The 126,716-nt window shown below is 42.0% G+C and overlaps 2 protein-coding genes across 5 annotated transcripts; one reads left to right on the forward strand and one right to left on the reverse strand.

Annotated features, from left to right (window-relative positions):
• Nucleotides 1-17,258: 17,258 nt before the first annotated feature.
• UMODL1 (uromodulin like 1) lies at nt 17,259-93,548 on the reverse strand. 3 transcript variants are annotated; one of them, XM_065658543.1, is made up of 22 exons: nt 93,410-93,548; nt 66,300-66,542; nt 58,534-58,695; nt 58,023-58,129; nt 55,938-56,130; nt 54,845-54,985; nt 53,969-54,088; nt 52,013-52,267; nt 50,498-50,610; nt 48,001-48,220; nt 44,291-44,428; nt 43,009-43,734; nt 40,027-40,139; nt 33,353-33,563; nt 31,706-31,843; nt 29,628-30,082; nt 28,814-28,956; nt 27,445-27,681; nt 26,445-26,604; nt 23,313-23,397; nt 20,858-21,065; nt 17,259-19,233 (listed from the first exon to the last, which is right to left on the reverse strand). In XM_065658543.1, exons 2-21 carry the CDS (start codon nt 66,475-66,477, stop codon nt 20,878-20,880), a joined length of 4,083 nt encoding a protein of 1,360 aa, XP_065514615.1. In that variant the 5' UTR covers nt 66,478-66,542; nt 93,410-93,548; the 3' UTR covers nt 17,259-19,233; nt 20,858-20,877. The 3 variants fall into 3 exon arrangements, with proteins under 3 accessions (XP_065514615.1, XP_065514616.1, XP_065514617.1); XM_065658544.1 differs by lacking the exon at nt 66,300-66,542; XM_065658545.1 differs by lacking the exon at nt 27,445-27,681.
• Nucleotides 93,549-100,651: 7,103 nt separating this feature from the next.
• Nucleotides 100,652-112,511, forward strand: ZBTB21 (zinc finger and BTB domain containing 21). 2 transcript variants are annotated; one of them, XR_010606750.1, is made up of 3 exons: nt 100,652-100,761; nt 107,091-110,434; nt 112,331-112,511. XR_010606750.1 is itself a non-coding variant. In XM_065641842.1 (2 exons), the coding sequence occupies exon 2, from the start codon at nt 107,104-107,106 to the stop codon at nt 110,278-110,280; it is 3,177 nt and encodes a 1,058-aa protein (XP_065497914.1). In that variant the 5' UTR covers nt 100,652-100,761; nt 107,091-107,103; the 3' UTR covers nt 110,281-112,287. The 2 variants fall into 2 exon arrangements, 1 of the variants encoding a protein (XP_065497914.1); XM_065641842.1 differs by lacking the exon at nt 112,331-112,511 and having other exon boundaries at nt 107,091-112,287.
• Nucleotides 112,512-126,716: the final 14,205 nt, after the last annotated feature.

A 126,716-nucleotide genomic window follows, 5' to 3' on the forward strand; every position in this document is an offset into this window, starting at 1 on the left:
TTCTGATTTGCCTGTGATGTTGCTCTGGGGCAACTCAAAGCCATCAAGGTCATTTCTACATTAATATAACTGCAAGGCAAGGGCAGCTAGACTTCAGCTCTCCATGCCTGTTCCAACATTATTTGGGAGGAAAAATTTGGCAAGTCAGAAATGATAACAGCAATGGCTTAGCTGGAATGCAAATTACTCTTCTGGGGCCTGCCAGAATTATTGGGAGGAGAACGGGACCCATATTCTTGTTTTGTTCTGTTTCAGGATTGAATATAATGGAAGGCTTGTTATTGTCTTTCTCTGTAGACTCCAGCGGGCGATCAATGACTAAGATCTGTTCCATGCTGTTATTTTTTTGTGTCTCAGTTCTTAAGAATGCTCTTTTCTTTCCTCACTTTCTTTAATTCAGTATGATTTGCTCTCCAGGAGGATATTAATTTAATACATTTCTAGTCTACCTTCTGACTTCGGAGACCTTCTCCTCCACCAGCCTTACCTGTCCATAGCTTTCAAAATACATATATAATAAGCCAGCATCTTTATCTAGCAAGGATATTTCCAGAAAGGGTTGATGCAGTAAATAGGTCTTATTCTAAGCAAATTTAGCTAATGATCCATCTGTAAAGCGTCAATTAATTAAAAAAAAATCAAATTCCTATATGAGCCCTGCAAATGAAATAAACCTGAAAAAGTGCAATCCAAATATCAGACACAATACCTGAAACTTGTCTTCAGATTGTATTTTTGAATGTAGTTACAGCTACAGACCTCCTCTTGAATCCCTTAAGTATTTACACGTTTTACTGCTTTTTTGAAACGCTGGTAATTTAGCAGAAATATTGAATGCCCTGTGCTCGCTGTTATTGCTATGACTTTGAAAAGTTGTACCAGTTTACCAATAATGTCATATCTACTTCAGTGATCTAGATAACCTGCATGGCAACACATTGCTGATAGTGAGGATCACAGCTTAACAGGACATTGGAATGTTTAAGGAGAAAAGACCATAAGCACATGCTTACAATCACGCAGATATTGCTGGATTACAGCTCGACAACACCGAGCTGAATCAGGAAAATATTTCAAGCATAGAGTGCACAAGATTACAAGAGTATCTATCATCACTAGCAAATAAAATAATATTAAAATAATTAAAAATATTAAAAATTAGCAGAGCTAAATCCAAGCCCTCCAAGCCAGTGCTGACATTGGCAAAGTCATTTGACTTCAATGCCTAAAGACAGTGAAACACAACCTTAAAGTTTGCATCTCTATAGCACCTGCCATTTGAAATTCTCAGAATGTTTTACAAACATGGTTTGGCTACATTTCATAATGCATCTGCCCCAAGGGTTTCTCTAAGCTTCATTACCCTTATTTCATCAACTGAGAAACTGTTTAGTTATCTAGCTCAAAGTACTTACACAAAAGAGTTCCTAAAGACTAGGAATACCACTGCTTACAGGCTAGAAATCTATCCACTTGTGCCAAGGATAGCTTTCAGGTGAATGAGTGTGGCAGAGGAATTGGTGCTACAAGAGGTGGAGGTCTGGTATGTTGAAATTTCCAACACTTGGGAAACTTTCTATTTCTCTGAAGAAAGCTTAAAAGCTAAATAAATGTAAGTGATTAAATAACATCAGACTATGTATCCTGTTTATTTACTTCTAAAATAGGAATGCAAGCTGGGGAGGGCTGTAGGTAGAAATTCTCACTATATGTTAGGCGAACAGAAGTGGAGAATCTTTAGGAATAATACTATATACCAATATTAAGAAAATCCCCTGTTTGGTTTTGAGAATAAAGCCGCAACACTTCCCAATGATTTATGTGTTACAGTCATGGTGTGAAACCAGCCATTCCACTGAATGAATTAAAGTTTTTGACATTTCATTAAATGACTGACAACATAGAAATTGTGTTACAGTGTGCACCAGAACCTGTTTCTCTCACGCATTTTATGTAAGATGAAGCTGACATTCCTGTTAGTCCTGGTATGAACCTTGGCCCTACGGGCATCTGTTGCATTAAGAGTGGACAGAGGAATTCTTTGTTGGACATCGCCTGACATACAAATTTCACTTGAGACCCCACAATTTCTAACTGATCAGATACAGGTAGAGACAAGCCCCTAGACTCTCACTATCAGATTACAATGGATGATACCATAACAAAGCTAGTAGTATGTGGGCTCTTCCCCTGTGCAGGAAGACTGGTCACTGAAGTGCCTGACATTGGTTCACTGTCAGCAAAGTCTTCCCAAAGGGTAATAGTAAGGCAAGATTAAAATGAGAGCTCCTAGCTTTCAGAGAACACTTAGCCACTCTTGAATTTCTTGTTGTTGCTGTTGTGGTTGGTTTGGTTTTGTCTTCATAAAGCAGCTTTTCTGGCATTTATTTAATACTTACTCACCTTTATTTCTCCAGCAAGGAAAGTAGGGAAAATCCAGATATTGATGGCAGATCCCTCTAACAGTCATCTTTCAAGACAAGGTTTCCTTGAGGATCTCGTTCAAGTTCCAAAAGTTGCACCTGAGCCAGATAGTTCACTGGTTTGTGTATCCAGAGCCAAGCCATTGCTGTAGGCTCTGGATGTTAGAAGAGCACCATCCTTTGGTCACACAACTGAAACGCACTTGAAGATCTTCGTGGCTGTTTGTGTCTGTGCTGATACTGATTTCTGTATTCAGACTGTGAAACTGGATGATAGACTCAGTTGATATGAAATCACTAAGATGGATCAATAATCAGCAACCATGACACATTGCAGAAGAGGTCAGGATACTTCTGTGGCCTACCTATAGAAGCTCACAACCATGTACAAGTGTAGTACAGACGCTTAGACTTTTAGTTCACCTTACCCAGTAGTGTACCATTTCAGAGCTATATCAATGTGACTTAATATTTGATAGAAAGTTTTCACGATCGTCTTTCCCTAAGGACTCTGAGCTGAAGCCATCCTCTACAGATAGATTAAAAAGAGAGCGCTGTACCTATAGTGTGAATGAATCATAAATGCTCCCTCAAGAAAGGAAGGAAAGGTTACCTACTGGTAACCAGAATACTTTGGGATGCTCTCTGTTCAGCTCCACTAAGTGACAGGCATGGGGAAAATTACACTGGTGAGTGAAGTGGAAGGGAATGGGGAGACAAGCCAAGGAAGGAGTTTCTTCTTCATTGTATAATCCTGAGTGTTCATGTAACTTTGCAGTGCTAATAGCACGGTGGAAACTGCCTTCTAGCCTCTGCTTATCCTGTTAGTGACTCAAACAGCATGTGAAAAAAAGTTATGGGGAAAGATTTATGTAAAAGTGTAAAAGAAAAGTACACAATGAGGTATTTAAATAAATACAATAATACAAGTAGTCTTGAAGTATATTTATTTCTAGGTTTCTTAGTTAACTGCAGGACTTATTGGCTGAGTGAAAGTATTTGTATAAGCCTGGCTCAAATTTTCACTATGGGGGCTATCCAAATAAGCAACACTTCCTGCAAGTTAGTGTCGAATCTCTAAAATTAAGCTACAAAGACCAGAACCTGCATTCATCTAAGGAGGAAAAAATGTAGATGCCAGCTCTGATTATATCATTGCAGATCTGTGATTGGTTTTTCTTCAGCACATTCTCTTCTGCTTGCTTCTCGAGCTGAGATGTGTAAGTCATGGCATAGCTTGACAGCAGGATTATTGAAGGCTTTTCCCGCGATCCATTGCTATGGTGGCATGTTGTGGCTGAGTGCACTTTGTTGACACAACGTACACATGAGGGAGGAAGGAGGGGACCAAGAACTTTGGGAAGAAACCATGACTCAGTCACAGCCCAACTCTTCCAAGCACAAGAGGGTAGATCACAACTAGGAACAAAATATGCCCCACTGGCACGTTCGGAAGATGTGTGTTCTCTAGAAAATTATAGTGAGCAAGACAAATTCATTCCCTGTCTCTTCCTTTCAAGTGTTACTAGAGACCAGTCACCAGGCTAGATGGTTATCACAGCACTGAACTAGGACAAAACTCTGAAGCTAAGCCCGAGTGCTAAAATTTGTCTTTGCTTCAGTCACATTATAAGCACTTTGATTTGTACTCTGATGTTCATACACTTAAAAGCATCCTTTCCCTCTCCAAAATGTTGCTCTGTAAAACCTCTTCTCGTTGCAGCACGTGCACGCAGAAAGTTGTGCTTTTGGGTCACTGTCACAGCTGGTTGCAGGGGACACGTAAGCAGATCAGTTCCCAGAACTAGCAGATCTCTTGGTAAGCAGTGCAAAACAATCTCTAGGCTTAAGCTGGCAGCACAGCAGGCCTCCACAAGGACAGGCTGGCAAAGAGACTCAGCAGACGAAGCGTTTAGGAATGAGATCTGCAACTCTCTGGAACAGAAGTCTGCATGCTAGACGTATTATGGTCTGGGCTGCCATACACACAAACTTCAGCACTTGCCTTAGGGATCTCAGACCTGTGTAGCAACCTCTCTTAGTGAGTAGAAACCTCAGTGGAGACACTGAAGGAGTCATAATTGCAGTGGAGTATGCTATGGGTTTGCACACACCTTTGCTAAATGTTCATTCCAGGTCCAACTTCAGTGTCCTGGATCAACTTCATCGATACTTTATCTCTTTGCCTTCTCCCTGCCCTAATGCATCACCAGTCCTTTAGATGTAGGTTCTTTGGGAGAGGAGTTACCTGATATTCTGTGCCTACACTGTGCCTCTACCTTCCATAATATTAATATAATACTCCTTTGGGAGTAGCGGATTGCAGTGTGCTACTCTTACTGTCCTAGTTCATCCAATTATTTACATAAAAAGACAGGTGAAGGGCAAATTTGGGCAGCCTGAGATAAGCAACTTTGAAGTGCCAACACTTAAAAATACAAATGTGAGGCTCCTCTTCAAAAAAAAGCAAGAAAGAACATCCAGAGAACTTCAGGTTGGTCAGCTGTGTTTCAGTCCCTTCCCAGGGAAGTTTATGGAGCAAGTCCTCCTGGAAATCTTTTCTTCCAGGCATATGGAGGAAAGGAAAGTGTTGAGCAGCCTGCATGGATTTACTGATCACAATCTGTGCCTCACCAGCCTGAATGCCTTCTATGAAGAAATGTCTGTCTCTGTGGACAGGGAGAGGAAAGCAGATGTCATTATTCTGGGCCTTAGCAAGGTTTTTGACAATTTCTCCCACAGCATCTTTGTATCCAGCCTAGGGATGTATGGACTGGATAGCTCAAGATAAGTAACTGTTTCCTTTAATTGGAAGTTGTGAGGCTACAGTAGGAGTCTTGTGTTCAGTTTTGGAACTCCCCAGTGCAAAACATACATTGTGAGACTGAAGCAAGTCTAGTGAAGTGTTACCAAGACAGTTAAAACGCTGTTCACATGACATTTAGGGACTTGACAATGTCCCTGCGCAATAGACACAAAAGAGACCTCTCAACATCCTGCCAGTAAGTGTATAATGTGTACGCACACTGTCCCAGACTGCTTTCCACACAGCTCTGTAGCTAGTGCTTTGGTTTGGGTGCTTCAGGCAGGGAAAGGGAGATGGAAACTGTGTCATCCTGTGATGCTGTAAGACACTTGCCTGGTCTGTGCTTTGTTCTTGTACTGACAAAGGATGTGAACTCAAGGTGTCCCTTTTTTAACCAAGAGAGATGTACTTGGATAGTCTACAGTGCAAGTGTGGTTAGATGAACCTGAAGGTGCCTTAAGCTGGAAAAGCTTCTGCTCTTTCCCATTCAGCTCACTAACTCTAGTCTGAGTGCATCCTGGAGAGGGGGCTTCTCCTTTCACTACTGCAATACAAAGAAAGATGACAATACTAGTGTATAAGAAAAGGGGCGTTTTTATGCTTAGGGAAGGCAGAGAGCCTTAGTGGGTGTCTTCCCTAAGACCATCACACGGCTATATGGCCTCTACTCGTTCCCAGACACCATTACTCTCCAACTCAACATGATTTTGTGAAATCCACTCAACTCTTCCTTCCTCCAGATTCGCCTGTGACCAATACCACAGTGGAAGTCATGCCTGCTCACAAAAAGAGCCTGTGAGAAGAGATGTCAACAGCACAAAGATTAGGTATGACCCAGCAAAAAATTGTCTCTTTTTCTGAATCAATCACTTTATGCATGAATTGAACTTATAAATAGGTACACATTCTGTAATTCTGTGATATTTCTTCTTTATTTGTTCAGAAACTGTCTGGTTCAGTGTGTTAAAACAGATAGCTAAACCCACACTGGTACTGCTTAGTGTTGTGTTCCTGTTTGCATAAAAATTTAGTCTCTACAGGACAATCAGCTGTCTATATCTGTAGACCAGCTTCTGGTCTTGCTTGTTTCCCATGTACTAGCACTAGGAAGCAACACTTACCCAAAGCAGGTTTGACTCATGCCATTTGGAATTAAATGTTATTAACATTGCTCCCAATCCAGAAATAGAGGGAGGTGGGGTGGGGTTGGAGGTTCATTTTCTGACCGGAGAGGCATATTTTGTTTCTTAGGTTGGTCTTCTCTCTGCTAAGTTATTCATTCAAAGAGAGCTTCTCACAGGATCACAGAAAGGACCCACTCTCATGCCATGAAATGAGATTTGACTCATATTGGTGAGATTCCCAAACTTCCTTAATGCCCCAAAGCTTTTCAGACTTTCTCTAAGTAAGTAAAATCTTCACTTCTCCAAGCTTCTCTCTGCAGATGAGAGGTCAAAACCATGGAGGGTTCTGGTGAGATTTACCACCCAAACTTAAGCCTCTTGCCACCATGGATGGGTTCATTTGGTTGGTGTACTGAATTTACCCACTACACTCCAGCCTTGCCAGAAGATCAGTATCCTATTTTGTCAAAGTATATTCAGCCAAACTACCGTTGGCTGAAAAGATAGAGGAGTCTGTCCACCCCAAGAGAAGAGGGGGAAGAGAGGAAAAGGGAGAGCTTTGAATCAGGAATGAAACAACTGTTTTCAATAGTTGTGCAATCACATGGCAAGATACCTCAAAAGTAGAACAGTAAATGCATTCCAATTTTAATTAAGAAAGTTTCTGCTCACTGTCTAGCAGGTCAAAATTGGAAAAAAAATAACAGATGTAGGACAGAACTAACAACACACCTAATCTTCATGTTGGCTCGCTCATACCTCTCCTTGGCTTGTTCTCCTAACCTGGGGAAACTCCCTGTTACAATATGAGTAGACAGTTAACAGCTTTGCCAGATGGTTATCAACAGGGAAGCGGATCTATAAAATGAGTCATTTTGTCATGTCTAAAGATCAGTGGTACATAGACGTTTTGTTGCACATAAATATGGGAATGTGCAAACACATGCGCATCCACATTTGTGAATGCAGTAACTGGAAGAGCTAAAATATTGCATACATGTATCAGGCCTCAGACCCTCTTTGGGCCATGGGATGCTTTCCAGAGAGGTCATGGGCAGGTGAGCAGGAAATACATTCAAGAGCACAGCAGAGTCAAAGATACAGGAAGGAACGCTCATACTACCCTCCAAAATGTGTGCCTTCTCTTCTACCAGAGGTCATACTGTGTGCTAGAGGGCTGCATTTGCACTTGGATTTCAACCCATATGACCACAAATGCTCTAATTGTGACATTGGCTGCAGTAAGAGAAGAGTTATTAATATTTGTGTGACTTAAAGCTGTAGAACAGGATCTATATTACAGAAGTTATTTCCATTGGAAGAAGCATAGAAATGACTCAGTACCCAGTTCTGTAAAGAGGTGATATGGCTTTTGACCTATATAGCATTGTATAGAATGTGTCTTTTGCCACAGGACAAAAAAAGAGAAAGCCATAGTAGGTTTTGTGTATTTACCAGATGACAGTATAAAGCAAGCAGCAACAAACTGCAAAAAACTAAATTATTACATCTGTTGCTGCTTTAAAGGGACAGTTTGGGAATGGTGTGGAGGAATGAGTGAGAAAATTCTTTCCTGAGGTCAGTGCCACCATCACAGACCTAAAAGGTAGTTACAGATCAGGCAGATAGGGAAAAAGCTCTTTTGCTTTGTGTGTGATCTCTGTATCACACCTAGATTATCAATAATGAGTTTCTTGTGCATGGCTCTGCAAATCCCTTTGACAGCTAAAACCACAAACTGAGAATTTACAGATATCTGTGGTACAAAAGAATATGATATATTATGCAGTAATAAATTGCACCCTGCCAAGACACACCAAGTCATCAAGTTTTAAAATCTGCCAGAAAATGTAATACTTTCAGTAGTTTGTAGTGGAAATATGAAACATATTCACAACAAAAAAAACCCAAAATTACCTGTAAAGAATGTGGTAACCTGTGGTATTCTTAGCATCTATATCTAGCACCTACTCAATAATACAGCAATACATATGTAAGGACTAAGCATTTCCTGGGATATGAGTTACTGTAAAGGTTGAGAGAACACTCACAGTCTCCCTGTCAGCAATTACCAAGTGGGCTTTAGAGGGAATTGCCACTGGTTTTGACAGTTTTCTTCCATGTCTTTTAAGAAAATTATCAAACATCTCATTAAGAGTGCATCCCATTTTTCCAGGCTACACAAAGACAGAACAGAGAGTCTCTTATTAGAAAGAGTATGTATGTATCTACCAGACAGAGCTTTTAGTAGGTGCACAGCTTTCTCACAAGTACAAGAATTCTTCCATACTCAGCCTTGGTGATTAAGTGTAATGCAAAAAGTGACTTGGTTAGAAATGGGAAGATCAACTTCATAGAATCATAGAATGTCCTGAGTTTGAAGGGACCCACAAGGATCATTGAGTCCAACTCCTGTCCCTGCACAGGACAACCCCACAGGTCACACCATGTGTCTGAGGGCCTTGTCCAGTCTCTTCTTGAACACTGTCAGGCTTGGGGCCGTGACGCCTCCCTGGGGAGCCTGTTCCAGTGCTCCACCACCCTCTGGGGGAAGAACCTTTTCCTCATGTCCAACCTAAACCTCCCCTGGCACATCTTCCTGTCACTGGTCACCAAAGAGAAGAGTCTGGCTCCTGCCCCTCCTCCTCCCCTTGTGAGGAAGCTGTATACTATGATGAGGTCTCCCCTTAGCCTTCTCCAGGCTGAACAAACCAAGTGATTTCTCCAACAAAGGTCTTCTTTGCTTAGTATTAGATGTTACCATCATAGAATCATATAATCATTTTGGTTGCAAAAGGTCTTTAAGATCATTGAGTCCAACCATTAATCTAACACTGTCAAGTGCACCTCTAAACCATGTCCCTAGGAACTTCATATAAGGGTCTTTTAAACACCTCCAGGGATGGTGACACAACCACTTCCCTGGGCAGCCTGTTCCAATGCCTGACAACCCTTTCCGTGAAGAAGATTTTCCCTAATATCCAATCTAAACCTCCCCTGGAGCCACTTGAGGCCATTTCCTCTTGTCCTATTGCTTTTTTACCTGGGAGACCAACACCCTCCATGCTACAACCTCCTTTCAGGTAGTTGTAGAGAGCACTAAGCACCTCAGCCTCCTTTTTTCTAGACTAAACAGCCCCAGTTCCCTCAGCCGCTCCTCATCAGACTTGTGCTCCAGACCCCTCACCAGCTTCGTTGCCTCCTCTGAGCTCTTTCCAGCACCTCCTCAATGTCTTTCTTGCAGTGAGGGGCCCAAAACTGAACACAGGATTCAAGGTGCAGCCTCACCAGTGCCGAGTACAGGAGGACAATCACTTCTCTAGTCCTGCTGGCCACACTATTGCTGATACAAGCCAGGATGCTGTTGGCCTTTTTGGCCACCTGAGCACCCCGCTGGCTCATGTTCAGCCAGCTGTTGACCAACACCCCCAGGTCTTTTTCTGCCAGGCAGCTCTCCAGCCACCTGTGTAGCGTTGCATGCAGTTGTTGTGACCCAAGTGCAGGACCTGGCACTTGGCTTTGTTGAACCTCATACAATTGGCCTCAGCCTCTCCAGATCCCTCTGTAAAGCCCTCTGTAAAGCCTCAAGCAGATCAACACTCCCACCCAACTTGGTATCATCTACAAACTTACAGAGGGTGCACACAATCCCCTGGTCCAGATCATTGATAAAGATATTAAACAGAATTTGCCTCAATACTGAGTCCTGGGGAGCACCACTCATGACAGGCTGCCAACTGAATTTAACTCTGTTTGCTACAACTCTTTAGGCCCAGCCATCCAGCCAGCTTTTTGCCCAGCAAAGAGTACAACAAAAGGACGCAGTAAGTCAATAGCATAGGCCATCTCAGGTGCTCCTTCCTCTGATGTGTATAGCTTTACTCCATGAAAATACCAATATCAGTCTAAGAAACAAATTTTGGAGGAAATGCTAGATATAACAAACCTGCAAGTTACTAAACATGTATTGTCCCAGGGAGTCCATGCAGGCTCCAATGGTCTGTATTAAGGAGTACAGAAGAGGGATAGTGTGTTATCTTTGGTAGTACTGCCTCATAAGAGAAGTCCAGGATATAGGACATCCAGGATACTGAATAAGGACTACAGCCTGGACATCCTGGCATTCTGACTTTGGCTTTCCTGGAAGTCAGGTGAGAATTAGATGTCATTTCAGTGGAGAGACTAAACTTGTGCTTCTCATACACCTGTAATACAACAGAGGTACCTTCCTCCTGTTTAAGATGTCACAGCTGTAGCCCAACAAATGAAAAGCAGGAAAACGAGCAGTCAAATAAATACTGAGAAACTCAGGAAATTGGCAACAGTATCTAGTATCTCCTGAGAATAAGTCAGCTGATTTTTAAATGGACTTCAAAATGTAGTCTCAGACAACCTACCAGCTGAAAATATTTCTGGGACATAAAGAAAACACCTCCAGAAGCCAACAGCATCTTGTTCCACTATTACTCCTTACTTATGCCTTCTGGACATAGACAAGAGCTGTGGCATTCAGCTTAGTCCTGTGCTCTGCAAAAGCTGTTCTGTAAAAATTAAAGTTGGATCATCCCATTCCAAATTCCAGTTCAGCCCTATTTTCACATTCTTTGCTGAGTAACTCAGTGGACAATGCTACACTCTCATTGAGCAGGTATGATACAGTACACAATTGAATATCCTAGGCTAAGTTTAAGAAAGGTATTCATATATAACACTCAGTAATTAGTCTCTCAAGGCTGGCACTAGAACAAACACAAGACCCTTCTATCTCCATGGACTAGTAATAGCCATATCTGTTCCAAATATTGATATGAAGCACTTTCTTCATCCTTTCAAATTGCCACATGCCAAGGGCAGCTAATAAATGGAAGCATTGTTTGCGGCCAGCATTTCATATCAAAGCTCTAGGCAGTACAAGAGGCAAAGCCAGATGTTTCCTGAGTGGATCTGAAGAGTTTAAGTATTACTGAACACAAGCCATGAAGAACCCACACTGTCAAAAATGTTCTTAGCTGCCAGCACATTCTCAAATTTATAGCAATATTGTTTGCTGGAAAGATTTTACCTAAATGAAAATTTTACCCAAATGTCTCTTCCTGGAATTCAGAGTCACCTTCACAATTCTGGAGCAAGCAAGGTTTCAGGGTGCTTTGAGATGGATTTGCATCAGCCTGTTGAGAATACTGCTACCCCATAACCTACTGCACCATGTACTTTCAAGTATCAGTGGAAGCAGCTCCATAACACCACCATACTTGGTGTTCCCCAACATTCCTCAATGTTTACATCAAGATTTCCTGTTTGTCCTTTGGATTTTTTCAAAGGCTCCATCCAGGTGAGGAAAGAGTAAAATGTTCAATGTAGCAAAGTGCCAACTATTCAGTGCACCATCAATAAACTACCTGGGACATACTTTCTCATTATCCTTAGGTTCCAATCTACTAGTGCCTCTTGCTACTGTCCATAGCAAGAGCAGACAAAAATAGTCGAAGAAAAGCAACTTTGAGAGATTGTGTTCTTTACAGGATTGAGCAGAAAGATCATGGAAGAAAAATGCCACCTTTCTTTTGAAACTGATTACTTCCATAGTAAAGTTGGAAAAGGAAAAAACCACTACTCAAATAAAGGTTTATTACTTCATCTGTGCCTACAAATACTTCATGTTTTCCAGAAGATATCAAATCTCTTTATATGTGAGAAACTTGCACAGGAAAAAACACTTCTACTAATATTTTCCTTGAAAGGACAGGGAGAGAAAAAGGGAGAAAAGTGGGATCAAATCAAGTTATCTGCACTGTATAACTGCACTATTCCTAAACATACTGAATATTGTCTAAGACACGCCCAAACACACACAAAGGTAGGTTGATAAAACTACTATTTTTTTTCATTCCTTATAGTTATTATTTCAAGCAATCCAGTTTCTTGGCAGCAATGTACATTTATCCTGATCATCCCAATACTTTTATAGCCTTCATTATAGGTAGGCCTGAGCACCAGCTGATTTAAAGTGAATAGTGTGAGTGGACATTTTGGGACCCATTGCAAGCACTACACCCGTGATTTATTACTGACAGTTCCATACAGCATTTTAACTTAATTGTTTTGGTCCTTTACTGCTTTTTTCCTTGTCATCTCCAAATGTTCTGGCTTTTTCTCGATTCCTGTTTTATGGTTGTTTTATGATTGTTTTTAGTGTACAAGTCATTGTGTCTGTGTCAAGTCTCTGAAATTATTCTTTTTGTGGATTTCTGAGGAAAAATCTCTGTTTTGGGGAAAGAAGGGCAGGAGAGGCAGAGAACACTTTCAGGGAAATTTGCTGCATGTGGAAAGGTGCTGCATTGACAAGTCTGTATCACCCCCTGGCAGACAGTGTCACATCCAGACGATGTACCCAAAAGTGTCCTTAGCACAAGGTGGTAACTGTCTACACAGCCAGAGGTAGATGAGTTGAAGAAACAGGCAGAGATTCCCTGAAAACTCCCAACTGAAGTACTACCTGCAGTCGGCCTGCTAGGATCAGGAGAGAGCAATGATAGAGGAGAAATCAGTCAAAAAAAAAAGAGAGGGGTGTTAAAGAAAGGTAGTACCTCTACAGAGAGGATACTACTCAGTGGTAGGTTTGCCACAAGCCCTGCAGGACAGACCCCTGGGCAGAGCAGATGCTACGGGGCAAATTAAAGAAGCTGTGAGGCGACACTGCTTTGGGCTTTCTACCAGATTGTAGCCAACATCATGTTTTTAGATCAATTGCAGTTAGACGTTTGCAGTTCCTTTAACTTGCTTCCTTCCGCATCTTAGAAGAAAACATTCCAAATAGGCATTGAAGAGTCAGTTCCTTTATATTTTAATGGAAAAGGAAATTTTCCAGTTATCTCAGCTTTTCCCCAGCCCTGCTGGGGCCGAAGTTTGGCAACATTATAATAAGAGAGAAAGGAAAAATGATGAGTGTTTTACATCAGGTGTCAGCAGTTTGGTGTTCTTAGCAAACAACAGTTACATTAGGCACCCATACTACTGGTCTAAAACACTTCTCAGGAAATAAGGTAAGAGGTCAAAACCAAACCTTTTGATTTTATTTCTACACATTTTTCAGCCGTTGTCTCAAATAATTATCTAGAGCCAGTGCTTCATTAATAAAACAAAAAGTGGGCAACACCAGAACGGAAAGAGGAGATGGTCAGTGCTACTCTAGAATATTTCTCCTTGGCCTCAGGGCTACTCTTTTGGTGAAATTGCCTGATCACCGATGTGGGGAACTGACCACAGCAGTCTAAAACAAGTCTTCCAAAGCCAACAGATCCTGTCTGCGCGTCAGATGGGGTGCGACAGTAGGGACAGAGGAATCCTGTTGCACCTCATACATTTCCTCATCCACAGGAAACACCTGTGAAATTCCTCAAAGGAATTAGGGTGTGTTGATCTAAAAAGGTGACACAATCAATAGTCCAACTTATGTGCCTCTATACCAATGCACACAGGATGCATAACAAACAGGAGGAGCTGGAAATCACTGTGCAGCTAGCAAACTATGATCTAATTGCTATCACAGAAATGTGGTGGAACAAATCGCATGACTGGGGCACTGCAATCAATGGCTATAAAACGTTCAGAAGGGACCAACAAAGGAGGAGGGGAGAGACAGTTGCCCTCTGTAAAAAAAAAAAAAAAATAAATTGTCTGCATAGAGTTGCCTTCAAAAACCAGCGATGAACAGGTTGAGAGTTTATGAGTAGAAATTAGGGGCCAAGCCAACAAAAGGAACCTCGTGGTTGGTGTTTACTACAGGCCACCCAGTTTAGGTGAGTCTGTTGACAGTGTTCTTACTGCATACTCACAGTCTCTGGTCCTACGGGGAGACTTCAATAACCCTGACGTCTGCTGGAAAAGCAGCACAGCAAGCTGTAAGCAATCCAGGAGACTCTTGGAGTGCACCAAGGATAGTTTCTTAATCCAGGTGATAGACAGCCCAACCAAAGGAGAAGCTTTATTAGACCTGTTGCTTGCAAACATGGGTCAACTAAATAAAGATGTCAAGATTGGCAGCAGCCTAGGTTGCAGTAGTCATGCCCTGGTGGAATTCACAATCTTGAGGCAGATGGGCCAGGTGAAGAGTAGAGTCAGGACACTGCAAACATTGCAGGAGAGCAAACTTCCAGGTGTTCAAGAAATTCGTGGATGGAATCCCCCGCGAAACTCCCTTCAGTGATAAAGGAGCTAAAAAGAGCTGGTAGATCTTCAAGGACATATTTCTTAGAGCAAAAGAGCTCTCAATCTCCATATGTAAGAAATCAGGAAAGGAAGGCAAGAGACCAGCATATCTGAGTGAGGACCTCCTGGTCAGACTAAAGTGTAAGAAGGAAATGCATAGGCAGTGGAAGCAGGGACATATACCCTGTAAAGAAAATAGGGATGCTCCTCAGATGCGGAGGCATGGGATCAGGGAAACTAAGGCATAGCTGGAACTGAATTTGACAAGGGATGCAAAGAATAAGAAGGGCTTCCACAGGTACGTTGGCCAGAAAAGGAAGATGAAAGAAAAAGTACCCCTATGATAAATAAGGCAGGAGAACTCGTGACAGCCATTGTGGAGGAGGTTGAGGCATTCAACAATAATTTTGCCTCTGTTTTCAGTGGTAACCTGTCTTGCCACGTCTCAAACTCCTGAACCTTAAGGCAGGGACTGGGGGAAAAAAGTCCCTCCCATCAAAAGTGAAGATCAGGTTCAAGACCACCTGTAGAACCTGAAAATATGTAAGTCCATGGGACCCAACAAGATGAATCTCAAAGTCCTGAAGGAACTGGCTGATGTACTTGCCAAGCCACTCTCCATCATATCTGAAAAGTCATGACAATTGGGTGAAATACCCAGTGACTGGAGAAACAGAAACATCACACCCATTTTTTAAAAGGGTAGAAAGTACGAGCCTAGGAACTCTTGACCTGTCAGGCCCACCTCTGTGCCCACTCAGATAACGGAACACATCTGCCTCAAAAATATGCCAAAACATAAGGAAAACAGGGAGGTGATTAAAGACAGGCAACATGGCTTCACCCAGGGCAAATCATTACTATAATAGGGTGGGTCCAGCAGTGGACAAGTGAAAAGCTATGGATAGCATCTACCTGGACTTATGTAGGGTCTTTGATACAGTCCCTCACAATATTCTTGCCGCTAAATTGGTGAGATGTGGGTTTAACAGATGGACTGTCAAAAGGATAAGGAATTGGCCGTATGGCTGTGTCCAACGAGTTACAGTCAGTGGCTCAAAATCTGAGTGGAAACCAGTAACAAGTGGTGTCTCTCAAGGGTCAGCACTGGGACAAATACAATTCTTCACCAATGTTATAGATAGTGGGACTGATGGCACCCTCACCAAGTTTGCAGATGGCACCAAGCTGAGTGGTGCAGTTGATTCACTGGAGGGAAGGGTTGCCATCGAGAGGAACCTTGACAGGCTTGAGGAGTGGGCCCATGGGAACATCATGAATTCCAAATAAGGCCAAGTCAAAGGTCCTGCACCTGGGTTGAGACAATCCCCAGTATCAGTACAGACTGGGAGACAAAGGGATTGAGAGAAGCCCTGCCGAGAAGGACTTGGGGATACTGGTAGATAAAAAATTTGATATGAGCTGGCAACTAGTGCTTGCAACTTAGAAAGCCAATTGTATCCTGAGCTGCATTGAAAGAAGCGTGACCAGCAGGTTGAGGGAGGTGATTCTGCCCCTCTGCTCTGGTAAGACCCCACCTGGAAAGACATGGACCTGTTGGAGAGGGGCCAGAGGAGGTCACCAAGATGATCGGAGGGCTGGAACAGCTCTGCTGTGAGGACAGGCTGAGAGAGTTGGGGTTGTTCAGCCTGGAGAAAAGGCGGCTCTGGAAATACATTATGGCAACCTTTCAGTATGTAAAGGAGCTTATAAGGAATACGAAGAGAGACTTTTTACCAAGGCCTGTAGTGACAAGACAAGGCACAATGGTTTTAAACTGAAAGAGGATTGATTTAGCTTGACTATAAGGTAGAAATTTTGTACAATGGGGTTAGTGAACCACTGAACCAGGCTGCCTAGAGAAGTTGTGGATACCGCATCATTGGAAGTATTTCAGGCCAGGTTGGATGGGGCTTTGAGCAACCTGATCTAGTGGAAGGTGTCCCTGCCTTTGGCTGGGGGGTTGGACTAAATGATCTTTAAAGATCTCTTCCAACCCCAACCATTTTGTGATTCTGTGATACTTCAACCGAACAATCTGTTCTGTGACTCAGCATGAAAAGGAGACACAAAGGGACATGGCTCTGAGAAATAGTGACTGCTAGCCACCGAAACAGCACAGGAAAAAAAAATTACGAAGAAAATAGGTGGCAGCTGTGCAACACTTTTGCACAGGGATGAGAAAGGAAGAACTTGGAGTAAGTGCTGGTGCTTCTTCCCTGCTTTTCACGCTTCAGTCAAGACAAGTCCACGAAGGCCCTCAGGGCAAGCTTCATCGAGGGTGAGCTCTGAATATGCTGCTTTTGGAGCAGCTGTGAGAACTATACAAATCAAATGCCCAGGGAGGCTCCTGTGACACTAGTTTCAGATTGCATCACCAGGTTGCTGCAATACTATTGTCGGACTGGGAGTGTTAAATACTTTTTTGGTTGTCTTTGCCACAAAGCATGAAACTAAAAATATGTTTGCCCTTTGTAATGTTGAGGAAAGAGATCCTTAGTAAGTGTACATACACAGTTGTTGGTAATTGCAGTCCATTGGTGTTTGGATAAAGTCAAGTACTGTGTTTTGAGTGATGTATGAACATTATACTAATACTTGAACAGTTCTTCAGAAGCTGCCACATCCACACAATGCACATCTTAATATCTGTGACTAAATCACAGAATGAAAATATAACAGCACAAAAGTCAACAATAAGTTACAAGAATGCTTTTATTAAGACACCAAAACTCTGCTAAACAGACTCATATAATCTCGATAGCAGTTTCTGCTAAGCATGCAAGGTATTAAATACAAGCTACTGTTTTGCATTTCATCCTGAAGACTAGTGCTCAGCTTTTGTAAATGGCATAGCTCCACTGAAATCAACAGGCATATCTCTAGTCCTGTCACTTTCAGGCAGCTCAGGATTGTGAGTACTAAAAACTAGGAAAACATTTATAGCAAAATAGCTTATCCTTTCAGTGTGTGCAGAAGACAAACACGTTATATATTTGAGAGCAAACTGAGCCAAAGTCAAGAGACTCCTACAGAATAAAAAGCTAATGCTTATGTTCATCGGACTCTAAGATTGCAAAGATAATTTGCAGTTTCATTAATGAATTGCAACCAAATGGATCTTTTTTATATTAGGATCTGGTAACTGATATTTCAGCAAGGAAAAGATAAGTCAAAGATTTTTACTCCTTATAGACTCGCTTGAAGCAAAAGCAGAATGCGAATGATTATTTGAAATGTATTTACATATTTAAAAGATCGATCAGTATGACCTTTTGCAAAATGTAGAAGTCCTTTACCTAGTAATCTTATTCCTATCAGACATGGGACTAGGGGATAAAGAAGCAGCTTTTCAATGTTATTCTGTGCAAAAAAATTAGTACCTAAATGCTGTGGCTACTGAGAGTATTTGTAAGTTCAAGTTAAAGACAAATTCTCACTGAAGAGTTATTTGTAATGGTGTCCACTAAGCTTAAAGAGGAATCAGCTTATTCACTGTAAATTACTGAATTACATGTGACGCAGACACAGCAGACTCTGTCACCATACAAGGAGGAGTGCACACAGCAATCAGAACCAAGGGGTGTTGGGGACAAGTTATCACATCACCCTCCCGTTTTCTAATACACTTGCTGAGGTGGAGGTTTGGGGCAGGAGAGTGAAGAAAGAGTCCTTCAGGAGATGCTTATTGTGCAGAAAAGATTTTTGTTCCAGTTTATCCAGCTGAACAGACTGTTGTTGTATCCAATGGAGCTTGTAAGCTAAACCTTTGCTGCTGCACTAACTGTAGGGTCTTGCAGCCAGGCAAAAGTCAGCTCAAATTTATAACTATTCTGTTGCAATTGGAGTGCTCTCACTTAGGTGGGCAGCCCACTCCGTGGCCCGACTGCACAACCATTGTGGTCTAATTAAACGGAATACATAGGTACTAATTGACTTATCTGGAAAAACATGGGCTACCAGTAGCAAAAATAATTTCTTTTTGCCTTTCTTTTTTGTCTCTCCACTGAGTCCTTGTCAATTAAAGAATTTACCATCAAATCTCAAAACTCATTCTGAATAACACTCTAAGCAGGCTAAATCACAGATTCATGGTGCCTTTTCTTTATTTGGTGACAAATCCAATACTTGTCCTCCAGCTTCTGTATACTTAAGGCGTTGCACAATTAGGTCTTCAACGTTGCTGCAGCTCAAAGTTTCAACCTCACCTTAGGTAAACAGGGAATTACAAACTGAAAAGGAGATCTCTCTAGGGGTTTGCTGATTTACTTCCTGGAATATTTCTAGAAACATGTAGCTTGTCAATAGTAGTGGCACAAGTGATGCTAAGATGGGCACATAGCAACTTGGCACAGTGGGAGAGCCAAATGTTGAAACTTGAATAGAGAACCATGAAGTCTTTCTTTTTTTCTCTTCTATTTTATCCGCAGAAAAACCTGCCAAAATTCACTTCAACCTGGAGCTGCAGTCACAAATAATTCTTAGGACAGTAGGGAAAGAGCAAATTAAAAAAAAAAAAAGTTTACAGAAGCCTTTGAAGCCTTTTTTACGCGACATTAATTTGGAAGAGTCAGTATTGCAACCAGTCATGATCACCATTCTGAAGAGTAATGAAAATCAAATTCTGAATGAAGACAAGCTTCAGTTCTCCATGAGATGAGACATGATCCAACTAGAAAAAATAAAAAACAAACTAGTCATGATTGAGAAAGATAATCAACTACCTTACAAGGAAAGTAAATACATAGGAAAGGAGAGTTGAGTACTTCTAACATTTAAAAGGAGCCATTAGCTGAGACTCGAACATGCTGATTATGTATAAGCATTATGAGCCCGACGATATCCTTTATGCTACGACAACATTGCAGAACTCCAGAATTCCCATTACTATTAAGTATTGCAATCACCCGTGACCACTCATGGGAGCAGAATGATGAATGAAGACAAGTCATTCTTCTCTCTGCAGAGAGATTCAAAGGCTTCTTATGTAGGTTTTGATGTAATGGACCTAGATATGCCCTTGACACTGGGTGATGGCTCCCTCGTGGGACCTGCATCACTGATGGAACTGTGCAGCTGCTGGAGATGTACCAAGGAGTCCCAGGTACCTTCACTTTGGGATGCTGAGAGGCAGCCCTGCCCAGTGCTGGGGAAGCAATCAGAGCATCGCCCTCACCTACAGCGATCTCTCAGGAGCTGCCTGTAGATGACTACAGAGGGTGGTCTCTGTCATGTAAGACTAGGGGAGATACAGCTAATAGTGACTAGTCAAGACTTTACAAGTGGACAGATGGGATACAGTCTTCCCTGTCTCTTCTCTGCGACATATGTTAAGAGTTATTGTACTTAGCAAAGCAAATAAATTATCTGCAAATACCGTCATGACAAGTCTAGTGAATTTACTGTGGTCATGGTAGCCACATTGTCATGCAGGAGGCCTCTATCAGGGGAGAGTTACTAACTCCAGTAACAATGTCAAATGAGCCTGTTCCCAGAAATGGAATTTTATCAGATCCGAAGTAAGCATCCTTGAGCTGTGAAGCAATGTTAGGTGTTCTTTTTCAGCAAGCCAGCTTTCTCACCCATTTCTCCTCCTCTTAAAGGCACAAACATACGAATGGTGGTGAGCAGCTAGAACACACTCATTTTATGGAAAAAGTGCTGAATCCAATGGTATTCTGGAAAAGCATTAAATTCTCAAGTTGCAGAGGCAGAACATGTTGTAGTGACTAACACTCCTCAGAGCTGTCTTTTCAGACTGTCTGCAAGCACTTGTAAGCACTGCTTACGCATTATCCATATTTAAAGCTGTTTATGTCTAACATCCTACTATTTTCCTGAAAAACACACCACCTCCCAAGAGAAAATTAATCCCAGGCTTTTGCAGAAAGGGATAACTTCTGAAACAAATTAGCTTCTGAAACAGATTTATAAAGAGAGTGGTAAAGTTTCTCTCCTTCATTATACTAATCCAGGATCCAAAAACTAAAGTGATATGCTCTTTGTGGAAATCATTACTGCTGTTCTTGTAAAGAGGTGTGTCATTTACTCTGAGGCCAAAGCCACAAAGGAAGATGAGAAAAGGAAGGCTGTCTTCCTCTTCTGTAGTCTGCAGCATTTGAAAACAGGCAAGAATAGCTGGAATTTCATTCTTAGATTTATGACCTTCACCCACAGCAAACAGGACAGGAGGTTCAAATACCCTTAAACTGAGAATGGCCATCTGCAAGTATCTAAGCATTTCAGGAAGAGCTAAACAGCTTAAAAAAAGTAACTGATCACAATTCATTACTTACATCTGGTAACCCGGAAATTACTAATTGTAGAACACTTGGTAGCTGAAGTTGTCAGACTTGATTCTGAAGTTGTATCTTCTCGTCTTTCGCTGGTACTGGAAAATGAGAAGGCTCACAACTCCCAGCACAAAACCACACGCAGCAAAGGCAATGAGGATGATGTATCCAACTCCCACCCCAGTCTCCTTCTCTCTCTTCAAATCAGATGCTAAAAAAAAAAAAAAAAAAAAAAAAAAGGTGAAAGAAAAAAGCTTTGAAATTCCTAAATCGTTTCCTGGGGTAAGAAACCAACCCTGCCTACAAATTAGCCAACGTGCATGTTGAAGCACAGAGCTGTGATACAGAAGTGGATCAGCCTTTTGTGGAGGGCAATTCTCATGGAAAGGTCTGTGATCCACAGTCCATGTTCTCTTCTTACATACAAGTGTAGAGTCCCTGCAGACATGAGGGTGATGTGGCTCTGAAATTTGACTCTACGATTTTCTGTTAAAATAAGAATTAAAGGATAAGCACTGGTGACTTCTTGAAATGCTGCCTTACTTTCAGAATGGCCCTAGAGGTGAAGCATTCTCCCATCTTAATCCTGCCCCCATTCATCTACGATTATTAAAAGCCATTTATTTTGCTTTTATCTCATATGTAACACTTATCTAAACACAAAGTCTTTAGGGAAGGATTCTCCACGTGTGCTGGGTCTCTAAGCTCCCACTCCAGTCAGCAGAGACCTTGCTGGTGCAGTTAGTGGGGGCAGGTGAGTCATACCGAGGTGGTCACCATAGACTCAACTCTGTGGCCAGAGCACTGGCATCTAGTGCCACCTGAGAAGCCTGAGGGCATCTACAGTGTCTGCACAGGTCTGGCAGACAGGGCACAGGACCTGCAGGAGAACGGTAGTCTTTTGGAATAGCACCGGGACACTGAGGGGAAGGAAAGAATGGGGCACCATGGGTCCTGAACACTAAATGCCTACGTGTGGGCAAGAGACAAGCCCCTTGTTACCAGCTGTCTCCCTTGGCTCCACTGACCATTGACAGAATGTGTTTGCCTGGTTCACATGTAGTGTACTTGTCCAAGTACACTTCCATGTACTTGTCCAAATCTGCAAGCAGAATCTCCTCTCCCTTTAACATTATGCCTCTGTTCCCATTTGCACATGTACTCTTGCACACTTCTAAATCATTCCTGCAAATGCTTGATGCACCTACAAAAACATCTATTTGTCTGCATACATTTTCAGGACAGCACTTATTTAGCCAAGTACTTGTGCAGTACCTGAGATGCACAGAAGACAAACACTAATGCATACCTGCCTGTAATTAGAGACAAGATCTTTGGCTAAAGGGCACTGTTGACAGCCACAGAGGTATGCAATAGCAGTATTCAAGCTATGTAACATCCAGGGCCAACACCAAAACAAAACACAAAACTAATTCAGAAATGAACACTGAAGGCCTATGGCCTATTCTAACAGACTAATACTTGCATATAATGGAAGAAAAATACAATATGCTAAGTCAGAAACAGTTTCTAGGTCCAAAAGAATACTGTGCCCATCAGAGCAGAGGAGAAAAAAATACCGTGAACCAACTAACAGTCCATCATTAACTTATCTTCACAGTCTGGTACAGTGACTGGCAAAAGAGGCAACCAGCAGGAGGAAAGGAGGTGACTTCTGTCTATTCACAGTAGCCAAGTACTAAAACTCTAATGTTGGTGTGTACAAATACTCTCAATGACTGTTTTGCACTAATAAGATATGAATGCAAATGGCTGGAGGAGGCCAAATGATTGAAGACGTTAGAGGCCATAGGTGCCCTTGAAAACATCAGTGGGGGTAAAAGCAGAAGAGGCGGTTGCATAAAAAATCAGACCTTGCTTGCACACAGTGCTGGTGTTCATTGTCTATTAACCTGCACTGTACCACTCCACCAGGTTAACCAATGTGCTGTGCATCAGCTGTGCTCTGCCACCTTCCCTCAGGGTAGGAATAAAGTCAACACCAGGAAGTCTAAGGAAACACAGGAATGCAATCTCTTATCTCCTCTGATTTTGGACTTCAGAGCTCAATATAATTGTGGTCTAACAACAGTGTAAACACTTGAAAAACGGATTCCAGTCTAAAAGATTCAAGTTGCTTTGATACTTTACAATTGCAGTAACTGTCTGATTTTGTGGCTGTTGCACTTGCCACCCTGTGCAAATAGCTACACAAAGCACTGAATCCTCTCCCTTTCTGCATTGCCTTGGCAATCTGACAGTCACTTCACTCAGGAGGGCACCTGCTTTTCCACACTGCCACACAGCTTCAGTAAGAACACTCCTCAGAAAAATATGCAGAGGGGTATGAAAAACTTGTATCACAGGTCTTCAGGTTCCTTTTTCAGGAAAAAAAAATCTTAAAATGGTGGTTACTCCTGTCTCCTTTTTGTAAGCCTCTATTCATATCATAACTCACCAGCCGATTTACACAGGGGGCCCCAGGATGTTCTGTGCATAGCGACAGTTTCACCAGTCTTCATGGATCGAGCTGCATCACATCTCTGCAACAATCAATTCAAACTCCAACAAGTAATATGGCTTACTAATTAAAAATACAAAGCCTTCTGCTGAGTATGTGAATTGAGGTTTTTGTTTCTTAATGTTATGCTTTGTTAAACTGAAACGAGCACCAAATGGAAGTTCAAAAGAAATGGCATTAGGGAAACATAAATATAAAATCTGTAATTAGTCACACTGGAAAACACTGCTGTGAACACACATTTCACACACACAATCTTTCTTTTCATTAACTTTCTGGGGTTTTTTAGAGAAACCTTATAGGAGAATAAACTTCTCACCAGTTTTATAAGCCAGGGTTTTGAAAACAGTTTTGGATGTTTCTGCTGCCCGCAGCAGGCACAGCATATACTACAACCAGCACCAGCAAAAGCAGCAGCAACTTTCAGCCCCTGCCAAGCTGCATGTCGTTTTGAAGCAACATACAACTCTTCAGTGACCTCGGAGCTACTAATCCAGGAACTACTAGTTTGAAAGCCCTGCCCTGTGAAGTGTTGAGGATTACATATTACAAGTGAGCAGCACTTGCAGAATACACAGCACACATCTGCACACTTCCTCCGTAGCACCATTCCATTTGTTTGCTACCTTTTTGTTTTAAGTTGCAACCTAAAGGTCTCTGATGGGAACTGTATCCTGTTGAGGTTATTCAAAAGATACTGTAGCTCTCCTGGAAGTGCACATAAAACCAGAGAAGCTGCAGTACCATACTACAATCAGCAAAGAAAGCAGGGAAATGCAAGGGTGTCTCACCAGCTTGTCTCCACAAGAACGTCTCACCAGTGTTGCCAGCCTGGTTACACGGAAAAGCCTCTACAATCCACTGTCAGCAACAGTGTCTTTAGCTGGGTCAGCCCACAGAATAATACCCAATAGCTGCATCTTTGGCCTACCCTCGAAAAGCTTTCCCAGTTAGGTGGATCCATTAGAGAATACGGTTACACTGCTGCTCCCTTGATGTGAATGATTTTTTGGTTCCACATGGCCATGGAACAGTCACATTCCAACAAATATATGTATGGTGGTGGCACGTCACTCGTTTTCTCATTCAAAGTCATGTTTCTTACTGATTTCTTACTACATTACTCCCCAGCCTGTCTATTTTTTCTACTCTAAACTTCAGAGCACCTTACTCTTTTCTGCCAAGATAACATGGAATGAAAAGTCTGGGTAAGAAGAAATAATACACGATGTCAATCTCAATTTTGTGGGCAAAGAGCTGAAGCAAATCTGCCCTGAAGTAAGTCAGTATTCTCCAGAGTAGCAGACAGATCAGACTATCAGATCCCACACCCTGGTTACTCTCCCAGCCACCTCATGTTATTTCCAAACATATTCTGCTCTTGTTCCAATTTTCCTTGATCTTTGCACCTCCTGCAGCTCCCTCTCTCTTCTTGGTAAAAGCCATTGTCATCCTTTGTAGATGTGCCTAATATTTTTCTTCTCTGCATAATATGTTAATCTCAATCTAAGATACTGAATTCAGTAACTTTTGATAGCGGGTAAATTTTGTATAGGAGAAAGAGCAATATAACTAATATATATATATACGAATAATATAAAATATATGAAAGAAGAGGGCTTCACTGATTAACTCTGTTGTGTCTTGTTTACTGTAGAGGTCAATCTCAATCAAACCTCATCTGAGGCTAGCAGAATTACTCATCACAGGCCCCTGTAACTCAGACCAAAGCCAGTCCTTTAGTTAACCATATTCCTAAACTCTAATCCATACAGTTAAAGCCTGCTCTAACAGCAAACTCAGCAGCTCCCAGCAAAGCAACTGTTTGATTCCTGACAGCATCCATACCAGCCCACACAGTCCCTGTCCTGCCCATCCTTCTTATTTCCCCATCTTGCACCTACCACCACGTCCTTCCACAGCTGTTCAGGACACGCAGTGAACTTGGGGAGGCCACCACCTCCTCCATGGGAGAGTGGCTGAAACACTGATTTTTAACACGCAAATTCAGCTGTGAAAGCTGGAGCTATCTTTACATCTGTCAGTCGTGTTTCCTGTCCTTTTTTTTTTTTTTTTCATCTGGAGGAAGCTTTATACTTTAAGAAAGGAAATAAGTATCTTCTGCTAGCCATTTTTAATCTTTTAGGAAGAGATCGTTTGCTTTATAATGGGCTTAAACTGAGTTATTTAGAGCTAGAGGAAAGTGTTAAACAATGGAGGAACACCAAACTGCTAATGAAAACATCCTTGACAGAAAAAGAGCCAGGAAAGCTGGAAAAGGGAGAGGAGAATTCCTGTGTGTCTGTCATAAAGGAAAAAAAAACCAAACCATCAGCAAAACCTGTTTTTTTCTTATTTCTATGGCAGCAACACATTTTAGATGAAGCAGTGTGTATCACTTACTTAGAAGTAAAAAGAAACAAAGCAATGCTTTGGAGCACAGATTATTAGAAACTGAAGTTGTTACCAGAACATTGCTTGGTTAATTGCTTTAAAAAGCAATGGGCTTTTAAAAAGCTGTAATAAACTCTATTAGAATCACAGCCCTGGCAACGTAATGCCACTGAGCTTCCTTTCCTGGCACCTAAACTCTCACCTGGAGAAGCAGATCTCTAGGGAGAAAAAAAAAAAAAGGACAGAAAAACATAGCAAATCAGTTTACTCAGACTTTTCTGCTGACAGTGCCAATATGGGTTCTCACTTTTTTGTAACACGTCCATCTAAGCTGACACATTTCTGAACAGCCTGTCTCATCGTAACATCTATTAATTGCCTTCTGGCCACTACTAGGCAGGGGTGAAAAGTTCATTTCTCAGGTTCCCCAACTTTGATGTCCTCATTTCTGTGCAAGCTCTGTGCTTTTAACTAAGAGGATGAAGCACAGGAAAAAAGGTGGACATATCCATATGCTTGTAGCTCTTCCCCACTCCTCCCTCCTCTCAGCAGAGAATGAAGGTAAACTTCAAGAACTATTTTAAACCCTGTTTGGAAACATTACTCCTTCAATTCCATAGCAGGACTACATATGGCAGGTTGGAGAAGAATAGCATAGTGGAGTAAAACACTTACTGTCCTGCAGGTGCTTCCTGGTTTCTCCATACAAATACGAATTTTGCAGTGTAAGTAAACGACAGAATTGTTGACAAAGGAAAAAATTTTCATCTTAAACTGTGCTTTGCTTGAATTCCCATTCTCTAGCAGTGTGGTATATGTATTTGGGATGGGACAGCTGAAAAGGAAGAGAATAAAACATACATAGCAGCGAGGGCTATGGAAGGTTACAGCACATAACTCAGGCTGTAAGGCTCCTTTAGAAAGTCACAGCCAGACTCTCCATGAAGCAACTATCCAGCAGTGCACGGGTGATAAGGGGCAATTTGCTGCTTTATTCTCACAGTAACCAAATAGAATGGGAGATTCAAGAAGTGGTTGGAGGGTTGGAAAAGAAGGAAAAAAGTGACAGAAATAAGAATTTATACTTGGCTTCACCAAACACAAATTGAAAGAACATCATATTAAAAGGAATAGCTTTTATTACTGAGCGAAAGGACTATGCTGTATTTTAAGATGGCAGGTAAGGCCAAGCAATATGACATGGGGGTAGAATTAGGAATCCAGACAGGCATAAGCCTCCTCTTTTACCAGAGGCTGCATTAATATTGTGTGCAAGTCACAACACATAGGAATCAATTAACCTATGTCTTCATCAATGAGCTCTTGGTAAAGCTGAACCACAGAGTAATAGGTAAAGCAAACACTTTTCAAATGCTCTTTCACTACTGACTGCCAAAACTACCCATTTCTTTGTGTCAGAAGTACAATTCCTTTATGAAACTGTGGGGAAGACAACCAAACCCAAACAACTACCACATTATTCTTTGAAAATATTCGCTTTTCACAACTACCTTCCTCATTCAAAGAAGGTGTGACTAGCAAGAACAGTAAGGGACAGTTCATACGAATGATGGGAACACACATAAAAGGCATTTAACATATAACACAATAGTAATCAGTGCCACTGGAAGATCTAATGTATGGCACACGCTATTTGCAAATGTCATTTCTGTACCTGTTGCTGATAAAAGCAAATGAAAGGGGATCCACTGAATTATTAGTTGGAGTTGCCCAGCAGTCAGTGAGGACCACCTTAAGCTTGTTGTCTGCTCTCTGGATCCCCACTTCAATCAGTACATCATCACTAGCAGAGACACTGAAATTTTTTGGTATCGGGGAATTTCCAAAAAACAGCTGCATTTCTGTTCTGAAGTGTCCAGATCCATGCAAATCCTCAAAGGTGGTGTAAAGTCTGAAATAACAATTAACCTCCTTTAAAAACCACAATTTGACTATGTGTTTTTATAAAGCAGTGTCTCTTTCTCCACCTCCTGCAGATTTAATCAGTCAAGAGTTATCTGCAGTCCTGGATGTTAGGACACTATTCAAGAGAAAAGGGTGAAAATGCATCGAGCTTTTAATTGGGAAGGTAGGGAGCATGGAAACACAAGTGGGAAAATCTGAAAGGTGGAATGTCTTGGCAATACAAACATAGCAGAGAGAGATATTTGAGAGGAGCTGAAGAGGAACAAGACTATGAGCTGTATTAAAGTTTAAAATAAGGAGAGTAAAAGCTTTGTGGAGAAGTGCCAAAAAAATTAAGAAAGGACAAATTGAACAGTAATTGAGGAACATGAGAAAACTATAGAAGTCAGAGGGAAGGGGCCTGACAAAGACTTTGAAGGCGAGATAGAAAAGAAAATAATGTCTGGAGGGTTAGGAAACAGACAGTAGATTTGGTGATGATTGCTAAAGCATGGTGCTAGGCAAGAGAGAGGAGGTGCACTTGTATGAAGGGAGAACATAGACTAGCAGAGCAAAGCTTGTGCTGCCACCTTTTCTGTGAGCATGGGTTTGACTTTCTGTGAATAATGGATTTGAGTCCATCTTACTTGAAGATGGGGCCTTCCATAAAGAAATATTTGCATTACTTCTCCTTTTTCCAAGTTGATCAAATAAGGATTTGTGGGGGTTAAAAATTGCCATCCTCAGCACTAACATAGCAGTCTGCATGCCTACGTCAGTTGAGAAGACACATCATTACACTCCAAAAGTAGGAAAATACTGTTATTGCTACATGTGATTGCCCAGGAAGGCAAAGAGAAGTCAGGAATTCTTGCTCCTGAACCTGCACCAGTAGCTCTCAAAAGTTTAGTTTCATCTTTGGTTTAGCCAGGCAATGGCCAAGCTTGTTGGCTGTTGGATCCATTGACACGTTACATGGAGCAGGAGAGAAGCACATAGCAGGGACCACCTGAGCACAGGACTTGCAGGATGGCAAGCAAGTCCTATCACTGGATACAGCTGAGGTCCCTGGGGATTTTTGCAATGCTGCAGCACGCAGCCACACAACAGGGTTCAAAAGCAGGAAGAGTTATACTTACCCCTCTGCAATGTATCCAAAGGAAGTCAAGAATTCATTCTGAAAGACACAGTGAATGGGACTGGCAACTTTTAAATGGTGGATTACTCCCTGAGCAGAAATCTCATTCCAAAGGACAGTTTTCACTATGGTATCAGTCATGTTCTGGAACACAGGAAGAAGAACATCAGTGAACATCAGTATATCTAGGGATATAACAGAGCTACAGGCTTAGCAGCTTCAAGTGCTCAGGAATTCTCCATTCTCATGGCTGCAAAAATCTAACAGGTTAAACCTCTAGTATCTTATTTGCAGTACAGTGAGACAATGAAAATCCACCAGCCTTCCTCCTCTTCCTCAGTCTGCTCCACAAGGGAATTTCTGTACTTTGGCATGGCCTGAGCATAAGCTTTGGTTTGCAATCCAAGGAGATAGTCATCACTCTTTGTCCTCATTAGTGGTAGCAATTGGTGTATTTGTCTAAATATGATAATTAAATTTCTTTTAAGAAAAGACAAGCTTCTGACAGCTGCAGAGGAAACCCAGAGAGACATATGAAGTGACTCTCAGTTGGACAAACCCTTGAGTTTTGCTATCTGACCCCAAATATTTCCCTTCTCTTTCTTGTTTGCCCTCCTCCCCAAACAGCAAGGTAACTTTCCGCTCACAGGAAGAGGTTTTCTTTCTCCAAAGAAATTTTTTTGTCCAGCATTTCAGCAACTAATACACTGTACTCCTAGACAAGGATCCGCCACTGCCACCCTCCTCACTCCAACCCCAAGACCAACAAAAAATGCTTTGGAGCTTCTTCACATTCACCAGCTCAGGGCACTTACAGTCTCAACTTCAGTGCCACAGTCACTCCAGTTCGTCTGCAGCACAACGTGAGAGCCATTGCTGAAGCTCACATTGCAGCGAGGCTCCCCCAGGTACAGGGAGGTTTCTGGGATAGATTCCTGCTGTAAGAATCTCTTCTGGATGACAAGGACAATCTTCTCGTTTTCACAGAACACTCTCACCGCATCTTGAATGGAAATCTCCTGGGCAGGTTTAATGAGGTGGACAGGAGATACTTCAGGAGAAACGTCAGGATTTGACACAGGATCCATGGTAAGAGGAGGCAGCATCACAGTGGAGAACATTATGTCCTCCAGAGCTTTGTGCTCAGCAGTGAAGTCCAATGAAGCAAGGGAGGAAACGAGAGTTGAAGTTTGCAAAGATGTTGCAGGTAAAACTGTGTTGAGCACAGGTTTCTTATCCATCACTGTTGCTTCCTGGCTGATAGGAAATGCTGAAGAGTGCCAAAAATAAAGGTACTGTTGTGATTTACAGATTCAAATGGATTTTATAAGTAAGAGCAAAACCTTAGGAGGAAACTCACAATTACCGTCAGGAAACTAGCTTGTTTTGTTTTTTTAAACCACACTACTTACTGCCAAAGCTGTGGCTTTTCTTTTAAAGAAAGAGCGCTAGAGATATCTAGAGTGCATGTGAGTAAAGCTGAAGTCCAGTATTTCCTGAGAGCTGCAATAATTAGCGTGCTCAAGTAAAACACATATATACAGCTTTTGGAAAATCAGTGCTTGCAAGAGATACCCATCTGTAGGTTTCTCAGCAAGTGTTCATATTTTTTTGCCTAGTACTGTAGGACATTGCACACTTCTGGATGTGGGGAGCAGAGTTTGTCCAAAAACCTGGTCCCATTTGTGACCAGTTGGTACGCAAAGCATATAACCCCAGGCGCTTTGGAAAACCCATTTTGGGGGAAGTACAGGGTAAACCTTGTGTAGCAGGCCCACATTGCACATATGTGTCCTGAGAGACACAGTGGGGAGTTAACAAATATACTAGTAGCAATCTTTATTGGTTTCAGGAAGAAAGCAAGCAGGAAAAAAGCAGAAGCACAGGTTGAGATCAATGCATATGTCAAACACCTGACATCCAGTACAGGCTATGGGGTTATCCCATGGCTCTCTGCTACTAGAAACAAGCTAAGTATTCATCCACCACTGACTTAGAGAGCACCGAGACAATAAACTCCGTTTGCAGTGAAACAAAAAAGATGTGTCTCATTGCACAAAAATTATCTTAATTTTAACGGGTTGTACATACAAATGGCATCTATTTCCCAAGCAACATATAAAATCTGTACATATAGATACCCTTCTGGAACTTCCCAGCTTTCAGAAACGCCCCAAATTAAAAAGTTGCTGATATGAACGTAAGAGGAAGCAAAACAAAAGTCTGAGCTTTTTCATAGCTGCATTTCCCAAAAGCTCATTACCATAATGGTAAATATCCTGGTTAAACAAAGCTAAGCAAAGGATGGTATCAGTTGACAAATCCCTGTGACTTCAGCCAAAAAGTATCTTATCACTGTGATTACAAAAACAAATATAAATTACTGAAGAAGCCTAAAAGAATTTAGGAGCTTAAAGACCCATCATACGTCATTTAACAAATGATTTAAGGAAAGACAGAAGCTAGATGAATTGACTCATACAAGAAAGTAGTTTGTAGTATCAACATTTCGTCCCTGCTGCCATACAGAGGTCAAACCATATACCTAGTTTTTTCTGTTACCTCGTCTATGATCTCTGCTGTCCCCTCTGTTACTGCTGATGAAAATAACCAACATTCTTGACAATGCTGTCTAATTTTAATGGCAAATATGAGAAAACAGAACTGTTAAAAGAACCTTATAAAGACAGCATTAAAAATTAACACAGTAAACTCTGTAACAGAGTACTACAGTCAGAAATACTTGAAGTCCACTGCAAGAGTTTTCCCATTAGGATCCAGCTGAAAACAATGAACCAAATTAATCTCTTGCAAAATTTAAAGACTTGTGGCAAGTGTGACCCTGATCACTAAGTATTGTTAGACATTAGATAATAAAATTTTTTTTTTTTGCCTTCACAGCTTCTTCCAGGTCTTTCTGGGTGCACATCAGCAAATCCTTCATTGCAGCTGCACTGGTAAAATCCAAGCGTGTTATGGCACGATGCATCTGGGGAGCAGTCATCTTCTTCGCTTTTGCACTCATCATAATCTGTTTGGTATATCCAAGTAAAAGGCAAAGGTGGAGAGTGTATAAATGAAAATGTGATGGTTCTGAATCTGGAGCAAGATCATATAATGATATCGTGGTGGTATTGCACCTCTTAGGTGTGATGCTCTACTGGGCTGCTGGGTCTAGAAGAGGTGGGAAGCACAGCCTAGAGGGCACTGACTAAACCCTCCAGGAGCTGTGCTACCGATGATGCTCAGCAGATACTCACTGAAATGCAGACAGCCTGCTGCAGAGCTCCTATCCTCCTAAACTGATCAACAGCCCAAGGGGAGGCTTCTGACCCTACAGGTTTCCTCAGCTGCCTCCCCCATTCCACACTCCTGAGGAAATGGTTAGTAAATGCCCAGGATGAGTGAAGCAGGAGGTTTGTGTGACTGGTCCAAGTTGCAGTCTCGTTGCTTTCTTAATTTTTACCTGGCCAAAATTTTCACTTTTAAAAAGAAAATTATGCTTTACTTCCCTTTCACTTCTGAAGGTCTAATTATAACTGTGCAAAGAAAGGCATAACACCATAGGTAGGACTTGGAAAGCAGCACTAACCAGCTGTTCTATGGGGACCTGTCCTTGAAAAAAATCATTTGTTTTAGCACAAGTTTGAGGAGGGCAGGCACCCTACAAAGCACTACGAGGAAACAGTTGTGATCTTACTAGTTAACGGGATGCATAACTTTCCAAATTCACAGCTGTAATGGTAACAGGCAAAGAGAATGTACAGGGCAGACCAAATAGATTCTTCTGAAGTAATTTTGCACGAGATTCTAACTGATAGCTTATAACAATGTTCTTTGGACAAACATATCATGTTAAGGATATAGAATTTGCTTTTTTTTCCAGAGACAACACATCAACTTGCGAAACAGAATTCAACAGCAGTTAGTCAGGACGCTAATGTTTCTTGTTACAGGCTTAAATTACATATAAAGGAAAGAAGTTGTGCAAGGAGTCATTGTGCTGGTCTTGGTAAGGTGTGGACTTTCGTTTGAACTTTCAACCCACAGGTGTGTGAGGAAAACATGTGCTCCCAGTGCAGCAGAATTCATGTGTTCATGTATTTGTTTACTGGGGTTTCTATCTCATGCAAAATTATCAGCAAAAAGCAGAGGGTCATGTGTTTCAAAATTATTTTAAACAGAGATCGTTATGTCTGTACAGGGAGCTGTTTCCACTGGTAGTTTATAAAACACTCAATTTGTGATCACTGCTTCTAACATCTCCATATCTTCTTCTATATAAAATTAATGCCATCTGTAGACAAAAAGATTAGTTGTTTTTGTCCTTTTAGATCAGGCGTACCTCACTTCTTATTTCATCTTTTGATGTTTTCTGAGAAAGCTTATCGGACAGATAAGCATGAGCAATATAATGTGAGAGAATGGCTTTTCCTACATCTGTTTTACAAACACTTTCACCTCAAAAAATACAGATTAGTAATAGGTTTTATCATCTTCCTAGCTCTGAAGAATTGTTGGGATACAAGCTGTTCCTTACCATTTATGGAGAGATTGCTCTTGTCAACTGTGAAATTGCTGCGTTCAAAGGCATCACGAAAAGCGGTGATGATGTAGTCAATATCCACATCTTCTGCAATCAGTAAATTGAAACTTACCACTGTGCTCCCATTAGTAATACCTGTTATCAACACCTTAATCAGACCAGCATCCATCTGCTGAAGAACAGCAGGGGGCAGAGATCTATGTACCTGGAGTACAAACAAAAGGCATGTGAAGACGGACAGATAGAAACAGTCACATTTTAGGCTTTGTACCCTGCCCAGAAGTGAGCACTATGCATTACATTTGTAATATGTATAGTATATGGTATATATTTAACTGTGAATATTAAACAGTTAAGCAATATTAAAGCAATTAAGAGACCTCATCTGTCATTGGCACAGATTCTTGCCTCTGGTATCAGCAAGGGAGGGAGGAGACTGATGGGAAGCTCTCATGTTCTGCTTCTCAGAATGCCTCTGGAGAAAGTGGGCAACCCAATATGAAGGGGAGCTGCCAATGGAAGTGGAGATACCTCCTGACACTCCACACCGCATATATATCTCAGAGGGCTCCCTCAGCTCAGGTACATTACAGCTTAGGGCAGACCACCTGCAAGCCTTTCTTCACAGGTGATTTATCATCAGAGCCAAGTAAATAAGCAAAATTCCCCTGGTTATCATTGAGTGTAAACCTGCCTCTCTTTAAATGCCCAGGCCAGGGTAAAGAAAACAGAAAGGTGTTTCATGTCATCAGCACTGCGACACAACTCAACCTCCCATCAAGTCAGTCCTCAATTCGATTTCACAAATGTTGTGTTAAAGTCTTCCATGAGGAGTATCGTATTATTTCTGCAAATTCTGACTGTCATTGGGGCACACAACCCCAACTCACTGTCCTCCCTGAGAGTCCAAGGGCAGGGCTAGGAAATGGCTCTGCACTATTTTGAATGGGAAGAGCCACCCTCAAAGTATTGCAGCACCAAATCACAGCTGAACTTAGGGCAGTCTACAGAAACCAGTAAAATAAACGTTCACATTCTGTACACAGTGGCCCTAGACTTCAATAGCGGACTAAGAAAGAAAATACCACCTTTTTCAAGGCACACTGAGCTTTATTCACAACAACCTCAGAAGCAGCCTCCTTTACCACATGGGGGAGCAGGATGGTCTGCGTTCTGTGGGATGGGAAAATACAGCCCTGTGTGAACCTTTGCATCAGGTGGGCTGCTCCACCTCTCTGTGATCCAGCTCAGATGAGGGAACCCACCCCTCTGGAAGAGATAAACATACTGGAGCTGTATGTGTGACCTCTTCCCATTCCACCCTCCAAGGCTGGGTGGTACCTCTGGAGGGCAACTGCCCATGGGAGTGTCTTCTCCTCCCACAGGAGGAGGGCAAGGTATCTGGGCCTCGGGGGGATGTCCAAAAGCTTTTGCATTTTCAGCACTTTTTCCCTTTATCTCCAGGCCTAGCACCAGCATAGGAGGAGCAGACACAGGTCAGATGGGATCATCTCACAGGACGACCCCAGACGAGACATAAGGCTAATATTAATTCAGCTTTAAAGAACATGTTGATAAAACATTATACACAGACACACAAGCCTATTTCTAAGAAACTCGCCACAAAGAGAAACTGGTAAACATCCACAAGTGCTCTCTTATCAGTCCTTTTCCTCTAGTTGCCCAGAAAAGGGGCATGACAACACTGCACTGGATTCCTGCCTACCTGCATGTCCCAAGGGAAAGCAGGGCACACATACACACATGGATTTGTATGCCAGGTCTTGCCCCAACATCTAACCACAATGCAGGCAGAGCGCATACCTGAAGACCAGGTGGAAGAGCAAGCACAGGCTGAGTGATACCATCCACCAATGTCACAAATTTTCTCATTAGGATTGTGTATTTTCTGCTCTCCCTTTCTCCAGGAGATGCTCACAGATGCTCTGTGTTTCTTAGTATCTTTCACATGTGTCTCCCAGCAGCACACAAAGTACAAATGTCATGTAATCCCTGTCAACCCTCCTGAGCCTGGGATACACATAGCTTCCTTGCACATAGCAACCGCTACCTTCAATGCAGGACGCAGCAATGGAAACAGCCACAGAAATACTTAATTTTTTGCGACATCTCAGCATACTTGCTCCTTGCCTTTACTCTCCCCTGGCTGTCAGTCTCCCAGGAGATGCCAGCAGAGAGGCAGGCACAGAGCAACCACACCGTAAGGGCCAGGTGAGCAGCACTTGGCCCAGGTGAGAGCTGGTCCTTTGCTGCCCTGTGCAGGAGAGTCACACCTCTTCCCCAGCACCTTGCTCTGCTTTATAGAGTCATAGAATTGTTTAGGTTGGAAAAGACCTTTAAGATCATCAAGTCCAGCGGTTAACCTCACACTGCCAAGTCCACCATTTAACTATGTCTCTAAGTACTGCATCAACATTTCAGGCCCGGTCTCTAGAGGACATCACTCCCTTCCTTCCCTAGCTCAGCTTCCCAGAGAATTAAGGGAGCTGGCAGGGGCTACATTGTGGTCACCTCCAAACCCCTCCTCTACACATTTTCTGCAGGAAATATCTGGAAGAGCAGGTCTGGATCTCGGCCATGGGTTTAAAGCAGAGCTTATGTCAGCAGTGTAATGCCCAGGGGTGCAGGCAGTGACTTCCATGAGGGAGAGCCCAAGGAAGAGACAAGGCAAGGGTCAGCAACGGGAGCCAACAGGAGGAGGAGCCTCATTTCTCTTGCATCCATGCACAGAGCTCATGTGTTTTATGCTGAATTCTCTCAGATGAGCATAGCTCTTGCACGCCTACGTGCCAAGCCTGACTTACCTGCCCGCTTTGTGTTATCCAGCCCCGACTTACTTGCCCGCTATGTATTATCCAGCCCTGCAGACAGGCCTCGATTTTGCAGGCGTGCTGCAGCCTTTTTCTGCATTTTCAGAGCTGATGTGTGTTGCATGTGCTCGGTGGAAAGGTAACACACATGGAGCAAACCCTCCACATGCACCTGGAAAGGGCTCCCAGCAAACCCTGCAGTGCCCCGTGGGGCAGGGAGGGAGAGCCAGGAGAATGGAAAGAGCTAATTGCCCTGTGGAAGCCCGGGCAGACCATAGGCTGTCCTTGTCAGCCCCCAAATCTCCATTTCACCAAGCCAGGGAGCTCCTGGGACTCTTCTCCTCTCTCTTTCTGCTGTTTCACAAGCATGTACTGAAAAGTTGGAGGTCAGCCCTAAGTTTTCATCTTTCATAGTTTTTGTCTGAACTTCTGGACATTAAATACATACACCTGTGACATCATCTTAGTCCATCCCCGATTCCACCCATATTCCCTTCTTATCTGTCCTGAAGATTTTACTTTATCAGTATTTCTTTTTACCCAAGGCTTGGGATTTTTTTTGGTCTGTTTTTGTTTGTTTCTTTCTTTCTTTTGTTTCTGTACTCATTCATATTTTTAATCACAAAGCAGGACTCTGGAGCTTAAAAATTGTCAAGGGGACATTCACAGTATTCATATTTAGCCACTAGGTGACACTACAAACCCCTTTATCCAGAAGGCTGTATGATTTCACAACAGGTACCACACCCTAGGTTATCAAAATAATGGTTGATGAAGTAAGGCTAGAAAAAAAAAAAAAAAGGGAAAAAAAGAGCAAACTTTTTAGAAGCAGCTATTCAATATATATTACCCTTGAGTATGAGGTTTTCTTACTAGACAAATAAATTATCTTGGGATCCATCACTGTATCTACAATTTCTGTAGCATACAAAGGAAACACTAGCAATGCCAGACCGGGAGAAAACGATGTGCCAGAAGAAGGGTCACAAGAAAGGGGGAGAACAAGAGCAAAGTTAACACCGGGATCAAGGGAAGGGAATGTCCCTTGCTCAGGCAAGAAAAACAGGAGGCAGATAAAGTTCAAGTTCGGGGTTAGATGGAAGCCACATTAAAACTCATTTATTGGGATGGAAAAGGCCAATAGGTTTTTCAAGCAAAAGAAAAGTTGCAGGTTCAGGCAGCCAGGCTCAGCCCATGGGTGAATGTGGCATGTTTGGTGGCTTTTCTGGGACAACCCATCCATAGGTTCCAGGCAAAACCTCAGCAACTCTTTGGAGTTATTATGGGTACTTGCCCAGAAGCCTGCATGGCTGGCAGAGCAGGGAATGCATTGGCAGTCTGGGAACTGGAAACAGGTAAGTGAAAGGCACATTAATTTGAACAGAACCATGCATTAGGCCTGTTTTGCACTCAAAGAGAAAAAAAACCCCTCCCCACTGCCTGTGCTTTGGCCACACCTTCAGAGAGAACGTACTAAAGCACACATCTGCTCAGACACCATCACCAGCAACTGTAAGGATGCCCAAAATTGGGAATAAACTCAAGTTAACAAAGGAGTGAAATCGCACTGAAATAATGAAACTGCCTTAATCCCTGTATCAACATTCATTCCACATTCAGATAGCTTTAATTGCAGTCATTTTAAGTGTGTTAAGCTACATCAAACAAAGTCTATGTCACTTCCAAATGAGGGGGTCACCTTGATAAGACAATATCATATATTATGTTTACACTTTTTGTCAATCAGTATTTAAGGTATCTGAATTCAAGACAACCTGTTCCGCTCAGGAATTAAATGCACCTCAGTGAATACATTTTCAATTCAAACCTTTTGTTTTCCTGATTCATTTTTCTGAGGACAAACCCTAGATGTCATGATATTCTTCTCGGCTGTTGCAAAAGACAAGTTCAGCAAAACCCAGGAAGACTAAAATACTCTCTTTCCCTTAGCTGTGTCATTTTTTAGTTGCATTACTAGAAGGATGGTGAAACTAGCCTGGACAATAACAGTGCAAGTTATCACATCATGCTTTTACCTCATTCTCATCTACACATTATTTAAAGTTTAAAGTTTATTTAAAGTGCTGCCAATTTAACCACATGGCACTTAAGTGCTGGGGCAGCTCTAAGCTAAAGAACATCATACAGATTAGGATTTATAAATGTTCTGAATGGTAGATGGTGACTCCAAAGAGGTTAAAAACAAAAACAAAAACAAACCAAAACCCAAACAACCAAACAAACCAAACCAAAACAAAAACCTCTGGCAAAGTTTATTTAACTGGAACCTGATAGTTATTTTAAAGCCCATTAAACTTTCCTCACTTATTTCTGACCCTTATAACCTGAAAAGAAAATATGCAGGTCTTTTGGTTTTCCTAAACTTCTTTTTCTTTGGCATCTAAAAACACAACATTTTTAATAAAACACTCGCAACATATTTTGCCATATACAGTAGCTATGATACTATAGCCTACATACAGTGGCTCAGAGGCAGATGGAATCAACACTAACACATCTCACCAGCTGATCCACAGAAACCGATGAGCTGGAAAAAGGACCTAGTTCCTTATAATCACGAGTGATCATTTTCTGTCTGAAACTTTCAGAAATGGGTAAAACTGACACCAAAATACATTTGTATCAATGATTTTCTGGATTAATGTATCTGACTGAATAGCCCATGAAGAAAATATATTTATTTTAGTCCATTTAAATACAATGCTATTCCAAAATAGCCTTGGGCAGAGAGTGACGCTGAATGAGAGCGAGGCCAGTGAAGAATTGCTCCCCTTTCACTTTGCTAATCACGTCATTCTGATTTTGTGGCTGTTTTTCTGATGTGACAGCTTGGGGTCGAAACAACTCCGAGAAAGCTGTGTTCCGACAACACATCCAGAAAGGTGCAAACCGGAAATGACCAGTGGGAAACTTATTTGATATCCCAGAAAACGTCACGCACAGCTAGGTGGATGGTGCTTTTCCCTCCTTGCAGCTGTCTCTAACCCCTCGCTGGCCTGGCCTCAGCCCGAACACTCGCCGCTGTCACCCACTGCAGACAGCTGCACTGCAGTGACAGGTCGTAACTCTGTGCACAGTGAGAGCCTGGGGAGGCTTCTGCAGGATTTGAAAATTCATATGATTGTCAGAGGTGGATTTATCATCACAGTTATCAAGGCTTCTAAAGACACAGACAGTTAAGGGGAGATAAGGAAGGCAATAAAGCAGCTCAGCATAACCAGAGGTTTTCCAAGCACAGGTGTGTTTGAGTAAACCCCAGCAGGAGCAAACTTCTGATAAATTCACTAAGAAATTAGGCGACTGATACTGTCAAAGGCAATGCCTGGGAATTACGAGAGCATTAAAGGCGCAGCTGATATCACAGTGCACTTTGATATCCTGTGCTCTAATTAGAAGTGTGGGCAAAGGGGACTTAACAAGAAACCACTCCTTTTCCAGAAATGTCAGCCTTAAGGTACTATGACAAAGGGTAATAACACTTATATAGTTCATTAATATACACTGTGCAGGGCAAGGATATCAGAGCACTTTGCAAATATCCATTAAATTTTCACCACACCCCTGGAGGAAATCAGTAAGTCAGTATAACTGGGTTTGAGAAGCAGAGGAAATGGAAGCACCAGAGAATTCCCAAATCCTGATCTCATTCTTAAACACAGTTGCATGCTCATCCTGCAGTCTCAGATGGTCAGGGGAACTCAGACCTTACAGGTGTGTCAGGGGGGGCAGATGTGTCATACAGCCTTCATGGGAAAAAGGTGGTACACGTGGTTTCACTGACATTGGTAACAGGTCACATCCTTCTTAGATACTTACTTCATTGACAAAGAGCTGTACAAAGGTTTGGTATTCCTCGCTGCTTGTATTGCTAAAGCCTGGAGAGTATTTCACATTTGTTATCCGCACCATGCCACTAAGTTTCTGGACAGCTGCAAAGTAAGAAAAAGACAACTTAAATGCATGCTCTGTGGACTACAGTGCATGGACAAGTGTGTGACAGTCACTGGCATGCCTGGCCACATGGGGTATGCATCAACGGCAGAAGGCTGCAGTGTAGCCAAAACCCCAGATGCCTAAACACAGGCATCCAGCACCTTTGTCTGCCCCATCTGGCCCCTGGATGCCTCTCAAAAAGGGTATAGACATCCTGTAGGTTTTATATCTGCTGGCTCTGTCTGCAAGAGACTGTTTTCCTCCCTACACACATCTGTCTCAATTTCAGCAGTATATAAGGCACCAGGTTCCAGCTCTGAGACTGTCAGACTCCTATACTGAATTTTGGTTGCCCATATTAGCTGCTTCTTATCAAGTACCAAGAATTGAAAAGCAAGGCCCTGCATAAACTGTGTGGACCACATTATGTCAAAGCTGGTTCTAGTCACACTGGGGACAACAATCCTTTGAGCTGGGACAGGTACTAGAGGAAAAGAAATAGTCATCAAGTAAAGTTTTGCAGGGTGGAGGAGGAAGTCATGCCTGCTTAAAGCAAGCCACCAAAGCGGGCTTACTTTACCCCAGCATACTTCTGATTCCAAAGGAACCCTCACCACCACTGGTCAGATCAAAGGTTTGGGGCTTTCTTTTTTCTATGGCTCATCCTGTCATGTGAACATAGGTCTTAGGGAGATAAACTAAATTCAGTTATCTGGTGGTGAGAGAGGAAACTATTCTGAACAATTTTAGAATGAAAATAGTTGGTATTTAGAAGACAGGACAGCCTATGAAGAGTTGGCTGAAGTTGACCCTCCAGGTGAGAGGTGTTGCCACAAGGAGGAGCTCTATATTCAGCTTCACCAAACATGGATTTTTGCCCTCTCCCGTCCCAGGCTGGTGAGATACCACTCTGGCGGCTCTTCCTCTTGTTCCCCAAAATAACCCCTTCACAGGCTCCTTTCCCAGCAAAAACATTTGGCTGAATATTTGATTCATCAGGAAAACAAACCAAGTTTTTATAAACCCGTGTCTAGAATTCTTTAACTTGTTTTCCGTCTGGAAGAAAATGACCTTTGTTTTTGTCAGTTTAAATTAGCTATTTTGATTTTTTTTTGGTGAACATTTTTTGTTTTCATTTAAAAAAAAAAACACTCTCACTTTTTTTATGCTTCCTTACATTGAAAGGGGGCAGGGGGAACACAAAGCAAAGCAGTAGATGGAACTTTCCAATGTTAACACGCTGTTCAGTCCAAAATGATTTGATTCCTCAATGTAGACACCAAGGTACCAAACCAGCTCTCTTCCCACGTCTCACCAATGCCAGGCAGAGAGAAGGATACAACACGAAGAAGAGAGAAGACAGAAGCAGAGCAGAGGCATCAGCACGGCTGCCCAGAGCTTAGCAGGACCAGAGCAGTGGACGCTGTGGCACTGGTGAGCAGGACTGGTGGTACAAGAGAGGCTGGAGAAGCAGCAGAGCTGGTGGCTGAAAAGGAGGTTTTCCAGGGAGGAAGGAATGAGGGAGAACCAGAAGTGGGGCTGGACCAGTGGAGACCCCTAGGAACAGGAGACTGTAGAGGAGGGGAAGAGAAAAGAGCAGAGAGGAGTGTGGTTTGGGATCAGAGAGATATGGAGAGCATGAGAGAAAGAATAAACACAAGCAGAAAAAAATCCCTGAAATACGTATCACTAACGAACACACTAAAGGAAAAAAAAAAAGTGATGGACAGAGATGGCAACATTCTTATCCAAAACAAAACCATAATTTAAAGACCAAATCTGACTCTAATTTTGAAACACGATTCAGATCCAATCAACAGAAAAATCGCCTAATTAGCTGCAGCACATCTGCCCAAACCCAAACAGATTAATCCCTCCCTGCCAGTCTAGTTACTCTCAATTACCACACCTGAAAAAGTGGCTCACGGGTTTCCACGCAGCTCCTGCCCCACAAGGGATATGTGGGGCTCTGTCTAATCCATCCTTCACTAAGGTGAATAGGAAGCAGGTTGTTTGCCTTCCTGGGTCTCTCAGGTAACACTATGGGTGGCTGCTGCTGCAGTACGCTGGCACCAGAGCATCCAGGAGAAAACAAAATGGGTTGGAAAAGGACAAGGGCCACAAAAATGACCAAAGGGATGGAACACACCTGCTATAAGGACAAGCTGAGAGAGTTGGGGTTGTTCATCCTGGAGAAGAGAAGGCTTTGCTGAGACCTTATTGCAGCCTTTCAGTACTTAAAAGAGGCCTATATAAAGATGGGGACAGACTTTTTAGCAGGGCCTGTTGTGACAAGGGGTAATGGTTTCAAACTAAAGGTGGGGAGATTCAGGCTAGACATGAGGAAGAAATTTTTCACCATGAGGGCGGTAAAACACTGGCCCAGGTTGCCCAGAGAGGTGGTAGATGCCCCATCCCTGGAGACATTCCAGGCCAGGCTGGACGGGGCTCTGAGCAACCTGATCTAGTTGAAGATGTCCCTGCTCATGGCAGGGGGTTGGACTAGATGAGCTTTGAAGGTCCTTTCCAACCCAAACTATCCTATGATTCTATGATTATACATTTTCCTGAGCCATGCTCAATGCACTGTATAATTTGCTTCATCTGCTTTGAGATGAAGAAATGTAACATCGACAAAACTAACTGCCAAATTAGCAGAAATAGAAATTATTTTCACATGCTGATTTAGAAAAAAAGATTAGATTGGCACAATCCTGCAAGAAAATAATTTTGACATAGAAAAACTAGTTTCAGACACCTCCATCCCAGACCACTGATTCTAACTCTGCATCTTTCCTGACTCTGAGTGAGGTTTTATGCAGCCAAATTGCCACATGTGCCAATCCACACCAAATGCACACTCACTGGTGTTCATGACTGGGCTTGGCATCAGGCTGGGAGCTGGAGAGGTGCCTGGCAAATCTGGTGACCCCAGGGCTCCAGAGTATTTCTCAGACCAAGAGCTGTCCTCTCTTCCCATCTCCACATGTGCTCCAAGAGTGGTGTTGAGGGTGGGAAAAGCAGCCTCCCCCGTGGCCGGCAGAGCTGTACCAGGACCATCTTGAGAGCTGGTTTGAGGCACACCAAAAGCTGTCTGACTGCTGGTAGTAGCAGAGGCTGTCTGATCTGAAAACTCCAGCAAAGGCAAACTGAGTCGTTCTTGCCCGGTTGTGCCCATGGGCACATTTGTGAGAGCGGTCGCTTGCTGAGGTGCACAGGGGTAAGCTTCTGCCACGGAGCTTGGCTGAGACAGACTTGTGGCCACCCGCTGCTCTGTGCTCCCAGCCAGTTCCTCACTGTTGGTGACCCCTGTGGCTGTGGGGCTGTTGCTCCTGCCATAGCGCATGTGTGGTACCAGGCCTTTTCTCCAAGGAGTGCTGGTGGGAGAATGACCATGGGGCGCTTGCTCATCACCCAGGGGCAGTGCAGCAGGGAGGTGTAGGGCAGTGCTTGTCTCGGAGCCTACAGCAGCCACCATCTCGGTGGTGGCAGGGGAAGCGGGGCCTGCAGAGCTTACTTCTTCAGGAGCAAACTGTGTGCTGTTTGCTACTTCAGGAGCCATCGTTTCAGTGAGAGGGTCCACAATCTCACCTGCAACACAACAAATGCACATTGAAATGGGACCTCACACTGGACAGAGAAGGCATCAGAGCATGCCAGGTCTGACCTGAAAATGAGGTTGAGACCACTCAACCACATGTAATATTACAGAAACAGATCTTGGATATTTCATTAACGCCTTGTAGCATACTTGATTTTTACAGTGTTGAATCTGATTTGTGCCTAGTGAAAGAAGCAGATTTGATTCCTGGGTCTCCTCTTCTGTATGAGAGGGCATGGATCATCACAGTGGGAGAAAATCAGCTGCAGACATGCCAAAAGAGGAAAAAGTACTCCTCATGTTGCTCAGCAGTCAGTTATTAGGCTAATCATGGAGGATCTCAGAGAGATTTCATCTGAAGACATACATAAGGTTCACCTTAATGTTCAGAGACAAATTGTATGTACTCCTTCAACCAGATACTGCAAAGGTGCATCTATATACACGTTGTGTGCCGTACAGTTACAATAAAAGCAGAGGTAGGAAAACACAACTTTTTCGAACATTTCATGGCAAAGGGAAACTACATGCTAGTCTTTTACTCACCTTCACAGTTTCTTCCAGGTCGGGATGGATTGGTATCCATGGTTGTCTTGCATCTGCAGAGGTATGAGCCCATCACATTGATACACTCTGCAAATGCAGAGCAGTCATTCTCAGTGTGAGAAGCACATTCATCCCAGTCTGTAAGACCAAAACCAGAACATTGGTCAGACAGCCTCCCTTCTGGCTGCGTTAAGCTAGAAATAATCATAAAGTAGTCCTTTTTTCAGTTCTTGAATTTATGAACGTAATCTTCCTTTCTCATTGTTCACCTGACAGCCAACTCTGAGTGATGCAGAACACTATCTACATTGTTATTCTCTCACATAAAAATCAACCTTTGTCCTCGTACTCTGAAAAATATTTTCTCCAGGTAAAGACTTTTTTCATTTTTTTTTAGAAGTAAACATTTGTTTGAAGTGAAAAAATATTGTAGGTTTGTACCAGAGCTATATCAAAAGCATACATTATACCAAGTGGTGCATACAGTACTTACAGATACATCAGGTAACGAATAGATCTGTTACCACAAGCTACCACTAGATAGGATATAAGAGACTCAATCCAAATAATTTTCTGCTTCAAATAAAAAGTAAATACAAGTAACTCCCATGACAAGCTCTCTTCAGTTCTTAACAGAGGAAGTGCTAAAGGGAAAAACTCTTTATAAAAGATTTCTTCTCACAGGTAATACTATAAAACTGTGACCTTCTTTCTGGTTCATCAGGGCATGAATATGCTCTAAAGGTGTTCCTTTAGACATAGTCCAATTTCAGCTGCTCTGAATCAGTTAGAGATGCTTCTTTCATGGAGTTACGGAGCTATTTTATTGCCGAGTCCCTTCATTCTTGAGGGACTTAGATCTGGAGTCTTACATTATTCGCACCCTGTTCCAGCAAATACGCAAAGTTCGAGTTCATGTTTTGGACGTGAATAATCTCAGAGAATCCCGTGTGAGCGCTCCCTGTGTGCACTCCCTTGTGCACCTTCGCTGCCTCAGGGCCACAGCGAGGGAGGGCAGAAAACCAGGCTGAAACTGAGTCTTGGGAAAAACAATTCTGATCAGAGGCTAGAAAATTGTTTTGAATAATGTATGATCATAAGTGTTTGTTCTGAAAGTTTGCAGAGATTAATCACTGTGATTATTTATCTGAAACAAAGGAAAGTGCCATTCTAGAAACAGCGCAGAGCCGGTGCGTGCAGGCACATACATGTGTTCATCTTTCTGCTTGCAGGCAGCCTTCCCCTTTTATTTCCTTCCAGCTAATATAGCCATTGTTTTTCCTTTCTTCTTCATTAGATAATTGTTGTGTCCACGATTGTTTCCATTAGGCAATTTCATGTGCCTGTGGTCAGCATCTGCCTATTACATTACAGCCTAAGCCACTTAGAGGGAATACAGAAATATGTGGGATTGATCAAAGCACCAGCAATGAATGTGTTCTCACTAATGCCTTATTCTGCTGTGAGGTAATTGTGACTCTTGATGGCTTCAAGCACCATCTGAGAGATGCTCTCGTGCTAATTGCCAAATAACTTACATTCACTGGCTCCATTGTCTCTGAGGGTTTCCTTTCTCATCACTTAGCACGGCTTTTCAAGCAAATTCCTTCACCTCTGATGGCCACATTCAATCACGCATCAGGCCAAAACATTTATGTTCTTTTCTCAGCGCTCACCGGTGCTAGTACATGCACTCATGCACATACACACACACACCGCGCTTTTTTGTACAATAACCATTACATCTCAGCCAAGGTGTGCTTGCTCTGTGCTCTCTTTCAGCACCCTTGGCATCTCTCTGGCCTTTCGCATTTGGCAAATGCCTTCCCCACACACACACCTCAACCAACAATCCTGCTCCAAGAATTATAAAAATAAAACACTGTTGTGTTCGCTCTGATTATCCATTATACCTGTAAGAGGTACATGCAATGGGTAAAAATCTGAAACTCCTTGCCTAATGATGTTGAAGATGTTTAAGATTTGCATGACTTCACGGGCAACCTGCAGTTCTAAGCTGAACTTGAAAATTAATGGAGGAGAAACCCAAAGAAATCACTTTGGATTCAGGGAATCCTGGAGCAGAAAACAGTTGGTGGCTAAGAGAGTATCAGCAAGGCATTGTCTACACTTGCTATATTCTTACGCTTCTCCCGGAATTGGCTCCTGGCTACTACTAAGGACGTGATATTGTGCTACATGGATCTTGGACCTGACTCATCACATGACCCTTTCTCTTTTCTAACCTGGCCTCACTCAACAGACAGACATTTTGGTGTCACTATTCATCATAGCAGTAAACTTACTAATTTATGAGTCCTCAAGGAGAGATGCAATTGCTCCACTCCCTTCAGTTGTGCTATCACTTCTGACTTCTCATTGTTGTTGTTTCAAAGTTGAATCCCCTGCTCTGCCACCGTTACTAAACCAAGCACACAGCCTTTTGGTGGCCAGGCTCCACGGAGGATCCAGGTGGCATTGCTCCACTGGTGCAAGAGGAGCTGTGCAGGCTTACTGGGCACATCCCAGGGCTCTCAAGGATTGGGAAGCGATAGAACCTACTATACAAATCTTTTCTTCATGTGCTGCACTCCTTTGCCTTATTTTCCATATTTGACTTTAGGAAACTCATGTCAAACAAATGCTTCTTTGGGCAGAGCTCAGAGATAGACCTGTTTTCTCTCCCCCTAAGGAGGAGCGGAGGAGCTGGCCGTGCTCCTGGCTGAGAGCGGTGCTACTGGAAGCCACCTGCCTTTCTGCAATTACAGTAACAGTCCTGAGCTATTCCCTCCTTCCTCCCCACTCTTTCGGTCCCAGGATCAATAATGGTTGTAAAGTATTTTGGCACACATCAGCATCTTGCAATTCAGTATCAGCTACCACTCTGGTATCTGTAGGCTTCAAGCACAATTTGTCTTTCTGTTTAATCTGTCCTGTTCGCCTTAACCTCCATATGTTCTGCAACTCCAGAGGGAACTTTTCCTGATCACAGTAAATAAGCTTTAAGGGCTCAGTACACTGGGGCAGAAGAATAACCCATTCTCGTTGGCTTTGGCAACTCTCTGAAGTCTGGCTGGCTCTGCCAGCTGGGAAACCTGAAGCCAGAACTCAGCCCTTTGAAGATAAAAATGGTGATTACTAAAGATCAAACAAATGCCTAGTTTAACATAAATTCCAAGCATGTTTCTTTAGTCCTATTCACTGAGAGGACATTTGGGAATTTCTCTGGCTGGATTTCTATAGTGAAGATGTTAGATTTCTCTCCTTAAACCCACATACAGCCCCACAGCCTTGAAACACAAAACTGTCTAGAGGACATATCTCTTAATATCTAAAGGCTACAAATCTTCTCCATAAATCTTATCCACAATTCACTGTGAGAAAGATGCAGCAAACTTCCAACTGCTCACAAAAAGGAGAGGGTGGAAATTAATATGGAAACCAAGGGTTCCACTCCTCCTTAAATACAGTGGAAGGAAGCAGTGCCTGCAGGTACCTGGGGATGGCCAATACTTCTTTTTCTGACCCCTTCTGGGTTTACAGATAAAAGCCGATGGAGGAGTTCTCATGTCGTGGTTTTTCCTCCAACAAACCACATACTTTGTCTCTCTGTAAAGTACTTTTCTTGAAGAACGCTGGTGATAATGTGCATGATCAAAATACAAAGCCTGTTCCACTGTTTGGAAACAACTAAAAGTTAAAAAAATTACCTTCTACTTCAGTGTTTTGCTGATCCACCAAAAGCACAGAACCATTGTGCAGGTAAGAAATCATTGGGGCAAATGTGGAGACATCAACTGGAAACTCGGGATCCTGCACAGTGATTCTGAGCCTCACAATGACGCTTCCGGCTTCCAGGGATTCAATCTGCACTTTGAGTTTCCCAGATACATATAAAGCAGAAATGCTGGGTGGAAATGAATTTTCAAGCTGAGCAAAGGGAGAGAAGCATTGACAATTAGGAACCCAACAGAAAAATCTCCTTTTAAAACTGAACTATGGTGGTAGAATTTAGATTTATATAGCATGGAACAGGCTGCCCAGGGAAGTGGTATTTCAAAGGCACATAGATGTGGTGCTTAGGGACACAGTTTAGTGGTGTTAGGTTAACGACTGGACTTGATGAGCTAAAAGGTCTTTTCCAACCTAAATAATTCTATGATTCTGTGATTCTATGATAGGTACAACATAAAAAATGTTGCAAAAAGAAAAATTTCAAAGTGTTTCAGAAATCTTACTTTTCAGAGATTATTGAGGCACAAAGATGTGCAAGTCTCTTTGGTGCACATAGGTACCCTCAAAAATGATACCCATCTGACCACTGGTCTTACAAACCAAACTTCATTTTGGCTCAAGGGAACAGAATTCCTTCTGCCCTTGTTTGCCTGCCTCACAGCAGAACTGGCCTGGTAAGTTTGCATACTTCAGACCCTTGATGTCAGCTCTGTATGTCACATAAGCTTTTCATCCCAAGCCTCCTGTATATTCACCTTTGTGCTCCCAGGCACTGGAACTTGGTTGTCTCCACTGTCGCTGGAGCAGATTCTGGCTGATTTTTGGCTGCCACCAGCTAGCAGTTCCACAGGCAGAGTTTGACACTTAGCATCAGCCAGGGGCCAGACCAAACAGTCAGTCTGAATGTGACCACCATACTTTGGAAGACTCAACTGCACGAATGCAAGCTGGTTTGTGCCAATTGGTGTCAGTGCCAGAGAATTATTTGGGAAATGTTTCATTTACCAGTATGGGCATAGCTTTAGCTGCCAGTGATTATTTGAAATTCAACAGTCCAAGCTCAGCCTGCAGCTGAATCCAGTGACAAATCTCAGGATGAGACACAAGAAAAATGGGGGTGGATAACCTCAAAAAAATGTGTTTGAAACAGCTCAGCTTCAAGGCAATATCACAATTATACCATGTTTGATTACCAATCTGGTAAGTAGACACATCAGTTGAACAAATGCTGCTACTCTAAATGTTAAAGCTGGCATATTGCTGTCAATATTTGAGCTGTGCAGGAGTTGGCAGTTTTACCTTACTCCTCTAGAAGGCATGTTGAATCTTTTGTTCCTACATTCACCTCAAAGCATGCCTTTGAGCATGCAATGCAGAGCCATAAATCAACATACCTTTGTTCCCATTCAGCCAGAGTTTACTCAAAAAAATTCCTACAAACAAGCTGTTTAATTGGTCTAAGTTCACATCAGGGCAGGGAGGCAAAAAAAAAAGAGGAGAGAGGAAGTGAGAGGGGATATTGTGCTTCCAAACACCCAAGGAGGCAGAAGCAACACAGCTGGGCAACACTCTTTTTCCTTCCCAACCCCATGATGACAATTAGGTCTGCATTAGTCTCAGAGGAGACTCACTCACAAAAATCTTCCTGCACAACAAAAGTGAAAATTTGCAGGTATGCGAAATAAAACCATGTCGGGAGGTTGAACTTGCAATTTCTCATGAGCAGATGCCTCTTGGGCACCGCCTTTGAAAGTATAGCTCAATTATTGTTTGAAGGGTTTTTTCCTCAGATTTATATTCACATATGTTCATGAGTGATCCTTTGTTTTAGGAAAGTCTAGTTTTGGATGGAAATCCCAGTTCCTCTGGTTGGGCCCTGTTGTGTACAAAAACCCGTAAGAGATCACTGCATCTGAAACACCTCCTGTATTGGGGAAGATGAGAGCTGGTAACAGACTTCATGACTTAATTTTTGTTTATGGCTGATTACACCTGAGCATGGACAATGGTTACATATGTGTATGCAAAGAATGGGTCTGGAGGAGAAAACTTGACCCAGTCACTATTCCTTAAAGAAGAAAGAGCTTTGAGAGCAGTCAGACATTTATTGAGAAAGCAGTGCTGAAATGAATACCAGCAATGTCATTTCAATAATCCATTAAAAAACCTCAAGTCAATTTAGTGTGAGTTTATTGCCAAACTAAAGATCCAAGGAAAGGTGTTCCTGTTGCATGCCTGCATTTTTAATTACTTTACCCTTTTGTAGGGGAAAATGCTCATTGGCTCCATTGCTAATAAGGCCAAGGGCTTGATCTGCTTAGTCAGTTGAATTTTGTTTTAATTATAAAGAAAGGTCATAGGAAATAGTATGATACTTTTCAAGAGATATTTCAGCCAGGCACAAAATCCTCTATTACATGAAATAAATTCTAAATAATAAAAAAAAAAAACCCACAGATATTTTAGCATTACCTCTGTAAGCAACAGCCTTGAAAATTCTTCATATGCTGAGCTGCTGGTGTTATGGAAATCATCAGTGAAGTTGTAGTTGAGAATCCTCATAGTAACACCGAATATCTTGGCCTCTGTAGGACACAATAATTAAACAGACAGTGACAAAGCAGAAGGGGAAAGGATTCAGTCAACACAGATGTGCCCAGATGATGGAGAGAGAAGGGGGGTAGAAGGCTGAGAAAGTTTGCTATTAAACCAAGAAAACAGAGCAAATATTCTGCTCCAAGCTTCCTATACACTTACATCAGGTCCATAAAGATATTTAGGTGCCTAATTAGAACTGCATGAGAACTGGGTATACACATATCCTTGTGGACCTGACCCTACATAAGTCTGCATTTAAGTTACATCCAGGGTTGAATTACCTATGAGCTCATCTCTGGTCCACCAGTCACAATTATAATTTTTTTCCTGATCTTGGTAGCATGGGTAATAAATATATTCTTAAACTGAAAATAATAACAAAAACCAGTGCATGCCACTTCTCTGTCTGGTAAGCCCTGACAGATAACATACAGAGCACGTGAGCCAAAACCAAGAGCCAAGGAATCTCTTAACCACTTTGAACTGTATAAACAATCTGAGGCTGTTACTCTTTGGACTGATCTTTGGAAACCTTTTCTTTTGCTCAAGGGCTCCAGCTTCTCGCTCTGAAGTTCAGTCCCCTGTTTCCGTAACCACTAGACATCCTACTTTCCTTCTACAAAGTGAATAATTTCCTTCTGACCTAAACTGGAGACATCCCTCATTTGATCAAAGGGAAGGCTCTTATGGATAAGCATAAACAGCATTCTCACTCTGGCCAGTATTAAATAGTTCACTGCCTGCTTTTTGAAGAAAATGTGAGTAGTTTTTTTTTATTTGCACGAAGGCTTAGGAAATGATTTAAGGATAAAGGAAAAGCAAAATTATGTTTGATCAACACACTAGAGTCTCAGGGAGCTAGCATCACTAGCAAATTGAACAAAATTATCCAAGTATTCTGCAAGCTTTTTTACATGGTCCTTGTTATTCCCTTTAATCCTGGTCACTCACAAATGTTCAGCTGAATCTGGCCTTACTCTGAGCAGCCTTGTTAGCTCAGCTGAGCCCTTGACAAACCAGTTGACTGTATTTCTCAACGGCCACAGACATCAACCAGGAGAAATGGGGCCTGATGGGAGATGGGTAGCAGCAGAATGCAGTGCCAGGCACAAACAACAACAACAAAAAAGTAACCTAGTTTAGCCTGATATCTGTAACAGCCTGACTCCGCTCCAGCACCACTTGATAACTAAGGCCAGAGCTCTGCTGCCTGATAATCCAGATTCCATAAATGCTGGGGTAGAAGAGAAAAAGGGTGCTGAAGGAGGTGGGAAATGGTGTTCATGGGTAACCAAATGGATAATTGATGAGCTACAAGTGAGTGGGGGAAGAGAGAGGTGGGGAGAGAGAGAGGGAGAAAATATATATTTTTTTAAGGTGGCTGTTTACCTGTTTTAACATTTTGATGGAAGATTATGGTTTTTCCACAGGTTTCATAGCTGATCCATACTGAATACTTCACACCTGCTTCCAGTCCAAACACGTCCATTTTCATTTCCTCTGTCTTCAGGTTTTGTACAATGTCTTTGCCCCTGAACACTTGGACTTGGAAAGTATGGTTCAGAGTAGAACTGACATGCCAAGACATTTCAAAACTGTTGCTGGTAATGCTGAAGATTCGGTGGTTTCTAACTGTAGAGGGATCTATTGCAGTCCCAGGAAGAGTCATCACAGAAAAAAAGCAACATTTCATCTTTAAAGCATCTCCTTTCTACAATGCATCAGGACAGATTCTGCCCTTCTCACAGCACCAGGTACCCTCATCCATGAACTATCCCATCATAGTGATTATTTGGGTGCTTACTCTTTTTATTTCCTTTTACTATGCCTATTTGTGTTGAATCTCTAGTAACACCAATAATCAGCCAGTGAGCTACAGGTTCAAGCAACAGAAATAAGTCTGGAATAGTGAATCTGTGTTCTCTACACATGTTGACACCTGCTGTGCCTCTTGTCACTTCGATCATCAAAATGCACCTCTCCAGGCAAAGGCTGCCTTGATTTATGCCTGGAAAAACCCCACGGACCTCAGCTTTTACAGGCTGAGGGCAGAGTGGAGGGCAGCATTTCACCTATTTATGCCACTCTAGTGCAGCACAGTCACTGTCATGTCAATGGGAAAAGACAAGACCCTTCAGAGGTTATTCCTCTCCTTGAAGGAGGAAGAGATGTCTAAATTGAGTAGGATGAATTGCCCTCCAGCAGAGCCTGTCTGTACCCAGTAACTACAGAAAGCACCTGGGTGGTGAGCACAGACTAGACACCTCTCCTGTAGGCAGCTGGGGTCAGGTGAGATGAACATCATCCGCCACACTAACCAAGAGATCACATCATGCTGTTGCCACAACTTCAATTCTTTCATGCTAATGGTTAGCCTGAGGAAAAGGGTTGTTTTCTTAAATTATTTCAAGAGGAACAATTGTTTCCAAGCCTCTGAATCATATGGTTGCCAAAAGCCTCCAAAGACATATTGCCCCTGCTCTAGAAGGACTTCAGTTTAATTTCTCTAGCTTCAGCTTGGATCAGAAATTGTGGATGATGATGAAGAATATCCAGCCTGTCTCTCTGACCTAGGCAAAGGACTACTTAAAGCTATTTCCTCCCACGAGACAAAAATGTCATTAAAAGGATTATGATAACTCTCGCCTGAAAGGGCTGAAGTCACCCATATAAAGACAAACCTACTGGGGTTTGTTCCCATTATAGTCCCTCAGACAGCTATCATGTACAGCAGGGAGAGTATTCACAAAGCTTGTCTCCAGCGTAGGGTAGCTGCAGCCACTGTCCCTGACTCATGTCCCCCACTGACATCTTCATGGACTCAAAAGCAAGAGGCCCACATCCCAGTGGCTGTGGCCAGAAGGAGCTCCTGGTGTTGGTAGCAGTTCCTCCTACACCTCATTCCAGGACAAGCCTAGGCCATGTAGCGAGCTGGGTCCAGGACAAGTGAGTGATGGTGGCCTCACACAGCCCTTGCTGACATGCTTCTGGCACTGGAGGATTATCCAGTACATGCCCTGTGATCCTGCACTTGAGTGGTTCACCAGGCACAAGTGGTTCAAGAAGCCAGCGTGGTCACCTCCACTTCCAGGAGGCCAGTTCCCTTCAGCAGCTATGAGAATAGATGTGGGGCTTCTCCAGTGGTCACAGCATGACAGCCCCTGATCTGAACATCCCATTGAGGGATCCTCTCTCTTTCCATTTCCATAGGTGGAGATTGACTCCAAAACTATTACTGGCTTCTGTGAACACCCTCCTGTAACTCAACCAGCCTCAGGAAAAAAGGATCAAAGAGTGGCTGAATTAAAAGTAAGGCAATATTCATTCAAATCCCAGGTTACTTACAGCACACAGCATCTGTAGATTGGTTAGTCGTGGACAAGAGACTTGAATTACTTGTAGACTGAGAGCTATTGCTAGTGTTAATGAGATCCAACTCCGAACCGGGAGTAGATGCTGCCATGCCTAGGGAAAAATAGTATTATCAAAGAGTTAAAGTATTTCTAATAAAGCAAATTCAAAATACCATTCATGTTTCCTACAGCTGAAAAGCAGCAACAGAAGTAATACAAATAGAAATGAAAATAAATGTATTATGATATCACAAAAGCATAAAGTGACACATTATCTTAATTTTTGAGATTAAAGAATTGTAAAATCATTTTCTAACTAAAGCATTGAATCTGCAAGTAATTATTTATCTTATTATCTTTGAGCATATCAGCCTATTGTTTCACCCACTGCCAAACTCCAGCTGCCTCCAGCAGAACACTCAGTGACAGTGCAGCCACTCAGGATGGGATTAGACAACCACTGAGTCCTGTCTGCAGTCACGCAGTCCAAACGGGAAGGAGACTTGGTGTACAAATAGCATCACTAATCATTACTAATTTCCCCAGGAGGCTGTGGAGGTGTACGGACACCAAGTGACTTGCTCTGAGAAGCAGTCAGGGTCTGAATCTAGAGGGTTTGGCAGGTGAGTGGGGACGGCTGAGGGAGAGCCAGGAGAAGCAGCCAGGTACTGTGAAATAAATACACTGTATTCAATCAGAAACAGCTATCAACTGGTTTATGTGGCACCTTCTCCCAATGGGAGAAGAAGGGGCTCTGCATGCTCCAGAAATCTTTGCCTTGCAGGTAGGTTGGTAACCTCTGCGATAGACCACAAAGTCCTGCAGAAGCATTCTCAGTATTTCCCAAGGTGAGACCCACGTTTCTTACCTTCTTTTCTTGTGCTCAGCTGGTGAGGGTTGACATCTGCATGTTCATGTTGAGGGTCGCAGCTGTAATAACCCTCCAGATTTACACAAGTGCTTTTCTCGGGACAAGCGTTAAATTCAGCATAGGAACATTCATTGACATCTAAGAAGAAGAACACACCTTGCACAGGTATTGATAGCAGCGTCAAGATTGATCTGCAATGTGTGTAGGCCAGGCTCTGGATATGAAAAATTCAGTGTAAATCTCCAGTAATTCTGCTGAAGCTATTCTGGGTTTATATGTGTGCAATGAAATCAGAAAGGTGCCCTTCCCTGAAACTAGTCCCTGTTCAGTTATAACCCTGTCACTTTTTACCCCAATTCTTTAGAATAAGAGGACAGTTAGTGGTAGCTCTTGCTTACAGATCCAGGGTGTCATCCACACCTAAGAGACAGCAGCAGTAGGGGGAAGGAGATCTACCCAGTGATTTCACGGAAAGTTGGACTGAGTTTTCAGAAGTAAACATGGAAGTGATGACAACAGTGCTTAAGGACACATTTCAGGAGTGAAAATGTTTGGATTCCTATACAGTAATAAGTAGCTTAAAATAATTTAACCCAAATACATATAAATATTTACCTTTAAAATATTTAGATTTAAAAAGTAGGCAACAATACGCTATACTAATTAACAGACTACAAACACTCTTTGTTTCATGCGAGCTACTGGAAGTAACACATGAAAGCAGAGTATATCTGCTTCCCCCTAAAAATGCTTCTTTTAAGAGCCTATTTAATGCAACTAATGATTTTGCTAGAAATTTTAACACTTTTACTTTCTCGTATAAAGATGGGCTATGCTATGAGGAGAAAATAAATTTAATTAAGGAAGCGGGAGTATTCCTCTCCAAACTACTAACTCAAAAATAATTATTAGCTAGCTACAACTCTCCATCCTATAATCGATAGGCTAGGCCCATATTTGCAAAGTTTACAAGATTCACTACACTGTATTTTTGGAAGCAAACTGATAGACATACAGACAAAATTCCAAGTGAAGAGGGATGAAACTCTCTGAAAAATCTTCCCCCCATGACAGGATTATAATAATTAACCTTGCACTTCTGTGTCAATCACTTCATATGCACGCTTCACCATGTCTTTCAAGGAAGAAGAAACCTCCACTAGTGGAGCTGGCTGGTGCAGTCCGATGAGAACCTGAGAGGCCACCGTCCCAGCATAGACTTCTGCACGCTTACTCTGGATGTGGTGCACAGAGGCATTCAAGGGCTGTAATGCACCAGTAATCTGGAAAACAGGGGGACAAACACTTCGGTATCTCATTCGTTTATCAGCACAAGTGTATGCCAATAAGGCGTGACCCATGCAATGATAATCTTAATCTGAATGTAGAAAGTACCAATTCAGAAAGCAGAGCAAAGCAGCAACACTTAGGTCTGTATTTATGCAAGGTGAGCTCTTCTTATCATCACATTTCACAACAGAGTTCCAGCAAGGTAGTGCCAAGCTAAGGGAGACGTGGAGCTGCATGTCAGATTTCAAATGCTTAGGCAGGAGGATGCAGCCCAGGAAGATACGGAAAAAGGCTCTTTGGCTTGTAATGCTTAAACACCAAAATGTTGATAGACAAAATATGCTTCAGACAAGCTATTACAGTGCATCTGTAATAAAGTTGTCCAACACTTCTTACTTTAATCAACTAAAACGACTGCTGGCAAAGGGAACAGAAAGAAAAGGAAGAAAAACAATAGGCTGAGCAAGAAGGCTGGGACTAAAAGCCACAGAAAGACCCCAGGACTGACCAAGTCATCACAACTGCAAGTCAGGGATCAGAGAAGGGATATGGTGGTGGGCTGAGCATTAGGAGTCAGTGGAGCAGACATTCCTCTGAGAAGCAGCTCACTGCAAAACTTCAGTTTATATTTTTTTGAGTGTTTGACTTTGCCATAGCTTGCTTTAAACCAATACAGCAACAAGACCAGGGTTTCTCACTTTTTTAGGGTATGAGAAGGGTGAGTTCAGGTAGGAGGAAGTAAATTCATGCAACATCCCCATCCTACTGCTATCTTCTTTTCTTCTGCCCATCAACGTTAGTTGGTGATGGGAGAAAGGTTTCCTTTGCTACCAGCGCACTCCCAGCTGGAAGCTGGGGAGGAGTAGAAATAAAAATGAAGGGAAGTAGGGAAATGCTTTTTTGGGTACCTTTCAAAGGCCACATCCAAGCCTGGTGTTCTCCATGGTATAGTGATATATACTAGGGAAATGCTTTGAGTTTATGGCCTGGAGGGTCTTTGTCCTAGCTCACCAATCCATTTCCTAAATACCCCTTAAAGGACACAGTGAGCACCTCTGTCTGAGCCTTATTCTTCCTGCAGACCCTCCTTTTGGGAAGCATGCCTCACATCTCTGCTAGGGCTGTGTTCTTCTTGGTTGTCTTGGCCTCTTCCTACCTGCCTTGTTGGGGACAAGGAGAGGCACAACCGTGCTGCTGTCGTGTGGCCGTAAACATGTTGTTGCCAATGCTGCTGCTAATCCACGCATGAGTCAGAGCCTCAGTCCCACAGTAAAAGCAACACCCTGCTGTCTTCCCGAACGCTGCTTCTGTGGCAAGAACGACAACAGAATGCCCTTGACCCAGACACAGTCTCCTGCCATAATCCTGAAGTTTCACAGCGAGACTTCTGGTGATGCTGGGTCCACCTGGCATGTAGCTCCTGGTGCCGCAGATCAGGTTATCTCTTGAAAGGTTTAACTCAAAACTCCTTATCAGAAAACATCATGCTTTGCAGGTCTTGAAATCCAGACCCAGACGGTCATAGACCCAAAACTGAACGGAGACAGACCTGGAGCAAGGTTATGCTTAAGCAGGGAAAAAAGAATCCTGTATTTCAGAATGTCTTTAAACGGCCCTTGCAAGAGACCTGAAAAATTTCCTAAAGAGGCTGATAAATCAACATTATTTGAGTTCCTTGAGGGTGAAGCTGGCATTCACCAATTACGGATAAATTAGGGCCCAAAAAAATTATCCAGCTTAACAAAGGGGAGCAACTGGCTGGCAAGGTTGTGCCCAGCACAGAGGACCATGAGATCCCTCCTGGGCTGGAGCAAGTGGTGCTTACTGACTAACAAAAATACGGATGCAACAAGCAACACAAGGGAGCGTTCGTGATTGTACATACCATGGAGTGCAAAAGGCGCGAATGATTCAGAAGGTGAGAATCCACTCTGATTAGTTCCTTAAAATCCATTTTCACAAGAACTGTCATGTTGTACCAGAATGTTCTTCCTAAAGCATACAAAATAAAAGAGCCAAGTCATCTCACGTCTTATGCTACAGAAAGTGACAGAGCTATAGGAAAGCTCTGAGAAACCCAAGCAAGCTTTAACTTTGCAAATATGAAGGGCCCACGTACAGTCATCAGCTACAGCCTCCTTCACCACAGGCTGCAGGCAGCAGCATCAGCAAAGGCGAAGAAGCTGAGCAAGGTTTGCTGGACCTGTAGCACCCACGGCTCAGCACTCACACAGGTGCAATACTGAAACTGAATATCCTGGAGTTCATCCAAAGCAGATTCTCGTATTTGTTTTATGAAGAGCTACGGTAACAGTTTTCCTGCCCATTCCCACCCTCAGAAGGAAAAATTAAGCATATTTCTATTAGAAGGAGTCTTGAATTTATCAGTAACATACCCTCTGGCATTGGATCCACACAGCCTGCTCCTTTGGATGAGTTGCAGCATTTTTTAAGCCCTGGACATTCAGTATCAAACGTGCAAGGATAATCAGATGTTTCTATATTCTCCATTGGACAAATACCAGGTCTTGAGGCAAATACACTGGATCTATTGAGTGCTAAGTAACAAAAACATTTCTGAGAACAAAAATATAGAAAACTGTTTCCATAAAATTGTGCTATTTAATTTACAGCAAACACCTCCTCCTCATTTTAGAAGTGCGTCTGTTCTGAGGTTTTCATGGGGAGAAAATAGCAGCCTACAATACCATTATTTCATTTCAAGAGTGTAAACGTTCTCAGATTTTTCTCTCATCCATGACATTTCTGTTACAGAAATTTTGAATTTATAAATTTCCATTAATAACTACGGATAGATAGATAGATAGACAGACAGACAGTTTCTGAATATGGAGACATTGAAGCACTGTAAAACAGATGATGTGCCTGATGTCAGCTACGACTAATCCGAATAATATCCAATGATCAAAGGAAACAGGTAATGTCTAAGCTAGAAATCAGGAGTTTTCATTTAACCTTTTGTTGTGACAAAGTTAACCTTTAGTTATAGTAATTGAAGATGCTACGTGAGAGAGGAGACAAGATGCTGTTCTTGGGTACAGTTCACTGGGTTACAAAGAAGGCCAGGAGATGAGAACTGGGCCCCTGCTCTGCAGCCTGGCAGCACATACTCCATATCAGCCAGCTAGCCATCCGGGGGGGCTGGTAGTCCACGCTGGGCAGCCCTGCCTAAGGCAGAAGGTTACTGCTTCCCAAGCCAAGGGCAGACAGTGGTCTTGGCTCAATGCCAGCACATATTTCTTCTCTGGAGGAAAAGAGAAAATATTTCTAAGCTCTACAAACATTGCTTTCACCCACGCTCTCAAGCATAGCTCCATGTAAGCTCAGCTCTAGTCTTTCCAATCAACCTAAAAGATTTCTCTTTTCTATTCATTTCGTGCCTACAGATTTTTGGTCCTACAAACTCTTGATCGGGCAACTAAAGTCATCCACTAGACATCCAGTCTTATTTGAATGAAGAAACAGCCTATTAAGACCAGTGGTTTCTAAGACAATGGCCTCTGTCTTTTGAGGGGCCCAAATTATGTTCGTCAAGGGTCTCTGAAAGGTATCAAGGAATGTAAGCATAGCTTAATGACAGGGGTCCATACCTCTGCTGAAAAACCTGCCAAAACCCACAAGATGGAGAACCGTGCACTGAGGTGGGACCTCTCAGCAGCATGCAGGTTACTTGCAGGTGTAATTTCAAAGATTTGCATGTGGAATACATGGGACAGCACTTTCCCACACTCTTTCAGATTGTATTTGATACACCGTGTGTGTGTATTGTGTGCACACAGTCAGTGTGCACAAGCCTCAACAAGCCTGTGAGCATCTTTCAAGTAGAGTTGGTGTTAGACCCACAAGAGCTCTGGGCAGCAAATTAGGAAACTCTATCCCTACCCAAAACCCCAATGAATACCTGACTGCCCTGCAGGAAGCAGGATTTGTCCTGCTATCTAATGCAGCCTAGTGTGGGCCCCTTCATGCCTGCAAACTAAGGGCCCCTACCCTCCTTAGTCTTCCCCAGGACCAACTCTGCCTCCAAAGTTCATTTTGAGTCATAGGCCTAGGTTTGCAGCGAGAGGGAGTGAAAAAAAAAAATCAACCCTGTGGAATCTTACTCAAGTTACTTCTGGGTCCAGCAAGTCCTAGTAGCCCTGTTCTGCTTCCCAGCATGGACCAGGAACTTCTGCTTCTGGCTCTGGGGCTGGCACTATGGGCCATTACCCCAAATGGGTCCTACTGCTAGAAAGCCTTTTCCTGATTTCTAGTCTAAAGCCACAATAAGGTGTGTTATGGCCTCAGTTGCCCTTAGATGAGTATCTCACACTTTCCTAGTCTCATACAATTGCTTCATCCCAGCCTCTTGCACCACGCACAGACACGAGCACCAAGGGACTTCCCTGTTTTAGTATGTCACCAGTGCTCCTTACTATTCAAACCAGGTGGATCTTGGTAAGCTGGACTCAAGCAGGTAAACCCCTCCAGCTCTGAGATTCAAGTATAGTTCAAGCAGGTTTAAGGTTCAAAGCTGCTTTTTTTCCACCTGGATTTTTTTTGGCATGTTTAACTGTGATGTAAAAGATTTAATGAGTCACATGCAATCTCAGAAAACACTATTGAATCCTGGCTGAGTGCCACAGTAGCCATTTATCTAAAATCAAAAGGTCATCATTTTCGGATCAGCGGAAACAGAGATGGATTCACATCACATTTCTGCCTAATTGTACCAGATGCACTTTCAACATGCAATTTAAGCTCTCCACTTCAATCATCTTGGGGACAGCCACCTACCAAGCAACACTGCCAGTACTGGAGAGCAAGCCAGCCAGCTCCTCTTGTCAGTTGGATAAAGTATAGGCTTTTCTCCTCCATTATTTGCATAAATGTACTGAAGCAACAACACAGCACCCAGTGCTTAGCAACAAAAGCTCAGTTACCAGCCTGCCCACATGACAGCTGCCGAGTCTGCTGTGACCATAGGATGGCAGGACCTCCCAGGAGACAGATGCTGAGGGACACCGTTAGCTCAGCCACAAACTCCTTCCTCTCCCTCCTTCCACCTGGAGGGGCCAGGTTCCATCCAGAGGGTGCAGCATAGCCAGGGACCAAAACCCTGCATTCACCTCAGGCATCAGAAGGTGGAGACAAATCTGTGAGATTATAGAAAGAGCTCCTGGCAAAGCCCATTACAAAGGTAGACTGGCAGTTTTCATCATATGATCCTGTTTTCAGGGTCTTTGAGCATTTCTGGCCTTTATCTGCTCAGACGGATGTTTTCCATCCCATTTGCCTGTCGGGGAGTTAATCAGGATGGAGGGCAGCATCACAATGTGCCAGTTCAGCATCTGACAAATATTTAACAACCTTCCCTATGAAAAGCCGTATCATTCATTAGAACATATTCAGGAGCCACGGGCTGAAATTCGACAAGAACGCACTTTTAGATGACAGGGGAACATGGTTTTCAGAGCACAAGAACAGTCTGCATGCTCAGAATAAGCTTAATGAAATTTAGCCACTGCCATCTCCAATGGGTTCATCCTGTGGGCAGCACCATGATGTAGCTATGCTCTGCCCATCAGCGCTCACACCAGCTATCGGTGAAGAGACAGCAGGGGCCCGTGATGAGCCCACAGCTCAGATGAGACTCCAGGTACCCCTGGTCCCCATGGGGTTAATGCAGCTGGAAAAGGCATGGAGTATCTGAATGGAGCTGATAGCCTGCGAGGACAGACTACCAAAATGGCTAAGGCTTTTTGCTGCAGAGAGAAGAAGGCTGAGGGGGATGTGATCAAGGTTTACAATATCCCAAAAGCGGAGGGTTAAGGTGAAAGCAGAGCTGGTATTCATCAGACCCCAGAGTAATAAAATGGGTAAAAGTATGCACTTCTTTATCCAAACGGGAATTAACTTCTGCAATTTGACAGCACAGGAAAGTGTGGAGACTGACTGCTTCGGTGGGTTCAAAACCAGAAGACAGGAGACCCGTAAGCAGACACCATGGGGGATACTCAGGGACATACCCTCTGACACTCTTAATCCCATTTCTGGTGATGCTGGAAGCACACAAGGGACCCAAACAGTAGGACAATCAGAGACATCTGCTGCTGGGTGAGGTCTCCCCGCTTCCCACTCTGGAGAGGTGCTGCAATGCTGTCCTCATGCTGCTGGTGACACCGCTGGTGACACCACTGTCCCACGGCTCTCTGGTGACAGCCCAAGCAGAGGGGACATCCATGCCACTGCTCCCCACTGCTCCAGTTAGATCCAGCACGCAAACATCTTGCATGCAGACTCTGAAAGGCCCCAGTCCTGCTGAGGAGCTACCTGGGCAGCTAAAATGAAAGGTTTTTAACTTTACAGTTGTTTCTCTGAAAACTTTGGGAAGTTACACACACAAAGCATACTCTGATGTGTGGCCTTAACATTGCAAATTAAATGCCCTCCAGTTAAGAAACTCCAGGATTAAAGTTGTCTGGGCCTTCTTATTTCAAGGTATTTTTGTATATGTGTGCTTAAAAACCAGCCTTCATTGCATGCTGATGCACTCTCTTGCTCCCTGGCTGGAGATCTAGCAGGGTTAGATGGCAGATAAGGAAGGTCTCTGGTTTCCTCTTATGCAGTAATGTGGGCGGCAAACCAGCTACTGGGAGAAGTAAACATACAAGCAGCTAGAAACTAGCCTGGCGAATTGGACCCTGTCTTTGCCTGAAATAAATTTCAGCAATATGCTGAGAAAGTCCTGTACAACAAACTCATAACAACCTTTCAGAGCCATGGGTTTTGCAGGAACCTGACCTGCAGCCCTGGGACCTGCTTAGCAATTAAGGGACTGCTCACAGTCGCCATTGAGGACACAAGGCTTTGTGCAAGTTGTTAAAAGTGGCTCTAAGAGCTCTGAAAATCAACATTAAAATAACTTTTTAAATATGTAAAACTGCACCCTAGGTACGTGAGAGTGGGCACAAAAAACGATTTGATCTCAGTCTCTCTGCAGCTCGCTTGCCCAGCTGTGCAAGGCAGAGAACCTCCCTCCCTTCCTGCAGATTTGGTGAAGACAAAGTGCTGTCTGTGAGTCGCCCCAGGATTCACCTCAGGAGGTGATACATAATTCTCTATTCAGAGAGAGGCTCAGCAGAGCACTGCACCATGCAAAGAGGGTGGAGGCCACGATGACGCGCTGCTGGAAAGCTCCTTAGAGGGTCCCCATCGTCCCTGAGCTCCACAGGGAAATGTGGCCCTGCGGCAAGGCAATGCCAGATCGGGTAATAGAAAGAGTTTACTAATATGCATGCACAAGCACAAAGAGAGGAAACAAAGTTTGGTTTTATTTAATTCAACCTTTAGAACTAATTCTAGCAATTCCTAACTTTAAGATACTTAACTTTCCAATTTTCAATTGTTAAAGTAGTTTGTGTGTGCATGTGTAATATTATACTATCTTAATGGATTGATGGGCAACTAGAGAGAACAACTGGAATAACTTGACTAATGATCTAGACTTTTTTCCCCAACAGTAAAGAAAAAAGAAAAGCAGGCCTGCCATATCCCAGGCAGGGGTAAATCTTTCTTTCTAAGAAGAAAAGGTGGCCAGGAGCAGGTAACCGTGAAAGGTCACAGAGACCTTTTTGCTCCTGGCGGGATGGAGAGCATGCCAGCATGGATAACATCAAGAAGAAAATAACGGTAGCTCAACAGCATGCTGTGCAGTAATTTCAGCAGTTCCAGTTTCTCTTTTCATCATTTATTTAAGACTGTGTCTAGACGGTGCATTACCATTCACAGAATTTATGACTAATGCCCTGAAAAGCAAAGATACCAGCATAATGTAAACACAGAATTCACCTAGAAGCCATACAAATCCTTTTATGGCTTATAATATTCCAAAATTAACTTTGACAGGAAAAAGAGTCAAGGTGACCACAGTATTTCATGGACAAACTGCCCAGGGTGCCCATCAACAATGTGGCAGGGGCAGAGTAGAAATTCTGCAGCTAAGCTTTACTAGTGATTTACAGATTTGTTAATGTTAGATGAAATAAACTCATCAACAGCTCTCAAGCCTAAAATATCCCTAGAGATGCTTTTAACAGACATAGAATTATACTGGGGAAAAATATTTAGTGTGTTACCAGGATGCCTTCTTTTCCACCCAAGAAGACAGTTTCGATTTTCAGAGGTTCAGAAACACCTTGAAAATCCTGACCACTCATAGAATTTCTTGAGCAAACAGTGGCAACCATAACTAGCTAGTGACTTCAGCATTTACCTGATACATCTGTTTCCTTGTATTACAGAATTAAAAAGCAATTTGCTATCATTGCTTCTCTGTCTTGTCATTTGATACATACATGCACATACGTATGCGTATGCATGTATATCAAAAAGACCTTTCTGAAGTGATTATTCAACACTAATTAGATCTACTGGAGTTTTACCCCAGCATGGAACTGCTGCTTGGAAAATACATATGATCAACAGCGGGTTCATTGCCAGTGTGAGAAAACTGCCTGGATATACCATAACCTGCAGGTCAAATTTTGCCCTGGCTGACATTCCACAACAGCCACAGAGCCAAACAATTGCAGGATACAATAAATGAGGGATGATGCGTATCTAATTATGCTTTCATTCCTCTTCTCTAGCAAACTATTTTAAGAACAAGAAAAACACAATGACCACTTCTGTGTTCCCATCTTTCTATTAAAGGAATTTTCCTGCTAGACACAATATTCTACTAGTAACTGCTGAGAAAATACTTCACAAAAAATGTTTGGAGGTTTTCCAATGCTCTATTGCAACTTAAAAGTAGGATGAACACATTGTTCCTTACAGATCCCATGACAAGACATAGGGCTCATACCCTCTCATGTTATGTTATACAATCGGATGTAGGAGCAGGTTCAGGGACATTCCCATAGAACTGAGTCACCCAAGTCTTATGACCCAAAGCAAGGATCAGGGCTGCAATAGGACCTTTCTTTTTCAATCTTTTGTTACAGTGTCGAGACTTTGTAAATTGCCAGGGCAATAACTTGAAAAGGGGAAATTGAGAAAATGCAATGTCATAATGAAAATAGGAGACAAAATTATGTCCTGTGGAACTTTTCTGGACACTAGAACAGATCAGTGCTGGCCTACTTAATCCAAGAGGCACGTTCAGCTTAAAAGCACGTGGCTTTATCCATTTAAAACAAAATAAAGCTCCTTTTCTCCAAAGAATCCCTTCAACCTATGAATTGAGTTCTGCTAAAAATTAGCAATTTCTTGTTGACAACTGGTAGCCCTTATGTGGGAAAGGGAAAAAGCATCTATCTTGAGTCAAAGATTATAAAGTCATAGAATTATGGAATACCAGGTTGGAAGGGACCACAAGGAAAAGTCTTCCGAAGTAGAATCTTGTTAAAACTGAGAAGTTAGATCAGATCCATCAAAAGTTTCACTAGTTTCCAGTCTTCCAACATAGCCCTAGGTAACCAAGGAAGCCCTGAGAAAACGGGCCCTAATGTAGTTTTGATCAGAAAGCAATAAGTACCAACTTGTCCTGAGGCCACAGGTTGTTCTAAATTAACACTAAAACTGGGTTTGCATCCTGGGAACTGACCCTGCTCGAACTGAAAGAAGGTGTTATCCTAGTGCATCCTGAACTACTTTCAACAATAAAGCTTCTACTGTAAATGCAAGCATACTCAGAGCACACACAGCACCAGCCAAGGCTACATGAGTTCTTGCACCTGGCCACAGATATTGGCCTGAACCAGGACAAGTAATCATAGAATCAGAGTAGTTTGGGTTGGAAGGGACCTTCAAAGGCCATCTAGTCCAACCGCCCTGCAATGAGCAGGAACATCTTCAACTAGATCAGGTTGCTCAGAGCCCTGTTTTGTAGGGGTAACCAGCAGGTGCCTTCTTCGTGCTTACCTGGAACTTCAGTGAATTTCTGACTACGGGTGGCAAAGAGCAAGAATCAGAAGCAATGGTCTTTCATGTCTACTCCTTGCCATGTTGGACCAACTTTCCTGTAGATTTTTGCAAACTCAGTTATATCAGTGAAAAGGAACCTATTGCCCAGAACTGAATTAAGTCTTTGTATGTCTCAGTTTAAGTGAATCCTCTTCCACCAGATATTTATTTCAACTATTAATCTAAAACTTACCTAAAGAGCAGTAGAGTCCAACTTGCTCATATCCTTCACAGCAATCTGTAAGAGTGATGGTTTCAGGGACTTGAACAGTATGATACTGTGTTTTATAGTACGTTCGGGGACACATCATCCATGGTATCCATCCTCCACAGGAAGTGCTTTTCTCATAGGACTTTTGGTAGGCAACCATTTTAAACACATTTTTGGTCAGATTATAGTTGCACAGATGGTAACCTAGCAAGGAGAGGCCCTTTTCTAGGGAGGGAAACAAACAAACCAGGAAAGAGAAGGATCAGCACTAACTTGTCACTCCAGAGCATACATAAGTTCCCTGCAGTACCTAGTTTAAAATACTGTTACGAGAAATCAGTGACAGAACCAACACAGACGAATGCTTTCTAAGAAGCCTGATGTTAGGGAGACCATCGCTTCAGAAAATGGACGAAAGAAAGAATTAATAGTGACTGCTTGTCATAGGCATCACTTGAATCATAAAAGGATGTAGATCGGCAGAAAATTCAAAGAGCTCTCAGTGCCTTCAGGTGCAAAGCAGAAAAAGGACAATTTAACTCAAGTAAGTATAAAGGAAATTAATATACATTAACAGAAATTAATAGCAGAGCAGAATAGGCACTTCCAGGGCAGAGTCATCCAAGTACTTTAAATGTCCACTCCAGGTTTACACTGCCAAAGTGTTCGTCTTTCTCCGTCGACTATAAAGGGAATGAAGGGTGAGGAACTCATGGGCAGATGAGTCACAGTAGATGTCTGGAATAAGACATCCTTCCGACACCGCCCTGGGCTACAACTGGGCACACATGCATCACTGGGAAGGACTTTCAGGTATCTGACACAAAAGGTATTCCTGGCGCTCCTATGTTGTCTGTCTGCATTTGCAGCAGACCGTACTAGACCAGTCCCTTTGAGAGCTGCTATGGTTCATTGACTTTAATATAAAAGAAGTCAGTAACAAGTTCATTAACTACATAATTTCACCCAGATCAGGGAATGGGACTCAGTTTCTGGAGTTCTGAAACCAGTCATGACGAGAAACAAACTTGTTACATGCATTACTTAAAACTGAAATACTTGAGCAGGAGCAGAGAGAAAAAGAGAGAGAGAAAAAAAAAAGGAATAAAAAAAGACACCACAAAGAAACCCAAACAACAAGAACAGCAACAAAACCAGATGGAGTTTAGCAATTATCATGTCACAGACATCAGACTGACTCTTAATGAAATGCTATAGAAGCCAGCGGGGCTGAGTCACCCTGTGTCCCATTTGGGAAACAAATGGGATAGAACTAAAATGCCTATATCATCCTTTAGACAAAGCAAAAGAAACTTTAATAAGGATAAATATGAAATAGCAGAAGGGATTCAAGTATTGCAGGATTGTTATTTCTGAGAGCTCTGAGGGGACCAGGGCCAGTCAACAGACTGCATCTAACATAGTATATCCAACAAGCACACAATTAAAATATTTTCAGCTTATCTTATTTGTACAGCTTATCTCCTGTCTGAAAATTTTCAGATTTTTAGGAATTACGTGCTTTTAACATGTTTAGCCCTCTAGCTAAACAAAAACTATATGTGCAATTTGAATAGGACTGGCAAAAAAAGTTTTTAACAGGATGATCCTTTGGAAATGCATAGACAGTCCAGAAGAAAACATGGAATAGATACACCATACATCAATACAATACAATACATCCCTCAAGCTGGCTCAACAAACTCACCCAGAAGGTCTTCCTACCAGCCTTGATCCTTGGACCTGCTTGAATAAGAACAGTCTCAAATACATCCCCCAGCTTAGACATTCAAAAGGCCATGAAGACAAATGGATTTGTTTGATGCAGCTCCCAAGTGGAGGCACAGACACCTCCCTGTGGATAAGGGCACTTTGGAAGAGCAGATGGAAGGTGAGGGTAACTGGGACTGACCACAGACCACCTCCAGCCTTCCCTCTTGGCTATAAATAACTCATGTCTGACCAGGCCCAGGGAGAGCATCAGGCCCCTGAGAGTCCATCCCTGCTCTGGCTAACCCATCTGTGCTTTCATCCTGTGGCAAAAGGCAGAGTTTGACACTGGGACGTGCTGCAAAGGGTGCGTGTGAGAGCGAGAGACTTCCCAGCAGGCTCCAGGGAGATTCATGCTGCTGCTTGGGGCAAGGCAGCAGGAAAATATCAAGAAACAGGGCATATCTGGAGATCCCACTCCCTGCTTCATCCTCCTCCCCAGCCATAAGCAGGGCATCTCTGTGGCCGGTCCCTGAAGCTACCTCCAGAGACAGCAGCTGAAAGTCTGTCACATCGCTAGAAAGCACTAGGGCTGTTCTTTGTCCTTAAGAAGAGAGTGAAAGGAGATGGTCATGAGGGGCAGGAAGGAGGACACCCAGCCTGTGTCAAGCCGAGGGGCAGAAACCCATACCCTGCCTGAGCCAGGAGAAAATCCCAGCGGCTGGCATACAGGTCTGACCAGGACCAAGAAAGCCTGTACCCAGCCATGGCATGTAGGTCGCTGTGCAGGAGGGAACTGAAGGCTAGGTGGGACAGAGCAAGTAAGGTGGCCTCCCTCCCCTGGTTAGATTTAGGACCATGGGAGGGGAAAGGGGAAAGGGGAAAAGAGAACAAACATGGGTTCTGGAGCAGAAATCAGAGATCAAGAGCTGCTTTTTAACCAATGCATTTGATCAGTTACCACTTCACATAAAGCATCAAGTGCCTTACAAGAAACAGGTAGCTGTCATTGCGTTTTGTAAAGCATTCCCTTGCCACATGTTAGGAGTGCTCTGAGAATAGCTGCCCCAGCAATGCTTCTAGGCATGTAGGCAGGAAAAAACAAAACCAAACAAAACCAAACAAAACAAACAAACAAAAACCCAACAACAAACAAACAAACCACACCTTCTTCCAGCTTTTTTTTTTTTTTCTCACTTTCATTAGTTTGGGACCTGAATGGCTATATACGCCATGTGGGATGGAAAGAGTACCTAAATCATTTTGGATCTAGCCTTTATCTAGAGAAAGTGCACAAACATCTGTTGGTGATCAGGGAACCTGAGAGCAGCAGGACAACTTTTTCCCTATGGAAACAAGAAAAAGAAACTACTACACTAAGGAATCATTCTGTTACAGTATAAGATGATATTAGGAGGGGTAGGGCAGATAAGGAAGAAAAGTTCAGCCTAGCTTCTCATCACTATGATCTCTGCATTTCTCCAGAGCTCACATATCAACACGGCTTGAGCAAAGCAGGCACTGGAAGAGAACAACCGAGTAAGGAGAGCACTGAAGATTCGTGTTGTCCGTGCAGAGCTGCAGCTGCAGCGAGGACATAACACTGGAAAGCTAAAAATTCCTGAGTCAGCTGCGCTGGCTTAGGCTCTACAGCAATGTGCAACATAAATACAGGTATGAAACTGAGAATAAAACTGTATAGAATTAGACACAGTTTATAATTAGAAGCTACAGCTGTCAGAGCAGATATGAAATCATATTTCATACTTAAACTTTGATACTAGGTATAGAATGAGGCTGCCAAAGCCAAAAAAGAAGGTTTGAGATATGGCTGTGGTGGCACAAAAAGATACCCTCGCTGGAGGAGGTCAGCCTGAAAGTGACAGGGAAAGGTGCAGCACCATCATTACTACCATTATCCATCACTTCCATACAGTTTAAAACAAGCTTTGACACTCACAGAGTTCAATTATTTGCTGACAGCAGTTTCCCACTGAGCTATGTGGCTCAGATCAATTTGGGCTCTTTAGCGAATTGGCTTTCTGTTCTCATTACCCCCATCTATGGGATTATGGCACTATTGAATGGAATTAAAATGCACTGGCTGTTGTTTCCAGCAACACAAAGCTGAAGTCGATAGCAAAGCAGGGGAAGGCAGTCACCTGATGTTAGTAAGGCTTCGTTACGCCTATCATCTCTGGACTTCAGGTTTTTGTCTTAGCAACCACTAGCTTTCAGCACTGTCAGGGAAAGTGTAAATTTGATTATGTTAAGCAAGAGCAAAAGCAATTAAAGCAAATACTTTATTAACAGAAATAAATACTGAGAGGAAAGGCTGGAAGAGAAGTCTGCATTAGGAGTAGGCTGCTTAGAATTCAAGGTCAAACCCAGATCAGATTTGAGAGCATGATCAAAAAAATCATCAATAGAAAGTGCTTGATAGCATTGATGCCACAGACTTAACTGCAATTCTGGAAACTTCACTGCTCAAGTGCCAGAAAAGCCACTGTGATCTGGAATCTGCAAAATCTTTTGATAGAGAACAAGAGCAAAACCAAGCCCCTTTCTTGTCTTAATGTAACATTCCAAGTAATCTGTTGGAACAGGTTCACAGAGGGGCAGATTGAAACTCAGCTTTAAAAGGCAAAGGCTCCAAAACATGAGGAAAAATGGATTAAGAGCTAGATTTTTCTGGGTATTCCTTTTTAAAGTCAGCACTATTGACTTTAAATGGCAGTAGAATAGGGGTTCTGCTGACCCCCATCTGTCGGAGCCTCTTTTTTAAATATGACTTTGACAGAAAAACAGGAAAATCTGCAAGGCTTTAAAAAATATGGTTTGTATTTTTACTGAGACTTGCAAAACCACTTCAGTAAAAAAATGCAGCAAAAAGCCGCCAAAAAATCATGTTCTTTTCTCATGCAGATAAATCAAACCAGAAATTAAGAGCAAATTAGGATTTAATTTAGCAGTTACAACCTAGCAATTGGGTTAGGTTTTTCCAAATTAGAGCCCATCCCATAGATGAAAGTTAAACATGTATTCTACAGCCTCATTTTATGCATCTCTAGGAATTTGCTAGGTACATTACTACATATTTTCTTCCAAAAGTTTATTTTAAAGACAATTTTCAGAAAAATGTGCACATTACTGAACACAAAGCAGGAATCCTACTCATTCATTTCTGGCACAAATGAAATGACAAGGCTTATGCCTGGGGATGAAGAGTTGGGGACAAAGGTGGTATCTTGGCTTGGTTAGATTTTGTTTAATTATCAACAGAGGATTCTTCAATGGTCACTGAGACGTTACCAGTTCTTCAGCTTGGCCACCTTGGCCAGTTTATTTCAAACAAAGAGATATCCCACCACCAAGCTAAGCTGTCCTGCATAACAGTTGTGGTCTTCTGACCAGGTTTGCATCACTCACCTGTAATTTCATTTCCCCTTCCCTGCTGTGTGGCTGCCCAGAAGATGAGAACAGAAATAAGAGCAATCCTGGCCATTGTATCACCTGTCCAGGATGAGCCCTTAATCGCTTCGTTTCCGAGTTGGTAGAGCTTAATCGTCCTTGCATGCAGCTTTTGGATTGGGGAAAAAGGTGCTACGTTCGTTTACCTTTTGCAGGTAGGTGATAACTACTGACAACAGAAACAAAGAGGCTCCAGTGGGAATTTTGCCAGTTCTTTCTCCTTCATGCTCTCCCCAGGGAGCCTGCCTCTTCTGCCTGCTCAGCTTGCACCCCACCCCCCCACACACCTCATTTTGAGAAAAAGGTTTTTCAAAATTGATGATTTAGTCCACATTTATCCTTCCAAGTGCTCATTCCCTCTTGCACCTCGAATATCTGACAGCTAAGAGCCAGATTTATATACCTCAAATGTTAGGTACATGCATCTTGAATTTCATTTTTGTCCACACATCAGGAGATAACTATTTTTAGATCTTTAATTCTGTACTTCAAAAAAAAACTAAGAGCAAAACCAAATGTCTATGTCAATGTTTTTTCCCAAATTTAAGCTGTTTCACTAGCTGGTCTCATGCTCATTTCACTGCAATTTCAGTATCAGATAAACTAGAGCAATGCCAGGCAAACAGAAACCTTATTAGGCAGGGCATAAATCAGGAGATTTGAGAAAACAAAATCCCTTTCTTTTCATTGTGTAAATCATGAAGGCATGTTCCCAAGATAGATGTGCCTGCAGCCTTACAACGCAGGACAATAACTTCAGTGCAATATCACTTGGCTCATGCAAAGAAAAGGAGTAAACACAATATGTTATTTCATGAGGAGCTGACACTGAATTATCAAAAATCCCAGGTACAGTTCTTGGAGCTGAGGCAATATATTCAGAGCAGCACTTAAATACACGCAGCATTATTGTAGACAGTTTCATGTGGATGAAGGAGCCAGATGTAAGGGAGGTTAAACCACAAACCCTCTCATCTGTGTATGTTCCGAATATCAGGAATATCGCTTCTGTAAAACACAGTCGGGCAATCGCTGTGTTAGCGCTCGCAAGGTAGGAGAGCTGGTGCCCTGGAGAATATGCTGGATGGTTCAGACCCTCTGGCAAAGGGCAAAGCCAGGGCTTCATGTAGTGTTGAGGCACTTGTGAGCTGTTCTTCTGGCTTGGAAAATAAAACAGCAAACTCATCAAGAAAAAAAAACAAAAGGAAAATTAAGGCTTGCCCAAACTTCAACTGAAAAATGTTTTCGCAAAAAATGGGGAAATGGGTAGAGGATTTCAACAACAACAAAATTGTTTCGGAGACATTTCTGCTATGTCTAAGGAGAATGCGTACATCAGCACCTCTTCTCCTGCACGCACGAGGAGGTCTGCTCAGGCTGTATCCCCCAGGTGCACCTTTTACATCCCCTATCAGCACAGAGAGGCAACAGGGAGACCCTGACTGTAGGCTGTACAGAGGATGCCATCTGACTTAAAACCCCCACTAATAAATTTTTTAAAATAAAAAAGAAGGTAAAAAAAGAAAAAAGAAGAAAAAAGAAGAAAAAAGAAGAAAAAAGAAGAAAAAAGAAGAAAAAAGAAGAAAAAAGGAAAAAAAAGGAAAAAAAAAGAAGAAAAAAGAAGAAAAAAGAAGAAAAAAGAAGAAAAGGAAAAAGAAAAAAAAAGAAAAAAGGGGAAAAAAATTAAATAAAAAAGAGGACTTGAGTCAGTGAAGTTCAATTTGCATGGTCTATTATTTTTTTTTCAACAACCTAAATTTTCTGGAAAAAATATCTTGATTTAAGTTTTCCAGCTAGCACTCACAAAAAAGATCTTTAGCCATTAAAAATGACTTGGTACTTCTGAAGAATTGTATGTCCTGACCAAAGTCAGATGTAGGCAATTCCAGACTGGCAGCTGAATTGGATTGCATTTGGGTTCTCTTGCTCACAACCCTATATTGCTGGATAGGGTTGCCGTATGTCTTAAACAGCTGCTGCTTTCCAGAGTTAGCTATAAAACAAATGTCATCATCTTCACCACTGAAGACTTCAATGACTGAAGTACAATCCTCCAAATTGCAGTAAAGGACTAACAACCCTGTTCGAAAATACTTAAGTATACATGCTTATCTTTAGGACTATTAATAAACATCGATAAAACTCTGCATATTTACAGCTCAGTCTTACGGCTGGCAGCTGGAACAGACTTATGTTCAGGATGAGTTAACTGTGAGTTGCAACTTTATTGTAGTAGAGAATGAACTGGTTCCTAAATACAGAATACACAGGACTCCCCCTTTCAATCAAAACTCTAAGTAAAGTCAGTGGGCATTTAATTGAAATAAGAAACAGAAGTCATGTATTTCAGGATTTACCTTGTAATTTCCAAATTCTTTGTGGTTCTGGTTCATATTTGCTTTATTTCTTCAGCACTACAAGCATTTAGGCACAGAGCAACTTAGCTTTTTAGCAACGCAGAGATTGGAAGAGGCCACCCAGACAATTAAGTATGCACCCTATGTCCTGTGCAACCATTTCCACATCTTTCAGACATATTCTTGCACTGTGTTAACTGCAGTAAGTTTAAGATGATGCATCCCAGGCAGTAGCATGTGCTCTTTCTTCATATTCCAGCAGTTGCTGTAATGAGTTGCACTTACTCACCACAAGTCAATACAGATTCTTCTGCAGGGAAAATAAATAGATTCATTGATCGTTTTGGAAAACTGACCACCTGTATGTGCATGGCTGATTACACAAAAATGTATTTCTAATAACCATTGGTGTATTTAATAGAAAAAGTTTGGGTCTTTTTTCCCTGTTCCTTTCAACCAGGTGCTGCTATCTTAGGACCCCAGTGCAAAATTGGCTTTTGCTTTGGTGGTGAGGAAGGTCAATGGTGAGGAACGGAGAAAGAGACGTTTTGTGGAATAAAAGCACTGGCTATGCGGTGCTGGTAGCGAGCTGGAGCGCAATCTGGAAGGAGCTCCTCACTGTCCTCCTGGCCCAGTCATCTGGAGCTGATCAGTTCTCCTGGCTCTGTTGTTTATATTTTCTGCAGTTACATTTGTAATGTCTGAATTGATCTAAAGTATGCAATTTGCAAAAAGAAGAGCTGTGCCAATAAAAGCCATGTCAAAACTGATTAATGATTAATTTTACAGGATCCAGAAACAGATTTTTAGAGATCAGATTTGACTCTCCTAGACTGTACTATCAGTAATTGGAATATTGTAGCTGACAACAGGCTTTCTCATCATAATTTTTAGGCATTTATTTCTTTAGACAGATTCACTTTTGATCTAATTAGTCACTTAAAAGATCCTGGTTTTCTTTAGGCTAGGAGTTTGACACAGAAAGGTCAGTTGTTGGAACATTTCTAATTGCTTTGCAATATTTTGTCTGTGAAGTACTGACTATTTCAGATGCCCAAAATGGTCATGATGTTTCAAGACAGGCTGGTCTGCATGCAGGAAACAGGACTGTGCCTTTGGGCTCCATGGGAGTCTAACAGAAGCTGCTCTGTGCTCCAGAAGGCAGCACACCTTCCCGTAGATGTACAGGACCTAAAGCTTGAGAACCATTAAATCGTTTACCCTGACTTCTCAGAATCAGCTGTCAGTAAATTTATCCCAGATCCTTCTTCCAGACTCACCATTTCAATCTGATTACAGCTGGTCAGTCTGAGAAATCCCAGACTGTGGCCTCAGAAGACTGCAAATGGATGGAGGTGCCACCAGTCCTGAGGATCTCACAGTGGAAATAAACTGGTCTGGGTCAGGAACACAAAGGCAAAACCATGCTGCAAAGCTGCCAAAGAAGGCAACAAGAAGTTCAGATGAGACCTGATTTCCACCTGATTTCTGCCCCACAATGGCATTCCTTGGTGCCTGTGACTCCAAGAGAATTTTGTCTCGCCATCAGAGGAGTCTTAAAAACTGCCCTTGCTGTGACATTTGAGATGTTTAGTAAGGCCTGAGCTCAAGCTCAATGCCTTAGTGAGGCATTGCTACAGCTTCTTCCTCTTTTCCACTCTTGATCTTTGCAAAGCCTGTAGAAACCCAATAGTCTTTGAGCCTGTCAAAGACTATCTGTCAAAACTGGCTTAAATCAGTCAGCAAGGCCAAAAGGTGTTAGAACAGAGGAACAGGTTGACTGTGCTGGTTTGACTGAAAATGAGTTTTTTTCTTCATGCAGTTAGAAACCTTTCTTTTCCATAGCTAGCCTGGTCGTTATTTGGACTTAGTTTGAGAACAAGAAGATAACATCCCGGGACAGAGTTAATGTTTTTAATGGTTCTGGTCTGAGAGCCAAGGATGTTCTAAGCGCTCTGCCCACAGGTGTGAGGCATTGAGGAAGGGGGGCATGGATGGGGCAGAGCTTGACTGACATCCAGACTGATCAATGAGAATATTCCATCCCATTAGTGTCATGCTTCATTTTTAAGGAGAGTTGGGATCTTCCGCTCTCTCTCACGTTCTCTCTTCTCTCTCTTTGTTGGAGCCAGGACAGTTGAGGGGAGTTCTGTTTGGGACTTTCATTACTTTGGGTTGTTTTTTTTTTTTGCCATCCTGGCACTTTGCAGAGGCCTCTGGGCCTTTCTGCCTTTTTCTCTCTTCTCTCTCCGGGATCGGCTGTGGGACCAGGTGCTGGACCTGGGACTGGCTGCTCAGTGTGGACGGAGTTTGCGAGGAACTGCACTGAGTATCTTTTATTTTATATTCTATTTCTATTTTTTATATATGTTTACTAGTAGTGTATTAGTATTTTGTTATTTTATTAAACTGTGTTTATCTCAATCCCAGTTTCTCCCTTCCCTTTTGATTCTCTCCCCTATTTGTGGCGGCAGGGAGAGTGAGTGAGCAGCTGTCATGGTTATATTGCTAGCTCGGGTTAAACCACAACACTGACTTAGCCAGAAGTAATCTTTTTGCAGCTGAAGACAAAACAAAATAAATAACTTCTGCCATCAGGATACAAACTTATTCCAGCTTCTGAAAAAAAAATACATATAATGGACACCTTAATGTCTACTCCCTACAGAGAACTGAACTTCTCAGAAACTTCAACTATTCAGCTGTCAGAGTTAAAATGCTAGTCTGTGATTCTATGGACTTCCCTGCTCCTGCCACGGACACCTTGTGCAGCCACAAGCAAGTCACACAGGTCAAATTTGCCACTGCAATGAAGTCATGGTGGGGGAAGAAAGCCCAGTATTTCAGACCTCGTGAAAGCCACAGCTACAATACTATAAATACACTTTTGCTTATATTACCTGAGAAGAAAGTAGAACAGAAAAAGCACTGTTTTCCCAGCGTATGCTAGGCCTCTGTTAGGATGGACAATTTTTTGAAGAGGTCCTTTCTTCCCTGAGCTTGAGATGCATATCCAAAGAGTGGAATAGTAACACTTGCTTATTTTGCTGATGTTTCAGAGAAAAATGCATTAAAGTTGAAGGGACATACACAAATGCAGTAAAAAACTATTCACTTAAAGCCCTAAGAGCTACTTAGCTCAACTAGGCAGGCAGAACAGTGCCTGACTGTATGCAGTGATTTGTTCTGTCTCACCAAGAAACTGTTCCTCAGGAAAATCTTCGGGTTTTGTTTTTTCCCTGAACATGCACGAACTGTTTTAAAGTGACTCATGAGGAAAAAGTTCTTATTGGTAACAGAAGGAAAAAATATGAGTCAGGCGGAGGTCATGCTGAACCTCTGCCTGGCCTTGCTCCTCTGACTGAGCACCGGTTGTGCAATCTCAGCACAGAGAAGCTCTTGTTTTTTCCAGCACTTTGATGGCCTGGTCCCCTTCCCACCACCGAGTTTGGTACCAGATGAGACTGATGATCACACCTCATACATGATTTAGCAGTGCTGCAGGGAAGTAAACCCTATCTAAGACATCTTGTAAGCATGCTTCTTGTTTTTAACTCTGAAACCAGGCATTCTTGAAAGAAAGCAGTCTGGGCGGCGGGTGTTGCCCTTTGCTATGAAAGCCTACTTGGATGAAAAGTCTCCTGCTCAGCATCCCCCCATGGGGTACATGGGCCAAGTCCACCTGAAGGCCCCATTCAGCAAAGAGCATCGTGTCTGGCCTGTATCAGCACTTGGTGATGGGACCAGAGCCCCTCCTCGCTGTCTCACTGGCTGGACCATTGGCTCCCTGCCACAAAGGACCCAGAACAGAGCACCAACACCCACCTCACATCTCCTTGTTGACCTAGTGCCACGGGACTCAAGAACTACAACATCTTGCAGACACCAGTGACAAGCCCACAGATGTGGCTAGGCTTCACTGATTTGTGCCAGCGCCACTGGCTGTAACCCATTTTTGACTGAAAGCACCTGCTGCTCCTCTTGGAAGAAGGATGACTTCCCATTTCTTAGCCCACCTAAACCTGCCCAACATGCAGCCAGGATATGGATAGGAAGGACAGAGGCCTGTGCATGCAACTGGGAATTCCCCCTGTGAATCCATCTCTTGCACACACGTGCAAAACCTGCCTCTCTTAAGCAGATTTGAAGTGCAAAATAAACCAACCAAAATACACAATCTGCTTTTCACTGTTGGTCAACATAAGATTTTGCCCTTGCTTCCAGCAGATACAGGGACACACAGACAGACCCAAATACACATTTCTGATGGGAGATTTTTCTAAATGTTCGAAGAAGGTAATCTATAGCCCAAACTCTACAAAATGTTTCACAATTTGTGTAAGATCTTTTATTGATGCATTAGATTTAAATGTTTATAGGAAGCTTCTCACTTTGAGGGGCCTAAGGAAAATTGTTTCCATATGCTCCTGAGCCAACTCAGTTGAAATCAGAGAAGCTCATGAAGGAAGAGGAACTTTTCAAACCAGAAAAACTGGACTAGGAGAAGCTACTATACAGACAGGGTGAGTGATGGCACACTTTTTGTGTGCGAATACTAAGTAATGACTACAGGAGAGGTTTCCAAAAAAACCAGCACATTTTGACCTGGTTAGAAGGTACAAACACTTGAACAGATTTGTTTAGAAGAAGGAATGCAGTAAGTTGTTTTGGGGAGGTGTATTGTTTCTTCTTTTCATCCTGTTAATACCTGTAATTGTGATCATCCCAAACAAACACTGTATAACTAAGTACAAAGGAGGCAGGGAGCTTTTTAAGTGGGCAGAAAACCACCAAATGACTAAAACACCAAATGATTAAAAACAATACAGAGTGGAAGTTTGGGGTAAAAGGAAGCTTGGGCTGCAAGAAAAAGAACAAAATTTTTCAATCTGTCTGCCAAAATGTACTGACCAGACAAGTTATGAACCCAAATCTGTGCCTCTGAGGGAGTCTGAACAAGCAGAAAATTCACCAGTAGTTTCAGCGATCTCACTTTACACAGTGAGGAAATGCTTTTTTTTTTTTTTTTTTTTTAAAGAAAATCCTGGCCTGCTGTCAAGTGCTACTGTTGTTTTGAAATTATTTCTGGTTTGAGATTGATACTAAAATGCCAGTGTGATGAAATCAAGGCATCTATAGGTTTTCCACACCCTCGCTCCTACCCTTCCCCAAAATAAAGATTACAAACAACTTGCAAGAACCCCTGCACCAGGTGTCTGTCAGAACCAAGCCAAGTCTGAACAAACATCCAGATTTGCCTGGAAGGCATTAGAGGGCTAAACCACCCTCTGAATTACTCAGCAGGAGGCTATTAGCATCCTGCTCTGACTCTGCATTTCCACACATACACATTTGCCATGGTTTCACCCACCAAGTGACTTCTGCCATCTGAAGCAACTGTTGAGTTCAAGATTTGGCTTAAAGAAAGGAGAGCAAAGCTCCAGCTTGCACAGTGTTTTCCAGAACGCTTGCATGACTTATTCCATCAATACCTGTGAATTAAGTAATGGAAGAGTGGAATTCTAATATTAGCCCATGGGACTCTCGCAAGGGGGGCACTTTCCAGAACCGTGCAGCCAGAAGGAAGCCTCCATTCTCGGAGCGCAAGTTCTACATTATACTGGGGAAGAACAGTGCTCCATCTCAGCAGAGCTTCTCAGCACTGATATTTCCACTTCCGATGCCAGGAAAACTGCTGCTCTTTCTACACCCTCTCCTACATGCAGTCCCTGCCTCAGTGAGATAGCACAATCTGCTTTGCCAGGTAATCAGGAAAAAAAAAAAAATCCTACCTCCTAACAGCATCCACTGCTGCCACAAACATCGACAGTTTCTCTACAATACCATAGTGCTGAACAGGGGGCTAGAAATCTAAATGCTTGGTTTGGAATAAAGATTATATTGCATCACTGGGTTGGTGATCCATAAAAGAAACAATCGATCACCACTTTTGCAAACCTCATCAGAAAAAGGAGAGATGCCTGGCAAGGAGGTTCGATGCTTGGACCACAAAGAGACTTCACACCAGGTTTTGGCATTCTCAGGTGAAGAGAAATATGTGGTCATGCACTGTAAAATAGAAGAAAAATAATTTTCTTGATTTTTCTCTCCTTCCAGTTTTCAGACCACAAAAACCCCCAAATTATCTCACTCTATTTAACTAAAAAAAAAAATCACATTTTGCCAGATATTGAGGCTTGATATTTAAAGATGCTTTTCAAAATGTTTATCGCCTTGTGAAAACAGTGGGTTATTTACTGAATCTGTTCTGTACCCTTAATTAGCACAAACGCCAGTAGGGAAACTTCCTGCGTGCTTTCTCCCATGCTGACCTTCTGCATGAGAAAAATTCCCTAGTGAAAATAGATTTTAATTCCCTCCTTGAAATCAAACATCTGGCTTTGGTTAAGGAGGCACATAACCCTGTCCTTTATGATATTTGGACTGGAAGTGTTCTGGAGCAAGGAGCATTTTCTTTGTTATCTGCTGCTGAAAATGACAGGGCCTTCACTTTATGCTACCACTGAAGGATGATGAGAACATGATTGTTGTCGTGATTAACATTCATTTATCATTCACTTGCCCACTATAAATATCAGCACACATATTCCATCACTTTTCATCATCGTAATTAATTTCCATCATTCATTTTCTATCATATTCTTGAAACTACTGAATACCCTGACATCAGTGCTGGAATGAGATGCTTCCTCTAGGATGTGGTGAGTATGTTTCCTTACCATCAACATAGAAACCTCATGCTGCGGAAGGACACAGAAAAGTATCCTCATGGTAACAAGTGTATCTGTATGATAACAAGGGTCCAGTAAGAAAGAATATATCATGTGGTCCACAACCAAAGCAATATTTCCATGTCAAAAATGGCATGGTTGGGGCAGTTTTGCACTCTGAAGAGCTGCAGTGAGTGACAGAAAGCAGCCAAAGCCTCAGCAAATTGGCTGGGGTTTCATTTGGCACAAGGGTGAAGGAGACCTGGAAAAATGGGGTCTGTGTAATTCTCTGGTCCTTGGGGCAAAGAAAAGGAGGAACAGTCAGAACATTTTTGCTTTAAGATGTTGCTGAAACACTCTACAAGAGAGATATGATTAAAAGGAGGTAAAGGCAAATTCCAACAATAGCAGTATTCCCTTTCCTTTTGCTGTGTCAAATACAAAAACGGGAGGTCTAGCTTCTTTTTTTTAAGCTAACATCTGAATTTTGAACAGTCATGTGCCCACATTATGCAACTACCCAGTCCCTAATTAAATGGGCTGATTTTCAATCTAGAGTTGTCTAAAAATAAATTTTGGAGGGCTGCTTTCCCAAAAGAGCAAGGGTTATGCACATAAATCAATATCCACTTAGAAAATATTTTCTGCATGCCTACAAACAGCATTGATGCTTATCCAAGCAGAAAGGTCTTTTTAATCTAATTTACTTTTAGGTCCTCTTCTGTCTTTCCCCTTTTACATTCTATCAGTCTGAATAGTAAATGCAGATGAATGTTCTGCTCAGGGTTTTTTCTTATCATGTCTCTGCCATTATATATATGTATTTTGGTTGGACTCAATGATCCTGAGGGTCTCTTCCAACCAAAATGACCCTATGATTTTATATACATATATGTTTATATTCACACACAAACATATGCACATGTATATATAAGCAGAAACATACAGGTACATGCATGCATACATACATACATGTATATACACATGTGCAAAAATACAACCATTGCAAGGGGAATTCTATTGATTCAACAGTGTTAATATTCAAATTCAAAATGATGGAACTATATCAGTCTGTTGAAACTTGATCTTACAAAACCCATTTTTCAACCATGATTGTTACACTCTTTAAGCACCACAATTTATACAGAAAACAACTGTGACAAGGAAGGATGGGTTCTGGCACAGGTAGGTGAGACAAAGGATGAAAAAAAGAAATAGAAACAGTGGTTTGCATTACAGTCTCCTGCAACTGTGTGCGATCAGCGAGGAGGGAAATGGCTCCCTGTGCACTGGACGCTTGAGTTGGATGTTGCAAACACCCTCTAGAAGCTTTTATCTATCAGTTTAGTTTAAGCCTCTGTCCTTAACAAGTCTTTACATGTGCACCATAAAGGCAAGTCCCATAGCACCTTATTAACTTGTTTATTCTTTCCAGCTCTCTGCACGCAAGCTAAATCACATTGTGCAATTAGCTGCTATGAAAACAAATGAAATGTGTTTTGGTTTTGCGTGTTCAAGGATCAGTTCAAAATCTGTTCTCTTCCAAAAGTATTAGATGGACTGACTTAGGATCAGTTTGATGTCTGAAGTATTTTACTGTACTACGAAAAGAAGCTGCTTCTGAGGTTATGTTTAAAACCATTAAGATAGTGAAAAAAAAAATCTGTGATTCGAGCAATGAATTCTCATGATTTGGACACCTTCGTCTTCTTTCCCATAAGAACAAAAGAAATCATTGTTTTTAGGAGGTACGTGTGACAGGGCGGTCTTGACATGCCACAAAGTTCATCCTGTAGCATATTAATATTTTTTCTGTTGAAAAGTCTTGCCTCCAAATTTTAGTGTTCAAGTGATTCAATTATTAGCAACTCCTTCTGGCAAATAAAAGGCTGCACATCTCATCCATGCTACATGACATTTATTTGTAAGGGAAAAGGAAAGAGACAGTTACCATGTAAACAAAAGAAAAACAAGAACAAAATCTCACTCGCTCAGTTGAGCTCATCACCAGCTAAGCCTAATTTTGATCAGCTCTCCCATCAACAGCAGGACCTGCTCTAACAGAATTTACCATAAAAGGAGATTTGGGGGTTTACTGTTATCAGAGGGATTGACCAAATGTTAAAATACCAAGGGTGAGAAGAAACTCAAACTATTTGAAACTGTTGATTTTAGCATGCATTTGTTTTCTAAATGTGTAATAGGTCCACCGTGGCTGTTATCAGAATGGCTCTGAATTATTTCTTTCATGATCTTCTTCATGGGGTAAGTTCATATAGGTCTATTTCCAGTGTTAATGTAGTCCCCAAAAAATGCAGATTGAAGGCATATGCTGGGTGTATTCCAGGTCACAAGAAAAAATTATCCCAGTCCAAGAAACCATGAAGGTTTTTGCCCTCCTCGTATCAGTATATTCCAGGAGAACAAAGACATTTCATTTGTCCTTCTTATTGCTGGGAGGCTAATACAATCACAAAAACGTCCCAGTCCTATGAGTGATGGTAAATACTGTTGTTCAGGGGAGTATGCAGCAGCTTACTTGCCTGAAATCTATGATGGAACTGAGGTTTTCATATTCTTCTATCAAGAACAGGACATCGTGGGTGTATGAGGTACCCTTTAAAACAAATCACGCATACTGTATGGGTAATAAAATGTCATCTAGAGATACCTTAGAAAGACTTGTAGTCCTCCTTGAGGAAAAGGGAAAAGAACTTTGCACACCTTGTGAAGACAGGATTATTTAAAAGAGTAGTTAAGAATAAACTAAAATTTAAATTATGCTATAATAAGCTATTTAGAATAAGTTCAAGCTAATTCCCACTAAAAATAAGTGGAATGCATTTGAGAAAACACAAGGGTATCTTTCAGTAAGTATTTATGGAAATATAGAAAGAGGAACAGAAACTTGGTCATAAATTTGCCAAGATGAATTGAAGGTGTCATTAACGTTTGCTCTCTCTGTATGAGACATGGGTTCTTCCTCTTGGGGGAATCACAGTGGAAAACTGTAAACACATTTTTCTGCACAGCATCATAAAATAAACTCCCAGCTCTGTATTCAGTGGTGAAGATATTGCCAGGCAACAGGAGATGACTGCTATATCCTGAGAGAATGCCCTGAATTTATTATTTTTAGGTCGTCCCTTAGTGACACAATGCAAAGTTTTGCCTGGGTTTTTCTCCAATGACCCTACTCTTGAAGTTAAACAGATGTCCAGGAACTTCAGCAGATTGAAAAAAAAAACCACAACCAAATCTCTTTAATTCGCTAAAATCTGTAGCTATCAAGTGACAACAATCAGTATGCAGTTTAGCAGGAATTAAGAGTACGGCTATGCCCACTCAACATTACCTTCCAGGATGCCCCACTCAGAGCTTTAAGATGACCTGTGAGGGCCAGTTCCCCGCTGAAGTTTTTCCACAGGCTCCTGACACACCACCATACCTGTGGGACATGCACAGGCAGTGGCACAACCTCCAGATAGGAACCTGGTCTTGATGACAGGGAAGTCACCATAACCCTCAGCAAATTTTTCCGGTGGTTAATAATCTTCACTGTTAAAATAACCCTGTCTCTTTCTTGAAGTTACAGCTTCCAGTCCTGGAAGCCTGTTAGGTTTTTTGCTATAACATTAATTATCTTTTTCTTCGGAGGAAATGCTCCTTGCTTTCCTAATTTTTTTTTAATTGGAGAAGAGATTAGTTTGAAAGGTTCAAGTCTTTCAAGCAAGCAAAAAAAGGTAAAACTCTGCCAGAAGCTGTCAATTCAGTGCAGGGTTAATGAAGGCTTTTATGGACTATTCACATGCAGAGGTGTATTACATGATCGTAATAGTCCTCTTTAACTTCAGAATTTAAAAATCCCAAACAGAGAGTTCTGTGTCAGTAGTAATAACAAATGACTTCATTTTCAGATGCTTCTTTTAAAATTTAAATGCATACATAATCTTTGAACATAAATCTATTAACAATGTGGCATCATAGATGGCATTTTAAAATATTAAACACTTTGACGTTCATAATTCTTAGTGGTATTATATTTTCTTCACCACTGGCTAAAACCACATTTCCAACCACATTTTTCAGCTTAGGTGGCAAGGGGTAATCTGTTAAGCTACAGTTAACTATAACACTTGCAACAGCCTCTCCATACACACCAGCTGCACCCAACAGACAGATGGAGGCGGAATTAGGTTGATCCCAGTTTCTAATCACTGTACACAGAAACAACTGCTGTCCTTGTGCTGGTACACACTGGGGTGGAGGGCTGTTCCTGGTGGCTGAAGGCACACCTTGGTGGGAAAAGGTCAGAGCAGGAAGAAAAGCAACCATGTCACCCTCTGTGTGCTCGGACCTGCTGCTAAAAATGAGTAGAAATAACTGCTGACGTAGTACATGAAATACTCAGCAAACATGCTGGTCCAGGATGTCTCCTGACACGCTCTGCCTACAAGGGTTTTTGTAGATACCTGGCTGTACCTTAAAACAGCATGAAAAGTCATGAGAACTTTCCTCTGAGCTAACTCATGGCTAAAGAAAACAAGTCCCATTTTAGCACCAGAGTGAGTGAAGAAAAGCTGTAATGTAGTAAAGATAAGAAGAAAGAAACCACCTGGGACTGAGGAAGGTGAGGAGGGGAAAGGACGGAGGGAGGGAGGGAGGAAGGAAGGAAGCTGTACGTTGCTAGAAATAGCATTTGCCAATTCCATACAGACTGTAATGCCTCCAAAAGTCTAAATTAAAGCAATGGAAATGTAGAAGCAGAAATGCAGAGATGAACCATCTGACCTAAAATAGAGGGAATGCTGAAACATATAAGGTAAGAAAGTGCATCATTTTAGCTTTAACAGCAAAATAATTCCAGATATAATCTTTCAAAAATGTTTGGCCAACAGAAACTACAAGACACTGTTGGTTACTATAGCTATCCAGGTGCAGCAGAGAACTCACCTATGACAAGCTATAGTGTGAAATGGACAGGTCTGCCCCTCTGCAGCTCTCACACCCAAAAGTCAGGCAACACCCAAAGTACCACAGATGCCACCCAGTCTCCAAGAGTGACACCGTCAGTTAAGGATACAAAATAATCTAAAGATCAATGGATGTCAAGTATGTAATGAATTACAGAATCTCCTCTCACTTTCTCTCTTCCAGATCAGTGTTGAACTAAGAAAGAAAACCAGACCACAAAGTAACTCTCACTGCAAGGTAGGTCTGCAGTAGTTCTGAAGCAATGGAGAAAAAGTTTCCAATGCAGAGAGCCTGCACATATTCCCCGGACTTTTACAACCCTAATTTAAACAAAAAAATGTCCAGCTGAAGGGGGAAAAAAACATATATGCAGGCAGTTAAGCAGACTGCCAGAAAGGAGAGGACAGAATTTCTGTTCCACATCCCATGTTTCTGCAGATTCATGGGAAAAAACATGCCTCTTCGCTAACTCCAGAGTCCATTGACAAGACTGCAGGCATCAGATTCCTCAACCATAGATGTCAGGAGTTAAGACTAGCTCTAAATCATTCAAACCTTCCCTGTCCCCTAGCCTGGAAAACACTGAACTAACCTCCTCTGTGAGTGTGTCAGGTTCCAGCAGCAATTGCCCCATATGCCATCCTGGCAGCATGGCACTTCTGCCTTCTCCCACTTTGACTATCTCCATTTTTCACATAGAAAGGGAAAACTGTATTTTTCACCAGGTTCTCTCAAACAGGCAACTTCCCTTTTGTATTTAAAGACAAGTTTAATACTACTTGGTGCTAATTTGGAAATAGGAGGAGACCTTAAGAGGAGAAAGAACAGCCATGTGCACTGAAATGCAATAACTAGGTCCTTCCATGCCACTCTGAGACTCTCACTATTTTTCTGTGCTTTAATTTCTGTGCTTTAATTAGCCACCCGATAAGTGCCTCATCCAGTGTCAAAATATATCTGCATAACCTTAAAGCCAGCTTCAACCTAGGGGCCAATGTCAGGCTAAGATGTCTCTCGTCCTGAGCCATCAGATATGATAGCTAGTGAAAAGTCTTCTCATTCATGCACTACAAACAATAATGCTTCAGACATACAAACACCACAAAGTACAAAAATAAAAACCAGTTTAAAGACAGATTTGTCTGTGTATCTTCATCATTTTTGTTATAATTCTGTTTAGCTTCATAATTTGTGCAGAAAAGTGTCTGATACTAGTGTCTTGTGGCAATGAAAGTCACATTAATAATAATGCTACAGCTTCACTGCTGCCTGCCCGAAAGGACATTAATTGCAAGGTGAAAGTCCACAGTTTCAGCAAAATTGGCACCTAGATACTGTGCAGTGAGACACATGCAGTCCACGTGCATTTGCACCACCACACAACCCCAGCTCGGACTGAAGAACCGAGGTACATTGCCCAAGGTCTCCCTTGCTATCATTTCCACCTCATTGACCCCAGCCCTTTCTAAACCTCATGCCAAGTGAGGATTTTTGGCGAGACCTCCTGCCTAGCTAGCTGTGTAGGGACCTCCCTTGGGTCTTCAAACTTGGACTAAAACTCTGGGTAGTTTGCTATTAAAAACCCCTCTTTTTAAAGTGCTGGGTTGGGGATTTTTTGTGGGTTTTTTTTGTTTGTGGGTTTTGTTTGGTTGGTTTTTCCCTCCCCCACAGAAGTCCCATGACAACACCAAGAGGGATACTGTAAGAAGTCATCATACTGTGAAGAGCCTGGCAACCAAGGCAATGCAGCTCATGTGTGATTTTACCACTAGAGTTGTTTTCAACCAGAAACACTTATCCCATGGATCTCCAGTAAGTATTCCAGTTTTGCTGGTCATGTGTGGTCCAGAGCTATGATCCCCACCAACATAACTAAGAGAATGACACTGGAGAGAGTGTTTGTATATTTGATGGAGGGGAAGCCAATTGTGTAATGGCATGGCCAAGCTGTGCCTCTTCACCATTCAGCATTTAAAATGACACATAGACATAACGCTGTGTAAACACACATACCTATCAAATGCCTGGAATATAACACATTACAGCCTGTATAGGCCCCAAGCAAGATGCTCATACTGGAGAGGCGATCAGCTTCTCTGCTGTCCATGTATAATTGGCTCATATACAGTGAACTGCCATAGGAAACTGGGGGGAAGAACATCAAATGGACAGAGAAGGAGGTCAGGTGAAAAGGCCCCTTCCAGAGCACTGTTTCTGTACTTCAGAACTGTAAAGCAACATTTATTAAATAAATCCTCATTCTGCTTTGGGTCTGAACTCATTGTGCAAAGAACATAATTGGACAGTACAGAATAGACAATAATAAATCCATCCAGTAGCGTGAATATAAAGACATCAATAATTCAGTATCTTGGTTATTTCTGCCATGCCATTTGAACTTTCTACTCATTAATGAATAAATCAAAATGGAGGTGACATCAGTAAGACTGCACAGGTCATAGACCTGCAAAAGTTGACCCATAGTTATTACAGGAAAGTATTTCTATGTTCATGGCCTGAAAGCAAGTTTCAGTTCTTCATCTGAAATTGTGGTCATGTCTTTATAGTGCACACAAAGGCAGAAGAATAAGTTTAAAGGTTTCATAAATTGCAAGCTCTCCTCAGAATATGCATTTTATAGTCTTAGGACCAGTAGGTTAACATCACACATGAAATGCCTTAGTGACACAACAGCACCCTCAGGTTTAGTACATGCACAAACAAAAAAATAGCTTTTTGGCTGCAGAAACCAAAAAATACCATCTAGAAATAACATTTATAGCATTATTTGATGGAACAAAGAAATGTAGATGCAATTTTTCAGCAAGTTTATTGTTTTACTATTCAGTAAACCTATTTTACTTCCTAACTTTCGCATTTTTTAACTTGATGAGAATTTACCCCAAATCACCACTAACATTTGGATAAAATCTTCTAAAAAGAAAAATAATCTATTCAACACACACCACATTTTCCAGCATCTTAGCAATGCACAAACACAAATGCACTTGCTGCAACTCTGAAAATTGCTATCCATCTCCACGTAATCTCTAACCTCAGAAGATTGTTGTTTGAAGCCAAACTGTCTGATTGATACTGAGGAATTACAGCATTGAGCTGACTTTTTAAATATACCATAGCACTAATAGCTCTTTGTTGCTCTCTCTGATTCACTTACATAAACCTTCTAGAGAACTGACGCTACAGTCACAGTGTTTCTGCCAAGAAACTTGATCCCTAAAGCCACATTTACAGGAAAAAAGGACGACAAACATAATTATTGTACTAAAGCAAAACTTCATACTATCATTCCACACTATCATTCTTCCTGCAAATAAACTTTGCTAAACATCAACAAAAGCATGAGCCTTCGTTTTTTCATAACATGCACAAGACACTTCATTTTTCTTCGCTTTTCCTTGCTTGGAGTTGGCGTATGGAGAGAATTATAGAATACGCTTGCCATATCATCTGTCTTTCCATTTGCTTTTTTCCAGAATTTCTTTACATACAGTTTGTCTAAAATAAGGAGCCAGGATGTGCACACCTGTAACTAGGAAATCAAAGCCACTTTTCAATATTGTCTTACACACTTCCACTGTAATCAGAATACTCAGGATTTTATTTTTAGAAGACTCAGGCACTGAACTCCAGCTGAAGTTAATCAGAGCTGTGAAAACTGATAACATGAAATTATGCCCTATCTGTTGCACTGTGACAAATTTTGTATTTCAGTTGCTCTTGCAGCTTTTTATCAACATGTTTTTTTAAAGAAAGTACCCATGAATGGCTTACTAGTTGCAAATGAAGATACAATATTCTTTTAAACAACAATCATAGTACCATGACCATCTGCGCACTCGGGAGAATGCATGAATACTTGTATCAATTTTTTTTCTCTGAGTCATTGTCTGAGCTGTGGAACTATCACCTTTTTAAGTAGGTATGTGTTTGCTACTACTTAGCAGTTTTCTAGGATAATATTGCTATCTGGCTTGTTGTTGTGTGGTAGCATTTATCTGAAACTGTCTGAGCTGTTTGGCATGTGGATTCTGAGTGGAAAATATTAACTAGATTGTGCTATTTGCAGAAGAATGAGGGTGACAGCTAAAAAAGCTCAAGACTTGGCAGTCACAAACTGCAATACCAGGAATTAAGACGGTTTTACATTATGCTGTACTATAGTTATTTTCCTGGTAGGAAATTTAAGTCTTCACAAGGAGTCCTGTCTGTGCACCTCACATCGCACCAGCTACAGAAACACTGTGATTTTTGTAATACTCTCATTGTGTATCTTACTGCCTGGTTGTCTCTCTGAATACTGATACATATCTGTAATTCCGTGACAAGATAAGTGACAGGTTTTAACTAGAATAAGTAAGATTCCCTTTTACCTGCTAGCATTTGTTACAGGAGGTTTCATAAGAATGCAGTGGAAAAACAAAAAAAATTCAGGCAGCCTTTTCCATGCACAGCTGTCAGCAATGGGTCACTGGTTAGAAAATTGTGTCTATCTTTGCAAGCCATTAAGTTACCTATGTTTTGGCAGAATATTTGGAATCGATAAAGCTAGACCTCTAGTGTTTCCAGAAACATCTGCTGCGTTCAACAGCAGCTCAAAGGGACTGGTTCATTCAACTGTTTTCTGTGATCACAAGTAACAGCGCTTCACTTCTCAGAAGTTCTGGGATAGCAGCCGGTATCTGAGGGAACAGGGTAGCAGCCATAGCACATCTGCAGCATCAGCATTTGCTCCACTGATAAGCTTTTCAGGGCCAACTAAGAGAGAAGGCCGTTTCTTGGAGATTATTTATCTCCCTCTGCAATATGTCCGGAGTTTTTGGTGGGAAACAAGAAAGATATAACATTCTGACCCTCAGGTATTGCATTTCTGCTATTACAGCAGCTAAGGGAGAACCTCAAAGTCAGAAAAGCCATGCGGCCTAGGACGAGGGGATGCAGCAGCAGCATATATTGCTAAAGCTATCAAAGTACAGAGGGAACTCTCTATACAGACATAAGACTCAAATAAAATTTACCAAGATTAAAAAATGTTAGCATCTACACCTAGTCAAGGTTCCCCCCCCAAAACAAAGCAAAATTAGACCACATGACATTTCTTCTGAGGTGCATTCTTCTTTCTTTAACCTCTCTCCTTCCCCTAAACCAAGCTTTTCTCTGCAAAACTCTCAGCTGCTTATATAGGAGTGCCTAAGGGTATCTGAGATACTTCTAAGGCTCTCTAAAATAAAATAACCTGATATCATTAGTTTTAAATTAATCGCACAAGGTCCAAGCATTCACTGAAAAAATTTTAGGGGTCTACATATCAAAAAGGGCTGACACTTCACATCTAGAAGACAGCCTAGCTCCAGGATATGACTTTATTCCAAATATTTTCATATTGAAAATGAAACAAATGTTAGCATTAAAAAACCTAAACTATTCAGAGTACACAACTTGGCCCTACACTGCAATATTTGCATTACAAAAAATAGTATGTTCTCATACTCACAAAACCAATGTGTTTTAAGTTTTCACATGTAAATTTTCTCACAAAGTCCATGTGTAATCATCCGTATTTTTAAAACAGTTTGTTTTACATTCTATGTTTTGCAGGGGTTTGGTTTTAAAGAAAATTGCAGGGATTAAGCTTGTTGGCAAGTAAATTCAAAAGTTAATCTGAGCAGCTATTGGATATTCTGAATGGAAAGCAAACCTTGTACTCAACAAACATGCATGTGGTAGTAATGGCTGCAACCACACACATCTAGATGAAAAATATATTAAACTAAGTGCTCCACCAAAGCATTTTAAATAAGGAATGTTCAAAAAAAATATTCATAAATAAGCTATTATTGGAGAATGAGAAAGTATTCAAACAATTGTGAATGGTATATTTGACAAAATTAACCTACTTAGAGCCAGCTTAAACCCCAAATAATTCTACGGCATAAATTCTTTGCCTAGATTATATTAGAATCAAGAAAAATCTGATTTTGGGGGAATTAAGGCACTCATACAACTTTCATAACATCAAGTCAATCAGACTCAATCACGAAATACAGTCAGATTGACACTTATGTTCCTTTAAACCACAGAATCTTTGAGAGTTACGTTCAAAATTTTCTCAAATCATCTGCTTAAAGTGAGAACTACAGAGAATAACTGCTGTCTGGTGCCAGTACTATACAAGCCACTACACAGGCTGTATTGGAATGGCTGCACTTTCACTTGGGAAACTGACAAATTAAAAATACTGATAATAAATACCTGCACAGTAAGACATGCACACATGTACGCCTGTACACATTAAAAAACGCAATTTTTTCAGGAGGGTAATTCCAGCACAGAAGTTCTCCATCTGTGATGCAGGCCCTTTTGAAGAAGTGTGGATCAGAACATAATTATGCAAGACCAGTTTGTTTCTGCTTGGTTGAGAAATAACTGAGTACATACAAAAAAAGTTAGCAGGGCCTTGCTAGATTTCCAAGCTCAGGTTAGTTTCACAAATGCTTCACAGGCAGCAAAGCCAGCCTCGCTGCGTAAACTGTTTTATGCAAACAGATCCAACTGCTTTCCTAGTTGTTTGCTCCCATTACTACACCAGGCCCTATTGTGCCAGAGCAGTTGTCTGCATACCAGTGCAACAAACCTGATCAGGGAACTCTACCAGATGAAACCAAGCAGCTTGGTTGGTTTTCATGCCAGCTCATCACACAGCCACACTCATGTCAAGACAGAAGCGGCAGTAGCACAAGTTCGTGAATAAAAATCCCCACTCCTTTTACAGGCAGCTTAGCAAGTTTCCAAAACCACCAAAAGAGCCAGTAATGAGAAAAATACATCTGGAGGAGAGAGAAGAGCTGGACTCAGTGAAGTACATCACCATGTTTCTCACATGGGGTTAGCCCATTTGCAACAAACCCTTGGCAAAAAGATTTAAACACAGCACTAAACGCATTACAGAGATTCTAGTAGCTGCTTCAGAGTGACTTAGGCAGAATATCTAAAAGCAAACTGCTTGAAAATGTGTATGTGGAATAGATGTTAATCTCTAGAATTTGAGATGTCCTTAATGAAAAGATAATGGGCCAGATTAGCTTTCAACAAAAACAAGAGAAATCTTGTAATTCTATTTTAATACTTGTATGTCGACACATAAAACCCTATTCAGGTATTTAATTCAAAGCAGATAATTTCAGTGAGAAGCAAGCCTAAAGCAATGGTAATGTCCTTTATAATTTTTCAAATCACATCAAGATGAACGAGTACAGTCGTTACAAAGGGTCTCAGCCAAAATACACCAGGTCCCAGGCATGTGCCTCCCTGCCAAAACTGTGGAAGGGTGGACTAGCTTGCGAGGACACCACATGCGTGCCACTAGAAATCCAGCTTCTTCGCAAACTGGGCTGAAACTTCCCCCCTACGTTTTAGAAAAATATAGACTAGAATTAAAAACAAAGGAACAAACAAGCACTAAACAAAAAGAAAATAAGAACAAAAAACCCAAAACAAACGAAAAACCAAAACCAACCAACCAAATCAGAAAAAAAAACCACACTCCCCCAGTGTATTTAATTAGAAGAACTGCAAATTAACACTGCCCGCAGAGGTGTCCCCCAATACGCAGGGGTCCCCAGGGAAGGGGTGCGGATTACCACAGCAGCACCCTACCAAATCCTCCTGCCAGCGTCACCGGCTCCACCACGGTGGGAGTGCGCGGCGGTGGGGAAAGACAAGGACCTGCCTCTCCGCGTTCCCCCCGCCTCCACGCTCCCGCGGCTGCCTCAGTTTCCCTCCCAAACCGCTGGCGGCCGGCGGGCGAGGGCGGCAGCCGGGGACGTACCGGGGAACTCCGGCGTTCGGCGCGGTCCCCGCCACGCGGCGGCCCGAGCGCGTGAGGGCTCCCGGCGGCCGCGCTACCTGCGGGGGAGGGGCGGCGGGTGGGGGATCCCCCGTAACCGTCCCCCAACCCGCCACCCTCCCCGCCGCGCCAGCGCCTCGCCCCCCGCTCCCCCGCCGGCCAATCGGAGGGCTGCGCACGTGACGAGCGTTCCCTTCGATGACCTCATCCCTGGTGTGGGATGACGTCAAATTCAAGATGGATGGAATCACGGCGGTGGCAGCAGCGCGCGCGGGCGAACCGTGAAAGGAGGCGCCGAGGGGGGCAGCAGGGGGGGGCGCGGCTGGCGGCGGAGAGGGTGAGTAACGGCCGCGTCTCGCGCCCGTTCCGGGGGCTGCCCGCGCCGTATGGGTCTCCCCGTGTACAAAGGCGTCTTTTCCTGACGTAACTCTGAGGTGGTTTTTTTTTTTTTTTTTTTTTTTCCTCCTTCCCCCCACCGAGCGGGGCTGCGGTCCCCGAGCAGCGCACTGCGCCTGCGCCGGTTACGAAACTCCGCTCCCACCTCCTCCGCGCATGCTCCCTCGGCTCTGAGGAAACGGCTGGTGCCCGTTGCGCCGGCACACGCCCGCCACATAGACCTGCCGGGCCGCCTTTCTGCGCATGCTCCGCGCCCGCACGCCGCCTCGGCTGTCCCTCATTCGCCTGTGCCGCGCCCCCTCCCTCCCCCCGAGTCGGAATCCCGCGGAACTGCGCCTGCGCGGCGGCAGCGCCTGGCGGCGCTTGCCCGCACGGCGCATGCGGAGCCGCGGCCGCGTGGGGAGCGGAGTCGGGCAGCGCAGGGCGGGTGTCCGGGGGGACGGCAGCGCCGCCTCAGGAGGCGGTTACCCCGCAACGGCCGCGGGAGGAGCGGGAGCGCCGGGGCGCCTGGGTGGTGGCGGCGGCGGTTCCCCCTCCGCGGGAGCTGCCCCTCGCGAGTCACCCCGGGCGGCTGCCGGTTCTGGTCTGAAATGTAAAACATGTCAGAGGATCCGGGAGGGCTGTGCCTCGGTGTCATAGGTGTCCCCCCCTCGTCTCTCTTGAAGGGGAAGCCACACTAGCTTGCAAATTTCAAGGCGGAAAGCAGTCCAGCGAGGTTCCTGCGACGTGCAGGTATTAAAGTGTAGTTTTACTAGTCCAAGGGCTCTTTGGCCGTATTATTAATGAACAGGAAAAAGTGCATCTCGTAGTCAAGTGGAAAAATTCTCTGTGCTATGTAGCAGCCAGGTGCTATGAAATTGCAGAAGCAGTGGAAGGTATTTTACCCGATCACAGCTGTCAGAGAGAACTTTTAACACTTTTTAAAGCCCGAACTGTCATTATACATCCAGATTGGATGCAGCTCATGTGAAGTATCAGACGGCAGAGAAACTTAATCTAAAGGAGTTATGAGACAGGAGACACTGCAGAATTTTATTGTGTACTGAGTAAACTCTTCTTAATAATTAAATGGCACTTGCTATAAAGGCTATACCATTTTTTTGTTGTTGGATTCAAAGTGGAAGTAAGAAGTAGGTAGACTGTAGGTATAAGAAGAGATTGTGATGAAGTATATAATCACAAAACTTTCTGTGAATACAGTGAAGATCCTATAGTTAATATTTTTATCCTTAGATAAATGCTTATACAAAAATACGGTTTTTAAATGTATTTTTGTGCAACAAGGATTTTGATATTAAATCAGGAGTAGTAAATATGTATTACAGGTAAATCTAGTACTGCTTTGTGTTTGTATTGCTTGAACTCTGTCAATTATAGTGTTCTGTTCTGACTTTGCTCAGGCTGACAAACCAACTGCTTTGACGAAAATTTTCCACCAGGGTTATGCTGATGTTCTTGAGGGGAAGTTTTGAGCTAACTTTAGCAACTGTTTTTATAAACCTTGTTTACGAAAAACAAATTATGTGGCCATCTCTTGGGTGGAAGGGGATCTGACATCCCTTTCAGAAATTTTGTTACCGTCATGCTATACAGCTGTAATCTCATAAGAACATTTGTTTTACCTGTAGAAAATCCACCCAACCTGACTGGATTGTGACCATCTAAAGAACTGTCATTTGCACATTATCAGTAGGGACTCGCAGGGAGATGTCACAGATTACAACCTGTTGAGTTTTCAGCTACAATGATGTGTGCCAGACCAGGATTTATCAGGGGTTTCTCCAGAGGTGAGCTCCCCTGAGCCTGCTGGAGCCAATATCACCCCCGGGTGTCAGAGCTGAGAGCGGGTGACCACATCTCTTGCTCTCACTGGTGCTCTTGCTCCTCCACCAACTTCAACGTTGCCCTGTGATCCAAAACAGGATTAAAGTCATAATGAGTTGGGTGTTTCTTTAACATTTAAGGTAATTTATCCTTTAGTAGGTATTAGCACTCAATATAAAAAGAGTCAATAGCTTATGAGAGGTCTGTGAAGTCTTCTTTGGGCTGTACATTTAATGATATACAAGTCACAAGTATGATAAATGTGAACATTTGTGGTTCCTTTTCCTACTGTGTAGGTTCCAACTGACAGGGTGATCCTCTGTCAGCTGACTCAAATACAACACACTTCTCAGGCTGAGAATTCTCCAGATCACTGGAAGCTTGATATCACTAAGAGACTGGGTTTTGTGAGCTCATGCTTTTTGTGTGTGGGATGCTAGAGAATACTGATACACAGGGAATTGTGTATCATTTCATTGATCATCTTCATAGTAATGGCTGACTATGCTTTCCTTAAAATTAGAGGCATGCCAACATTTGGGTTTGAAAGGACAACTTTACAGAATGCTGTGAGCTTTCATACTATACTGAAGATGTTTATTTTTGAACTTCAGGAGCTGTGAAGCAGTTACCATAAAAAACCAAGTAATTTCCAGTTACAATTTTCAAGGTTTTGAAAGTTGTTTTATCTGCAAAATAGTGATAACTATGGTTTATAAACAAGTATAGACTTACAGTGTAGGAGAGAGGAAGTTTGGCTGTTACCACCATATGGTTTGTACTGCGCTGGGAGGTACTATGCTGTGAATCACACACTACAGTTGCAGCTGTTTCCAGCTCTTGTTAAAACAAATTCTCAACTTTTGAGCAAGGGAGTTGTTTCATAACGAACTCTGCTACATTTAATGATCTGAGATTCTTGGAAAGGAAAAAAAAATCTTTAGAGGCAGCAAAATCATTTGTTGCAAGTGGAAAGACTGCAATATGCCCTGCTTTAAAATAGGTGTTCTGTGCAGAGGGAGTTGCTTTCCCCAAATTTTTATGGTGTAGATTTAATATTAGTCTCTGCGCCGTAATAGTTTTTCCAATTTTTCCCTTAATGATAATACTTAAGATAGCAATTCCCTTATATTTTCTTTCAATCAGCAGCGAAATTTAAAAAAAAAAAAATCTGTCTTTGCTTATTGGCTGATTTATGTATTACGTTGTTCTAGAATAGTTCAGGTATATTTTATGAACAAGAAAAAAAAAGTGTTGAGCAACTCTTCTACCTTCCTAAACTCAGTCTACCTTTACCGCTACCACCATCAGTTTGGCAATCTTACAGCCCATTAAAAATAAGAAAGTTTTAAAATCACCTAGTCCTAGTTGTTAGAGGGAGTTTCTTTCTGAGATTTAGTGAAACACCAGAGCTTTGTTGTGCAAAGTCTTTCCATACAATCTGTGATTAAAAGGCATGTAAAGTCCGTTGGCCAAATAATTTTTTAAAAATGTTGTGAAACCTGTACTTTTGTAGTAATTCGTATGTGATTAAATTGCATTCTTCAGGAAAGTAAGAAATTTTTTTTTCCTTTTTTGTATTGGAGTATTAATCTCCTTATCCATGGTTTATCCTACATCAGCCCTTAACAGTGTGAGTGATCTTTAGGTTGCAATTCATTCTCAGTAATCTCTTTGATAAATAGTGGTTAGCTCAGGGGCAGTTCTCATACTGGGGACGGTGAATGTCCCTGTCACCCCCTCGCCTCCCCTCCACCCCTCCCCTGCCCCTGTTCCCTCTGACTCACTGGTTTCCCTCCAGCACTGTGTAGCTGTGCATAGGCCAGCACCAAGCCTGACACCACAATGCACTGGAACTAGGAGGGTACCAGTAGTCACAGTGGGGTGGCTGCCCACCAGCTAAAAAAACTTAGTGCTGCTTTGGGGTGAACTGTTTGGCATTCTGGTCTGAATACATTTGTGAGTATCTTCAGGGAATTTTTCAAAAACAGTCTACTTGGTACAGTAAATATGCCTCACAAAAATTATTTTCAAGTAAATTAATAAACATGGATGGAAAATCAGCAAAATTACAGTGATTTGTGATCACTGCCACAACTTAACCTTCTTGTCACAACCAAGAGTAATTTGGTTTGTGCCAGGACATAACTGAGTACAGTCCTGCTGCTATTGAGGCCAAATTCCCTGGAAGTTCAGTAAGAATAGGATCAGCACCTTTCATACTTTTGAGGAATAACGACAAAATACATACTGTTCTTGTTTGTAGAGGAGGGATTTTTTTTTTTTTTTTTTTTAAAGTATGTAAGATGTTGTCTACTTCCAAATGCCTGTAGAGTTTGAGTAAGCTGGAAATCTTCCGTGTGCTATTCATGACCTTGTAAATCTCTTATGTAAAACTCATGTAATATTGCTATTGTCTCTTCCCTTTTACAGTATCCTGTTGTCTTCCCAGTGTCTTGCCCATAGTTAATGATGGCTGAATGGGGTTTTCTTTGGATACTTTCAGTGGGTGGGAGATGTCTGTGTTCCCTGAATCATAAGTTTCTCACTTGGCAGTTTTTTAGGCTCAGCTTTTATATTAGTTCTGCATGTTTCAGATTAAGTGCATTACTTTTTCCCCCATCTCTTGTTTTTTAATAGAAACCTTAGTGTAGACACAGTTCTGTTGATAAAGTAAAAAGTTGAAAAAAGTTTCTTATTTGGGTATAATTGGCTTCCCATCTAAAATATGCCTGTCAAAAGCATCTTTATATTCATAGAAATATACCCACAATAAGGGTTTGTCATTTTCACTATACCAGCAAAATTAAAAGCAGTAGGTAGACAAGATTTTATTGTGAATTGGGCCAGTTAAACGAAGAAAGAGTGGCTCATATAGTAAAGCACGACTGAATATTATTCAATTTGCTAAGTATATCTCAGCATTACCAATAGAATAATGAAGCAAACCTGTTGTACATGTTTGATGTGTGTCTCCAGTTCTTCAAATTCTCAATTACATGCATCTCTTTCAAAAAATCATAAGAAATACTTCTGGGGATGAGGTCTTTTAGGTGTTTAAGTTGTATGGCCATTGAGCCTTTGGTTCCTGTCTGATCAGAGAGTTTAATGGCAATGTTACAAAACCCAAGAGAGTGAAAACTGAAGAACTCCTTAGGGAAAGAGATTTTTAAAAATTTTAGTCTCTTGATTTAGTTTATGGCAATATGGATGATGAGTTACCCACCTTTCAGTTGAGGCATTGAGGTCAGGACAGATATTTTCTGAAACTGTGTTTGATGTGCTCTAATCTTCACAAACTCTTTCAAGAAGAATTAGAAAAGCGCTCAGCCAGCGCACATTCCTGCCCTCTCCCTTAGCCCAGTAGTTCTGCAGTCCCATGGTCAGCTGGATCACTTTTAGTGATCTGGCAGCAAGCTCGTCTTTCCTTGCTGGGGAGGAGACATGGGCTTCTCCTTGCAGGAGCAATCCTTGGTTAGATTGGACTGAGGGGAAGATGAAATTGCACCCTTAGCTGCTGCTTGTTTGTAAACAAGAATGAGAAGGACAAGTGGAGCTTTGTGGTGTTACTCTGACATTTTGTAGTTTGCTGCAAGTTGAGAGGAGGTATTTTGAATGTCAATTGGCGAAACTACGGGCATGATCTGAATGTGAAAAGTAGCTGCTAATTTCAAAGAGAATTTGTAGTCTGTATCAGGATAACTGCTAATTATTTGTCTCTTGTGGAGGACAAAATAGAGAGACTGAGCAATATTATAGAATTACTTCTTTTCCTCTCCCTAAATTTCTGCATCTGTATGTGTGGAGGTTAAATAGTTGGAAATTAATACATCAGTTTCACACACTAGCAAATATATTATTTAATTTTATGCCTGTCCTCATACTAGTGACTCCTTGCTGCTGGTCTACTGGAAATGAAAAACATTTGTCTTCGTGGAGAAAGTTCCCAGTATTGTCTGCAGTGGAAAACAGCAATAGCGGTTGACATTGCGTTTTGCTAAATCCAGGAAGACAGAATCCCTGAACTTGCAGCAAAAGATTACTCAAATATTTAATTAGAAAAAGATTACAGAAGTGCAAACAATTTTGCTCTGCAGTTTTGGAACTTTGACGTATAGCTTTTGGGGTTGCGTGGGAATGTGTGTGTGTAAATATATATGGAATATAGGAGAGTATCTATGTTGCAAAGGCCATTGGTGGGAGAAGAGGCATTTGATAAACTGTTATCAAACTCAAATAATAAAATCCAGCGTAGGATCATTGAGTAGAAGCTTAAGCAGCATGGGTTTGTTTTGCATCTGAACTCTTGATGAATAATGGGACTTTTTTTCCCCCTGTCTGAAACAGCACATGAATTATCAGAGCCATCAAATCCTCTGCAAAGGACTCACAACTGAGTGCAACATTCCTGCATTTACCTGGGGATACCCCAGGAAGTCACTTGTATTTCTTGGCTAAGTCTTATAATACATGTTTCTCTGGGTTTTTTTCAGTGGGTTTGCTACCACCACACTTCTTATGGATGTTTTCCTTGTTGAGATCCCTGTTCAGTCTCTCTTGTTGCCTGCCCCCTCTGTGTGTGTTTCCTCTTCCTTCCTTGTATTTTCTGCTTCTAACTGCAGTTTCTCACAGCCCTGGCGCCTCCTTGCTGCAACACTGCATCTCATTAAGTGTTTCAAGAACATGGTCTTTCCCACTGCTACCTCCAACGTGCTATTAACATAGCTTTAGCTGACAGCTGTGTATTTGTAAAGTTTCAGCATTGGTGACTTCATTGTTTCTGAAGGTGAAGTTTCAGATGGACAAAGCCGACTGAACAACTTGCTGACAACGAATGGGTAGTTTCATGGCTTCTCTTGCTGAAATTTTGATGCTCATCTGACGTCTCAGTGAGCTGCTTAAGCTCCCAACCTATAAAATAGCAAACAGATATAAAAAGCTGGAATGATTTTATTTGTTTGTTTCCTGCATCATTTTAGGGACCTGAATCAACTTACGGGGAGGTCAAATGAGCAGCAGAGCTGGTGAAAAGAAGAGGAGAGTCCCACAGGGCTGGGAGGAGAAGATGTGAGAGTAAGGGACAAAGGAAAGGAAGGGGAACTACCACTTCAAAGGTAGGTAGCTGTTGAAGATCAATAAACTGCTGGGCCAAAGATTAAGCTTTTTCATCCTTTCCTTGCAAAGAGCTTTCCTGAGTAGAGATTTAAAAAAATTTTTATTGCAGAAAGTAATTTTGAAATAGTAGAGGTGTCTTTGTACATCTTGTACAAATCTGGTACTTAAGTTTCTGAAATCTAGTTTGCTGAGATTAATAGAGGGCTGTTGAAGATTGACACTAAAACCTCTTCTTGGCCTCCCGAAGGAAGGCTGTAGGTGTTCCTGCTGCACTTGCCCTTCCTGGGTCTGGAGTCTTGCTGTCACTGTTCCTCCTGAGGACCAGCAGCTGCTGTAGCATGTGGCACCTGAACACAGACAGTGGGAGATTTTCTGATATGCTTCTACTGTTTTCTTGATATAACCTGAACATCATGGAAGAAAAAAGGGCTTTTTTTCCGGTCAGTCATGAAGACAGCTGGAAAAAATAATTCGAGAGAGTAGAAGCAGGCTATCTGGAGGAAAGAGTTTAGGTAGTTAATGACAAAATAATCTTCAGCTGAAGCAGTATGAGTCCTCAGACACCTGGAATCAAATCTAGTATTGCAAGAGATTGCCATAGTTCTACGCAGTAGCTAGGCACACCTTTTGTGTCAGAGCTGAGCGCAGTCAGCCAAGCATTGGCTGTGATAAAAAAATGTTCTAAGGAGTTCTTGCCTTCCTATAGCTACTCTGCTGCCACAGTTTGCTGCCTCTTCAGTTATGCCAACGCAATCATCCTTGAGATTATGGCTTAAGATCAAAATCAACCAGCATTTCAAAAGAAATATTATTTGTTTTTTATTTATTATCTGATCTGCTGTGTAATACAGACCTGAAAATATTTGTACTGGCACAAGCTGAAGGAGGAATGATTTGCAAGAAGATGAACAAAAGAGACCAGAAATGTCTTTGATCAACTTCGTTACTGAAAAGTATTCATGTAGTGAAATTTCAATACATTGTACATTTACTCTGGTAATCTTTGGGGTTTTTTAACATCTAAGTATTTCAGGCTTTCAAATGATCTGTGTAAATGTCTCTAAACAGTTCTGCAGACCAGTTCTGGTTTTGTTTCTGAAGGTATCATAGCTTATTTTGTGGAGTTCAGGATCTCATGTGGCGGGAGCAGAATACCAAGCAGAATTATGATGATTAAGGGAGTGGAGCATCTCCCTTATGAGGAAAGGCTGAGGGAGCTGGGTCTCTTTAGGTTGGAGAAGAGGAGACTGAGGGGTGACCTCATTAATGTTCATAAATATATAAAGGGTGGGTGTCACGAGGATGGAGCCAGGCTCTTCTCGGTGACAACCAACAGTAAGACAAGGGGTAATGAGTTCAAGCTGGAACACAAGAGGTTCCACTTAAATTTGAGAAGAAACTTCTTCTCAGTGAGGGTGACAGAACACTGGAACAGGCTGCCCAGGGAGGTTGTGGAGTCTTCTCCTCTGGAGATATTCAAAACCCGCCTGGATGCCTTCCTGTGTAACCTCACCTAGGTGTTCCTGCTCTGGCAGGGGGATTGGACTAGATGATCTTTTGAGGTCCCTTCCAATCCCTAACATTCTGTGATTCTGTAATTGCAACCCTGGACTTCAGCAGGGCCAACTTTGGCCTTTTCAAACAATTGCTGGGGGAAATCCCGTGGGCAAGGCTGCTTGAAGGTAAAGGGGCCCAAGATAGTTGGTTAACATTCAGGGACTTCTTCTACCAAGCTCAAGATCAGTGCATCCCGACACGTAGGAAGTCAAGGAGGGGAGCCAGGAGACCTGCTTGGTTAAACAGGGAACTGCTGGGTAAACTCAAGTGGAAGAGTAGAGTTTACAAATCATGGAAGGAGGGGCTGGCCACTTGGGAAGAATATAAGGCTGTTGTTAAAGAATGTAGGGATGCAACTAGGAAAGCTAAGGTCTCCTTAGAATTAAACCTGGCGAGAGGGGTCAAGGACAATGGAAAGAGCTTCTTCAAATACATGGCAGATAAAACTAACACCGGAGGCAATGTAGGCCCACTGATGAATGGGGTGGGTGCCCTGGTGACAGAAGATACAGAGAAGGCAGAATGACTGAATGCCTTCTTTGTCTCTGTCTACTCTGCCGGAGGCTGTCCTGAGGAGCCCTGTATCCCTGAGGCCCCAGAGGAAGGCAGGGCAATGGAGGAGTTTGCCTTAGTTGATGAGGACTGGGTTAGGGACCAGTTAAGCAATCTGGACATCCATAAATCCATGGGTCCAGATGGGATGCACCCGCGGGTGCTGAGGGAGCTGGCTGAAGTCATTGCTGGACCGCTCTCCATCATCTTTGCCAAGTCTTGGGAAACGGGAGAGGTGCCTGAGGACTGGAGGAAAGCAAATGTCACTCCGGTCTTCAAAAAGGGCAAGAAGGAGGACCCGGGCAACTATAGACTGGTCAGCCTCACCTCCATCCCTGGGAAAGTGATGGAACAACTGATCCTTGGTGCCATCTCAAGGCATATCAAGGATAAGTGGGTCATCAGGGGCAGTCAACATGGCTTCACCAAGGGGAAGTCATGCTTGACCAACCTCATAGCCTTTTATGAAGACATAACAAGGTGGATTGATGATGGCAGAGCGGTGGATGTGGTCTACCTTGACTTCAGTAAAGCATTTGACACCGTCTCCCACAGCATCCTCACAGCTAAACTGAGGAAGTGTGGTCTGGATGATCGGGTAGTGAGGTGGACTGGGAACTGGCTGAAGGAAAGAAGCCAGAGAGTCATGGTCAATGGGGAGGAGTCTGGTTGGAGGCCTGTATCTAGTGGAGTCCCTCAAGGGCCAGTACTGGGACCAGTATTATTCAATATATTCATCAACGACTTGGATGAGGGAATTGAGTGTACTATCAGCAAGTTTGCTGATGACACCAAGCTGGGAGGAGTGGCTGACAGGCCAGAAGGCTGTGCTGCCATCCAGCGAGATCTGGACGGGCTGGAGAGTTGGGCGGGGAAAAATTTAATGAAATATATTATAATAAGGGAAAATGTAGAGTCTTACATCTGGGCAGGAACAACCCCAGGTTCCAGTATAGGTTGGAGAATGACCTATTAGAGAGCAGTGTAGGGGAAAGGGACCTGGGGGTCCTGGTGGACAGCAGGATGACCATGAGCCAGCACTGTGCCCTTGTGGCCAAGAAGGCCAATGGCATCCTGGGGTGTATTAGAAGGGGGGTGGTTAGTAGGATGACAGAGGTTCTCCTTCCCCTCTACTCTGCCCTGGTGAGACCTCATCTGGAATATTGTGTCCTGTTCTGGGCTCCTCAGTTCAAGAAGGACAGGGAACTGCTGGAGAGAGTCCAGCGCAGGGCCATGAAGATGATTAAGGGAGTGGAGCATCTCCCTTATGAGGAAAGGCTGAGGGAGCTGGGTCTCTTTAGCTTGGAGAAGAGGAGACTGAGGGGTGACCTCATTAATGTTCATAAATATATAAAGGGTGGGTGTCACGAGGATGGAGCCAGGCTCTTCTCGGTGACAACCAACAGTAAGACAAGGGGTAATGAGTTCAAGCTGGAACACAAGAGGTTCCACTTAAATTTGAGAAGAAACTTCTTCTCAGTGAGGGTGACAGAACACTGGAACAGGCTGCCCAGGGAGGTTGTGGAGTCTTCTTCTCTGGAGACATTCAAACCCGCCTGGATGCCTTCCTGTGTAACCTCAACTAAGTGTTCCTGCTCTGGCAGGGGGATTGGACTAGATGATCTTTTGAGGTCCCTTCCAATCCCTAACATTCTGTGATTCTGTGATTTAATTTCTGACTGTTGTGTTTAAAGACTATTAAGCTAGAAGTCAGGCACTGGAATTAGGAAATACCAGGACTAAAGCTGCCTTTTCAGGATTAATTTGGTCCCTTGCCATTTGTGTATGTCGCAGCCTTGGTTACTGTTAAAGTGGCAGAGTTATATATTGCACCAAATTGCTCTGCCTCCTTCACTGCATAGAAGAGACTCTACTCTGAGAATGAAAGAGGGGATCGTAGTGAGATGCTTAGCTCTGACTTGTTTAATGTAATAAATTAAAGGCGTTCTATCAATAAAAAAGGAGAATGTGGAAAGATGGATGGGTGACTATTGGATTCTGCTTTAAGCACGTAGATTTTTCACCCATCTCTACCAATAGCATTATTTTGTTACAGTGAACAAAGGAACACATAGTAATTATGTGATGTTTATTCTGTGAGTGTCTTACACAAAACGCAAGACCTGGGTAAAGCAGATTAAAATGAAAAATTTGAAAATATTTCATACATTTGACAAATATACTCCTTTCCCACTGTGTCCGTGAAGTATGGCTTCTGCAGCAGCTGCTATTGGGTGTCTCTACAATACTGTTTGAGTTCAAGTTTCCTTTATAAGAACACTGTGGATCTGTTACCTTCATATATCATGCTGCAGCTCGCATCCCAGATGAATCACTTGAGTTTGCAAACTCAATTTCTTTCAGATGAAGCTGAAGGAAAAGATGCATTCCTGCAACACTTGTTCTGATAACACTCCAAGTGTTAATGGATGCTCAGACCACAAGACTGGGTTAGGGCCAGATTCCACCACTTTAAATTGCAGTGGCATCCACAAAGGAGAGAGGTTGTGCAACCCCCTGCCCCAGACAGTACGTTTAAGCAAAATAGAGAAAGCAGACCAAAACAGATTGGTTTCTCAAATTCATAGAAGCTTGACTGCTCTGCTCTTTTTAGGTAGAGGTGTGGGGGGGATTATACACTATAACTATGAGGTGAATTAAGGATAACTTGGCATTTGTGAAACGACACTTGAAAGACACTGAAACACTCAGTAAAGACAGATCTGGTGAGGAAATGGAATTCTGCTTTTGCTATTGCTGTGACACTATTAACTTATTAGGTAGTTTTAGATGTAGAAGTGGTAGCTCAGTCCTAACATATGATCAGTGCCCTGAGATGCTGTATGTGGGATCCTTTAAGTCATTTCTCAATAATATCAATTGACTTTGATTGCTTATTTATATCCATTAGTCGTAAGGTTTACCACCTTCATTTATTAATCATGAAGTTATGGCTTCTTAATATTGTTTCTTATTTTGATAACATTTTGTTTTACTCATAAGCTGATAAGTAGTGAAACCTTTTCGTTGTAGTAGCATACATCATTTATAAATTATAAACTAAAGAGTAGGTTCCCAAATCATCTGTAAAAAGAAAAGAATTGCTCTTAACGGACACGTCATTGACTTGTTTTACTACCACCATGGAAGAAGGTAGTGTCAAATTATTACAGGTTAACTTGAACAGAATTGTAAGAGTGTCTCTGAAAAAAAAAAAAAAAAGAAAATCGGATATTTCCAGTTTCTCCGTGTGTGCATGTGCACAGATATATACATTTCAATTCATGCCATGGTATGGAGTGGGCTGTGTTTTGAAGCATATGGAACATGGAGATTTCTGCGCTACAGTTTAATTTGTGCGTGTTGTACTCTTGGATGCATCCGAGAGTAACTGTTCCTCAAGTATATAGGTTGTGGGCATAAAGTGCTCTTATGCTAATGAATAAAATGGAGAGTTTGGTTCTCTGGTTGCTTTAAATCTAGAACAAAAGAATGGGGGGGATACTTCAATTATAATTGTGACATTTCCAAGAAAACAGACCCTGTCAGTGCAGTTATAAGTGACACATATGTGATAGCTAGGGTATATATTAACAACACTTATTAAGCGTAAACAAGCATGATGAATTAATCTAGATTACAGACAATAATTCTGCTTCCTTCTCTGTTCCCAGTATTAATGCCCATTCCATCATCCTATGTAAAATGACAACAAACCCCTGTTAATTTGTTTAGGTTGCAGGAGACTGTCAGAGTTGCTTAGCTTCAGAAAGGTGACTTGGCATAACTAGGTTTTAGATACTTGATTCAAGAGTTTATCAATGCAGTTGTCAAGATAGATCTTCATAAAGCTAAAGATGAGAAAAAGATGATCAAGAGTGAAATAACTGAACTGTTCCTTCACATGGACAGGTATATTGCAGGAAGAGAACACAGCCCTCCCTCCCAATTAGTTAGGTGTAATATTCTTGGTGTAAGATCAGCGATTAACAGTGTGTTTGAAAGTGGGCACTTGAGCTGGTACTTTTCGAGCCTATGCATCTGTTGGAGCTAACAGTGTTGTTTTAGTTCCCATACCTTTCCTCCAAACAAGCTGTTTTCTTCAGCACTGTTGATGGTGGTTTAGCCAGTTCATGAAGTACAGAGGGATTAGGTGTGTTTACTTTATCTCTAACAAGAGTTCATGTAACACAACCTACAACTTGTTGTTCTTTTTCAGAAACGCCACAATCATGGAGGGGCTCTTGCATTACATAAATCCAGCACACGCCATTTCACTTCTAAGCGCACTGAATGAGGAGCGTCTAAAGGGACAGCTGTGTGATGTTGTTCTTATAGTAGGAGATCAGAAATTCCGAGCTCATAAAAACATTCTGGCTGCCAGCAGTGAATACTTCCAGACTCTGTTCACTAATAAGGAAAATGAGTCTCAGTCAGTGTTTCAACTCGACTTTTGTGAGCCAGATGCTTTTGATAATGTGTTAAACTACATTTATTCTTCATCCTTGTTCATTGAGAAAGGCAGTCTTGCAGCTGTGCAAGAACTGGGTTACAGTCTTGGAATATCCTTTCTTACAAACATAGTTTCTAAGAGTCCTCAAGCTCCTTTTCCAGCTTGCCCTATTAAGAAAATACTATATCAAGATGAAGATGAAAGTAGTTCTCAGAAGAGAAGTGTCATTGTCTGTCAGAACAGAGTTGAAGCACAAGCGAAAAGTATAAATCAGACACAACATGATTTAAGCCATACTTCTAAACCTTCCCCCTCTGTTGCTGTCAAAACTAGCAGTAGACCACAAGTAGCAAAACCAACTGAAACCCTTCACAATTTATCACTGACTGAAAGGAGGTGGCTGAAAGAAAGCCCTGTGAGCTATACCAAGGTTCATGAAACTTCTGGAACTGTGGAGGATCAGAGCAGAGGTGGTTTAGTGAAAAGGAACACAGTACTGCCCCAAATGCCTTTAGCAGAGAAAGAACTTGCAAGTGATGAACCAGGAAGCAGTGGTCAACTTCTAAGAGGAAAGGCCGCAGAGATGTCATTAAAAAGACTGCGTCCACCAGTCTTGTCTCTACGTGGTGCATCAGAATCTACATTTTTGTTGCGAGAGGCAGGAAAAGGAACTGGTCAAGGTGAAGACAGGAATTTGCTATACTACTCGAAGTTAGGGCTAGTAATCCCATCTACTGGATCTGGTCCAGAAAACCAAAGTATTGACAGAAGTGGGCCACTTGTAAAAAGTCTCCTTCGAAGGTCACTGTCCATGGACAGCCAGGTTCCTATTTACTCACCTTCTGTTGACCTAAAACCATCACAGGTATCATCGTCCTCCTCACCAGGAACTAATGATTCCCAGAAGGCATTCAATGTTATATCTCAAAAGTCATCCTTGAAAGAGTCAACGGAGAAGTTAGTCTTAGATGAAAAACCACAGGTAATACACCCACATCGCCTTAGGTCTTTCAGTGCCTCTCAGTCAACTGATAGAGAGGTTGCTTCCCCTCTCACAGAGGTGCGAATAAAAACTGAACCCAGCAGTCCACTTTCAGATCCTGCTGAAATAATAAGAGTTACAGTGGGTGATGCTTCAGCATCGACAAATAAAGACTTTCCTTTTAAAACTGAGGATGATCCTAAGGAATCAAGTAGACTTCCAGCAAAAAGGAGATTTCAAGCTGATAGAAGACTACCATTTAAGAAACTGAAGGTGGATGAGCAAAGTTCTCCTGGGTCAGAAGAAAATTTTGAGGGAGGCTCAAGCCCTACGCACCTTGATGCTGATTTTCCTGATTCTGATGTCAGTAAAGATGAATACAGCGAGATGGAAGAAGCAAGACCAAATAAAAAATTTAAATGTAAGCACTGCCTTAAAATTTTCAGATCAACAGCAGGTCTTCATCGTCATGTTAACATGTATCATAATCCAGAGAAGCCCTATGCTTGTGACATATGCCACAAGAGATTTCACACAAATTTCAAAGTGTGGACGCACTGCCAGACACAGCATGGAATTGTGAAGAATCCCTCACCAGCTTCCAGTTCGCACGCTGTTTTGGATGAAAAATTCCAAAGAAAACTGATCGATATAGTGCGAGAGAGAGAAATTAAAAAAGCTCTAATCGTTAAACTAAGACGTGGCAAGCAAGGTTTTCAGGGACAGTCTGCTTCACAAGCACAACAGGTCATCAAAAGAAATTTAAGATCTAGAACCAAAGGAGCCTATATTTGTACCTACTGCGGGAAAGCTTATCGTTTCCTCTCGCAATTTAAACAGCACATAAAAATGCACCCAGGGGAGAAACCAATTGGAGGAAATAAAGGTCTTAAGCAGAAAGATCATATTCATATGGAGAGTCCAATAGAAAATAAAGAGGTTTATCAGTGCCGTCTCTGCAATGCTAAGCTCTCTTCACTTATTGAACAGGGAAATCATGAGCAACTCTGTAGAAATGCTACTCTCTGTCCTTACTGCAGCCTTAGATTTACTTCTCCAGAGTTGAGGCATGAGCATGAAAGCAAGTGTGAATACAAGAAGCTTACTTGTCTTGAGTGTATGCGTACCTTTAAATCATCCTTTAGTATTTGGCGTCATCAAGTTGAAGTTCACAATCAAAACACAATGGCTCCATCAGAGAACTTTTCTTTACCTATCCTGGATCACAATGGAGAAGTGACTAGTTCATCAAGATTGCCTCCTCCATCAGAATCCAATAAAATGAATAATTTTGCTGCTGCAAAGGAAGATGGTGTATTCAGTGACTCGTCAGAGCAAATAAATTTTGATTCTGAAGATTCCTCTTGCCTACCTGAAGACTTAAGTGTGTCGAAGCAGTTTAAAATTAAGATCAAAGAAGAGCCTGCAGATGATATAGAGGATGAGGTCACTGAAACGAGCAGAGAACCTAAGGAAGTAGTCTCCAACAAAGATGCTGGTTTGTGGCCTTGCGAAAAGTGTGGGAAGATTTTCACTGTACGCAAACAGCTGGAGCGTCACCAAGAGCTCTTGTGCTCTGTGAAGCCTTTTATTTGTCATGTGTGTAACAAGGCCTTCCGAACCAATTTCCGACTGTGGAGTCACTTCCAGTCTCACATGTCACAGGCTGCAGAGGAGTCCGCAAATAAGGAGCCTGAGATGTGTCCAGCAGCTAATTCCCCATCACCACCACCCTTACCTCCACCTCCGCCCCTCCCCAAAATCCAGCCTTTGGAGCCTGATAGTCCGACAGGCTTGTCTGAAAGCTCCACTACTACTGAAAAATTATTTGTACCGCAGGAGTCAGATACACTCTTCTATCATGCTCCACCACTCTCAGCAATCACGTTCAAAAGACAATACATGTGTAAACTCTGTCATAGGACTTTCAAGACGGCTTTTAGTCTATGGAGCCATGAACAGACACATAATTAACTTTAACAGATACCTTAAAAAGCTGGTTCAGTGGAGGCTGTTTTCAGGATCTCAGAGGTATGCCATACAAGCTAGCAATCTAAGAGGATCAAAACGGCGGCGGCAACAACGTCAAATTTGGAATTCGTGATGCTGCTTGGATTTGAAGATTAAGGTAAACTGACCTGGTTAGTAGGTAGAAGCGGAGTAATTTAAAATACTGTGGTCTGGGATCTAAAAGTAACAGTAATTTTTATTTCATTTAACACTGAAATATGATCACATCTGGATTGTATGCATGGATCTTCATCCTGTGATGTTGGTGTGTGCGTGTGTATTATATATAAAGTTATATATTAAAGAGCAACAACAATTTGGATTCTAACTGTGTGTTTGTAGTAGTGAAATACTGTAACCAACTTAATTTTTTTTTAAATAAACCAACACACAAGCTCCATATAAATACTTGCCATGCACTTGCAGTTAGGAAGGAGGTGGATGGAGTGTCTTGCTGTATTGACTTAGGTCTTAGAAGCCTTTAGCAATAACAAATAAACCTCAAGTTTGAGTAATGATGATGTTATTGGATAAGAATGTTTGATATTTTAAGGGAACATAGAATTGTTTTGTTGTTATATGGAACTTGTGCAAATTAAAATTGAATTTAAAGTCAGCAATATTGTTACTAAGATTTTATATAAAAAGGAGCAGCAAGCCTGCTTTCAGCCATTTAATTATAAGTTTCTAATGAAAATTGGGGAAGGGGGTACTTTGCTTTATATAATGTCCCAAAGACTAATTTACTGTAGATACTTTGGTAGCTGAAGTCATTGTATTAACAGCCATCATGATGCAAATGGTACTGTTTATAATAGGAACTAAGACTGAATGGATGTCAGACAGGTTTCATAATTTTGTTTCCACTATTTGTACAACTGTTTGTAATTCTAACTACAAAGGAATGTATAACTACTAAATCAAAAAAAGAAAGCTCATTAAGGGACAGAAGATGAGTTGTGTTCCTACACACAGTAATAAGCTTGGCCATAAGTACAAAAATATGTTTTAACAAAAACTAAAAATGTAAATATTTATATAGACAACTGTATAAATGAAGAAGTATGTATTTGAAATTTGTATTAAGCATACATATCCAGATCAAAGCAGAGGAAAAAACATCACACTACAATCACTGCATTTTATGAATACAATGCATAGAATATTTCTTTCTGCTGCTTTCTATCATATGTGATACTGTGTTGAAATTTTCTCATTTGTTGAAAATCCTGGTAATAATGGGCTGCAGATATTCTGTGTTGTTCCATTATTTTACCTCAAATCACAACTGGAGCATTTAGTGTAAGTAGGATCATAGGTATTTACCAGAAGCTATAGTAAGGGTCCAAAATTATTCTGTAAGTAGAAGAAGTATTTACCCAGAAACAGGTGGTAAAGAGTGAAAAATTCTTCTGCTAGAATTTAAACTTAATGGAGTGGTGATGGAATAAAGTGGACGTTAAGTGATGCAAAAAGTATTTCTGATCCTGACCAACATTATCCCGTGCGGGTTGGGACAGGGGATCGCATTGCACACCGTGTAGTCAGAGCCCAGTCTGTGTTCGCTGAAAGCAACAGGAGTTTAGTCACCAGATTCAGGGGGAGCAGGAGCGAGGCTTCAATTCTGTATGTAACCATGAATTTTTTTTCAGCATCGCAAAATCAGAAATAAGAATTGCAAGCTGACCCCAAGATTTAGCAAAAGTGAGCACAAGTGTAACTCCTAAGAATCTGAGGATGGGCATCCTTACTTAGACACACACAGGAGTAGATTTTTTTCAGTGAAGGCCCAAGTGTGCCACTGTATTTTCCAATGGATTTTTTTAAAAGTTATTTTTCTTATAAGTTAAGTTTAAAAGAATTGGCTCAGGATGGACCCTTGACTTTTTTGACACCTACCAAAAAAATCTCAGTATTATTTTCAAGTCTCTTCTGTTTCATTTTTGATTAAAATCTAAAATTGTTACTAAACATTTCTAATAGTAACATGGTGTTCTTTTTTGTCCTCTTTCAGGCAAATTGTAGCTGAATATGATTATGCTGATTTGTTAGACTATCACTTAAACTCTTTTGGTGACATTGCAATTCAAACAAGGTACTTGTTTAATAGTGACATTTCTAATAATTGACTTTTTCATTCCACCTAATAAGACTAAATTTATTTCTTACCAGAAACAATTTCAAAATAAAATGGTTATTGCACTTAATCTGGTTTAACAAAATCAGAAAAACATGAAGCTTGGCTAAGTATCCTTTAAATGCATTTTAAAAATCTGTGCCTATAAAATATGAACATGTTTTTGTAAAATGGTTCTTAAGTTTTCACCAATGATTCCTCTACACAACAATCTGAAAGTTTATATGTAGCCTTTTAAAAATCAGTGTGCTTTCTAAAGGAAGATGGCAACTAGTTCAGCTATGTCATAGTCATCTAACTTCCAACTGGGATTCTGCTATGTGATATGATGATAAATTTCACACACTTTAAATCAAAAGCTTGTGCAACATCTTTGAAGAAACCTTGATCTTTTTCCTAGTATACTCTGTGTGATAAAAAATCCATAAAATATTTTTGGTCTAAATAGCCTCCTTCTAAGTTTTTCTTTAGTTGTTTTGTTTTGTTTGGGGTTTTTTCTTTACATTTTGTTTTTAACTTTGAGTGTGTTCTGCGTGGTTTTGTTTTGTTTTTTAAATTTGCTTCTTGTTGTTTAGTAAAGGAATTCAGGATCCCTGAAGTTTAAATATGAGATGTTTGTATAGCAGTTCTGGTTTTCTATTAGCTTTTATACAGTATCTTAAAAAGCCCTTGATAGAAGTGTTTATTTTGGAGGATACAGAATAAATATGCTTCCACTAATATAACTTTAATATATGTTTTAAAAGTTAAATTATGGAAAAAATGTTAGTTGCTTGTTTATAAATAAAGGTCTTTTGAGGAGTGTCTAGTTTGGCCACAGCCAAAATAAAAGACAAATTTATTGATACAAAAGCCTGTCTTCATCATATTTTGTTTCATTTTGTAGCTGTGTACTGAAGAGACACAAAGTTAGAGGTCTTGTTAAATATAAAAAGTGGTTTGCTTTTTTCTTCAAATTTGTGTCAGGAACATGCAGATGTTTTAATATATAGATTAGAATCTTTAATTCTTCCTCTTTTTGCTATTTTTATAATCCATCAGATAAATCTCAGAGAACTATCCTGCTTCAGTGGAAGTACAGTGGAAACTTGTGCTGCATTTAAGAGGAGCAGGGTTGAGCCATGAAATGTATTTTGGTTGGGGACTTTTTTTCCTTTCAGGCACTGTGTTGGCAAAGCGTCTAAGCCTATGGTTAAGTTCCATTAAAATCAGTCTTAATTTTTTTTAAACACGTGCTTAAGTTCTTTGCTGAAGTGGGACCATGATCAACCTTGAAAGTGAGCAATGGCAGAAAAATACATACAGGTTTTTTTAAGCCCTAGAACCAAAAGTTAAAATTATTTTTCCTCTACGTAAAAACTGCATATACAGCTAAGGTATATTTCTGTAGTTTAACAAAAACAAAGGACGTGAACCAGTAATAATAATGTACCTTTTTTTTTTTTTTTTTTTTTTTTTTTGGCAAATGGGAGCGAAACACCCTGTGACAGTTAATTGAGCAGGTAACCTGCTGAAGCAGTGGGTGACACTAGACTTTCTCTTGTGTATTTCAGAATGGAGATGTAGCCTTATCCATGAACCAAAACATATCTGTAAGAGACTTATTCCTGCATTTCCTATTTAGGCAGGCCTTCTAGTGACATCTAGTAGACTTTTTTGTCTAATGTTTGTGGTTTTTTCCCCCCAAGTAGGACATGTGGGTTTCGTTTGAAGCTACATGTACTCTGTTTTTGTTCCAAGCTTCCAGTGATAAAACTAGAAGTTCCTCACATGGGATAAAGACAGACTATGCCTAAATTCTTGGCACTAACAGTGAGGGTGCAAATATCTGGCATGAGCCTGTAATCTGGCATGTGCCTATACTGTTCAGTAAAATTGTTTACATTTTCCTACCCGAAGATTTAGATAAAAATCAAAGCAAGCTTAGGTGGTTTTGGTTTTATTATTTTTTTAAGTTGCTGTTAATGAATCAGTGTTAAAATCCTTTTGTTGTTGTTGAACACAGCCTGATAGTGTTTTCTAATGTCATTGATTCTTGCTTATTTAAAATGACTTGTGAAAAACTGTACTATAGCTGTTGTACATAAAGGGACACTATCAAGAGAAAGGTTGGATACAGTAAATGTACTTATCTGTATTAAGAATAATTGATATTAATAAAATCAAAGAATTCAAAAACAGGAGTTGAGTCATAACACTTGAGCTGCTTGTGCATGAAAATGCCTATTAAGGACATCCTTAATTGTTGCAAGGATATCTGAAAAATGTATCTGAATTCTGTGGGTTGAGCTTATTTTTCGTGTTGCTTTTTCTCTTGCTGTTCCAGAGTAAAGGACATAATCCATTTTTCCTTTTCCGGTTTCTCAGCGATACACATTACCTTTTAAAGACACAAGCTTCCCACTACTGAAGCAGCATCTTTAATTAAAATATGTATGTAAAACCAGAACAAGCTATCTTTAGTGATGTAACACACAAAATATATATAAAGTACACATTTTAAGACTTATTCTTGATAGTGTCCCTTTTTAAGAAGGAGGAAAATGGGATCATTTTAGTGCTTGGGTACAGGGGAATAGTTTCCTAGAGTTCCTAAAAACTGGAATTATCCAGTATATTTGCTATAGAATTTTCCAATTAATTACACAAAATCACTTGTCATTTTAAAATATTATAGAGGTAAGATAAAAGAAACTGGTTTTATAATGCTGTATACCTTTATAGTCATTCTGTATCAGTTCAATACACCAGGATGGGTTTTTACTTTTTTTTAGGACTGAGACTTAATAGCTTAGGGTAACTTTTTCTTTAATGTAATGTAAATCCATTGCTGCTTTGTACAACTTTTTCTACTGTGTGTTTTCTTTACTTAGATCTTGACTAAGAAATGTTGGCGTCCAATAAACTTACACTTTGTTTCTTTTGAATTATTGTGTTTTATGCTGTAATCTCTTGGCAAAGTGTGATGTTATTGTACATACCATTGTGTCTGTGAGGTGGGAATTTTGTTTATAAAAGAGCATCTTTTGATCTATTTGTTGGATGTGATAGTTTTTACATTACTAAAATAATGGTTTTTTGTTTGTCTTAGTAAGTGCCCCACTGAACCTTTTACTGGAAAATACAAGAAAACCAACTGCTCTAGACAATATCTTAAAAACCTGAGCAGAGCCCACGTTCTGCTTCCTGTGCAATCAGTGATTAAAATGGGACTTTGTGGAAGCAAGGTTACTTCAACTGAGTATCTCTTTCGTGTGAAACCGGATTGAACCAGATGTTTGAAAACACACGGTCAGAAATGTTTATGGTATCTTGTAGTGCTCTCATCAAAAGCAGTTTTGCTGCGTGTATTTCCGTCTTCAAAACCCCTGCATGGGAATGTAGTGTGTGGATTCCCATGGTGCAGAAAATGATCTCTCTATCTTTTGCGAACAGGGTTTGCTAGGCTCCTCTCTTCAAAGTAGATGAGACTTATCTTAGAAAACCCTTAGGCCAGTATTCCCAGCTTTTTGGACTCCACATTTGCTGTCCTTTGCCATTTTTAATTTGTGCATTCAGTTGAACCCATTGACCAATTTCACTCACATTTAGTAGAGGAGACAAGGTCTGGAGTTAATCATCTCCAACAAGTTTCATAAACATAACTGACTGTGTAGCAGAGAATGGTCTTAGTGAGAAGGGTAAGATTTCCAGCAAGAATACAGCTCTTTCTACATCCAGTTAAGATCTACATGCAGTTCTCTGTTACTGTTTCAGAGCAGTTGAACATCTGCTTAAGTGCTTCACAGAAAATGTCTGCTCTAGAGACCATACCACCTATATTTGACATAGAAGTCAAAAAGCAAACAACCAAAAAAATAACCTGATAATGCCGTTAGCATTGTGCCTGTTGTCAAGGTTATTTTTTTTCTAATTCCAGCTATCCACTTCTAAGACAGTTGCTCTGCAAACAAATCCAGTAACTTTTCCTTACTTTTCCACTCATATGTTGTTCCCAGTTATCACTCTTTTTTTAAAACACACAAACACTAACAGGGTAGTTTTTACATGAGACCTACATGGATAATATTTCTGTTTCCAGTACTGAAATCTTCTGGCAATAGAAACTTTCAAGGTGTTGGCTGCAATGAAGCAACACACACAACTTTTATTTCCCCTGAATTTTACATGAGTTGAAAGAGAACATCAAACGCAAAGCCAGTTTATGTTAACAAAGAATTTGTTTTAAATTTCCTCTGCACTTTTGATACAATCCTTAACAATTTCATGTCTTGTCAGTCCAGGACCCAGGATGGATACCGTTCTTTGATGTCATGATGTCACAGAGCTCTGGTTGTAATCATTAGGTTAAGCTGATATTTTAGGGCACAGGCTCCCATCCAGCAACTCCAATGATGTGCACTGGTGTTAAAAATGAGGTGGTGATGAAGCAGCATGACCTGCTGGGATTAAGAGCATCCAGGGATGCTTCTGCTGGAAGGAAGAGACCATACTGAGATTAGCAAGCTCTGCAGGCAGGAACAAAGGACAACGAGCCAGAAGAAGAGGCAGGAGTAGGATGACAACAGTAGAAGAACATAAGATATAGAGGAGAGCACACTGTGGCCCTGCCAAAAAAACAAGAAAAAAATATCAGCTTCTGTTTTAAGGTGTCATTTGTGAAGAATACAGCTCTTTGGTTCCCGCTTTCTCCTTTCTTCCCTAATGAACAGCTAGGAGTCCCCAGGGTTTGAAACTTTCTAAGCCTTTTTGGCTGACAAGAAGCTCTATGCTATAAAGGCTATAAAAGAGTTTAAGGGAAGAAAAACTTCGCAAAAGATTGTTTAATAATATTTCCCCTACAGTATGGCACTGGGAGAAGTTTGGGTCCTTGTGGAACAGGCTTTGAAAACTGCACATCCTGAGGGCTTTGATGGGTGTGGAAACTATACCTGTGGAGATACATTTGCGGTTTCTCAACCTCACCACCTGCACCTCTGGGTCCTATAAAGAGGGGGCTGTAAAACCAGAGGAAAACCTATAGAATAGTAAATATAGATCTGTTGACCACCATCCTACTTATTCCTTCCTCAGCTGGCTGGTCCTTGGCTTCATGCACATCTCTTGCTCTGCAGGGCACCCTGTGTGGAGCCCAGTTAATGTCACAAAAGACACAGCTGTTGCCCCCTATAGGGGGAAAGGTAAAGACTTCCTCACTGCATGGTAGCCCAGGGCTGTGATTAACAAGGCAGCTGCTATTTGCTGCTGCCTCTTCTTCACTCATCAATCAACTGAGCAGCCGAATGCCACAAGGAGGAAATTCAGTTTTGTTAGCTTGCATTCAGATTACTTGTTTCAGGAGGAATTTGACTGAGGCATGTAAATGCATGTAAATGCATTCTTTAAGAGCATGAGAAAAAAACCTGTAAAAATACCAAACTGTCACTCTGAATAAGTCTGGAGGAGAATCACTGATATTTAAAATGAGATTTGAAATAGAGTAGTTCTTTAGCAAGTACTACTACAAAGCTCAAGAGGGGAAGAACCACGTAGAACCTTCATTTTATGGAGATGATCCTACTATCGATTATGTGCCTCTAACGCTGTATACAGGCACTAGGAGAAGCCAGAAATAAAAGACTGCAACATTGCATCTGTCTGAAGAGCCACACTGGGAAGCACCACACAGAAGGTGAACCCCTATATATACATATATATGTATGTGTATAAAAATGCATGTGAGTGTGTTTAAATATGGCTCTGTTACACAGCAGTTGCTGAGTTTGGAGAAAATTCCCTGTTAGGTCAAAGGCATTTTATAATACACTTTTGCCTAAAAGCTGTCTGTCCAGTATTTCTTTAAGTGGCATGGTTTCTGCCTAACTGATAGCTGGGAGTGGAAAGATCTCCAGACTCTTCAGTCCTTGGCTCCCTCTTGAGACTGCCAAGGAGGAGGCCAGTCCATCCCAATTGTTTCTGCACCACAGAGAGTTGTCTAAGAAAATGCAAGAGGATCTGTTGTAGCTTAACACCTATTACGATAACATATAGTCAGCACACTTGAACATAATGTGAACTCGTGACTGAGCAGTCAAAAGCTTTTTACCTTCTGCCCGTGCCATAACACGTTGCATTCTCCTTCAAGTAGCTGGCAGGATTTGCATAACCATGAGTGAGCCTGTATTCACACGCTCCAGACTCTTAAGTGTTTTAGCATTAGCACAGCACCCATGGGGGTGTGCTCTGCGATGACATGCAACACAAAACTGGGACATGCCCTTGGATCTTAGCCATCTAGCTGAGTTGGAGCATTTTCACTGTGCTTCTAGAGGAAAGTGTGAGTTCTGAGATTTTTCACAAGCCTTTTTTTTTTTTCATACTCTTACCATTAATTTCCTACAACATTGCTTGAAATGCTTTTGCTCTCGCTCTAAAACTTGAAGATCTCTTGTACTACTTATTAAGTCCTTTCTTCTTTCTGATGCCAGACAGTCCCAAAGCCAGTTGGTCTAAGTGTCCTCACACATGTGTCTGGGGAGCATATGAGTGTTTGTACTGTATGGGAGAAGCACACGTCCCTGGGAAGTCAGCATCTCCTGGGCTGGAGCCCAAGATTCGGAAGGAGAGGCAGCAATGTCTCCAGTGGTTCCTTGTCAGGAAATTCTTCAGCTCTATCTTGGACATGGGAAGCCTTAACCATTTAAAAGTCTAAAAGGCGTTTAGACGAAGTTCTTAGGGACATGGTTTAGTGCAGTTAGGTTATGGTTGGACTCGATGATCCTGAGGGTCTCTTCCAACCTAAATGATTCTATGATTCTATGATTTGGGCACAACTCTGAGCCTAAATTAACCCAGAGGCATTAAACTTCATGTAGCTGAAATCTCCCATCATGTCTGGAGTGCCATCCTTGAGGAAGGCAGCTCACAATACTGCTTGGAGTACAGCAGTTGCTCCATCCCACCACCATGACCTCTGGTGACGCTTGCGCCCTCTGGTGGAAAGAACATAACGGGCTCCAGCAGGTGAAAATAAACAAGAAAATAAAAGCAGCTTATTTGTCATGTTTTAGTTTCTAATAACTCCCGGTATTTTACTGTAGTAAATATATTTTTGAAGATTCAACGTAATAGAAAAAATGATACTCTCAAAAATATTTTTCCTTTTTCCATTGCAATGCCAGATGCAAGTAGTAAAAGAAACCATAAGCAATTCCAGACAAAATGTCTGTTTTAAGCCTTTGTTCCTTTTGCAAAGTTGTGACCACTTAGAAATAGGTTATTTATGCAGATATTGGAGAGTTGGAAAAGTGTAATCCTACAGAGAAAAGCAAAGTAGTTATAATATGACAAAATTATAAGACGCTTCTAAAATTAATGGGTGAAATATTGATGTGCTGTGATTAATACAAACACCATGGTGATGTTATTTGTGTGCTTTCTCATGTTGTTTGTTTGTTTGTTTATTTGTTGGGGGTTTTTTTTGTGGTTTTGGTTTTTTGTTTGCTAGGCTGTATTTTTGGTGCATGAATGGCTACAAAAGAAACTACAAATATCCACGGCATACCAACTTGTGTCCGTGGTTGTCCTAATAGGATTGAAACATGGCTATGCAGTTTTGCTTTATATTTGAATACATAATTTGAAATTAAGTTTGGTCAAAATGAAACATTGTGATCCATTTGCTTTGAAACTTAGCCAGTTCGTGAACACACATTTATGGGATACGGTTGTTTTTTCAAGATATATTTTTAGGACCATGCCTGTAGATTAATAACATATATAATAACAAAGCTACAAGAGTGGTTTTCTGATCTAATGAAAAACTCAGCTTCTGGCAGAATGCCTCCTTAAGCACTTAGGAGATGTAGGCATTTAGGCAAAGAACTAAGTGACATAAATGAATTGAAGATTTTCTACTGTGAGGTCATGGTGGACACATTTTTTCCAATAGAGATTTGTGCTTGGATAGATCAGATATCTCCTGATTTTGCAAAAGTACCAAAAATAAGAGTAATTAGTCAAAGTGAAGGTCTAATGGTGTCATCATCTCAGAGCCTTTTTTTCTATGGAGCAAGACTCCCCTAAGAAGAGGATGATCTCTGGAAGACATGAGGCAGAGGGAGTTATTCCAGATCAAGAGCCAGCCTGGTGCTAGCCTCCTTGTCCCCACACTAGCTCCTAGTTGTGAAAGCTTGCTTAGTGGCACCTCCTTGGTGCCAAACTGCCGACCATCTTCCAAGGAGACTTCTTGGGCCATCCCACCTGGCCCTTGTTCCAGCTCATTGCGCGCTCATTACTCTCTCAGACAGCTGTTGCAAAGCAGAGGACAACATTTCTGGTATGTTGAGTCATGTGAGATGAGATGGGTCACACATACTGAATCTCACCTAGAAAGGGGCTACAGAAAACAGACCGGAGAGTACACTTAAGGGCAGGACCAAGTGGAGGAACTCACCTTCTGGCTTTAGCATTGTGCCTCTCATTGCCTCACAACCCCTGAGCAGACTTGCCAGCATCAGCAGGTAGAAGGACATGCTGTTACCTACCCCTAGCACAGCAGGTAAAAGAGAGGGAGACAGGCTGAAGTGCTACCATGTGACAGGAGAAATGGTCCCCTTTTCCACAGGAAGTAACATGCCAAAGGGTCACATTTCAGCTATGAAGACCGACAGGTCTCCTTCTGCCAGCAGAGCTGTCAATGAAGAGTATACAGTGGTAACGTCTCAGTCTGACTGTTACACCAGCAAAATCTAATAATGAAGACATGGTAATAGCCATCTCACAGTTAAAGGTGGCATCGCAGAGAGTCCTGGAACACTGGAAAAAGCTCTCCCAGCCAAAGTGCAGTTTGGCCAAAATAAGCACCTCTTACACTTTTATACTCTCCTGACAAAGCCCTTGTTTCAGACTTCATGTTAGACTGCATGTATGGTCTCTTACAAACCTTCTATTTCTTTCATGTGTGTAGAAAAAATATGCTGGTGCTTAGAGACAGAGAATTAGTGGGAAAGGTTTGGATTGATTTTATCTCTGTGCATTGTAATTGTGTAAGTGATCATTTAATTGCAGTGATTGAACCTACTGCTTTTTTGTTGTTGTTGTTCTGCCTTCAGCTTTAAAAATGAGATTGACTAAATAACTATGATCTCATCCGCTCCCTTTGCCTATCTATACCATGAGACCAGGGGTAGTCTCAGATTTAGCACTTTCTGGGTGCTAGGTCTGAGTGCATACCCTGATGAGTGCCATCCTAAGGCAGGACAGGGCCTTGGCATACACCGCTCCCACATTTGCCTGTGCCAAGTCCAAGCCACCATTCCACCAGCCTCCAAGAAATCTGCAAAATTTCAGACAAATAGTTAAGGTTCTCAAATTCTGCCCGCATTCTGTCTGGGAGGTGAAAAAGAGCATCTCCGGAAACTCAGATGTATGATGAATCCGGCAGCGCTAGTTAACAGGTGAGATATTGTTGTTCATGTGCCTTAGGTAGCTCTACCAGCAAAACATTCTACTGTAGACTGTACCAGAGTAAGCTACAGGTTTGCAGTTTTCTTCTTGCCTTTCCAACACAGAGAGTGAAATAGTTAACAGAATTCATACTTCAGAGGACCAAAACAGGACATGTGAGGTAACCATGATGAGTAATATATTTATAATTCTCTTGTTCCAGGACCCTTGTAAAATCAACTCTGTATCAATCTCACTCACTTTACATTTTTTAAACTTGCTTTGCAGCCATCACTGACAGAGATAATATACTTGCTGATTAAAAGAAAAGCTGGGATCTGGGAAATACAGAAGTTACTTAATAGAAGTACAGCACATAACAGAGCCTAGGAGCAGGTCAGAATCACAGTTCCCAGCTTCAAAGTACATGGAATTATGGAAAACTAATTACTTTACTAATCATATCCCCAGAGCTATGCTTTGATGGGTAAGATCCTGAATTATCAGAGCGCGCTATTCCAAATTCACAGGTGCACAAAAAAGGAAAATAATTGAATATTAGCTGACACATATTTTTGCTATATTTCAAAAGTAAAAATGTAAAATATTTCTAGTAACAAGACAGCTGATAAAGTTCTGTAAAGGAAAACGATTCTTAATATCTCAGTATAAACTTTTACTCTTTCTTGTCATTTTGTGTTCACTAATTAGATTCACAAAATTCCTTCCAGTTAAAGACAATTGTCTGCATGGCATATGTGGGGACCCAGAGCCTGAGACAAACTAAGGGCAGGTTTGTCTGCTACAGTGCAGTGCTGTATTAGAAATCCCTGAGCCATCTGCAGACAACCTGGTACAGCACCATGCAATATTGAGCAAAGATACTGGTTCGGATCTTAAAATGAACGGGCCTGGCTAATAAATCTGGTCTCTCAGCAGGGTCAATTAACCTATGTATGGTGCTGTGCTAACTGAGCAATATGGCTCTGGCTGTGGATCTCCAGAGATCTCAGCAGCTTGCTCCTTGGTACCATGTAGGTGTATCCTAAATCACTCTAAATTGCCTGCCAGCAGCCAGGCAGGCAGAAGGCAGCTGGTCAGGGAATGGAGCATGGGATTTCCCTGTGGCCCAGGCAAGTACTTTGAGCTCTGAGTAGCCCTTTCTTCATATGCCCACACAGTAAACCAACTATAGCAGATAAAACCATGTTCTGCCCAAGTCAAGTTTGCAGCTTATAGGTGCAAATGTGGACAATTTATTTCCAACACAAAATGATCAAATAGCTTCTCAGGCAACAGCCTGTTTCTTCTCCCAGAGGCCTAGCCCCTGTATTAATAAATACTGTATTAAATGTTGATGTAACAGCCCTTCAGGAATCCCAGGACTCAGAGATGAAGGTGAAAGTCCACAGTAAAGAAGACATACCCTTGGTGGAAGAGAATCAGATCATGGAATATTTAAACAAGCTGGACATATATAAGTCCATGAGCCCTGATCGGATGCCCCACAAGTGCTGAGGAAGCTGAGAGCTGTCATTACAAGGCCACTCTCGAGCATCTTTGAATGATCATGGTGGTTGGTAGAAGTACCTGAGGACTGAAGGAAAGCAAACACCACTCTTAACTTCAAGAAAGACGGGATGGAGGACCCTGGGACCTACAGGCCAGTCAGATTCACCTGAATACCTGGGAAGGTTATGGAGCAGCTAGTCCTCGACACCATTTCTAGACACATCAAGAACAAGAAAGTCATCAGGAGTAGTCAGCATGGATTCACCAAGAGAAAGTCATGTTTGACCAACTTGATAAACTCCTACGATGAAACTACTGGCTTGGTAGATGAGGGGAGAGCTGTGGACATTGTCTACCCAGACTTTTTACACAGTCTCCCACAAGATCCTCATAGAGAAGCTGATGGAATATGAGCTGGATGAGCAGACAATGAGGTGGACTGAAATCTGGCTGAACAGTTGCACCCAGAGTAGTGATCAGTGGCACAAAGCCTAGCTGGAGGCCAGTAACTAGTGGTGTACCCCAGGGGTCAATACTGGGTCTGGTCCTGTTCAACACCTTCATTAATTATCTGGATGGTGGGGCAAAGCATAGTTTCTGCAAGTCTGCAGATGACACAAAACTGGGAGGAGTGGTTGATACACCAGCGGGTCATGCTGCCATGCAGAGGGACCTTGACAGGCTGGAGAAATGGGCTGACAGGAACCTCGAGAAGTTCAGCAAGGCTAAGTGTAAAGTCTTGCACATGGGAGGAACAACTCCAGGCACCGGTACATGCTGAGGGCCAACCAGCTGGAAAGCAGATTTGCAGAAAGGACCTGGGGGCCCTGGTGGACAGCAAATCAAACATGAGCCAAAACCATCTCCTTATAGCAAAGGCCACTAATGGTATCCCGGGCTGAGTTACGAGGAATGTTGCCAGTGGGCTGAGGGAAGTGATCGTTCCCCTCAGCACTGGTGAGGCCATACCTGGAATGCTGGGTCTCCACCAGAGAGAGTCCAGTGAAAGGCCACTGAGATGATTAAGGGACTGGAGAATCTCTCATATGAGGAAAGGCTGAGAGAAGTGGGGGGGAGGAAGGCTAGAGAAGGCTCAGGGGGATCTTATCAGTGTATTTAAATGTCTGAAGGGAGGGTGCAAAGAGGATGGAGCCAGGCTCTTTTCAGTGGTTCTCAGTGACAGGACCAGCAGCAATGGGCACAGACCAAAACACAGAAGGTTCCCTCTGAACATAAGGAAAACGGCTTTTCCGCTGTGAGGGTGACCAAGCACTGGAACAGGTTGTCCAGGGAAGTTGTAGAGTCCTTGGAGATATTCAAAAGCTGTCTGTCTGGACATGGTCCTACGCAACTGGGTCTGGGCAGCCCTGATTCCCTGATTCAGCAGAGGGTTGGACCAGATGACCTCCAGAGGTCCCTACCAACCTTGACCATTCAGTGATTCTGTCATATACTCACTTCCTATTTCTTTTTACCTCTGCTTCTAGCTGTGAATTTGCTTGAAAATGTCCAGCAAACGAGCTTTTGCCATCTGGTCTGTGAGCCCGCATGGCTTCTGCGCCTCGGCACCTGCCGTCTGCACGGCTCCCTTGGGAAGCACACTGCAGCTAGGCACCACGGGATCCCTGGTAATTCCCCTCTGTGATCCATGGCATGCACTCCAATGGTCTGGAATTCCAGTTCCCAGCAAGGAAAAGATGGTTTTGCCCTTTAAGGCTACAGTGGCAATACTCTAAACCTGACTGGAGCAAGAATTTACAATGACATTTCACTACCAACCTCAGTGACTTAATCGCTGGTTGTTTTAGCGTGTGGATTGGGCAAAAAATACAAGTGGGATTCATCAGCTGGGAGCTGCCATGGCTAAAGAAAGTCACTACAAAAGAAACTGAGGAAAGAAAAGCAGAAGAAAAATGAGGGCACAAATAGAGATGCGCTGATAAGGTAGCACTCTGAAAACCAAACAGGAACTTACTAAAAATGAATGTGACAGAAATAAATAATTATGAAACTTTTATTTTCCTATCAAACAATAATTTCCTCCCCCTTATCACAAACCTCCTACTGATAACAACAGTCATCCAGCATGGTTTGCAGAAAGTACTTAGTTCTGAATTTATGCTCCAGGCCGCAGATCACAACAAAACACAGAATTGTTTTTCCTCCTTCCAGTGAGTTTGACATCTTTGGCAAAGGAGATGCTGAGGCATCAGGAAGAAATGGGAAGCTTGCGTTCACCTTTCGATAGAAAGCAGAGGGAAAAATACAACGTCTCATAGTCTCTTTAGCTGTGCCCACAGTGTGTGAAGGGGTGAGCAGGAAGGCTGATCACAGACCTGCAAGTGTAACCCTGTTACGTGAAGGTGTCCTTTCATGAAATGCTCAACTTCTGCTGAGAGGCAGCATGGCAATTTTATCATAGAATAGTTTGGGTTGGAAGGGACCTTCAGAGGTCATCTAGTCCAACCCCCTGCCATGAGCAGGGACATCTTCAACTAGATCAGGTTGCTCAGAGCCCCGTCCAGCCTGGCCTGGAATGTCTCCAGGGATGGGGCATCTACCACCTCTCTGGGCAACCTGGGCCAGTGTTTCACTACCCTCACTGTAAAAAATTTCTTCCTCGTGTCTGGCCTGAATCTCCCCTCCTTTAGTTTGAAACCATTACCCCTTGTCACAACAGGCCCTGCTAAAACGTCTGTCCCCATCTTTCTCATAGGCCCCTTCTAAGTACTGAAAGGCCACAATAAGGTCTCCCCGGAGCCTTCTCTTCTCCAGGCTGAACAGCCCCAGCTCTCTCAGCCTGTCCTCACAGCAGAGCTGTTCCAGCCCTCTGATCATTTATGTGGCCTCCTCTGGCCCCCCTCCAACAGGCCCATGTCTCTCTTGTACCTGGGGTTCCAGAGCTGGATGCAGGACTCCAGGTAGGGTCTCACCAGGTCGGAGTAGAGGGGCAGAATCACCTCCCTTGACCTGCTGGCCACACTCCTTTTGATGAAGCCCAGGATATGATTTGCCTTCTGGGCTGCAAACATACATTGCAGGCTCACGTCCAATCTTTCATTCACCAGTACCCCCAAGTCCTTCTCTGCAGGCTTGCTGTCAATCCCTTCATCCCTCAGCCTGTATTGATACCAGGGTTGCCCCAAACCAGGTGCAGGACCTTGCACTTGGCCTTGTTGACTCTCATGAGGTTTGCATGGGCTCACTTCTCCAGCTTGTCCAGGTCCTTCTGGATGGCATCCTATCCTTCAGGCGTGTCAACTGCAGCACTCGGCTTGGTGTCATCCGCGTACTTGCTGAGGGTGCACTCAATTCCACTGTTTAT

Source organism: Caloenas nicobarica, chromosome 1, assembly GCF_036013445.1.
Source record: "Caloenas nicobarica isolate bCalNic1 chromosome 1, bCalNic1.hap1, whole genome shotgun sequence".
In the NCBI taxonomy this organism is placed as follows: Eukaryota; Metazoa; Chordata; class Aves; order Columbiformes; family Columbidae; genus Caloenas; species Caloenas nicobarica.

Coding starts and splice junctions, on each gene's coding strand:
- UMODL1 (XM_065658543.1), bottom strand. CDS start 66,477: ATGGTTGCCTACCAAAAGTCCTATGAGAAAAGCACTTCCTGTGGAGGA. Junction 58,696..66,299: donor TGGACTCTACTGCTCTTTAG/GTAAGTTTTAGA, acceptor TTTGTTACTTAG/CACTCAATAGATCCAGTGTA. Junction 31,844..33,352: donor GAGCAATCTCTCCATAAATG/GTAAGGAACAGC, acceptor TATACCAAACAG/ATTATGATGAGTGCAAAAGC.
- ZBTB21 (XM_065641842.1), top strand. CDS start 107,104: ATGGAGGGGCTCTTGCATTACATAAATCCAGCACACGCCATTTCACTT.